The sequence below is a fragment of the Cajanus cajan genome, chromosome 1 (assembly GCF_000230855.2).
Source record: "Cajanus cajan strain Asha chromosome 1, NIPB_CcT2T_4, whole genome shotgun sequence".
Taxonomy (NCBI): domain Eukaryota; kingdom Viridiplantae; phylum Streptophyta; class Magnoliopsida; order Fabales; family Fabaceae; genus Cajanus; species Cajanus cajan.
In genome coordinates this window covers 85,098,872-85,201,251 of record NC_138517.1, presented here as the reverse complement: position 1 = coordinate 85,201,251, position 102,380 = coordinate 85,098,872, and the positions used below count along the sequence as shown (strand labels likewise).

The window sequence follows — 102,380 nt, the reverse complement described above, 5'->3', positions numbered from 1 at the left end:
ATAGATTTTTCTATTTCATGTCCTCACAACTTTTTACAAGAAAATTATTGTCACATGCAAATTAGTATTTTAAAATTATATTTTATGTAGTTTATTTTTTATATAAAAATAAATAATATATATAATTATTATTTTATTTTTCTGTTTTTATTTACGTTTATTGTTATGTAGGTTTATTTTTCTTTTTTTTCTATACTACCTTCCGATTCATTCTCTCCTCTCAAATACATTATAAATTTATCCCCAAGCGCATACCAAATGTCAAACAATATGTTAAAGCCTCTCTTTTGGAAAAATAAATGCTCTTCTATTACTAAACTTTTTTTAAAAATTAATAAAATAAAATTCATGAAGTTGATACATACTTTAAAAAAAGTGACATTTATACTTTTAAATTTTAGTAATAGAAGAAATGGAGAGCCAAAAAAAAAATAAAAAAATCTTTACTCCTTTATCTGGGGATTCCTCGGAGTAATTTTTTTGGGTGGATTCAATCCTGCGAGAAAAAAAAATAATTATTTTAATAAACTTAGGAAATATCACAAATAATTTGTTGTAAATATTTCTGCAACTTTTCCTTTAGCTTTAAATACATATTTTTTTTATTCGCCATAAACATCCCAATTTGACTGTATTAAAAAGTAATATTGTTTATAAATATAATATTGCGACTCTAAATTGCCTTCACAACTTACCAGTACAATACTAAAAGCCACAATTATCTTCTTAAAACATGTTAAACTTGGTATAAGACACTAGAAGAACTTAAAAAGTAAAAACTTGTTTAATAGATGAAATTATTTTAATAATTTTTTTTTTCACAAGTTACTTCAAAATTATACATAAATTAACTTATAAGACACTATTTATTTTTGTTCATTTTGATCTTCATTAATTTATTTTATTTTTTTAATTTTAATTAAATAACTAAATGTGTTTTTTACAATAATTAATTAAATATGTTCTTTTATATTACTTTATAGGAGTGTTCATGGGTTCGTTAATACAGATTTAAGTAAAAATTCAATCCAAACCAATTAAATTTAATTGGTTTGGATTGATTCAGATTTCACCGAAACCGGGGGCACTCCACCGAAGAGTGTTCGGCATTGAAAGACAAGATCGAGGACCTCATCAAACAGGGTCACCTCAAAAGCTTTACCACCTCCCAAGACCACAGGTCAAGGGAAAGAGAGCATTTTCGTGAAGCTCGTCCACCGAGGGACCGACGCCGCCGGTCCCGTTCGGCTGAACGCCGAGACCGATCACAGCATCCCAGGGAGGACAATGACCGAACACGGAAGGTGATCAATACAATAGCCGGTGGCTTCGCCGGAGGCGGCTCCTCCTCCTCAGCACGAAAGTGACACCTCCGAGCTATCCGATCAGTGAATAATGTGAACCAGCCAAGAATGCCAAAGATGCCATCCATCACTTTTACTGACCGAGATTTTCGTGGCGCCGACCCTGTACAAGACGACCCCATGGTAATTTCGGTCGAAATGCATAACTGCATTGTGAAGAAAACGTTAGTCGATCAGGGGAGCTCGGCCGACATCTTATATTGGAACACGTTTGTACAGCTGGGGATTCCGGAACAAAGCCTAGAATCTTACAACGAACCGCTAGTGGGATTTTCAGGCGAAAGAGTGATGACGAGAGGGTGCATCGACCTATACACGCGTTTTGGTTTCGACCAAAAGTTATCTCGAGAGATAAAGATCCGCTACATCGTGGTGCATGCAAACACGTCCTACAATATCTTGCTAGGCCGACCATCCATCAACGCACTAAGAGCCATTGTCTCGACCCCTCATCTGTGCATGAAATTTTCGTCGAAAGATGGACAGGTAATAACCGTCCATGGCGATCAAAAGACAGCAAGGGAGTGTTACCTTTCTAGCTTGAAGGTACAACCTCTTGCCGACCCCATAACAGCAGCAAGAGGTGTGAATGCGGTCAGACAGGAGGTGGCAGAAGGTATCGATCTTGATCCGCGATTAGGCGAAGAGGAACGAATTGAGCCCACAGAGGACCTTATCCCTTTTCAGCTTGGCCGAGCATCCGAACAGGTCACATACTTGGGATCCCTACTAAGCAAAGCAGATTCGGACCGGGTGCAACGAGCAGTCTGAGAAAATAGGGACCTATTTGCTTGGACGACCTCAGACATGCCAGGGATCGACCCCAATTTCGTATGCCATCGATTGGCTGTGTGCCGAGACGCTCGACCAATGGCCCAAAAGAAGAGAAAAATGGGAGACGAGAAGAGGAAGGCCGCCAATGCCGAGGTCCAGAAATTATTACGGGCACAATTTATCAGAGAAGTCACTTACACCACCTGGCTGGCCAATGTGGTGTTGGTCAAAAAGGCGAATGGGAAGTGGAGAATGTGCACTGACTACACCGACCTTAATAAAGCTTGCCCAAAAGACGCCTATCCTCTCCCTTGCATTGACCGACTCGTCAATGGGGCAGCCGGCCACTCGGTATTCAGCTTCCTCGACGCGTACTCTGGCTACAACCAGATAAAGATGCATCCTGCCGATAAAGAAAAGACGGCGTTCATCACCGACAACGCCAATTTTTGTTATAAAGTCATGCCATTTGGATTGAAGAATGTCGGGGCGACCTACCAGAGGTTATAGGATAAGGTGTTCCAGGGCCAAATCGGGCGAAACATCGAGATTTACGTGGACGACATGGTGGTCAAGTCCAATTCCTTGGCCGATCACGTGGCCGACCTAGCCGAAATCTTCAATGAACTACGCAAACACAACATGAGGCTCAATCCCGAGAAATGCACTTTCGGAGTTAAAGGAGGAAAGTTTCTAGGATTTATGTTATCAGCCAGGGGGATAGAAGCAAACCGAGACAAATGTCAGGCAGTGTTGGATATGAGAAGCCCGAACAACCTGAAGGAATTGCAACGACTTTCAGGAAGACTAGTCGCCTTGTCCCGATTCCTTCCCCGTCTGGCCGACAAAATAAGCCCAATGACGAAGCTTCTGAGGAAGGCTTCGGCCTTCACGTGGGACGAGCCATGTGAAGAGGCCTTTGCAACATTGAAAACAACTCTGGCGACACCACCGATACTCACGAGACCTGATCCCCTAAGCCCACTACTTGTGTATTTGGCTGTTTCCGAGGAGGCGATCAGCTCGGTTTTGGTGCAGGAAAGAGAAAGCACCCAAGTCCCCATCTATTTCATCAGTCGGCTTCTACAAGATCCCGAAACCCGATACCAGTTGATAGAGAAGGTGGCGCTTGGTTTAGTGCACACCTCCCGACGCCTACGACATTACTTCCAGAGCCATCGAGTAGTGGTTCACACCGACTGCCCAATCTCGAAGGTCTTAGGCAAGCCGGAACTCGCAGGAAGGATGATGGCTTGGTCAGTGGAACTTTCGCAGTTTGATATCACCTTCAAGCCGAGAGGGCCGATCAAGGCTCAATGTCTGGCCGACTTCATAAATGAGCTCCATCCACATGGCCAGTTCGAAGAACATTGGTGGACTCTCCATGTGGACGGCTCCTCAAATTGCCAGGGGAGCGGAGCATGGGTAATTCTGGAAGGACCCAAAGGGATAATTCTAGAACAGTCCCTCCGTTTCTGATTCAAGGCCTCGAATAACCAAGCCGAATACGAAGCGCTATTGGCCGGACTGAGGCTAGCCGAAGACATGGGGGCTTCGAAGTAAGAGACCACAACATGTTGAAGTATTACCATGCTTATCAGAAGTTGAAGTCAAACTTTGAAGAGGTGCTGGTCGAGCACATCCCACGCGAGGACAACACTCAAGCCGACCAATTGGCGAGGTTGGCCGCAACCAAGAAGCCAGGACAACTGAGAACAACATTCAACAAGAAATCAACCACCCTAGTGTCGAAGCGGACATGGTAGCAAGCGTGGATACCGACCACACCGGACAAATCAACACGCCTGACTGGCGAGACGAAATCAGGACATTTATCATTAACGGTGTCATACCAGCTGATCCGACTGATGCCAGGCGATTGAGGATGCAAGCCAGTAGATATGTCGTCATCGCCGATCAGTTGTATAAGCGTGGCTACTCCACCCCGCTATTAAAATGCCTAGACCCCGTCGAGGCCAATTACGTGATGAGAGAAGTACACGAGGGCATTTGCGGTATGCACTCGGGCGTGAGAACAACAGTTTCCAAACTGTTACGAGCCGGATACTATTGGTCGACCATGAATACGGACTGCGCAATGTTCATAAAGAAGTGTCAACCATGCCAGAAACACGGCGACTTAATCCACCAACCGGCCGAGCAGCTGCACAGCATACCCTCAGCATGGCCATTCACTACTTGGGGGGCCGACATACTCGGGCCCTTTCCAGTCGCTAAGGGACAGTGCAAATTCCTCATCGTCGCCGTAGATCTGTTTTCCAAATGGATCGAAGCCGAGCCTTTGGCATGCATCTCAGCTCATCAAGTCCAAAAATTCTTATGGAGAAACATCATAACAAGGTTCGGCCTGGTGACCGACAACGGTCTTCAATTCACCGACCGAAAACTTAATGAGTTCCTCACCGGCCTAGGGATACAGCATAAGACAACTTCGGTCGAGCACCCACAAACAAACGGTCAAGCCGAGTCCGCCAACAAGGTTATTTTGAAGGAGTTAAAGAAACGGCTAGGAGAAGCAAAAGGAGCCTGGGCCGAGCAATTGCCCGAGGTGCTATGGGCTTATAGGTGCACACCTCAGTCGACCACACAGGAAACCCCGTTCCGCCTAGTATATGGATCCGACGCGATGATCCCGGTCGAAATCGGAGAACTATCGTTCCGCCGAGACCACTTTAATGAAGCAAATAATGAGGCCGAGCTCCGAACGAGCCTAGACGTAGTTGAGGAAATTCGAGACCGAGCATTAATTATGGCCGAAGCTACCAAGCAACGCTACAAGCGAAGGTTTGACAGCAAGGTGAAGCCCAGAGAATTTCGACAAGGAGACCTTGTGTGGAGAGCCACCGGCGATGCGAGAAAAGATCCGAGACAAGGAAAGCTCGCCCCAAATTGGGACGGACCCTTCCGAATACGACACAACCTAAACAACGGGGCATACAAGCTTGAGTACTTGTCAGGGGAGCCAATTCCGAGAACTTGGAACTCCTCACATTTAAAAGTGTATTACAGCTGATGTAACAGTGCACTCTTTTCCTTGACCGACCTTTTTTTTCCCTAAGGAGGGTTTTGGGTCGGCAAGGTTTTTAACGAGGCACTCCATTAATGCAACACATTTTTGAAATATTGATCGTCTTTTTTACTATTTGCATATACGAACACGTTCAAATCATCCTCATGCAGGTCCTCCTTCGGAACACACGAACGCGTCGGCACCGAGCTATCCTCGGCAGACCACACGAAACGTACTCGCGCGACAGGTTTCCCTCCCGAGTAACCTCCTCGGCTAAGGATGCACCTGGGCCGAGTACTACGCACGAACGCAGAGGTATCGAGCAATCCTCGGCCGGCCACTCGAAAACGTACTCGCGCCTGACAGGTTTCCCTCCCGAGTAACCTCCTCGGCTAAGGACGCACCTGGGCCGAGTACTACGCACGAACGCGTCGGCATCGAGCTATCCTCGGCAAACCACACGAAAACGTACTCGTCTGACAGGTTTCCCTCCCGAGTACCCTCCTCGGCTAAGGATGCACCTGGGCCGAGCACTACGCTAGAACGCGTCGGCACCGAACAAGCCTCGGCCGTTCGCTCGAAAATGTACTCGCGCCTTACGAGTCTCCCTCCAGAAGACCCCCCTCGGCTAAGAATGCACCTAGGTCGACCACTATGCTATGCAGGTTTTGGTCCTCGGCTAAGGCACCTAGGCCGAGCATCACATGCAATATGCGCCATAACCGAACGATCCTTGGTCGAGCACTCGAAAACGAACCCTTCTCGACTAGACACAGGCAGAGTACTACACGCTAGCGCAACGAGTAAACTTGGAACGAGGCGTCGCTAACCTAACGCTCACGGGTACCGAACACTCTCGTATAAACAAACATCACGCGTTGATCACAATCATAAATTGAAAGGTTAGGCCTCTCGGCCACACATACAAAGTTTAAATGTATAAACGCAGAAAGTTGGAATGCGGTATATTTAAAACAAATATATCCGATCATAACGGCTACTTACAAAAAAAAATCATCAACTATCCACCGGCGTCAATGGCCAAACTACAAAAAGGCACTAACGGCCCGGTTACAAAAACAACCTACTCTACCATCAAAGCCGACCCCTACTTATCGGCCAAGCCCCCCGAATTCCCGTCACCAACCACGTCTATGATTGGGTCATCCTCTTCCGTGGGTGGTGGTTCCGGTGCTTGTGTGGAGATGCCTCGGCGGGGAGCCTCGTCATCAGGGCTAGCCCCTTTAGGGAACTCGGCATAGCTGATGTACTTTCCCCCATAAAAATCCCGACTGACATCAAAGTTAAAATCAGTCGGGATCTCGCAGAAGTATTGAGCTTGTCGGACTTCTTGCCGAAATCCCGCATCGTGCTGATCGAGGATCTTATCGGTGGCCTCGGCTTTCAATTTGGCATGTGCCTCGTTTAGCCTAGCAATCTCGGTCGCAGCAGCCGCGGCCTCGACTTTCATCTTCTGCACCGACAACTTCAAGTCGTCGGCCTCCCTCCTGTAACCGTCGGCTGCTTTCTTCAGTTCTTCGGCCGACTCGTTAGCCTTTGCATTGGCAGTCAAGGCCTCTTTCATTGTGGCCTCGGCCTCCTTTAACCGGGCTTGAAGTCGCTCAGCTGAGACGGCCGATCTCATCATCATGTGCTTGGCCACCAATGAGGTCCGCACATCGAGCTCGCAGAAGAGCTTATACTTGGCCTCCGTAGACATACCCTCCAAGTATTGAAGCCCACCTCCGGTAGTGAGGTCCAGGCTAACCAGGTTCTCGGACTGGACGGCCGGGGCCAAAAAATTTGACCCAGCAACAACAGCCGGGACAGCAAACGCCCCGCATCCGGACTGTTCCAGCGTGATTTGTTTTTGACGTTTGGAAGGGCCCGTTTGCTCGGATTCCACGGTCTAATCAGTCTGACGTGTCCGAGATGTCCCTGTTCTCTTTCTCTGGTCGGCCACCGGAATTATTACGGACGAGGGCTTATCCCTCGGAATCTTCAATGCCGACCTTGCTGGCGGCACCTGCCTGCTAGCCTTTGCATCTTTCGCTCGCTTGGCAAGCATGGCGGTCACGTCAAGGTCCCCTCCGGCCATCAGTCCTGCAACACAAAAAGTCTTAACATCAATTTAAAACACTGCTACACTACCGAAGCCTAACACACATACCTAGCAAAGCCATCTCGAAGTGAGACGTTTCAAATACGTCCAAGAGGTCTCGGACAGGCAAGCCCTTCGGCAACTTGTCAAGAAGCTCCACAATTTCTTTATCCTCGACAGGGAGCTTTGAAAAAGGCATCGCCTCGAACCGCGTCGGCCGCCTCGTCCAATAGAAGGGGAATAGTGGGCTGCCCTCCCGGTCATAAAAGCAATTTCTTAAATACGAACCCCAACGAACCTTAAAAAACCCACTCTTAAATCCCTTATAAGAGGAGGTGAATGTTCAGAGAAATCCACGTTTCGGCACTCGGGCTAGCGACACCCACTTTACAGGCTTGCTCGGTCGACAAATATAATAATAGAGGAAAGCAAGGGGTCGAGGTGTTAGGCCGAGACAAAGGCATAGATTCCGGAATGCCTGCATGGCCGCCTAGGCATTAGGGTGTAACTGGGTCGGCGCCACATTTAAAGCACGGAGGACGCCCATCTGAAAATCATCAAAGGGCAATGTCACCCCGAGATCCTCAAACCAACACATGTAGGCGTAGAAAAAGTCGTCCTCATCGGACCCCGATTCCAAGAACACGAAATCAGTGTTCGGCCCATCGTCCTCACATGCCTCGGCAAGTAGCGAGATCTCGTCCTCCCCTTTCCCGAAACATTTCTCTAGAGACACGAACGTGTCTAACAGTTCTTGGTCGGATAACTTTGAAAATATATACCGACCTCACCGTCCACCCATTCATACTCGGGCATCTCCACCGTACCGTAATCAATCTTCGCCTTCGGCTGAACCCTCGAAACGGCCACGACTTTACTCCGACCAGCGTCAACCACTGCCAAAGCGTCTTCATCCGCCTCGGCGACGCCTGCCTCGCGGCACGAACACTTTGATTGCCAACCCGTCCGAAACCCCTAGCATATCCACCTCGGTTGTTTGCGCCAAGGCCACGGCCAAAGTCTTGGGGGGTGATACTTCGACCACTTCGTCTCCACTGTCGTCCTGCTCAGCAAAATCAGAAGGAAAGACGACTTCGCATTGCAGGGGAGGCAGCCTCGATACTTCACTTGAATCCGACCCCTCCCGATCCGACGAAGCACCCGACGCCTCCGAGGATGTACAAGTCCTACCCGAGGAGTAACCCTTATCCATTTATTACCAAGAAAAAAGAATACAAAATTTACCTTTGGTCGGTTTTTTTCGGTTAGTCCTGGAGAGTCGAGAGCGCTCGACAAATTTACAGCAGGTAAATTCACCAGCAGCCCTCCCCCTATTTATAGGCAAGGTGAATGGGGAGGTGAAAAGACGTCCCGACACCCCAGCCGTTCGATCCAAGCCATCCAACGGTCCAGATTTTGTAACCGTTGGGCCCGTAATCGCTAGGGCCAACGTGGCAGGCCGTATCCACCGAGGCCTAGATGTAAACTCCAATCGTTTCAAACCCCGGCGTAGGTTTCGTCCATCTGAGGCATCGGTTTAGCCCCATCTAGCCTAGACCTCGGCCTAAGCACTGTCCAGTAAAGGTCTCGGCTTGAGTTCTGTAACTATACTTCGGCACAAAGTCCGTCCAACCGAGATCGCGCGTGAGCAGTAACAAGACCCAGCGTAGGTTTCGTCCACTTGAGGCATCGGTTTAGCCTCAATTAGCCTAGACCTCGGCCTCATCACTGTCCAGTAGAGGTCTCAGCTCGGGTTCACCCCATCAACGGCCTAAGCATAATAACCATTCATCCGAGGTCTCGGCCAACATCTTGGCCAGATTCATCATTACTGCCACTCAAATAAAGATCACGTTCTCGACTAATATAGTCCGATGCATTACGGCACTACACAACTGTGGCGTTCGAGAGAACAATTTTCAACCATCTTCGTCGTTCACATCCTCGACGCTGTGGGGGTTGTATACCGTATGGGCCGACCTGACCGAACAATTGTATGGAACCGACCCGGCCGAGCACTCTAATTTATAACCGAATAGTCCGTGTACCCGATCACACCGACCATTCACGAAATGGAACATCTCGTTGTGCTCGGCCGAACTGACGACATTCACCAGTATGATTACGGAAGGGTTAATTTGCATAATACGCCAGGTTAGTCCCCTAATTTTCCGGGGCCCAATCCCTAATCACGGCCCAACAACAAACACTATAAATAGACTCCCTCTTAAGGTACGTAACCAACTTTCAACTACCGCATTTATTACGCTGAGCACTTACTTGAGCGTTGGAGTGTCTTTGCAGGCATACCCTCCCTTCACATCGGACTACCCGGATAGGAGCGAGAAGACCGAGACCTAAGACCCGACCCGTTACAACAAGGACAATTGAAGTGTGTTTCCTAACACGGGAACACCTACTTATATGAAACATATCCAAATAAATAATCGTTACTAATTCACTCCCATATGAATTTTCCTCTTTTATAAAATAAAGAATTATAGATGTTAATTAATACCTAAAAAAAATTATTTAAGAAATTAACAAATATTTTCATTAAAATATAATATTAACATATTTCACCATAAGTTTAAATGCATCATCCATGTTATATTTAATAAATATTAATGTCTTAATTATTAATATACTTAATTTTAAATGTATCAGCAATGTAATTTTTTTACTGAATATTACATTGGTGATACACTAAAAATCATAGTGAAATGCATCAATAAGATATTTCATACTTATATATTTAATTTATTAACCATATAATGCCTTTAGAATATTTTTCTTTATTTTATAATAGAGTTAAAAGCATATGAGTGAGTAGGTAAATGCCTTTTTATTTTGACATGTTTTAAGAAAATAGTCGTTTTTTTAATAAACATTTCCACTGGATTTAAATTTGCAGAAAAATTTGTTGAAAAATTAGCCGATAAAATAACTTTCGATATTTCCTACAGTGCGTTTATATTAATATTAAATTTTTTTCCTGTGGAATTAAATTGGCACCAAATTTGACAAGAAGAAAAAACAGGGAAATTTACTACGCAAGTTCAGTCTGTAAAAAATAATCATATAATAAACGTTTTTGAAGAAAAACCGTATCCATGTAATATTAAAACATTGCATCTGCTGCATTTTTCATTAATTAAGGTAAAGCATTAGAGTTTTAAGTTCCAACTTTGAAATTGTTATTGTAATTTCAATTAATTAAAAAAAAATTAAGCTGCATCTATTCGGTATTTAATGCTATAATTGTAAACGAACCCCAGGACCAATAACTGACAATGCACGTACATCCTGATCCTGTAACCCATAATGTAGGAACCCCCTACGCCAGAAAATTATATATTGCGACAACAGAATATACAATTATGCATGGTACCTCCATGTAGTAATTAAGAAGAATATATTTTTCTCTTACTTCTTGACTCTTATTTCTCCCTTGGAGACTCACAGTACGAGGAATGGTCAGATCATTGAAGAACACCTAATGATAATTCTAATTTCTGCATATGTGAAAGTTTAGTACTTATTCATATATATATATCGTGTCTTGACTAGCATAAGAAAGGAAAACTAATTTTGATATTTTACATTAGAAGATACCTTAGTTTTTTTTTTTTTTTTTTTATTTTATCACTTGTTACGTAATATGCTATTTGATTCCGAGTCTGCAACGGCAAATTTTGTATTGGCATATTCCCTTTTAACTTGTAGCATTTTTCATAGTTGTTTCAATAGTTAATTGGAATTTAAAAGTGAGGGCAATTTTTTAAATAAATATTTAATAATAATTATTATCACATATAAAAGAGCAAAATAAATATAAAAAATAATTATTAGTAAATTCAATGTTCAAAATTAAAAAAATGTAAAATATAGTATTTTTAAATATATACCGATAATTTAATTAAAATTATAAGTGCATGTGCACACCCTCACTGTATAGTAGGACCCATTGATGGTCAAGGGCGCAGATCATTCACACTTATTAGAAATTTAGTTCTTCCGTCGTCGACAACAGTTTCGTTATTTCACGCACCGACCACAATTTAGGCATTAAATAATACAATTTTCATGAGTTGCACGAATTTTCACTTTTTAAACAACTTTAGTTCTTTCACGTTTCTAACTTTAGAGTGTCTTATATATTTTTTTAAAATTTCTTTTTATCATGCGCATTAGGCATTACTGCTGATGACATTTTTTATTGTTATATATAGATTACTTTTTCTGCCTCATATATGACTATATATAGTTAGCCCTTATCCCTTGGTTGTATAAATTCTCAAGCATATAGTGGCAGCTGTAAGGTGCATGTGCTTAGAAGAACAATGGTGTCACGTGATGAGACGTTGGAAGGAGTGTGGAGTATTCAGGAGCTCATAAAGGAACCGTTAACTTCAGTTCCTCAACGCTACATTCAGCAACGTCAACACCAACCTACACCTTTCTCAGATGCAACCTCTGGCCATGCACTTCCTACCATCAACATGAAAAATTTGATCCACGGAGAAGATAAAGAACTCGAGCTAGAGAAGTTGAACTCAGCTTGTAAAGATTGGGGTTTCTTCCAGGTTAACAAAGTGCATGCCTTTTAACACTTCATGTTATTCATTTTCTATATATGTATGTATTATGTATATATTTGACCCGCCATGCATAAATATTTCTACTTCACTGGTCTAAAGATTAACTTTCGATAGCATTTTTTGAAGATTTTTTTCTTCTTTTTTTTTCTCCATACTGTGATCATATATCTTTGATTTCTTCTTTTATCATTCTGAATTTATATGTAGTTCAATTTATATATTTGCAGTTGGTGGAGCATGGAATAAGCCCACTAGTGCTGGAAACGCTTAAAGAAGAAGTTGAAGGATTCTTCAGGCTGCCCTTGGAAGAAAAGATGAAATACAAAGTGAGGCCAGGTGATGTTGAAGGCTACGGAACTGTGATTAGATCAGAGGATCAAAAACTTGACTGGGGCGATAGGTTATTCATGAAAATCAACCCTCTTGACATGAGAAAACCATATCTTCTCCCACAACTCCCCTCATCACTCAGGTAAATATGAGGGATATCTGATTAACTGTAAAACTATTTTGTCAATGTATCATATTAACTCATCTTATAAAAAACTATCAAATAGTATAAACACACAAAAAGTTAAAAAAACATTTTCATAAACTTGATTTATTCATATTTGATATCAATTAATAGCGGGACAAAACTTACATGCTGAATCATAATTTTATTTTGTTTCGTTTTTTAATTAGGATTGGAATTTCCCTTTATTAACATACATAACAATTGATTCTATTGAATTTAATTTAATATATATTATCGGGATAAAACAATAATTTTAATTGATGAGTTGAGTACTTGTGTGTGCAGGAGTATCTTAGAATTGTACATTGAGGAATTGCAAAGTCTTGGGATGATGCTTGTGGGGTTGGTGGGGAAAGCAATAAAGATGGAGAAGAGAGAGTGGGAGGTGTTTGAGGATGGGATACAGAATGTGAGGATGACATACTACCCTCCATGCCCAGAACCAGAGTTAGTTATGGGTCTCACTGCACATTCTGATGCAGCAGGAATCACCATACTGAATCAAATGAATGGAGTGAATGGACTGCAGGTTAAGAAAGATGGGATTTGGATTCCAGTCAACGTTATCTCAGAAGCCTTTGTTGTTAACATCGGAGATATTCTAGAGGTTTCAATCATCTCTCCCTCCTTATTATAGCTAGCTGTATATACCTATAATTTATTATATTCTTTATACTAATACTTTTTATAATTTTATAATCACATTTATTATTATATCTCTCTTCATAGTACGAAAAATATTAAATAACGTAAAATATAATTTTTTAATATTATTTTTCACCTTTTGTATATTAATCTGTGACATAACTTTTTATCACATCTTATATTTATATATTAAATGGTGGATTTTGGGAGAGATTAATTGGAGCTAAAGTCAAATATATATATATGAAAGCCCTTTATTCTCCAAAATTTGTGGGTCATATTTTTAAGGATTTTATTTTATAATATCTGTAGAAGTTTTTATAGTTTTTAAAAAAATTAGAAATTATGGTAGGTATAATTTTTAATTAAGATATTTTATTATAAAAATTAACAAATTTTATATATGCATATATAGTAATTTATAATTAGAAAATAACATAAAATTTCTTTATTTTGCATGCACATACTTATTTTCTCATCTCTATTTTTATTTTTATTTTTAATTCATTTATTTAGGTTATTAGAGTTGTTAGTTAACATTATGCCGATAACTTAATGTGTGGAAAGTGAGTTAGGTAAACCTAATATTCATATGAAATGCATTTTTATTTGCTCAACTTAATCATTTGTTAATCGAATTAGACTAAATTGATCTATTTATTTTAATTTAAATTTATATGATTTTTTAAGAAAAAAAAGGTTTGATAGCTTTTTGACTTAAAGTTTATAGATTTATTTGACTCAATTTTTTTACCTCTAATTTTAAAACCCAAATTATTAAATCATGATAAAAATTTATTTTCATAGGGTGGATCTTTAGATAAAGTAGACGATTCTATATTTAAATAAGAGATTAAATGTTAATTTTGAATTAAAAAGTATAAATATCAAACTATTTCTACTAGTAAATTTTGGTAAAATGGTTCAATTTTAACATTTGTATATACTAGCAAATTTATTATTTAGTTCATTAACCTTGCTTACAAGTTACACAGCGGATTACTGGATTACTGATAAAATCCGCACTTCCATGTGGAGGATGGGGGGTAGTTAGCAACTTCCATGGATCATAAATTGATTTTGATTATATTTATTTATAATGGATGAAATTGAGATATTTCCTATTTTTATATTATTTAAAGTATTTAAAAATTATTAATATCATTAAATTAATTGATGTTATACAATTAATTCTCAAATTTTGGATTCAAATTTTGAATTTATAAAAATAATTAATTTTTAATATTATTTTTATTATTTAAAAATTAAAAAATAAAACAATTCAAAATTATCTACATAAAATAAGAAATCACTTTTATATATAGGTATAGATTAAAATAAATTAATTTATATTTATATATAATTTTCTTAGATATTAAAGTTATTTTTATTGAACATGCATGTCGTCTTAGATTTTTATGATAAAAGTTATTTTCACCATTTTATATCTTTATATATATATATATATATATATATATATATATATATTAATCTTTTTACTTCATAATTATATTAATTAAAACAAGTAGCAAAATTAAATTTCTCTTATTAAAGCTAACTTTAAAACGAATCATTCTGTTCCCCTATTATAAATATTTAATTTTAAGTTATTATAATTTATTTAAAATTCAAGTATTCAATAAAAAATTGTTTGAATATTTTGATTTAACTTCCATAAAGTGAACAACTCACTTTAAATGATAAAATAAATAATTTCAGTAATTAATAAGAAAATCCAAGTCAATATCATGTGACATGCAAATCATAGATGGGTTAAGTTGTTGATTATTCGTCAATGACGAATTATTTACTTTACCTTTATTCACTTTTAGAGAAACAAAATCTGGATATTTAAATAATAAGAAATTGTGAAGTTAAGTAAATTCAACAATAATGTGAAAATCAACGACAATAATAAATTGCTTTACATTGGTATAAGTGAAACCTACTGCAAACCATTTTTTTTTATCGACCAATACTCATACACCATTTAATAATATTCTTATTGCGTGATTTTATATGGATAATAAACTTAACATTATTCTACTAAAACTTCTTATTATATAAATCATAATAATAAATTTTTAATTAGTATTAAAGTATTTAGTACCTTATTTTAAAATAATGCAATATATATTTTTGAAGTATATAAGTATAAGAGTTATTTACTTATACATTTTTTTGTTATTGATTAATTTTTATAAAATTTGACTCAAACAATCAAATGGTATATAATTATGATTTAATAATTAGACTAAAAAACTCACATTCTAAATGAATTTATTAAGAATTTTAAGTATATATATGTTTAATTTAGTTTTATACCGTATAATATAGTAAAATAATAATCTTAAAGATCTCAATCCTAAATTTTTAGGATCTCCATGTACTTAAGGTAAAAAAAAGTTTGTCTTTAATTAGTAACAATATGTTTGGTTTTTATTTGTTATATCAAAATAAATTCGAAAATAAGTTGTAATAACAGAGAAACTTTTTTTCTAAATAATAATATGAGTTTTTCAAATCCAAAACTAAACATGCAAAGTTAACACACCATAATTCAGAAAAGGAATTTACACCTATGTCAATGTCTAAGAAGATACATATATCATTGAATGAAGTAAAAAAAAAGGTACTATTATTAGATAGATTAAAGTCTAAAAAAAAAATATTGCAAATTAAAGATGATGTGTTGTTAATTTATGTTTTTGCTAATTAATAATGAGAGCTATACACCATATGATTTTGGATTTAATCCATTGATATATAAAAAAGATAAGGTTTAAATAAGTTTTGATCTCTACAATATATATATGTTTATTTTCGTTTTGGTCTTCTTATTGTTTTATATGTGACCCTTATAAACTTTTTATTTTTCAGTTTCTAACGTTAAGTGATGACATTTTAACAAATATATGCTTAATGTTGGCTAAATTAAATAACAGATTAAAATGAAAAAAAAAATCAAAATGTATGAGCAATTTATATTAAACATTTATAAATTTATAGAGAAAAAATATAAAAGTGAAAAATAAAATAATAAAATAATAATAGGGACACAAAAAATTATATATACAAAAAATTAAGAGGACCATTTATATATATAATTTTTTGTAGAGTCTAAAAACTTACTTCAACTAAAAAGATAATTATTAAATGACAGTTTTTACAACTAAAGAAGATCAATTGACAAGAGACTGATATAATGCTAGAATTCATGTTTTGAAAATACAATTGTCTTAGAATTCAAAAAAATGATTGTTTTGATTTTTATTTTTTTTTGAGGTTGTGCATGTGATTTGATTTGGAATAGATTAAAGAATGTTGGAATTTGCAGATTATGAGCAATGGGGCATACAAAAGTGTTGAGCACAGGGCAATAGTGAATTCAGAAAAGGAAAGAATTTCCATTGCAATGTTCTTTCTGCCAAGGTTTCAATCAGAGATTGGACCTGCAATTAGCCTCACAAACCTAGAAAATCCCCCGCTGTTCAAAAGGATTGGAGTCGAGAAATATGTCAAAGATTACTTCGCCCATAAGTTAGATGGAAAGTCCTACTTGGAACATATGAAAATCACACATGAAAAAGTTACCAAGGCTTTTATTTAATTAGCTCATGTAATATACTTAATTATATGGTTAGCTTGATATTATTAATATATATGTATGTATTTAGACAGTATCAATATGCCACGGTGAATGGGGCAAGTGCGTGTATGATAATAAAGTTTGCCCTATTTTTGATTGTGCTCATTTCATCCTCCCTTTTATTCTAATCATCCATATCTTTGATTTTTCTATGACAGTAAGGTTCATCACATGTGAGAACTAGTTAACAACATATAGTTAAGTCAAATTACAACCCATCTGCATGCCATTCTCCGTGAAGTTGTAGGATCCATTGTCACTGCATGACAATAACTAACGTAATTATGTAGTAACTTCATTTTAAATATACATTTTTTTTTTATTTTGTTCATAAAAATAACCACTTTTTATATATATTTTTTTCTCATCATAACAATAGGCATCAATAAGTTAAATAAAAGGTGTTAAACAAAATTGAATAATTGTGATCGCGCATAATAAATAAATGTAAAGTGTAATATATAACATAATCTGTACAAACTATTCCAATTTCTACCCTTGGAATATCTGTTGTTATATTTTCATTTGAACATATGTTTTATCCTAATTTTATTTTTGATTTAAATATGTTTGTACTATTATAAAATGAGTAGATTATGATTTTGGTTCTTGTATTTTTTTTTTGTTTTTCATCTTTAAAAAAATTGGAAACAGTTTTTGATACTTCTAAAATATTTTTAGCCCTCATAAATGAATAAATTTTAGTTTTGATCCTTGTAAAATAATTTTTTTATTCTCATCCCTTTAAATTTTAAAAGCATCATTTTTTATCCATAACAATAAGTTTAAGATAAATAAATAAAATTTAATTTTAAAACTTATAAAAAAGTTTGGAAGTGTCTCACACTAATATTTAGAGTTGTCAAAACAAGTAGTTGGGTTTAACGTATCACAGATTAAGTAATAAGTGAGTCAATTCAATTTGACTCACCTTTTGTTTGGTGAGCTTTAAAAAAAGCTAATACAATTTGACCCACTACAGGTTAGTGGGTTAAACGAATTGACTTACATAAATAAATAAAAAAAATATTAAACTTTATAAATAATATATATTATAATCTTATATTTTAAAATTACAAATATGTAACAATATGACACACAAAAAATGTAAAACAAAATAGTCATCAATCACAACCAACTTATAATATCAAATAATATCAAAGTTGTTATATAAAATATTGACAAATAATATCTAATCGATACTAATTATCATAATTCACAACTAATATTTACAAAATTAGTCAATGATATAAATGTATAATCATATCAATTAACATTTGAGAACCTAAAAAATAAAAAATATATATTAAATGAGTCAACTCGACACATTACAACCCACTACAGGTTGGCTTGTGACGAGTCGTATTATAAGTAAGTTGGATCAAATTTTTCTTATAATTAAAATGTGTTAATTTTTTTAGTTCAATTCAGTTCAAATTTGTGATGAACTGAGTTAGTTTAACAGATTTTGACCCACTTTAACGATTCTATTAACATCATTAACAATCATAAGTAACATAAATTTTTAATAAAGAAAAATAGTTAAAAAATAATTACATAGTAATAAAAATTAAAAACATTTATAAGTTTTATTAGTGGATAAAAAATAATAAAAAATTTAATAGAGATAAAAATTAAAACTTGCACATTTTCCAAGAATTAAAATATATTTAAGCTTCTGTCTTTTACTCCTTTATAATACACTTTAAAAAAAAAAAATCAAATTTTAAGATTACAATAAAACAAATGTTATATACACATCTTCTTACTAATAGATACGTTCTTCTTTCTTTTTTTTTTTTTTCCAAAAATTTATTAAATTCTCTTTAATTTAATTTATTTTTAAAATAAATTTTATTTCTGAAAGTTATATTTTCCATTCATCCCTTCATACTTTACTCATTTTCACATATTCTCTACTATATCTCTCTCACCTGCCGCTCTTTTTTTTATTTTTTATTTCTTGATTTTTTCCCACACCCGTTTTAAGCTATATTATTTTAAAATCCTATTTCTTTTTGTGCTCTTATTTTCAAGATTTTTAAAATTCTAATTTTTTACTCTATCTTTACTATACAAGGTTGTAAATTTTATAAATGTGTAATTTTTAAATATATGACCTATTAATTTTACAATGAATTATTAATTAGAAAAATACATTTTTTTAATCATTTTGAAATCATGTTTTTCTAATTCTTAAAATATACTCTAAACAAATATTTTTTAGAAAGATTAAAATATTTCTCTTATGAAATGTTATTTTTTAAACATATTTTTGTTAAGAAGCTTAAAAAAGATACATTCAAAAAAAAACTTTTTTAAAGAGTAATCAAAAAAGTTCTTTTTTGAAAAGTACTTTCTAAATGCAATAAAATATACTTAAAAAAATACTTCACAGATTTAGAACATACTTTTCAGAAAAACCTATTTTTGCCTTACCAAAAATATTTTCAGAAAATATATTTTTTTTAAAAAAAATATTTTTCTAAAAATTAATGAGTATTTAAAAAATAAGTGTATTTAACAAAATCTTTGCTGTAATCCGAAAACGAAACATATTTTTTTAAAAAAATAATAGTAGTGTTGATGATGTTTTTTTTTATTTATTTTAAAAAGTAGTGTTCATATGCTTTCTCAACAGAAATGATTTGACATATTATTGTCAATATCGTTCTGTAAGTTTTCTAGAAATAAGAAATAAGAGACTTCGTACTTTTAAATATTTTTAAAAATATAATAATATGAACAGTTATTTAAAATTAGTTAATGATAATTATTAAAAATATTTATTTATTTTTAAAATTTAAAGATATAATCATCTGGAAAACGAAAAATGGTTATGAAAATAACTATTCACCTTATTTATTAGTATTGATATCGCAACATTTCATTTTACAGTTGTATAAGAGTTTTCTAGAAATAGCGCAACATTTCATTTTACCATTCGTATACCTACTTTGCCCAAATTAGTGCATGCATGCATATAAATATGACGCGTCCTCTCACCAGATTCTAGCCTCCATTTGTTTTTACGTGAAGGTTGTGCCCCTCCTAGGCATGGAGCAAGAAGAGGAACAATGTAAAGAACAAAAGGCCAATGTGAATGATGAAAAAGTCCCATTTTACAAGCTTTTTGCCTTTGCAGATGGCCTTGATGTGACTTTGATGATTGTTGGCTGCATTTCCGCCATGGCTAATGGGTTGGCACAACCTCTCATGACCCTCATTTTTGGGAAGGTCATCAACGCTTTTGGAAGCACCGATCCATCCCTCATAGTCAATGAAGTTTCCAAGGTATATATATAGTTAACACTTAACATGCATTCATTTATATGCTGGAGGTTTCTTGAATGAAAGGTCCTTCTTGTTTCTTCTGCAGCCTTGCATTACATTGCATGCCATGTCCATTTGGTAATTAATATATCCCATTAACATAGATTTGCATTCTTATTTATATGTTTGGATGATGCTGACACCTCAAATTTCAGGTTGTAATATTTTTTGTTTACTTGGCTGTTGGGGCTGGAGTTGCCTCGTTTCTACGTAAGATGTCACTTTTTTTTTCTTTTCCTTACTCTCATTTCTGCTTATTTATTTCTTATAGACTACTACTATATTGTATGTGATAGAGGGTTTTTCTATTGAATGCTGCAGAGGTATCATGTTGGATGGTGACAGGAGAAAGACAAGCCTCAAGAATCCGTGCTTTGTACTTAAAGACTATATTGAAGCAGGACATTAGCTTCTTTGACACTGAAACAACAACTGGTGAGGTAATTGGGAGGATATCTGGTGACACCATTCTCATTCAAGATGCCATGGGAGAAAAGGTATGCTTTTCTTGTCTATGAAAACACTCGAGTAATTAATGTATATCGAATTATACTATATATTCACACTTTCTCTAACACTCTTTTTTATTACGTGAAAGTTATTGGATATTATAAATTTTGTGAGCCTCACATATCATTTAACAAATCTCTCCTTATTTAATATCATGACTCACCAAGTTTTTGTGATTTTCAACACATAAGAGAGAGTTTTATCAAGAGAGTGACTAGCATTTCTCTCCTATATTATACAACAAAAAGCAAAAGAAATGACATGAGCTTAATAATGGTACTATGGTAGGTTGGGAAGTTTATACAACTTGTTACAACCTTTTTTGGTGGCTTTGTGATTGCCTTTACAAAAGGCTGGCAACTCTGTCTAGTTTTGATTGCATGCATTCCTTGTATGGTTATTGCTGGTGGAATTATGTCCATCATGGTGGCGAAAGTTTCAATTCGTGGGCAAGTTGCTTATACAGAAGCCGGAAACGTTGTACAACAAACAGTTGGGGCAATTAAAACAGTAAGAAACATAAATCAATAATAGATAATTTACCATGCATTGCCTTTTGTATTTAACTTTAAACATATTCCTTGACTTCTTGATGTTTAACCAGGTTGCCTCTTTTACCGGCGAGAAAAAAGCAATAGAAAATTATAATGACAAGTTAAGAACATCTTACTTTGCAACTGTTCAGCAAGGGTTTGCCTCAGGGTTTGGAATGGGAGTACTGTTGTTGATTGTATTTTGCACCTATGCACTTGCCATGTGGTATGGTTCCAAAATGATCCTTGAGCGAGGCTATAATGGTGGAAGCGTTTTCAATATAATCATATCCATCAATACTGGTTCAATGTAAGTGAGACATGAATATTCTTTTACTCTATAAAGCTTCTTTTAGTTTGATGTTCATCATGATCTGATTGTGAGTCATATCACAATCTTATTTGCTTAACCTACATCCCCTATTATTATTTTGTTAAACTAGGTCACTTGGTCAGGCGGCCCCATGCATAAGTGCATTTGCATCAGGCCAAGCAGCAGCATATAAGATGTTTGAGACAATTAAGAGAAAACCGAAAATTGATGCTTCTGACACCAATGGTGTTGTTTTGGAAGACATGAAGGGAGATATTGAACTCAAGGATGTTCACTTTAGATACCCTGCAAGGCCAGATATTCAAATATTTTCCGGATTCTCATTCAATATTCCCAATGGTAAAACTGCTGCTTTAGTGGGTCAAAGTGGAAGTGGCAAGTCAACTATAATTAGTTTGTTAGAAAGATTTTATGATCCTGATGCTGGAGAGGTACTTATAGATGGCATTAATTTGAAGAGTTTTCAAGTTAGATGGATTAGAGGACAAATTGGGCTTGTTGGTCAAGAACCTGTCCTGTTCACTGGTAGTATCAAAGAGAACATAGCATACGGTAAAGAAGATGCAACAGATGAGGAGATAACAACAGCAATAACACTTGCCAATGCCAAAAAGTTCATTGATAAGCTGCCTGAGGTATAACGAATTCTTTAAAGATATAAACACAAATACATAGTCTTACATAAGTGAATCCAGTCTTATGATTCTTTCTTCTTAAGATTATTTAAAGCTAACAAAATTGTATTATTTTGTTTATAGGGCATTGACACAGTGATGGGAGGGCAAGGAACTGCACTTTCTGGTGGACAAAAGCAAAGAATTGCAATTGCAAGGGCAATTTTGAAGAACCCAAAAATCCTTCTTCTTGATGAAGCTACTAGTGCTTTGGATGCCGAGTCTGAACACATTGTTCAAGAAGCATTACAGAAAGTTATGTCACACAGGACAACTGTAGTTGTTGCACATCGTTTGACGACTATTAGATATGCTGACATCATAGCAGTGGTTCATCAGGGCAAGATTGTAGAAAAGGGTAAAATAAAATTGAACCAAATGTTTTAGTTCTTTTATCAACAATAGGTTTGGTATCATGCTTAGTCACTACAACAATACTGTTATCTATGAAAAACTGTCATCCTTTCATAACATAGTACTCGCTCTAGCATTTTTCCTTTATGTGTAGGAACTCATGACGAGTTAATCAAGGATGATGATGGTGCTTATTCACAGCTTATTCGTTTGCAAGAAGGAAATAGAGAATCAGATAAGTCAAATAACAACAATGTCAACTTAGATAGTCATATGGCTAGATCTTCCACTCAGGGGACATCCTTTGCGAGATCATCAAGTCAAGGCTCATCAGGCAGTCACTCTTTCTCACTTACCTCTCCTCTTCCTTATCAACTTTCTATACGTGAGTCTGAAGAAGGAGCAAATAGGGATGTTGAAAGGAGTGAAGTTGAGAATGTGAAGCACCAAAATGTTTCTATTCAACGTTTGGCCAAGTTGAACAAGCCAGAGATTCCTATCTTACTACTAGGATCTATTGCTGCAGCAGTGAATGGTGTCACTCTCCCTGTATTTGGCCTCTTGCTTTCATCAGCTATTAACACATTCTATGAACCTCCATATCAACTTAAGAAGGATTCCGAGTTTTGGTCAATGCTATTTGTTGTTCTGGGGCTTGTCGCTGTGGTAGCTATACCATTACAAAACTACTCATTTGGGGTAGCTGGAGGAAAACTTGTAGAAAGAATTCGTTCATTGACATTTAAAAAGGTTGTGCACCAAGAAATCAGTTGGTTTGATCGCCCTTCCAATTCAAGGTATGTTGAACAGATATTTACTTCCAGTTCCAATGATGAAATGGAAAATAAAGATGCAAGCATTGAATGTGACTTCAGTACTACTCTTGTTAACTCAAAGAAATGAATTTCCTTGCAGTGGTGCTGTTAGTGCAAGGTTAGCTGCTGATGCTTCAACTATAAGGAGTCTTGTGGGTGACAGCTTGGCCCTTATTATGCAAAACATTGCAACAGTCGCATCTGGTCTAATCATAGCATTCACTGCTAACTGGATTCTGGCTTTTGTGGTTTTGGCTGTGTCACCCTTGTTGCTCATGCAAGGATACTTTCAAACCAAGTTTTTAAAAGGATTCAGTGCAGATGCAAAGGTTAATTAATTAGTCTAAATTCATTTTTGTTGTTTCCATCAATAGAAAGTGAGTGTATATCATATCAACAAGATCTAATCCTGTCTTTTACAGGTGAAGTATGAAGAGGCAAGTCAGGTGGTAAATGATGCTGTTGGTAGCATTAGAACTGTTGCATCATTTTGTGCTGAACCAAAGGTGATGGATAAGTACATCAAAAAATGTTCAGAGCCAGTAAAACAAGGTGTTCGGTTGGGGATTGTTAGTGGTGGAGGTCTAGGTTTCTCTTTTTTGGCTCTCTATTGCACAAATGCTTTTGTTTTCTACATAGGAGCTATTCTTGTGCAACACGGGAAAGCAACTTTTGGAGAGGTTTTCAAGGTACATACATCATTGGGACTATGATGGTCCAACTTAACTATTTGATGTTTCTTGAAATCGATCTGGTTCTTACTTTAAGTTTGGTTTTGTGCAGGTTTTCTTTGCCTTAACAGTTACAGCAGTCGGTGTTTCCCAAACTAGTGCCTTGGCACCAGATACTAACAAGGCCAAAGATTCTGCAGCTTCAATATTTGAAATTCTTGACAGCAAACCCACGATTGACTCGAGCAGTGATGAGGGAACAACACTAGACACCGTAAAAGGAGACATTGAATTTCAACAAGTCAGCTTTTGTTACCCAACAAGGCCCGATATTCAAATTTTCAAAGATTTTTGTCTAAGCATGCCGGCTGGAAAGGTAATTCATCATTGGTTAGCTAATAATGTATTAGTTATTAATTAGTGCGCTTTGTTTTTGGGTTGTACAAATTAATCTACTAATTTGATTTGAGACTATATAATACATGACAACATATAGGCTTAGCGGCAACTTTTCACACTTATATTTCACCATTTTACAAATTTTATCACTCAACTTTTATTATTGTACATTTACTATTGTATTGGTTGACCATATGATATTGATTTAAGATTTATATATTGATATTGTCAATTGACATATTAATATGACACATTGACAGTTAACATAATATATTATCACATGTCATCATTCGTGTATCATATAATTATTTTGCGTCAATGTGCAATTAATATATCCTATTAGTAGTTAACTAAAGATGTTAAATAGTTAATTACAAATTGATTATATGTGCAAAATTTTGAAAATTAGGAGATAAAATGTGTAATTTTGAAAGTGTGATAGAAAAATTTGCAAAATCTTAAAACATGAGAAACAAAGGTTGCAATTTAGTCTAACATATTGTTTATTTATTGATATATATGTGTGTACTGTAGACCATTGCCTTGGTTGGAGAAAGTGGCAGTGGAAAATCAACAGTAATAAGCCTCTTGGAGAGATTTTACAACCCTGATTCTGGACACGTGCTACTTGATGGAGTGAATATCAAAAAGTTAAAACTAAGCTGGCTGAGGCAGCAAATGGGATTGGTTGGACAAGAGCCAATTCTTTTCAATGAAAGCATTCGTTCCAACATAGCTTATGGGAAAGAGGGAGGGGCAACGGAGGAAGAGATAATTGCAGCAGCACAAGCAGCAAATGCACACAAGTTCATAAGTTCTCTTCCACATGGTTATGACACTTCCGTTGGGGAAAGAGGCACACAGTTATCAGGTGGACAAAAGCAACGCATCGCCATTGCAAGAGCCATTCTCAAAGACCCTAGAATACTTTTGCTGGATGAGGCAACTAGTGCACTTGATGCAGAATCAGAGCGTGTTGTGCAAGAGGCTCTAGACAGAGTCAGTGTCAATAGGACCACTGTTGTCATAGCTCACCGTCTTACAACAATTAAAGGTGCTCATATTATAGCAGTTATGAAAAATGGGGCCGTTGGTGAAAAAGGAGAACATGATGAGTTGATGAAGATTGATGGTGGACTCTATGCTTCATTGGTAGCTCTCCATCTTAGAGCATCATAGACAGAGATCCATGCCTCCTTACGTAGAATGGGTTTTCGAGGCCATGCATGTTACTAATCAGAGAAATGTCACTACACTCAAACCACTCTCCTCTTAATACTCTCCCTATTATTACTATTGGTCGAAAATGTTAATGAATCTTATTACTTGAAGAGACTCAGATCTGAGAAACACAAAATTTGTAATAATAAAAAGTGTTAAAAGATGAGTGTAGGTGTTAGTGAGATTTTTGTTAGCACTCTTCTCCTAATTAAATTAATTCAATTTCTTTTAAATGGTTAGACACCATTATACCTTACTTGTTATCCGTGGAATAATGATATAAACTTCACTCACTTGGACAGTTGAATAAAATTGATCAGAGAAGGAGAAAATAACCAAACTAAAATTCATTATTTGATATCCTACTCAAAAATTCATTTTAAACCATTCTACCTACAAAGTCCTTTATAGGCAAAATTACATAATATAATATTATTATAAAAGACTATCTTAATGCTTAAGAAACAACTATCTTAATACTTAAGAAATAACTTTTCTTAATGCTTAAGAAACTTTGGAAGGCTTAATACTTAAAAAATAATCTATCTTAATACTTTTTGGACTAGCCTTCCACAAAGTTTATTGGCTTGATGATGTTTCGATAAATGCGACAGTAAAAAAATAGCTAACAATTTTAACTTGATTTAATTTTTTTTTTTGATATTGTCTTCCTTAAATCAAGTTTCTATCATTTTGAGTATTATATTCAATTTATAAAATAACTTGGTTTTCAATGACTTTATAAAAATATATGCTACTTGCTTTTTAGTTGGACGATAATTAATCTTGACTTCTTTTTTAGTTATCAATTCCTGTATATTGTGAAATCGAATATCAGAATGTTTAGACCATCCATGAAAAATTAAATTTTTGTTTAACGTAATTGCAAATATGTTATCACAAAATATTTTAGTAGGAGATTAAGAGTAATCTACTTTTGGTATAACATTTCTAAAATTCTTAACAGCCATATTGCTTGTGTAGCACTATTGGCTGCTGTAATGTATTCGACTTTGGTGGTAAAAAGTGCAACAATCGACTGTTTCTTTGAAGACCGTGATATTGCACCAGTACCTAAATGATATACATATCTTGACGTGCTTTTTCTTGTTTTCACATTTTTTTGCCCAATCATTATTTATGTATTCAATAAGTTTCACATTATTATTACTAGTATAAAAAATTTCATCAGTTAGAGTACCTTTAATGTAACGAAGAATTCTCTTTGCTCTTTGCAAATGACAAGCATGTGTCTCCTCCCTAAATCTACTAAACAACTTGATTCCAAATACTATATCTAGTCTAATTATAGTCAAATATCTCAAACTTTCAATCAAACTTTTGTATTGAGTTGCATTCACCTTTCTACCTTCACTTTCTTTTGTTAGCTTTAACTTTTTTCTTCAACTAGTTTTGAATTCTCTATCTTGAATTTCTTCAAAATATCACCTACATATTTCTTTTGAGAGATAAAAATCCCATCTTTTTGTTGAATGACTTCAATGCCAAGAAAATAGGACATCAGGCCTAAATTTGTCATCTCAAAACATCCGATCACATCCTTCCTAAATTCTGCAATTATCTTTGGATTGTTGCCAATAAAGATTAGATCATCAACATATAGGTACACAATAGGAATATCTCTAGTACTAACAAATTTAACATATAGCGTGTGCTCAAAAGGACATCTCTCAAAATTATGTTGCGTAAAGTAAGAATCTATTTTCATGTACCACGCTCTTGGTGTCTACTTCAATACATACAAAACTTTCTTTAATTACTTTATCTTCTTCTCCTTTGGCTACATATCTTGCAGGATGCTCAACATATACTTCTTATAAAATACCATTAAGAAATGCAGATTTAACATTCATTTGATATATCTTCTAATTATTTTGAGTCGAAAGAGAAATAATCATATGAATTATATCCAACCTTGAAACAAGTGCAAATACTTCAAAGTAATCAATACCTGGTTTTTGCTTGTACCCTTTAGCAACAAATCACACTTTAAAGCGATCAACTTCTCCATTAGGATTGTATACTTGGTCTTGTATACCCACTTTACTCCATTGGACCTTTTATCTACTAGCAAATTTGTTAACTCCCACATTTCATTCTTCTTAATGACATTGCTTTTCTCCATCTCTCATCACTTGAAGCTTCTTCAAAAGTCATAGGCTCATAGTTTGCAAATAAAGCAAAATTGATAATCTCTTCATCAGATGAGTCATTATCATTACCCACAACATAATCTTTCAATCTAGTTGGTAGTTGACAACACCTCCTTGGTCTATTAGAAGATTTTGGTTCATCAGTAACTGGATCTAGTTGTCCCTCAAACTCTTCGTAGTTGTTAGAGATCACCATTTTCTCCTTTTGGGATTTAGGAGACCAATGCCATAGGTCTTTCTCATCAAACGTCACATTTTTATTAATAATCACTTTCTTTGTCTCTAGATTGTAACGTTTATATATCTTTGAATTTAAGTTATAACCAATGAAAACATACCTTTCTCCTTTGTCATCCGATTTCTTCCTAAGTTGATCTGGGACATGTGCATATGCTATGCATCCAAAAATTTTGAGATGTCTGATTAATGGTCTTCTTCCACTCCAAGCTTCTTCTAGTGTCTTGTCATGAATACTCTTTGTTGGACACCTATTCAAGATATAGATAATAACAATAGATGCTTCTGTTGAAAACTCTCTAGGCATCTGTTTGGCCTTTAACATAAGACTCACCATATCCATGATTTTTTTGTTCTTTCTTTTAGCAACTGCATTTTGTTGAAGCATGTATCTAGTTGTTAGTTGGTGTTGAATTCCATGCTATTCAAAGAAATTTGTACAAGCAAGGTATTCTTGGCCTTTATCTGTTTTTAATACTTTGATCCTACTACCACTTTGTTTCTCTATAAATGCCTTAAACATCTTAAAGGCATCACATGCTTCTAATTTCTGCTTTAAGAAATATACCCATGTTTTTATGCTAAAGTCATCAATGAAAGTTATAAAATACTTGCTACCACTATGAGTTGGGGTCTCACTAGTGCATATATATGAATGAACTATCTCTAATAGCTTCTTTGCCGTCCAAGATACTTTAGTTGGAAATGATTCTCTATGCTTGTTTCCAATCTCACACGTCTCGGATACATTATTAAGAATATTTGTAACAAGCAAGCCAGAAACATATTATTTTCTTGACAAATAACTTAATCCAACAAAGTGAGTGCCCAAAGCACATATGCCACAACCGATCAAAATTGGGAATAACAAAACTCAAGCAAGAAAACCATTCATGACAAATTTTCAAATGGAATAGATGATTGAGAGTCATTTTTACCTTAGCTATAAATCTTCCACTTTTGTTTATCAACGTGCAGTATCCATGATGAATTTGCATGTTGTAACCTTTCTCAGATAGTTGCCCTATACTCAACATATTGTGATGAAAACCTAGAGCATAGAAAACATTGGAGATAAAATTTTGCAAACCATCTTTCAATTTGATAGCAATTTGGCCTTTTTCCCAAAATAGGAATGTTTGTGTTTCCAAATTTCATAGTAGATTCAACTGTTTCGTTTAGAGATGAAAATAACTCCTTTTTTCCACACATATGATTACTACATCCAACATCTAAATACCAAATATTTTCATCCTAAAAAAATGTATTGCTTGTCAAAAATGAACTTTGTGAATTATAAGAATTCTCACCAATGTTTTTATGATTTTCTACACATTCACCTGTTGTTTAAATCTACAATCTGTAGCCTGTGTCCAAACTTTCCATAGTATAAGCAATTAAAATTTGCTATTTGTTGGTAATTGTTACCTCTTCCTCTTGCATGATTGGCAACACCAAAAGTATTTCCTCCTCTTCCTTGGTTGAATGATACAAAATTATTATCTCATCCTTGATTGAAATTTCCACGTCATTTGCCTCTATAGTTTCCTTGGCCTCTTTCTCTGAAATTTCCTCTTCCTTCATTGATGTAATTATCACGACCTCTATTTTTTGTGTTTGGACTAGTTTTAGCTACATTATTGATATTCACTTGATTTTTTAACGCTCCTTCGTTTACTTTTTCTATCTTCTCCAAGATTCTACTTGCATGACTTTTAATATTTCATTGCAATTTTGCTATAGTCATGGTGTTGGTATTGTGGGACTCAATTATTGTAGTCACCACATGATCAAACTTCATTGGCATCATTCCAAGAATTTTCTCTACCATTTTGCTATCAGGAATATCTTCTGCATGCACTCTCTTCTTATTGACAAGATCTATAACGTGAAAAATATTGTTCCACTGATTCAGAATTTGACATTTCACATCTTTTGTATTCCTTTCGTGGAGATTGTAGCTTGTATTTTTTAGCCTTCTCTACTCCTTATATGACAATTTCAAAATATTCCACATTTCTTTGACAATTTTGGCATTTGTAATTTTACCAAAAATAGAATAATCTACTCTTTGGTGAATTTGTGACAATGCTAATTGGTCTCTCCTCCTAGTAGTATAACCAGCTCCTTCTGCTAATCCTAGTTCAACAAAGCTCCAAATATTGTGAGCTCTCAAATATGTATAGCCATCAAAGTCTCCCAATAGCTAAAATCTAACTTCCCATCTAGCTTGGGACCAAACCAAGTAATATTGTAATTGTTAGTCATATCTCTCTCTCAAAATATAACACTTCTCTATATCTTTTTTTTTTTTTTTTTTCTGACAAAGTGAGAATCCTGTTATTCCTCACCTACTCAAATGTTTTTTTCACTCATACTACCACCCAACTCTCAAGCTTTGATACTAAATGTTATCAGTGGAATAACGATATAAACTTTTGCGTAATAGAATAAAATTGAGAGTGAAAGAGGAAGAGATCAAACTGAAATTCACTATTTGCTTTCCTACTCAAATTCATTTCAAACCATAGTACCTACAAAGCCTTTTGTTGGCAAAATTATATAATATAATATTATTATAAAATTCTAACTTAATACTTAAGAAACTACCTATCTTAAAAAAACTACCTATCTTAATATTTAAAAAACTTTGAAAGGCTTAATACTTGAGAAACAACCTATCTTATAATACTTGAGAAATTTTAAAGCCTTCCACAAAGTCTGTTGGCTTGATGATGCTTCGATAAATATAATGAAAAAAAAAAGTCAACAATTCCATCTTGATTTATTTTTTTTTAATTTTTTTTTTGACATTATTGAATATTATTATCAATAAGATGTCAAAATTTTAAAATTTTTAACACAAATCTATATTAGAAATTTGAGTAATTTTTATCTTTTATATATATATATATATATGAGGAGGGTTCAAACGACACCGGTGTAACTTTTACTAAGTGTTACACCGCTCAATAACTTTATATTAAATGTGAATTTTGTAAATCCAACCGTTATATTGAAAGTTCTTTACTCTTATATCATATATATAAAATTTTATATTAATTTAAGATGATTTGATACTTCATTTTTATAAAACAAAATTGACTTAATATATTTATTTCAAAATATACTAAAATATGAATACTTTGATTACCCTCAAGTTGTTGTTCAAGGAAAGGACAAAGATTAGACACTTAATTATATCAAAAGTATATACACATGCTCTTATTTATTGGCAAATATTTCACATATAAGAGCGAGGCATACAGTGGTATCAGCTAGTAGGATATATCTATCACTTTAGGGTTTTATACATCGAGTAAACACACAAACATATATATACCTTCAGTATAATGATGTATATGCTGATATTAATTGGAATGGCTATTCAGTGGCGTTGGTAGCATTTTCATCTGTGATCTTCATATGCTCTAAGTAGGACTTTCCATCAAGCTTGCGAGAGAAAAAACCTTTAACATATTTTTCCATTTTCATCGTTTTATACAGAGGGGGATTTTCTTGATCAATGAAACTAGGTGCAGGTCCAATTTCAGATTGAAACTTGGGGCCAAAAAACATCGCAATGGAAATCCTTTCCTTCGTGGAATTCACTATTGCCCGGTGTTCGACACTTTTATATACCCCATTGCTCATAATCTGCAAATTCATGCATTATAGTATTGCTAAGTCAATAAGCATGCAAAATATATATCGGTTTTAGTGGATAGGATAGGATAGAATCTCATAAAAACATAATAATTAATCCTATCTAATATATACAGGATAACAAATTAGATAATATTATTATATTGTATATTTTGTATTTAATATAAATTAATAAGATATAACATAAAATTATATTGAAATAAAAAAATTTATTTTATAAAAAATACATATAATTTTAAAAAATAATTTGTAATTTAATTATTAAAAAAATTTAAATAAATATATATTTTAACTATATTGTATAATTTATTTTACTTATGTAGTTACTTCTCTTAAAATTGTACAATATTTTAAAAATTATAATTATTATTCAAATATTTTATTTAAAATATATTTATATATAAACATATTATAATATAATATATTATATATTATTTTATAAATTAATATTATACATTATATATTGGATATTTAATATTTTTTTATTTTTAATAAGATAGTATACCATAAAATAATTTAATTTAATATATGGAGTAATGTATATAAAAAAGGATGAAAAAATTCCTTATCCTATCATGTTACTTCTTAACCAAACTCTCTCAAAAAGTAGAAAATAACCTATAGATCAACTAAATAAGATAAGAAATAGGATAATATTATCATATGTATTAGTAGAACAACAACGAATTATAACATGATAATTATCCTATTATATTCTATTATATCTACTCACCAAATAAACTTTAATCACTTTATTTTATTGATATTTTTTCCTGAATAAAAACGAAAATACATATCTAATTAATACAACAAGACAAGATACTAATAACACTTAGAACTGCCAATAAAAGTTTCTCTAAAAAAATATTGCATAAGCTTGGATCATAAACAGTTTAACCCATGAATAAAAATAAGGAAAAAATAAAATGAAATGAGTATCAACCCACTCTAAAACATTCGGTTATATATGGTAATTAATTAAGCCATGTTTCAAGTTTTTTAGTTCACAAATTAAGTCAAGATACTATTTAAGGTGAAATAATGACCCTTCTCCGATAGGCACAACATTAATTGATTATGAATATGATAATGACTCAATTTTTTTTTCTTTGTTGTTCTCAGGCTTTGATAATATCCACACATGTATTTTAAAATATCTTTCTTATCAGACGACCAAATTCAATTCAGTGCTTGTGAGTGACGGTTTTAGAGACGTACAAAATTAATTGTTCCAATATAAAATAAGTATAATATTTTAGATCATATAAGTATCAACTATCAACCCACCATATTATAAATATGAAGTGTTTACTAATTTTATGGATGACTGAATTTTGTTAAAGAATTTTGATTAATATATCATTTTTAGTATGAGATGTTTCTTCTTAATATCTCAATTTATAAAATTTAAATTTAAAATCTTATTGGAAGATTCAAACTAAGTCTTATTTAGCTCAACGAAATACATGTTGATGCAAATAATATCAAATTATTAGTTTTAAAATTATTTTACTCAATTTTAAACTTAATCAATCCTTAATTTGTATAACAGATTATTCATTTTTATAAATTTGAATCATATTACGTACATAAAATTATTAAAATTAAAAATTAGTTAATCATTACATAATAATAAAAAATTATACATATTTAAGTATTAATTTTTATTACTTAAATATAATTCAATCATTTGATTTATTTTTCTTACGTTAGCAGAGAAAATGTCACGTACTACCATCTCTACATATAATCAAAATATTAATTTATTATTTAAACTTATGTTTTGAAGCATTATATTTACTATCTTGCTTGCGATTTAAGTCCATATCATTGTCCTACCATTGAATTTTAACATTAATTGCCACTCGTGAGAAAAAACAAAATTCCGAGCTTGTAAAATAGTTTTTTTTTTTTTTAATTAAATATCATTTGATTTCCTAGACAAAGAAGGGTTTCTGTTATACGAGTACAAACAATTTAATTTCTTTTACATTGAACTTTTTACACCTATCTTGCACTCTTTTTTATTTCTTTGTTCTTTCTTATTACACCACACATCTTATTTATCTTTATATCTTTCCTTTCTGCACGTACACATTGGAAGTCAAAACCTCGTTTTTGTTTATATGCAATTTAAATGTCCTGTGCATGTCTAAATAAAAGATTAATGTAAGTACACAAGCTAGGTATTACATACGTTATTCAGTGCATCATAGACACTAGGTATTACCTTATCTTTTCTTTCTATCCTCCCCGTTTCTATGAAATATATATAACAAATAATTTTATATGGATGATCAAGATCAAAACATAGTTACCGGTGACATAATCCCTTTAAAAGATTGTGTACATTTTCTTTTAATTTGAGCAGTTAAATATATAATTTAATAGTATATCATAGTAAAAAAAATTCTCATTCGATATGTTTCTAAATATGATAATCCTCAACTTTAAGAAAATTATAGATTGAGTTATAAGGGAAGGGTATATTAATCTTTTAAATATGATAAATATTAATAATCAAGTGTATTTTTTTGCAAATATCTCTCTGCATTAAAATACATGTAACGCATATAGACTAACAGCAAAAATGATTTATATCCATAAATGTGTTGTTCTTACATATATGATGGTGATGAATAAAATAAAAAATTACTTTTATTTATAAATATTTAGTGTAAATAAAACTTATAAATATTTGGTGTGGGTAAAACTTAAGTTTGTACTTATAGTTGTTTATTGTAAAACTTATAACATTACTGTAATAAAACTTGTACAATGAATGAATGTATCTTCTTGTAGAAACAAAAAGTTAAAGATTAGACCTAAAAAAAGGGTTAAAAAGTGAAACGGGTATGCATTGTTGTGGGTATAGAACGAAATATGAAAGAAATATAGAATAGTACTGATTAACAAACCTCAAGAATGTCCCCAATATTGACAATAAGAGCATCTGATTTGATGTTGACTGGAATCCAAATGCCATCTTTCTTAATCTGTAGGCCATGCACTCCATTGACTTGGTTGAGAAAGGTGATTCCTGTTGCATCTGAATGAGCAGTGAATCCCATTACCCTCTGTGGTTGAGGGCATGGAGGATAGTATGTCATCCTCACTGATTGCATCCCATCCTCAAACAGCTCATCCCACTCTCTCTTTTCCACCTTCAGGGCTTTTCCCAACAGTCCAACAAATGTCATAGCAAGGTTTTGCAACTCCACCATGTACAATTCCAAGATACTTCTGCATAAGCATGTTGAAGTAATCGATATTTATTGCTTTACATAAAAAAGATAGTGTTAGGATTGTCTTTAAATATTAATAAATATAAACCTTGTGAGTTCCATTCACTGTTAACAATTTATATTGATGGTATGTATTAAATTTGGGTATCGTGGCCCTAAGAATCAATTAAGGAATCGGTTAATTATGAATTGTTGATTATATGTATTCGGTTTTGGTTTCACTAACCAGTGTGCTTAAGACACTACTTACAGAATTAATAAAATAAAAAACTTGAATGTACTTTTATTCTTAATGTATATAACAATTGTATAATTTTAATCTTTCAAGTATGACAGCTATATAATTTTAGTTCTTCAATTTTTAACTAAACAATTTTAGTTTCTCATATATCATGTACGATTTTAGTTTTTCAAGTATTATAATTATATAAATTTTGACTTATTTAAATTATATATTAATAATTTTAGTAATAATAGATACATCAATTTTCAATGCACTAATGAAAATTATAATATAGTTTAAATAGATAAAAAATTATATAATTGTGATACTTAAGGGATTAAAATTGTACAATTATAATACTTGAGAACTAAAATTACTTAATTAAAATATGGAGAACCAAAATTGAACAATTACAATACTTGAAAGACTAAAATTAATCAATTAGAATCTTACGGATTAAAATCACACAATTGTAATGTTAGAGGGATTAAAAATGCAATTAAACCTAAATAATTTTTTTATACTTTTTTTTATTTCATAATAAGTTTTGCATTATAAGAAAAAATAAGTGTTATATTAGTTTTTTAATATTCTATTAATTACTTGTTTTTATACCATGATAATATTATATAAAAGGTATTTTTTGTGTTGCATTTAGTGAAAAAAATTAATTATAAGATTAATTTTGTAATTTTTTTTATCTTTTTATAATTTTTTATTTGAATAAAATGACTTTAAATAATATTTATTATGTGAGATAGATTTTTCTGACTGATGCCCCAAAGACAATAGTTAGTGTTCTTACTGTAAGTTTGCTGTCATCGTTAGGGTCACCGCATCCGAGGTATTGTTCGTTTTGACTCGTTAGGCCGTCACGATTTTGTCCTACCTCGGATGCGGTGACCCTAACGATGACAGCGGACTTACGGTAGAAACATTGGCGTTATAGAAGAAGGGCCCATGCCACTCTTGCCTCTTAGCATCGACTGTGAGGCTTGTTCCCGGTATGCCTAAAAGTCTCACATCACTTAGGAGTCGATGCTAAGGGTAGTTTATAAACACCCTTCCTCCTTAACCCACCAAGGCACCTTTTAAAGGATAAAATCGTGACAGCCTAACGAGGCAAAACGGACAATACCTCGGATGCGGTGACCCTAACGATGACAACAGACTTACGATAGGAACTGTTAGTATTTTTTAACAAATTTTCCCAACGAATTTAATTAAACTATTCATTATATTATTAGTATAAACTCATAATATTAACGCATACTAGTGAAAAAGCTTATTAACACCTGATGTAATACATTTAGGTCTTGTTTAAATAATTTTCTTTATAGGTATTAAAAAAAAGTTTTTTATTGATTTTTTTTCCTCATACTATTTATTCAAAAGATAGTTTTTAATCAATATCGTAAGTTAATTTTAATTTATGAAAAAATATTTTATTTTCTTTCTCTTGTAATTGCTTACAAGAAATTTATGTGAAAAATTATTTTATAATTTTATTTTGGTAGTAATTGTTGCATCTTTGACAAGTGAATGGATGAGAGAAGTTAGAATTGAGAGAGCATATACATATATATACATACCTAAGTGATGAAGGGAGCTCTGGGAAAAGATGTGGTTTTCTTCTGCTAAGAGGGTTGGTTATCATATATAACCTATCACCCCAATCAAGTTTTTGATCCTCTGATCTAATCACTGCTCCGTAGCCTTCAACATCACCTGCCCTTATTTTGTACTTCATCTTTTCTTCCAAGGGCAGCCTGAAGAATTCTTCAATCTCATCTTTCAGCGTTTCCAGCATCAAAGGGCTGATTCCATGCTCTACCAACTGCAAAAAGTACATATAAATTAATTCAGGAGAAAGCCAAAAAAGGAGTAGAAAGTTTATTTAGATAATTTTTTTCATAATCATTTATAAAAGAGAAAAATAAATTAAAATAAAATTTCCCAAAGTTAAAACTAACTTAACTTATATATGAATTAAAATTAAGATTTTGAAGAAATTAACATAATAGAATTTTTATAAATAAATTTATGTATAAGTTAATTATAATTTATAAAGAATTTTTTTCATTTTGTTTCATTTTATTTTTCTCTTCTACAAGTGTTTACGGAAAAAAATTTCTCAAACAGGCCAGAATGATTAACATAAGTGTAAAAGCTACCACTAGCAAACCTGAAAGAAACCCCAGTTCCTACAAGCTGAGTTCAATTTCTCTTGTTCATGAGTTTCTCCATGAATCAATTTTTTGAGGCTTATGGTTGGGATTACATGAGAGAGGGTTTGATGTTGAAGTAAAGGTGAAGAAGGTTGAGTGATATAGCGTTGAGGAACCGAAGTGAGGGGTTTCTTTATCAGCTCTTGCACACTCAAAACTGCTTCAGAGGATGACATGGTTCTTATTCTAAGCACACCTTATACCAATTGTACTCCTCGGAATTTATAGGCCCAGCAGTTTAAAATTTGGAGATAATATTAATTCATGGATATTAATCCGATGTATTTTCGTTTTTACTCTTACGTACCTTTTCATAAATAATTAAGTCTCTTGCTATACCACTTCATTTAGGAACCCCCAATATGATGGCATGCTGATGCTGTAGATGGCGTCTGATGATTATTTGAGAAAATTAAAAGTTATTTTGAAATTATTAACCACTATGCTAACTATCTCACTTTAACACACTTACAATTTCATTCAATCAGCTTGCTGAAGCACCATATATATATATATTTATGACGTACATACAAATTTATTTTTATAACTATATTATTGATTTAAAATATTTACATATATCAATATATTTTGAGTAAGATATTTTTTTTATCATTTCCTTCACCAACAGTACTACAACTCAAAATATTATTTAAGAAGGTCGAGTATAATTAACTATTTGTTAACGTACTTATTTAATATACAGCTACTTCTATATGTTAAAAAAAAAAAAACGACTTCTATCATAATTACTATCGGTGAAAAAATGCATTAGGGATTTAATTTTTTTAAAAATAATTAGTATTTTAGTTTGTATAATGTATATAAGAAATATTTGTTTTTATATAGTTAAAAATTTATATTAAATAAATAGTTTTAATGAGAATGATAATAATTTTTAAAAATATTTTCATTAAGAAAAAAAATTAAAATAAAAGATATTTTTGTTGAATAATATTTCTTAAAGATATTTTCTGTTTATGATAAGAATTCAAATTTATAATATAAGAATGAATTCTAGTAATAAATAATTATGTTTAATAAAAAATGTCAAAATAATATTTTTAAAATAACTATATAAAAAATTTTAAAATAAAAACATAATCAAAAACATCTTTAATATTTTTATTTTGTTTTTTTCTCCTTTATTTTTATAAAAATAAATATTACATCTATTTTATTTTTATAAAAATAAATTATAGTATAAAGTTTATTATAACTTATTTCTTATAATAAAAAAAACATCACAAGGAGTAATAAATTAGTGATGATCACCGAATGCCTTTGCCTACAAGTATAAATTTTCCGTCTTCATTTTTTTTTTTTAATTCTAACGTAATTTGTCTTCTACATTTCTCCAACTTTTTTAAACTCACAAAGTGATGGCAATACCGCAGACTCAACAAATTGACATCGATCTATCCTGAATAAGAGAAATACATGTTTGCTTATGTAAGAGAAAGAGACAAAGAAAAATAAGTTATAAAAATATATTTCCAAAATACATATCACAATTGATTCAAAAATCAAGTATCTAAATCATCCGAGACGTGTAAATCAACTTACATGAGGACGAGGTTGTTTCAAACTTAAAAGTGATAATAAGTTCAAATTTTAAATATAAAATTTCATTAAATGTTTAAAGAGATGTTACTCATAATGATTTTATCTTAAATAAAATTGTCTCCACTTATTTTTTGTAAAAAAAAAATAGAATCTTATATAAAATGTAAAAACTAATTATTCACTCCTATGTGTATATCACACATTAAATAAAGATATAAGTTATTATAAACTTTAAATAGTCTTTATCTTGCAATTGAATTTTATGGGATTGATTTATCTTGTTATAAACTTAAATTTTATGTTGTATTAAAAGTGATAAAGTAGTTCAATTCAACTCACCTATTTATTGGACCTAACTTGCCAATATGTTGTGTTGAAGGTAGGTTGAACGAATCAATTTGTCTAATCTAGCTACCCTGTTTTATTTAAAGTGTATTTAAACAGTTTTATATTTTTATATATGAAGAAAGTGATAAATTAATATGAGTTGGTATTTCTTATAACGTTTATCTACTTTCCTTTTTTTGTAATTTTTTTAGTAAGTTTTAGTTAATAAGTCAACCTGTCATTCTATTTTTTTGATAAGTGAACGTATCATTTCACATCTAAATGAAGTGAATTATGTGCTTTTTCTAACATATTTTCATCAATAGTCAATTTGTCTAAGTTTAGATAAAATCAATTGAAAATGTGTTAAGATATGGTAAATTGATCTACCTTATCGTATTTATTTAACATGGTATAAAAGTTTATCTTAAATTCGTCATTAAGTTATCCATACTTGTTTATGCTCTAGATTTTCATTTTTTTTCTTTAAAAGTGTTGTTGCTAAGTCATTAACATTTGCATAAATCCATGGGTTTGACATGAAAAAATATGTTAATATTTTTCATTGACTAGAATTATAACTCTCTCTCTCTTTATATATATATATATATATTCCTTCAAATTTATGATAAATTTATTTTTAATTTTTGTAATTTTAAAAAATTCATTTTAATCTTTTGAGTCACCAATAATATATTTTAAAGTGACAAACTGAAACAATTATATATCATTAACTAGATTTAGAGTGATATTATCACTAATAGAAACACCAATATATATATAAATTTTATATGATAATATTTGATAAATTTTTTAATAAAATTTTAAGTATAAAAATTAAAATAATTTTTTTTGAAATTATAGATACTAAAAAGACTAATTTTAAACTTAAAGAATTAATATCATATTTAACTATATGTACATCTAAAGGTAGGAATGAATTAGAGCTAATAACTAAAATTGTAAAATAGTTTAACCATATTATTTGACCTAGGGTTAAATTTCACACATACATTGTATTAAATTGGAATTATTAGTTTTTGGGACAGCTTGTCACTATTAACGAAAGTGACTGGGATTCATGCATCTTTAATGAATAAGTCGTATGTCATACATATGTTTTATTTCTTTATTTTATTTGACATGTTGAAAAACTTCAAAAGTTCTAGCTCATGCATGACCACAGGTTAAGAAACATTATCTGGTTGCCCATTAATTCCCTCTATACATTGTTTTACTTTTCAAGATATTGCCAAAAGGCTGTGTAAAAAAATAAAAAGATATATATGGACCAAAAATTAACCCATGTAATACATATCGTGTTAAGTTATTTTTATTTGGTTTACTAACCAATGGCAGTACAAAGTACTAACTATATAAGTGATGTTATTTTTACAAACACCGAACTCTTTTTGATTTGTTTGCCCCGCAATAAATAAAAAGATTGGTAATTTTTTTTTATCTCAATGCCACAAATGTAAATATTCGTCGACTTTATACATTAATAATTAGTTTATAAGAAAAATCTTTAATTAATATATATATAATGACTTATTATGAAAAATGAGAAAATTAAATAATAATTTTTAAATTAAAATTAATGAATTAAATTCAATTTTTAATTAAAATTAGTCACAACCAATTTAACAGCGAGGAAAATAGGAGTAATGATAATAGTAAGTATCACTAGAGAGGATTATTAGTTAAAAAATAGATTAAATGTATTTTTGATCTTTCAAATATTATAATTATATGATGTTTTGAAAATAAGAGAAAAGAAATTATTAAAGATGATAACTCAACACTTACTTTCAATAATATCAGTTGATCACTAAATTAACGATGAATTTCTTTAATATATAAATAAAAATTTATAATATATAAACTTTCAATGGGAATTAAAATTTCACATATATTTACTCTATTAATTAAAAAATACATATATTACTAACATTAATAATATAATTAATAAATTAATACTAATACTATTATTAGTATATTAATATATTATAAATTATTATTATTATATTTATAAATATACTAAAATATAAATAATATTAATTTATCAAAAATATTAATAATTTAAATAAAATAATATCTTTATTTGATAGCAATAATAATATGTATTTTTATAAATTAATAAAAAAATTATAATATATAACTTAAATAGACCAATAATAATATAATTTTAAAATATTAAAATTAAATATTTCATAAAATATTAATAAATTAATAATATTATTAATATTAATTTATCCATTATATTATTAATACTGATAATCAAAGTTTTTAAAATTAAACTAGTCATTAAATGAGTCAAAATATTAATTTAAGGTTATAATAGTTTAATGTTCAAATCAAATATATATAAACCCCAAGCGTGTGGTTTAGGTTCAGCGGTAGGGGTTGATCCATGCTTAAGCAAGGTCAGGGGTTCGAATCCTGCCTTGTGTATGCAGCTGCGTTAAATCTTGGGGCCAGTTATCCCACCCTTTGAGGTGCCTTCAGAATCCTGCCTTGTGTATGCAGCTGCGTTAAATCTTGGGGTCAGCTATCCCACCCTTTGAGGTGCCTTCAGCGTAGCGAGGAGATTAGTCACTGCTGTCGGTGGTGGATACTCCAGGGACGAACCAAAAAAAAATCAAATATATATTAATATTTTTATTAATAATAACAAATTTATATTCATTTACTTTAAGAGTAAGTCTTGATAGACTTATTTCATTTAGTAACTCATTATCTATATTAAATTTTAATGATTCAATTATTGAATTAAAAATCCTTTATGAATAGATTAAGTTTAAAAATTTTAAAAATCATATAATATTTTGATATATAGATTCAAATTAACGTACAAAATATTTTTATGATTATCTATCAATTTGAATTAACAAAACGGAATATCAAGTAGTTTAGAAAATTTTTACCAATTTACATACTTGAATTAAAAACATTTAATTTAACATGGTTAAATTGTTAAAACTTTATATAAAAGGAAAGATATTTAATTTGATTGATTTTAGTTTTTCCTAAACATTAAAATAAGTTTTTTTTAAAAATAAATTGTTGACCCATTGAAAATTGATCTTTGATCAATTTGTTGTTGTTGTTGTTGTTTTTTTTCTTTTTCGATTTTCTGCCAAGCCAGTTTTGTGGTTCAATTAAACCGATCAGGTGACCAGTTCACGGATTTTCTGGTCAGGTTGACTGAGTCGGTATGATTTTCAAAAAGCAGCTAATAATATATATTTTTATTTAATAGTAATAATATATGTACAATTTTTTATACTCATTGAAAGTATATACATTATAACCAGTAGTGAACCTAGGACCTTGAGACAGAGTAGACAAGTTATTTAAAAATAAAAGTAAATAATTATTATTATCGTAATATGAAAATAAATGCATAAATATTACATAAAAAAAATAAAAAACATTATGAAGGAATGAGATGTTCAACTAAATATAAAGTATATATGTGGGTGGACAATTTTGTTCGAACGCAAGGAAGTGGCACGACGAGGAAGGAAATCGTGCAATACACTCGCAACTGCTGTGAATTTTTTTGTTTAATTAATTTTTTATATATACTAGATTTTGACATATACGATAAAAACTTATTACGAGAGTATTTTGAAATTAATTTTTTTTATAATGAATATATATATATATATATAATATAAAAATGTAAAAGTAATAAAATTTAAAAGTATGTTTATTATTATTCTTTTTTTAATTAAATATTTTCATTATCAATTACTAAAGAATAAAATTGTGTGAAAAAGTTTACATTCAGCTGGTCTTATGAATTATATGTCTCAAATATCTATTAAAGTTTAGTTAAATCGTTGGAAATTAAAATAATTTTTTTTAGATATGAGTATTTTACAAATTTATTTGGTGGTTGTCAAATTTACAAAATACAACACTAGCTAACCAATTTCGAAAGATTAAAATAAAAAAAAATGTTCCACATCAAAGAATTTATATAAATCTTTTCATTATGCAAAACTGCTTATCAAAGTGTTTAATACATAAAAGTTTATCAAAAAATAATTCATAGGCTTCTTTAATTGTTATTCGCTACACTAACTCCTTATTACTAAACATTTAGATGTCCCTTTGCATAAAAATCTATATAACATAAGTAATCTAATCGTTTCATATTTTTTATATATTAAAAATTACAATATAACATAGTAAGTTTATCATTGGACATGAATGTATGATATCCATAATTTGAAGATGAAGTATAAATCATATTATTAAGTTTTCTAAAAACATTCCTATTTCAACAACAACAAAAAATAACCTTACAAATGGCCAATTCTTTGGTTAAATTGTGTGTCTTGTTTCTCATATTCAATTTAGCTTTTACATTTAGGGTTTTTTTTTTTTTTTTAACGTATTTTAGTCATTGCGTTTATTGATTTTACCGAAATCACAAATTAAAACTTTGATTTTTTATATGAGGTAATGTGGCTATTTATTTTTCAAATAAAGCATATGCCATTTTTTATTGACTTGATTTGATGTTAAAGATCATAATATAAAATACATTTTATAAAATAAGAAAGAGTTAAATATAATTTTAGTCCTCAAATTTAGAAAAAAAAAATTTCTCTATGGTTTATTTACTATCAAATCATAATATAAGATAATTTTATAAAATAAGAAAATATTAAATATATTTTTAATCTATCAAATTTAAAATAAATATTTTTAATCATTATAATTTGAAAATAATTGTTTTAATTTTTATGATTAAATTTCATTAATAAATCTGTAAAATTCTTTCGCACAAAATACATTTACAAATATCATTATAGTAAAAACATCACATTAAATCTAATTAATATTACATAATTATTTTAATCTATCATTAGCTAATATGTTGCTCGTAACATAAGAGATTGAAACATTTTTTTTAAAATTATATAACTAAAAAGATTATTTTTAAAAAAAATTACTCTAAATTTAAAGGTTAAAAATATATTTAAGTCTTTTCCTTAAACTATATTTTAAAGAATGAAATTTTTAAGTGTAGAAGATTAATTTTTACAATTAAAATTATTTATCAAAGTATTAGTATTAAGTGCGTTACGTATTTGCAAAAAAACAATTAGTGAATCAAAATTAACATTTAAAAATTGTCTTGACCAGGTCCATCCTACGTTATCACAGACGATATCGATTGGATGACAAAACCCTACTTGTTATGGACGAAACATGTTTTCTAGTCAAATAAACGTGCTTATTGACTTTTTTTGTTTACTACTAATAATTTATATAAATGATAGCGATATTCAGAAAAATTATATAAACGTGTTATTTGACTGTTTTGTTAATTAAATGTTAACTCATATATAAACGTGCACATTGACTGTTTCCAATATATATGTTATTAGCATTTTAAATTTAGATAAAATTTCCAACGTATGTATATATATAATATTTAAAAATTACAAGAGTTGCATACAATTAATTAAATTTCTTCTAAAAAATATATATTAAAGATAAAGTAATTCAAATTATAAACTATTTACAATTACTTTTAAAAATTAAATTGAAATTTTATAAAGGAAAATTTTAAAAATAATATATGATTTTCAAAGGAAAGCAAAAGATTAAATCTGTTATACCCTTTTCTTTCTGTTCCCTTTTCTAATTCTTATTTAATTACTCATTTAAAATAAATAAAAATGATAATTATAAGGTATTATTATTATTTTGTTTTAATCAAGCAACCTCAATACCGAAATAATTGAAGGTGAAGAAATACAAGTTTATTCATTTATATTTATTTACGTGATTATAAGTCATCATGAATATTATTATATATTATAAAAAGGGTTAAAATGATTAGTAGATTATTATATATATATATATACACACGAGAGTTTAAACGATACCGGTGTAACTTTTATTAAATGTTACACCGCTCAATAACTTTAAATTAAATGTGAATTTTGTAAATCCAACCGTTAGATTGAAAGTTCATTCTCTTAGATCATATATACAAAATTTTATATTAATCCAATGATTTGATACTTTATTTTTATAAAACAAAATTGACGTAATATATTCATTTCAAAATACACTAAAATATGAACAATTTGATAACCTTCAAGTTTTTGTTCAATTTTAACAAAATTTGATATACACGTATAAAGAGAATGAACTTTCAATCTAACGGTTGAATTTACAAAATTCACAATTAATATAAAGTTATTAAACGGTGTAATACTTAGTAAAAGTTACACCGGTGTAATTATAACCCCCTCTATATATATACACACATTTTTTTAAAATAAAAATAAAAAGAAGTAAAAAAATATACCATATAAATCAAGTATTTAAACAAAAATAAAATACACATGCACACATATATATAACTACATATTACTTATGTATTTTATTTATTTATTTATTTATTTATACTCTATAAAAAGATATTAGTTATAGATTTATAGTGACTAATTGAGATAAATGAGTTTTCACCATGATTTTATTAATACTATACCTTGGTCAATATATATACTCATTTAAATTCTTAACATCAAACCTCAAACTATAAATAAATTCAAATTTTATTTTCTTGTAAATCATCATATTAATAATTAAATGTCTTTATAACATCTTACTAATCATAATGAATTTTAAAACAACTAAATAACATCTATTGCTATATTATTTATTTATTTATTATTATTATTAAGCTATGTATTTATATATATATATAATCATATTGTCTCGGAAAGAAAAATTAATTATATCTATAATTAAGCATAAAAAACTAACCCATTATAATATAATAATAATATGATTGATCTTGACTTTATTTTCAATATTTAGAAACAAGATTTTAAATAAAATATGTGTAAATAAAAATTCACTTATCAAAATGAATTAAAGGGTTTACCAACAATATATATAAAATATTTAAAACAAATAAAAAGGTTAACTAATATAATAATATTAACTAGGTAAAACGAAAATAAATAAATAAGATGAGATGAAAAATACTCCACTAAACAACTATATATAGTTATATTTCCTTTTAATAACATGATTGTTATTTTCTCTCCTATCTTAAAACTTGTTGTAAGTCAAATCTTCATTCTTGACTAGAACAATTTGAGTAAGTAGAACAAACAAGAGAAGAAAGATATGGATTGTGCGTAGCACTTATCTATTTATAGCTTTCATGTGACTCACGCGTGCATAGTACAAATCATTTTGTTATGTATGTATATATGCTTCCGAAGAGATTGTGTTGCAAATTACCTGCAACAGGCAACAGTGGTATAATTACACTCCTTTCACATTTTATTCGATTTTCTACCAAACAATCCATACCAATTCAACATATATATCACAAATGGACTCATGCAATCAAATTTCTACTTTCATTAACTTATATTTTATTATTTAATTCAAATTGTGAATCGTTTTCATGCTTTTTCTTTCCTTCGTCCACTTTCATTTTATTATTTTTTATTAGTTTTACTATATAAAACTACTATATTATATATATATATATATATATTATACACATATATTTATATTACTATTTCTAAATAAAAATAATGTTATACCATTTATATAAATTTGTATTTATTTATTTAATTTTAGGAATTCAAAATACTAATATTTTATTATTAAGAAAAAAATTTATCAACTCATCATAACATGATTAGATAACATTTTATTTATAAAGAGTATAAGTTTACAACTGAAAATTTAGAATATTACAAAATCACTCTATTAATTTAATTTACTCCAGTTTAATGTACATATATAGTAGTGAAGTAATGAAGGAAAAAAACTACGAAATTGTTAATGAGATCTAGCTATGTTGATTACGCAAAACATGTGAGTTGTTGTAAATTCTTAGTAGGTTATGGTTAAAAAAAATGATATAAAATGAAGAATTTTAAAAGAAATTAATTTTAGAGTAAAGTTGCTAAAATTTAGTGAAGAAAAGAAATTTTAACATGATACATAAAAATTTAAAAATATTTTTTAAAACAACCATTAGTTAAAATTAAAATATAAATTAAAGAATCAGTAGTTAAAATTATATTATACTTAAAATTTTTATAAATAATATATAAATTGGATTTTGTATTTATGAAAAATAACCTAAATCGTAATATAAGACTATTTTTAATTATTAATTTTTAAAATATTTAAATTTTGATTGAAAATAAATATGAAAAACCTAAATTGAAATTGATAAGAACACAAAAAAAATCTCTAAAATCTGCCTATCCAAGAAAAATATCTATTAAGGATTTCGTTAAAAAAATTCCTAAAATCATTATTGTAAGATAGTTATAGATACATTTTAGTAGTTTTTTTCATTTTTTTATTAGAGATTTTTACTTCTAAATTATTGGACACATTTTATAATTTTTTAAAATTAATCACTCACCCTTCAAAAAAAAAAACCACCAAGTATAATTTACTTATTTTCAAATCTTAATATTTTTTTCTTTGTTACAACAGTCTTCTCTCCAAATTTCTAAAAAAGAAATAAATATACAGAAAGGAAGGAGGAAATTCCTCTTCTATAATAATCATACATAGAGTGATTTAAGTTCATAAAAACGTCATTTATACTATATAAAAAAAAATCAAATTACATTATTAGTGTCTTATAATATCAAATTAATATCAAATTTGTAATTTTATTCTTTCCATTTTTAATTCCTTAATTTTTATTTTTTAATTTTATAAAATTTATAATTTTAATTCTCATCGAATATTTATCTATTTTTTAAAAATTATTACATTAGTCGTGATATAACATTAAATAAATGAAATAATAATTAATATTTAATTATATTACACTAAATTTCACCAATAATTCTCATTTTAATAAAAATAAAAATATGATAAAAATAAAAATTAAAAATAAAAATTAATTTAAACATTATTAAATATTAATCATCCTATCATTTACCTAATAATAAGTCACATCTTATAACTTTAAAGATTAATAAATGAATATTTAATAAAAAGATCAAAATTACAAATTTTATAAAATTGAGAAATTAAAATTACAAATTTTAAAATTAACAGAACAAAATCGTGGGTTTGATTTTATTGAAGCCCAAAATTACAATATTAAGAAGAAAAATTTCAACGGATTTTACATTTCTAAAAATTTGCAGATTAGCTAATTCATGTTCTTCCCATAACTTGCAGCAAATTTCTTTTCGTATGACAAGGAATATGAATTTCTGCAGTGTCATTGTAGAACAGTACTACTTGTAAAAAAAAAAAGCGTTCTACTTATGTTCTAATCATAGTCACACTGAGACTATTTTATTAGTACAAGAACTGAAAATAATGATGATAAGATAAAGCATAAAAAAGCATCGGAAAAATCTTTGAAGTTACGATGCACTCGTATGTAGAGCTACCAACGAAGCATAAACTCCATCAGTAATCTTCATCAGCGCATCATGTTTTCCCTTTTCAGCAACCACCCCATTTTTTATCACTGATATGATGTCAGCACCTCTAATAGTTGTAAGACGATGAGCTACCACTACAGTGGTTCTGTCCACGCTGACTCTATCAAGAGCCTCTTGAACTATGCGCTCTGACTCTGCATCAAGTGCACTAGTTGCCTCATCAAGCAGAAGGATTTTGGGGTCTTTCAGCATGGCTCTTGCAATGGCTATACGCTGCTTTTGTCCTCCTGATAACTGTGTGCCTCTTTCTCCAACTGAGGTGTCATAACCACGTGGAAGAGAGCTTATGAAATTGTGTGCATTGGATGCTTGAGCTGCTGCAACTATCTCTTCCTCTGTGGCACCACCATCTTTGCCATAAGCTATGTTGGCACGAATGCTTTCATTGAAAAGAATTGGCTCTTGTCCAACCAACCCCATTTGTTGCCTCAACCAGCTAAGCCTCAAGTCTTTAATATTTACTCCATCTAGTAGTATGTGTCCAGAACCAGGGTTGTAAAATCTCTCCAAGAGGCTGATCACTGTTGATTTTCCACTGCCACTTTCTCCAACCAAGGCAACAGTCTACAAACATTGATATCAACAATAATGCAACTACATCACATTTTCTCGAATAAGGTGATTTGCACTGCACAAAAGCTTAATGTGTGTTTGGATCATAGTTGGAAAGTTACGTTGAGTTTAACTTAACTTTCTAAACTAACATTAGAAAAAAATGCAACAAACTTTTTGCTTTTAATTCAACCAAAGTTTCCTTGCAATTCACACTTAACAAACAGAAGAAAAAAAAAACTGTCAAACATGTAAGTATTGTGTTCAAGATCAGGTAACTATGGTTATAAGATGCAAACATGAAACTGAACATACCCTTAATATGTATTTGGTTTATAGGTTTCACAACTTTTAAGACACTTCAACAGAAAAGTACATGTCTAGTTGCTTTGAGTTAAACGGACGGTTGAGCATTTTTCAACGTCAAAACAAACTCAGCCTTAATTAATAGAATATTAAAGTAGTAAGTAATTACCTTTCCAGCTGGAATGCTTAGACACAAATCTTTGAAAATTGGAACGTGAGGCCTAGTTGGGTAATTAAAACTGACATGTTGAAGCTCAATAACGCCAGTAACGGCTTCTAGTGTTCTACCCTCATTGCTGCTGGAGTCAATTGTGGGTTTACTGTCAAGAATTTCAAATATTGAAGCTGTGGAATCTTTAGCTTTGTTGGTGTCTGGTGCCAAGGAACTAGTCTGGGAAATTCCTATTGCTGTGATTGTTAGACAAAAGAAAACCTGCACAAATTTTCTGGTGAGAAGAGAACTAGATCAAAAGAAACATCAAATTAAGATGGAGCATCCCTAAGGGAATGACTGATTGTACCTTGAAAACCTCTGAGAAAGTTGCTTTCCCATGTTGCACAAGAACAGATCCTATGTAGAAACAGAAAGCATTTGTGCAGTATAGAGCTAAAAAAGAGAAACCAAATCCTGCACCACTAACAAGCCCCAACCGAACACCTTGTTTTTCTGGCTCTAAACATTTCTTCCTGTACATGTCCATCACCTTTGATTCAGCACAAAATGAAGCAATGGTTCTGATGCTACCAACAGCATCATTTGCCACCTGACTTGCTTCTTCATACTTTTCCTGCACAGCACACAAAAGATTGCCATGATGTCCATAATACAAATTTCAAACAAAACTGAAAGGCTAACCTTGGCATCTGCACTGAATCCTTTAAGAAACTTCATCTGAATGACTCCTTGCATAAGGACCAAGGGTGACACGGCCAGAATTATAAAAGCAAGAATCCAATTAGCTGTGAATGATATAACTAGACCTGCTGTGATTGTTGATATATTTTGCACAATGAGGGCCAATGTGTCACCAACTAGACTTTTCACTGTTGAAGCATCAGTAGATAATCTTGCACCAACTGCGCCACTGGAAAGTGATTCATTTCCTTCAGTTTGATGACTATAAGGAACTAAACTAAATACATGATGATTGAAATATCTTGCTAACATACCTTGAATTTACAGGATCATCAAACCAACTGATTTCTTGGTGCACGACCTTTTCAAATGTCAGTGAACGAATTCTTTCTATTAATTTTCCACCAGCAATGCCAAAGAAGTAATTTTGCACTGGTATAGTCACTAGAGTAACTAAACCCAAACCCACATATAGAAGTGACCAGAATCTAGAATCTTTCCGCTGTTTTTCTGGAGGTTCAAAGAACATAGATATTGCCGAGGAAAACAATAAGCCAAACATAGGGAACACAACACCTTGTATTATTGCTGCAATGGATCCAAGCACCAAGACAGGAAGTTCAGGCTTGTTTAAGTAGGCCAAACGTTTTAAAGAAATGTGTTTGGGCTTCCTAGTATCAACATCCCCATCAGCTGTTTCTTGGTATCCATGTACTCCACTTTGATGAGAAAGAGCAAAGCTATCTGACTGAGAGTGTCTACGACCACTAGATGAAACTCTGCTTAATGATCTCACAAAGGATGCTTTCTGAGTGGGAGATCTAGGCATGTCACTATCTAAGTTAAAACTGCTACTTGACTTCTCTGCTTCAGAATTAAGGCTACATTCAGCTTCCTTAGCTCCTTCTTGCAGACGAATAAGTTGAGAATAAGCGCCATCAACATCCTTGATTAACTCATCATGAGTTCCTGCATATAAAAGCAAGCATGCAAAAGTTAATACCTTATTCCAAAATGTTAAAATGGACTTTCAAAGATTGTTATATTTATTGACTTTGAGTCTGTTTGGATATAATGTTAAAAGAGTTTGTGAGAATTTATTTACTGAAAATAAAAAGTTTTTTCTAGTAAAAAAATTTCAAAAGTTCTTTTAAGCTTGTTTCCAAACACACCCTTAATATGATAGAAAATGGATCAAAACTGCTTTTGATAGACACATATATATAGTAAAGAATGAAACAGTTGGTTGATGTCTAACCTTCCTCTACAATTTTGCCTTGATGAACCACTGCTATGGTGTCAGCATTTCTAATAGTTGTCAAGCGATGTGCAACAATTACAGTTGTCCTTTTTGTCATAACTTGTTCTAATGCTGCCTGAACAACACGTTCAGACTCAGCATCCAATGCACTTGTTGCTTCATCAAGAAGAAGAATTCTTGGGTTCTTCAAAATTGCCCTTGCAATTGCAATTCTTTGCTTTTGCCCACCAGAAAGTTGAGTCCCATTCTGGCCTGCCATTGTTTCAAGGCCCTGCAAACATCATAAAACACATTAATTAACTTCAATCAAACTTAATGATGTTAATGTGAGGTAATGTGAGGAAGGTGTTTGGATTTTGGAACATCTACACACCTGAGGCAGCTTGTCAATGAAATTTTTGGCATTAGAAAGTGTTATTGCTGATGTTATTTCCTCATCCGTTGCACCTTCTTTTCCATAGGCTATGTTCTCTTTGATACTAGCTGCAAACAGGATAGGTTCTTGACTAACCAGCCCAATTTGTTCCCTTATCCATCTAACTTGAAAACTCTTCAAATTCACACCATCTATGAGTACTTCTCCAGCATCAGGATCATAGAATCTTTCTAATAAACTTATTACTGTAGACTTCCCACTTCCACTTTGACCCACCAAAGCAGCAGTTGCACCACTGGGAACACACAATGAGAATCCAGAGAAGATCTGCACATCTGGCCTTGCAGGGTACCTAAAGTAAACATCCTTGAGTTCAATGTATCCCTCTATGTCTTCCAAGATAAGACCACTGGTGTCATAAGAATCAATTTTTGGCTTTCTTTTAATTGTCTCAAACATCTTATATGCTGCTGCTTGGCCTGCCGCAAATGCATTTAGGCATGGGGATGTTTGACCAAGTGACCTGAAAACATTAGAAAGATTAATCAGGTTGAGTACAAACTTAAAAAAAATATATTATGCCTAAACAATGTCATGCCATTGCCTCACTTACATTCCACCAGTCATAAGAGCTACTATTACAGTGATGACGGTTCCACCATTGTATCCTCTCTCAACGACCAGTTTAGAACCATACCACATGGCAAGTGCATAGGTGCAGAAGACAATCAATAAAAGTGATCCCATTCCTAACCCCGAGGCAATCCCTTGTTGAACCATTGTTTTGTAAGCATCCTTTAACTTGATATTATACTTTTCTATTGCTTTTTTCTCGCCAGTGAAAGATGCCACCTGATTAAGTTTCAGAAAGAAGTCATGGACAACGATTAAATATAAAAATGTGAATGGTTCAATGTTTTTTTACAATTAATTTGTGTGATTGTGTCTTACAGTTCTAATAGCTCCAACTGTTTGTTCAACAACATTTCCAGCTTCTGCATATGCAGCTTGCCCACGACTTGACATTTTAGCCATCAACATGGACAATACTCCGCCAGTAACAATAACACATGGTATACATGCAAGCAAAACAACAGCAAGACGCCATCCTCTGACAAAGGCAATCAAAAAGCCACCAAAAAATGTTGAAGCAAGTTGCATAAACTTTCCAACCTGTCATATAAACAAACTAAAAGTCTCGATCTGTTTTGTAACAAAATCTAAGTTACACTTGTTATGGAAAGAAGATAACGTGATATAATTTCAAGATAATGACACTTTATAACAATTAATGTTATCTTGTGGTGTTTTTTTCATGAAAGGAAGGAGTATAATACCTTTTCTCCCATGGCATCTTGAATGAGAATGGTGTCACCAGACATTCTCCCAATCACCTCACCAGTAGTAGTTTCAGTGTCAAAGAAAGCAATGTCCTGCTTCAATATAGTTTTCAAGTACAAGCCACGGATCCTTGCGGCTTGTCTTTCACCTGTCATCATCCAACATGCTACCTCTGCAGCACTAACGTATATCAGAATGCTGCAATTATATATCTGATACCAAAACACAACATAATAGTCTCTAACGAATAAATAAGCAGAAAAAAAAAAAGAGAAAAAGTTAAATAAGTGCCATCTTACGAAGGAATGAAGCAATTCCAGTCCCAATAGCCAGGTAAACAAACAACAAGGACACCTGAAATTCAAAGGGTCAGCACCAATACATAAGAGAGTTAATGTAACTTTTATTGAGCAAACAATCATGTTATAGATGGGAAGTATAACTTATTCCTGACAGAATACTTCACTGACTATTTTTAGTAAAACTCTCTTCTAGATCTTACTTAAGAGACCAAAACTCAGTTTCACACTTTCACTCATACAAACGTAATATAGTTTAACAAAAGAATGGTTTTCTTGAATGGAGATGGACATGGGGTTATTAAAAAAAAAAAGAAAAAACAGGAAAGACCTTTCATTGCTTAAAAGTGCAACAAATGAATGATTTACACAAATGCATGCATGCATACCTTGGAAACTTCCTTGATGGTATTTGATGGATCGGCGGAGCCAAAAGTGTTGATGAGCTTCCCTAGAATGAGAGTCATGATAGGCTGCGACCACCCATTAGCCATAGCGCAGATCGTGCCAATGGCCATGAATGCCACGTCACGACGATCCGCGAAAGTGAAGAGCGTGTAGAAGGGAACTTTTTGGTTGGCTTTGTCTCGTTCATGGTGTCGTGAAGGTGGCACGTCCTCTGAGTTGTGTGCCATGGCCGCCTCAAGAGAAGTGCAAGCAAAGAAGAAGAGAGAATTAATAAGAGACGTACGTGTGTAGGTGGTTATGAGAGGGTGTACGTAGAATAAGGTGAAGATCACAAGATTCAGTTAGGAGGAACGAATGTTTAAACTTTAAGCAATGAAATACATATATATAGACAGTGTATGTTAGGGGTGCATGGCACAATATCCTCTTAGGTTTGTTGCGTTGGGTAGGGAACAAGATAACAGAAACACAAAAATTTTAAAACCACAATATATCTTTAGTATTATCTTTCTAGAGGATTGACTATCGATCTTCTGGAGTGTGTATTTCTTTGTGTTGGGGTTTTTCAGTTTTTGGGCCAAAACATTCTATTTAAGTTGTGTGAGAAGGTTTTGGGAGCTTGTTTGATCGAGTTTTCCTCTTCCACAATGAAAAAACAAGAGAAACTTCTTAATTTATACCAGTGAAAATGAAGTAATTGTGGCTCGTCAAATAAAAATGATAAATTAAAAAATCTTCCTTTAACTTCAAAATATGGAGATAATTAAATAAATTAATTAATAGGTAAAATAGTAATTAAGCAAATTAGTTAAGGGATAATTTTTTTTTTTTAAAAAAAAATGTGTAACATTGGATAAGTTGTATGATTTCTGACCGGAGGTTCAATTGATCCTAAGGAAAAAAGTATATAAAATTTTTGTTTTGCATAAAATTTATAATCTCTTATTCTTGAAAAACCTTAGAGAGATCTAAAGAGAGAAACTCTGATTCTTCTTCCCTTGTTCTTTCTAGACTCTTCTAGTACAAAGACTTTTAAAATCGGTCATAAGGCAGCCGATTTTAAAAGTGACGCGGTGACAATTTTGTAAATAATGACATTACTTTTAAAATCGGCTACCTTATGACCGATTTTAAAAGTCTGTGATGCTACTTTTAAAATCGGCTCCTCAATAGCCGATTTTAAAAGTGCTACTTTTAAAATTGGCTCCTAAATAACCGATTTTAAAAGTACTACTTTTTTTAAAATCGGCTATTAAGAACCGATTTTGTATGTAGTTTTTAAAATTGGCTCTCAAATAGCTGATTTTAAAAGTAGCACTTTTAAAATTGGCTATTTGAGAGCCGATTTTAAAAACCACATACAAAATCGGTTCCAGGTTAGCCGATGTTAAAAAGGTCAGCACTTAAGCTATATACTCTACGGTCCCATTCTTTCTTTCCCTCCATTCTCTAATCTTTGGCTCATATAATCTTTACTTTACTCTCGGACTCTCATCTAAAGTCTCCAGCTTCTCATTTTCTTGAAAGAATACAATATGAAGGTAACATTCTCTTCTTACGTCTGTTATTTCGTTGTTGCCGGGCGAATTTTGAAACTGGAACAGAACGGATCGTTCTGCATGCAGAATGGGCCGTTCTACAAACAAAACAGCTCGTTCTGCAAGTAGAACGGGTCGTTCTGGGACCGTTCCAGACTAAAGTTTTAGGCATTTTTTTTAATTTGTATATATTATTTATTTTTTTTGGAAGCACTTATTCGACATTTTTTTAATTTCTTCTGTCTTATCTTTATTGGGCCTCTGTAGGCTTTGATTCATGGGTTGAACCAACATTACTATTTCATAGCCATTAATTACAGGAAGAATGAACTTGAGGAAAAGATGTTACTTAATCTTCACAAGAAGAAATGGACTGATGGTTTGACACTTCGACGGTTTGATACACATTCCAAAACTAATGAACAAACTGTACAGGTAATTTAATGATTCAAAGTGCAAGGTAGATTGGTGCTTGTCTGTTACTTATAGAATCCCTACATATATTTTGTTTTATTTAAGCTAGTTTTAAGATTTGAAAAAGGTTCATTATCTTTTAGTAGATTAAATAATGATAAATGTCAATTAATTTGATAATGCAGGAAATGCTGAACTTAGCTATCAAATATAACAAGGCTGTTCAAGAGGAAGATGAGCTGCCTCCAAAAAAGCTTGCTATAGCAAATGTGGGAAGACAGGATGCAAAGAAGCATCTTGAAGAGCACGTCTCAAATTTGATGTCTTCCAACATCGTTCAAACTTTGGGAATGATGCTTGATACTGTTGTCTTCTAGAGTCGTTATTCAGGACCTTCTGGTTTCTCAAGCGTGGTAAGGAGACAAATTGAGTTATTACAATTCCTGTTTTCTATGAGTTTCTCTAGCGTGGTAAGGATATGAGTGCGGATACTATGTAATGAAGGCAATGCATACTATTGTTGATTCATAAATAGTATCTGGTGGACTGAAGTACGTTTTAGAATTTTGAAAATTTTTATTTTAAGTTTGCATTTTATCATGTTTTAAGAGTTATGTTTATAGTTTTACTCATTTTGTAGTTTAGGATGCATAATAATTTGTAAGTTACTTTGATTACATATATGGTTGACATTTATCAACTCTTATCATTTGTATGTAATTTGATCTATTAAAAACATATGAATTGTCTGGTATTTTATTAATTTACAGGTTTTGTTCAGGGATCCTCCTAAAATAAGTCAAATATTTTAAAAAAATTAACCACTTTTAACATCAGTCATGGCACAACCGATAAAGTCGATCAGTCTTGACCGATTTTAAAAGTGAGACTTTTAACATCGGTCAACGACCGATTTTAAAAGTCCCACTTTTTAAAATCGGCTCTTTTAAAATCGGTCGCAGAACCCGATTTTAAAAGTAAAAAATGACCGATTTTAAAAGTGTTTTTTCCACTAGTAGAGATTTATAGCTGGAAGTGTCAAATTCAAAGTTTAAGCTAAGAATTAGAGGATTGAGACAATGTGGAGCTTGGAAGCTCAAAGTTCTCATTTTTTTTTCTTCTTCTTTATCAGTTTATCTTAAAATTAAGGTAAGGGAAGTTAGAACACGAACTATTGTTACATTTTGAGTTGCATGTGTTTGGATTATCATAAAAAAATGTGATTATGTGGCTAAGTTTTGAATTTTTATGAATTCCATGTTGTGAAGTTTGATTTTCGGGGAAGGTGAACCCAAAATCCAAGGTGGTTGATCTCTTGGCATGCATGTTCTATCGAAACTAGTTTTCATGTTGTATAGGTTGCTTAAATTCTTGGATGGGATGGATGTTAGTTTGATTGTTTTGATTTGATTCTGGGGCTAACAAATGAGTTTGAGGTGGTTTAGAACTCATTAGGAGTTGTTACGGGAGTGAATTGATAGTCATGATAATAATTGGCATTGTTAGAGGTTGAAAAATGTTATAAGAGTGAGAATAGAGCCAATCATGAGCATGAATCAAAGTTCACGACGTGATCCTTGGAACCTGAAGTTGAAAAACATGCGTAGTAATAGAATAAAGTCTCTCACCAGTGTGACAAAGTTGTCACGGTCATGAGTGTCTTAAGAGTCCCTATATGAGTTAAATTAGTTATTGAGATTTTCATGAAAGTTGTAGTCTTAGGTGTTACCTTTCTAATGCCTTTAGAATCACCTAAAAATGAGGTCTAAAATTTCATTTATGACCTTTTTAGTAAGTAAATTAAGGTCAAGCTATCAACATTTAGGGAAACTATTGCAATTTTTGTGATTTTCAGTATAATAGATGATGGAGTTAGAACTTAAAGTCTTCATAAGAGTAGTAGAGAATATTTTTAGCTTTCATATGAGATAAAGATAAGTTTGATTGTAGTAGTAGAACCCCTATGTATTATTTTATGTGAAAATTGTCATTATAAGATAATTGATTTTGATACATGTTGTATGATGGGTGAATTTGGTGAACATGAATAGAATACTTGTGTCTATTGCATGTTGTATGATGTAAGATGATGATAATAAGCATTAACATGCTATATTTGTGTTGTTGAAATGGTGATGAGCATTGATATGTTATATATATATGATTGGTATGTTATTATTGAATGAATTGTTGAGCATTGATATGTTGTACTTGGATGAATTATTAAGTACTGATATATGCTATTATTGGTTGAGGTGTTTAACATTGGTATGTTATACATGATTGATGTTGTTGATCTCTAGATGTATTGATTAGATGTGATGTATATAGTAGATGTATGATGAGGTGTAGATGTTGAGAATGTAATATGGCTTTAAAACATGTTGGCTAACTTAGATTTAAGGAGAGGAAATTATTTTGAAAACTAAAGATCCTACATAGGTATCTTGGAGTGTTGCTCAGGTAGGTCATTGTTGGAAAATCCTTCTTGAGTAGGTTTGTCTCTCGAAGTAGGTTTTTGAGGTGTGTTGAATCTCTTCTAAGTCCTTTGTTAATGGTTGAGTAAGGTAAAAGGTTGAGGACTACAACCCTTAACCAAGTAACTGGAAAGGTTACATAATTCCTTAAGGATGGCTATAGTGGGCTAACTTCACATGTAACTCAGTAATGGATATAAAGGTTGTGATACACTTATACCTATTTGTACCTATACCTAGTTGTACCACTCCAAATTGTGTGGAAACAAACTTTCTGGATGTAAATGATAAGACCCGAGAAATCAGGGAAAGGATTGATATCTCATTTTGCTATGATCGAGTTGACGCTTTGGATGCAAAAACGATTGAGTTGGTTCGATATGGTGGAATCACTTAGGCTACTCATATTGTTAGGATATCTCCATAGGTGAATGCATGACGATGCATTGGTTGATAAGTTTGTATATGATGGGTGTAAAGGTGTGTTTATATGCATTGTTGATGTCTTGTGTGACATGATTTAGATGATATACATGTTTGCTTGGAGTGTTGTAGCTTTCATGTATAGTTGTGGTGTTACATTGTATGTTATATAATTATTTTCTATAAATTCATATTTTTGAACTCTAGCTTACCCTTCTGTTTTCATGATGATTTGGACTGTGTATGAAAACAAATCAAGGTTAGACTTGAGGAGCTATTGTTGGTAGGGGTGTGTTCTTTTATTGATGGCAGTGCTATTGTGTATAGTTTGTATAGTCGTACTTGATTGCTACTAGGGTATAGAAATATTTAAGATTAATATACACATATATGAATTGTTTATATCTTATTAGATGTTTTACTTTTATACTCATGTTATGTGTATATATGTATGATGTGTTTCTTCCTTTAATCTTATATATGTCTTAGTAATCTAATTTTGAGTGCTAATGATAATGATATCATTTAGTATAATAACCATGACGAGTCATTATATATAATATGAACACTAACATAATATTTCTTAGTTAATGTTACATATAAATTTAAAGAAAATGTATTTTTTGTTGTACAAAAAAAATATTTTTAGTAACTACATTATTATTGGTTGTGATCACTAATCTCCATGCATGACTTATCGGATGTTGGAAAAAAAAATATTTTTAATTAACTTCAACGATTTTAATTATAAAATTTGAATTTCAAGAAGATTAAAAAAAAAATATTCATCAGTGGGTTAGATGAATTACACAAAGAAAAAGGTTTGTAAAATAAAGATAAAATAATGTTTGGAAAATAAATAAATAAATGAAATAAGATTTAGATATAGATAACTTAAAAAACAATCAACCATTTTTATCATTTTAAATTCTCACGTGCAACTATTAGAATTGGCTCAGTGAGTGTTAGAAGGAGTTAGAATAGATACGTAAAGACCCAAATTGCTATCATATTCTAATTCAATAAAAATATAAAATTATAAATTTTATCGATTCCCATGTTTATGAATGAGAATAGTTATATTATTTATAAAAGCTTCACTCCTCTCGTGTAATTTCTAACGCTCAATTTCAATTAAATTCTTCTGACTCAAACAAAGTTAAATTGCACTTCTATCCATTTCAAATATTTTTTACCTTAAAAGAAATTAAAATTTAAAATATTTTCTTCTTCTTCTTCCTTATCTTGTGACTTATGTTTCTTTCTTTTATTTTTTTTTAATTTAAACTAGTATTTTAGTATGTATATTTTACAGGTTAAATACTTATTATATATAACTAAAATTTATATATACAAATAAAAATTATATTTGAAATATATATATTTAAAACTTATATAAATAGATAATTTTAAATATATAAATTATATTTTAAATTTAAAATAAACAATTTATATTACATTATAGAATTATTTTTATTTATTGATAATTTATTTTTAAAAATATTAATATTTAATTTATAAATACATATAAAATTAAATTAGATAAGAAGTTAAGAGAATCAATAAAATTCTCCTATCAAATAATAGATAGTCATTTACATTTAATATTAAATGATCAATTAGTTTGTTCCTCTCCTTTATGCTTTCATGGAATTTTTTTTCTTATTTTTTTATCTAGATATTTTAACTTATATTGATTTAAAATTTCTATTTTTTCTTGATTTAAATTATTTTATCTCTTGACTTATAAGGATGAATTATCCTGATTTTTTTACGATAATGATTTATCATTATCTTTTCTCCTATTATCCTGATATTGCTTTAATTATTACATATTGATTTTAACTTTTATATATATATATATATATATATATATATATAGATATAGATATTGATTTAAATTATATATTTTTTGTTTAAATTGTTTTATCTCTTGACTTATAAGGATATCCTGATTTTTTTAAGATAATGATTTATCATTATCTTCTCCTATTATCATTAATCGGAATCGGAAAAAAAACAAGTTCATCGTTTACAGAAATTACCAATCCTCTTTTTTTTTTTTTAGGACAAATTACCAATCATCATTTTTCCTCTACTTTTTCTTCATTTGTGTTAGCAAATAGCACTTTAATGATATTGCTTTAATTGTGTAAAGTGAAAATGTTAGTAATTCTTTTGGGCGTTGAAGTCGGTGATTGATTTGGAAGTTAGTGATTTTTGTCTTCATTGGTGAGTTACAATTTACTAATCTAAGAATGTTAATTAATAATTTAATATATCACTTTAACATTGTGTTTAGTTCTCACAAGAGAAAAAACGAAGAGCGAAGAGAAATAGAAGAGAGAGAAATAAGTATTTTATTTTGTGTTGTTTTGTTATACTAGTGTTTGTAGGGTGGAAGTTAAAGTTGTAATAATTCTAAACTTTAAGTTATAAATGATATAATTTAAGTACGTGAGAATTAGTCTCCAAATGACTAAAATTATATAAAATGAATTCTAAGAAAAAATTTATAAGTTCATAATTCTATAATTCTATAATAATAATAAAAAGTTAGAGAGGTGCTCTAGGGCTAGTAGAGTTCGATTTTCGATCTGATTCCACCAAGAGAATCCTTATCTTCCTCTGTTGGCTAGTTAGCATGGTAGAAGATGAAGAGTTGAGAATCTAAGCTAGTGTGTTGAGTTTTCAAGGTCGTTTCTTTTTCTTCCTTTTTCCTAATTCTCTCTAAATCTGAGGTGAAGAAATTAAAACTTGAACATTGATTGATTTGGTTGTTGTGTGTTATTGAATTGTATCTAAGTTATTGATTGCGTTGGTGATTTGAAGATTGAATTCTTGCAAAGTGGGATTTTTGGGTCTCTTGAGCATATTGGGAAGATTTGGGTGATTTATGATTTCATTGTTATTGCATGTTGATTTTGGGGTTGGATTTTGGGGAAGACTACTAATTATGTTACTGAATTTCCATGAGTATTAAGTTGATTATGGAGTTTTGTTGTTCTTGGTTTTGAAGAGAAAATTCAATGGAATTGAATGATTTGTGGTTGTATATGTGTTGTTTCTTGATGGAAATGAGTTTAGGATGATATTTGGAAGAATATTGTTGCATTGTATGTGTGAATTTTCTGAGTTTCAAGTAGGTTTAATTTGAGCAAATTTATGATCTGCTAAGTGTAAAACTCATCATCACGTCAAGCATGCCTTCATGGCATTGGACGTGGCTCAAATCAGGGGTCCTTTGTCTTACTTGCACCAAGCCAAGATTAGTGGTGTCAAACATGAGAAAAGAGGAAAGTCTCTGGCTTGATCACATTGAACGTGGTTTAAATGACATCGAACATGAAGTGAGAGAATTGTTTTTGCCTAAATGGGGTCGAGTATGGACTTTGTCACGCTAGGCATGAGGGCCTAGGAGTTCTCTACTTCATCCTCATCAGGCACAGGTTGAATGGAGCCAGACATGGGTGAGACAGAGAACTCCTTGTCTCAATGGTGTTGGGCATTAGATGTATGGCGTCGGACACGATTTGCTTTATAAAAACTTGTTAATTATATGATTAATTTGTGAACATGGATAGGTTATATGAATCTATTGCATGTTGTATGTTGCTAGGTGTGATTGAGGTCTATGTATATTAATTTGGGATAATATATATAGATGGTTATATGGTGGACCTGTTAAAGTGCAATTGTATTGTACATTGATTAATGTTGTTACATCTTATATCCATTGACCTAGGATAATGCATATAAATGATAATTGTTTAGGTGTGATGTTGATAATGTTTTAGAAATTTAAGCATGATTTGTTGACTTGTTGAGGTATTGATGTTGAGAGTGCTATAGGCATTTAGGCATGTTGATTGACTTAGGACTAGAGGGAATTATTATTTTTTTTTTTGAAAATTGGATATCTTATTGTATGGTGCTCTATGATCCTAGTTGTTGAAAAACCCCCTTTAAGTAAGCATTATCTCTTGAAGTGGATTGTTAAGTCTCATCTGGATCTTTAATTAATGTTGGAGTAAGTTATGAAGTCAAAGGTTACAACCCTTAACTAATTTTTAGAGAGGTGCATGGTATCACAAGGATAGTTAGTTGGGTTGTAATCCATGGAAGACTTGCTTAATGCATGTCAATTTCGTGGTAAGCACATACCCAAATTTAAATAGTAACATCCAAGAATTCATGTAATTATGGATTGGTATCTAAACTTAATTATTGATCTAGCAAGCGTGAAAGACGTGAAAAATATCATGTTGGTTCAGTAAGATCAAACCACTTAAACTATAACCTTTATTGTAGAAGATCTCCGTAAGTGAATGTGTGACAACTCATGTAGTTGAGAGGTTATGCATATGATGTGGTGATTTTAGTGTTGTTGATATGTTATGTGATTTATTGTTGAATGGCATTGATGTGGTGAAATATTAAATCACTGTATGTTGTTAAGTTGTTTACCTTTGTAAGGTTGTGAAATGCCATGTTGAGGTGTGTTGATATTATGTTGCCATATTTGTAAGCCATAATTCATTGGGTTGAATGGTTTACTTGGATAGGTTGGTAGTATATTTATATTTTCTTTTATACTTGATATGTTGATCTATATTGCTATGATGAAGTGTTGTTTAAGTTAATTTGCTTTAGTTATATTATGTCACATGTATCAAGTTATATATGATGTTAGACATATACTATGTTGCTTTGTAGAAAAGTTTAAGGTTTTATATTGATTGTTTATGTGCCATTTTGAGATGGTAGTGATTGTATGATTATATTGAAAATTGAGAACATGTATTGTGTAGTTAACTTACAAGTTGGTTAAACCTTGATGCATGTTGTTGAGTTGTTTGAGTTGTAATATAGTTAGTTAATTCTTTTATACTTTCTTAATTCATTGTATACTAGTTTACCCTTACATATTTTCTTGTGATTGAACTATGATAATCATACTTGGCATGAGATCGGGGTAAGGATAGGCTAGAGGAGGAGTTTTTGTTTTAGGAGCCATGTTGGATGGTGGTGTAGCGGGAAGCTACTCTTGTATAGGTTTTGGTAGAGTTACTTGACCAAAAACCTAGGGTTATACTATGTGTGTGTGTGTTTGTGTGTATTTTAGTAGTTGATTCAACTTTTTCTCATGTATGTATATATTTTATCACTTGCATATTTAGAAACTATTTTATGTGTTAACCTTAGATAATTATTTTTCGTTGTTTATTATTGATTTTGTTAAGTGTAGTAACCATGACAGATTGTTATATACTCAAATACAATTTTTGTAGAGCAAATTTTTTCGCCATTTCTCGTCAATCAAGAAATAAAAAGATATAGGACTTTATTCCTTTTTATTTCTCATCTCCCTCATTTCTTACGTGTCAAACCTATATACTTATTTTTACTCTCATTTTCACTCTCTCCGTCTCATTGCTTACCTATTTCTAGGCTATCAAACAGAGTGTAAGTCTTTAATTATTTATATTATATTTATATCTATATCTATATATTATTAAAAGTGGAATATTTTATTAAAAAAAATCACCCAAAATTATGCAGTCTGCACTCACATTTTTGCTAAAACCTTTTAACCTTTTAAAATTCAAACTTTTCTTTTATTAATTTACTACACACAAAATGTCATTATAGATAGAATAAATGTAGATATAAATATATTTGATATATATCCAAACACAATTTTAATGTTGATTTTGAAAGAAATTCAACATATTTTGTGTCACTACAACATATACCTCTTTTTTTTTACAATATATCAATATATATTATATCTATAATGTAGGTAAAAGTAATTTTTTAATGATAAACATTTGTGTCACTAACTATTAGATACATGCCACTATATGACAATCCTTTTATAATGATTATAAAAAAAATTAATTAATATTTAATAAATTTAATGATCATTATAAGAAAAGTGTTATTTTTCTGCGAATTTTTCTACAAAAAAATATTCACAAATTTTTTTGGCAAATTTTCTTGCAATAATAATTTTACAAAAAAAATTCAAATTTATTTGCGAAAAATAATTTACAGAAATTTCTTACAATTTTTTTTATGAAAAATAATCCACAAATTTTTTTTGCAAATTTTGCTACTATTTTAATGATCAGAAATTTTTTCCCATGGTAAAAATTTGCAGAAAATGTTGTAAGAATTTTATCTTGTTTCTTACTGATTTTCTTGTAAAAATAAATTTGCAAGTGATGTTTACTAAATGGTAAAAAAAAATTGCAGATAATTTTGCTTGCAAATTTTTCTGCCAATTTTAATTCGCAGGAAATATAAAAATCATATATATAAATTTATAAGTTTAAGAATTAAAAGATTTACTTCGAGCCCCACGTCGATTAGAAATAAAACAACTAAAGAGTATATAAGTTGGAGCAACGCTCACCTTACAAGTAGAGTTTGTATGGTTGAATGTTAGACCTATAATTTACATGCTTCAAATGAATTCATTGTAAACATTTGAAAGTTAAAGAATTATTAATAGAAATTGTACAAAAAATACCTCGAAATAGTAATTTCTTTGATTTTTTTATTGAAAAAAATTTGTAGAAAATTTCACAAGAAACTTTCCAGCGAATTATTTTTGTATAAAACTTTCTTGCGAATTTTTTTCACAGAAAACTTTCCTGCGAATTTTTCCACAGGAAATTTTTTTACGAATTTTAAAATTCACAAAAACATATTATCTACGAAAATATTACTTAGAGATAAAACTTCACAGAAAAATTTATAAGAATAACATTTCTTACGAATTTTTAATGAAAATTTACGAAAAAAGTCACATATAATAAAAAAAAATTTAGTAATAGACTTCAATGCCAATTAAAAATACCAATAATCCTTCACGTCAATTAAGACATTACCTCTTATTTTGTGTGAATTACACTATTAATAGGTACTTTAATTCTTTTCCACTATTTTACATTGTGTTATCATCAAGAAGATGAAAGATTTTTTTTCCTTTCATTATCATCATTTTTTCATACAAACAGATTTAAATTATTTGAACCAATATTAATAAATGAATAGTGAGAAGATAATTAATTTTTTCTTCATTGTTAATGTTATCATTTATCGGTTCTTCAACTCCACGTACAAAACATATATACTTATTATCATAGTTACATTTAAAGTATAATATTTTTATAATTAAATTTAAATAAAAAAATGGTATATTAGTATTAATTCTTAAAGAAAAATATAAGCTTAAATTATAATACATAGACACTCTTATATCAAGAAAATGTTGTAATTACAAACTATGGGCTTCCGAAAATTATTCTATTATAACCTCACTATATTTAATGGAGTTAAATGTGTTAAATAATAAATATAAATATTTATAATTTAAATACTAAAATAAATTTACTGTAAAAAGATATTAAAATTAATCTTATTATTAATGGAAAAATAATATATTAATAATATTTATTTCTGTAATATGATTTTATGATTTATAGTTATTTTTATTGATTACATTTAAATTTTATATTAGAATTATAATTAATGTAATATATTAATTATTATTATTATTTTAAAATGTATGCCTCTTTTATTTTATATATAATATATAATATAAATAAATAAATGCAATTATTTTCATAACTCAAATATGTCATTTTACGTTCCATTAGTTACTACATTTATAATTTAGCTTTTACAATGCAATATGCACATTTTATTTCAAATGTAGTGCATATTAAATACTCCGAATCACTTTCATATTCATTCTACCTCTATTTTCCAAATTTAAATACATTAAATTTCAGAAAAATGAAATGATAAGATTTTTGTTACAAATTCTATGTTCCAGGTAGCCTCCTATTTAATTGAATCATTTTACTTTTTTCATTTATTTTTTTTAAAATTATTGTTGGTATTCATCTTTTTTAACATGGTTAAGAGATTAGACATCAAAATAATATTTTTATTATTACATAATAGAGTGTCAACTCATATTATTTTCATTATTACACATTACGATATAGGAATCAACTCATGTTGACAAAGTATGTGTATAAATCAATTTTTTTCTCTCATAATAGATTTTTCATTATCAATGACTTGATGTAGAAGATAATAATATTATTAACATATGTTAGTTATAATAGTGTAAAAAAATATATTAAAAATTTATAAAATAAAGACTATATAATAATATTTTTTATTATCAATCTTTATATATTGTGTAATAGCATTTTGAGAAATTATTTTTCGATGGAACATTTTAGAGATTCTTTCAATTTTTTATTTAATTTATTTTTATTATATTTATATATAAATTAAATTTTAATATTTTAAAATAAATTATCAATAATTAAAAATAAGCTTATATGATAATATAAATTATTTATCTTAAATCTAAGATATGATTTATATGATTAAAAATATTAATTTATAAAATTTTTAAATATAAAATATAAAATATATTTAAACATAATATTTATTTATATATATAATTTATTACCACACTTGTAAAGACCTTACCACACCTATAGCCCAACTTATTCAGAATGCCATGCATACTGTACTTCTAAAGATCCATCAACTCTTACTCATGCATGTGTTGATCCCTACAACACATCAAAATCACCAACTATATATTCAGCATTCACCACCCACCTCCCATGCCCGACCACCTCAAGGAACTTCTCAATCAGAACTTTCATCTTGGGTTTGGGTCCAAGTCCAGTATGCCTCTCCAGCGTAACCAAGACCCTCAGTATTACATGGAGAATGAGGATAACTCTATTGACATGGGAGTTGATAATGCAACCACAGGGCATATTGCTCAAACCTCTCCCCCCACCCTATGACCACATAGTTGTCTTGGGTTACTATTTCTCGTACAAAAGTTGGTTTTGATGAATTCCTTCCACGATTTTTCTATATTATCTTGGAATATCAGAGGGGCATCGCTACAAGAAGAGACATATTCGTCATCTCGTTAACTCACATCATCCCTTCTTGTTTATGGTCTACGAAAACCATGTGGCCTTCAACAAAGTAGAGATCTTTGGGGATAGCCTTGATTACAGACCTCTTTATATTCAAGAAGTAGCCGATCATGGTGGTGGTATTTGGTTTCTCTCCTCGTGTCATGATATCTCTTTCAATCTCATTCACTCTATGAATCAATGCATCACCTTCTCCCTTAATAAGGGTTCGACCACATGGTGTTGTTCATCAATCTATGCCTCTCCATCTCCTGTTGCATGAGATCTCCTTTGGGATCATCTTTCTTTGCTTAGGAACTCTATGCCAGGTCCTTAGCTCAACCTTGGTGATATGAACGAGAACCTTTATCCCCATGAAGTCTTTATCAGTTCCTTCTCTCATAATTGAGCAAAAGCCTTCTCAAATGTTATCCACAGTTGTGGTTCCTTGACATTCACACCATTGGAGGTAAGTATACTTGGTGTCACTCTACAAAATTTGGATCCCATATTAGGAAACGTCTTGATCATGTAATGGCTAATGTGAATTGGAGACTCCTCTTCCAACACGTCTTGGTTGAGATTTTCCCCTTCCACCAATTTGACCATACAACATTACTACTATACTGCTTAAATTTTGCTAGTCAAAAATCTCCTCTTCCACTTTCAGGCCTCGTGGATCACCCACCCAAATTATGAAGACCTTGTCAAAAACACTAGGAGTATCACAACTGGTGATGCTATAACCAAACTTTTGAGCATATGAGATAAGTCCATTAATTTTAACAAAAACACTTTTGGTAATATCTTTCGTGACAGAAGACAGATTGAGGCTAGACTTAAGGGGATTCATCAGCAACTTGACAACCACCCTACCTCTAACCTCATTGCCTTTGAAAGACAACTCCAAGTCCAATGTAATCATGTTCAAGCTCAAGAAGAAATGATTTGGTATCAAAAATCGAGAAAGAACTGGGTAAAGTTTGGTAACAAAAACACCAGGTTCTTTCATACCCAGGCATCTATTCATAGACGAAGAAATAATATTTCTAGCTCATTTATTGACAACCTTTGGGGCACAAACCCTACTACCCTTAAGGAGGAAGCACAAAATTTTTTCAAAAATTTATTCCAATCTACTACTAGATGTATCCCTTGGTCCTTTCAGCTTCAATTCCTCCCATGCCTTGAGGACAACTGGACCATTAAACTCCAAAGCTTTGTCACCTTCCAAAGGTAAAGACTATCCTTTTCTTCATGAATCCTTACAAAGCACCTGATCTTGATGGGTTCCAACCGATCTTCTTCAGAACATATTGGGATATTGTTGGTAATACAGTATTGCAACTTGTAAATGATGCTTTCACAACAAGTAGTTTTAACCCCCTTTTGGCAGAAACTTTGATAGTTTCCATACCAAAATCAGGAACTCCAACTTCCTTAAAGGAGTTTCGACCAATTAGTCTGCGTAACGTGTTACTAAAGTTGATATCCAAAGTTATTGTGAATAGAATCCGGCCCTAGCTTCATAAACTTATTGCTCCCCTTCAAACCAGCTTCCTTCCTGGTAGAGGTTCTTCGGATAATGTTCTACTTGCTCAAAAGATTGTCCACCATATGTATAAAATGAAGAAAGTTAATAAAGGTTAATTATTCCTCAAAAAAGGCCTACGATAGGATTGATTGGAGTTACCTCAGACTCACCCTCTCAAACTTTGGCTTCCCTTCCAATGATTATCGATTTAATCATGTTTTGTACTTCCTCTACTCTCACATTAAAATGGAATGGTGAACATCTCCCTTCCTTTTCACCAAGAAAAGGCCAACAATAAGGGGATCAATTTTCTCCATACCTTTTCCTTTTGTGCATAGAGAAGTTAGTTGTTCTCATCCAAGATAACATGTCTAAGTAGGTGGTTACCAATTTCCTTATGTAAGAAAGATCCTAAGTTCTCGCACCTATTTGTTACTAATGATTGTCTCCTCTTCACTCGGGCTACTTGTTCTCAAGCTCATTTGGTCAAACAAATTCTACGCACCTTCTACGTTGCATTTGGTGTCAAGGTTAACATCCAGAAATCTAGATTCTATGCCTCAAGAAATGTTCTGAGAGGAAAATTAGCTAAAATTTCTTCAATATTAGAGCTTCAGCATACAACAAACTTAGGGATTAAACCTTGGGTTTCCTCTCTTAATTGGGCGATTCAAGAATTCAAACTTTTCTTGCATCCTAGATAGTATACACAACAAGTTAGCTAGTTGGAAGTGCCATTTATTAAATCGTGCTGGTCGGACTACTCTAGCCAGTCGGTTATTGGTGCCATACCAACCTATTCCATGCAGAATCTATGGCTTCCTGAAGGCATATGTGTCAGGATTGACTCTATTATACGTAATTTCATTTGGGGTAAACCATCCTGCCACTAGGCCGATTGGGAATCTATGACTAAGCCACACCTACAAGGGGGCCTTAGCCTAAGATGCACCAGAAATACTAACATCTCAATCTTTGGTAAACATATTTGGTCTTTTATCGTCAACCCAAATAAGCTTTGGGTCCAAACTTTCTACTCTAAATACCTAACAACATTTCTTTATGGGATGTGGAACTTAGAAGTGGAGCATCATACACTTGGACTTCAATCCTAAAGGCCCTTTCCCACCTTCGAGAAGGATTCTCCCTTAGAATTGGTCACAGAGACTTGTCTTTCTGGTTCGACTCTTGGTCACCTGTTGGTAAGTTATGTGAGTTGGTTGATGATGTTCATATTGCAGATAGTCTCTTATTGGTGAAAAATGTGTTCAAGGATGGTACTTGGAATTTCAACCAATTACATACTACTCTTCCTTCACAGGTCAAGTACAACATCAATTCCATCTTCCTAAATCAAAATGTACCAGACATGTTTGTGTGGAATCCTTCCCAATCTAGAGATTACTCTGCTAAGTTTTCCTATAAATGGCTTACCCGTGAACCTACTAATTTACATACTTGTGCTCAAACTTGGTCTTGGATCTGGTCCATCAACCTTTTTGAAAATATTAAGCACCTGATTTGGCTTTCATACCATGAAAGTCCCCCCACCAACTTTCTTCATTTTAAGCGTCATATCTCCTCTATTTGTTCTTGCTACAGCCTACAGGTGTAGGGCTCTTGAGGAAAGTTGGATTCATACTTTCTGTGACTACCCAAAAGCTACACAGGTTTGGCATCAGCTTCGCTTTAATACCAAAGATGACTCCTTAATGTTAGATGGAGCTACGTGGTTACACCATAACATCACCGGTAATCAAGGACACTTTTTGCTATAACATGTTGGTTCATTTGGAAGGCACGCAATGCACATATTCAAGGACCATATATGGCCAGCCTGGTTCTCACATAACCAGATCATGTATCTCCTTAACATTATCAACAAGGAATCCATCATTATTGATCTTAATCAACCACTCTAATTCATTGGTCAGCCCCTATGTTGACCCCTTTAATAAGATCAACGTTGATGGTAGCTCCTTTGGTAATCCTGGTCCCTTCGAGTTTGGTGGCCTTCTTCGAACCACATTAGGTAACTAGATCATGGGATTTTATGGCTCTTATGGATTTACTACAAACACCACTACAGAACTCCATGCCATCTATCATGATATCCAATGTGCTCACTCAGCAGGTTATACCCACATCATTTGTGAAATAGACTCTCCAACATCGCTCAGATTAATATCTCATGGAGCACCTTTTCATCACCTCAATGCTCCAATTGTGAATTTCATCCAATCCTTTCTCAATTACACTTGGGACCTTCACTTCAAACATACGTTGAGAGAGGGCAATACTTGTGTCAACTAGCTTGCCACACTAGTGCAAAAATTAATTTTAAAATCGAGGTTTTAAGATCGGTTAAAAGGTGACCGATCTTAAAAGTGACGCAGTGACAATTTTGTAAATAATGTGAACACTTTTAAGATCAGTTATTTTATGACCGATCTTAAAATGTATGTCTGACACAACTTTTAAGATCGATTACAAAAGAACCGATCTTAAAAGTTGTGTCAAACATAACTTTTAAGATCGGTCATAGAAGAACCGATCTTAAAAGTACTTTTAAGATCGGTTCTTTTGTAACCGATCTTAAAAGTTGTGTCAAACAAACCTTTTAAGATCAGTCATAAAATAACCGATCTTAAAAGTACTGTAACTATTTAAAAAATGCAATGCTCTCCCTTAGTCATTCTTCCTCACATGCGTCTCCCTTAGTCATATTTTAAGATGAATAAATATATTAAATTAATTAATAATTTATTTAAAATGTTAAAATTTAATTTATAAAAATAAATATTTTAAAATAGAAGGGTTATAATAATACTAGTGTAACTTTTACTAAGTATTACACCGCTCAATAACTTTATATTAAATGTGAATTTTATAAATTCAACCATTAGATTAAAAATTCTTACTCTTAGCTCATATATACAAAATTTTATATTAATTCAAGATGATTTGATATTTCATTCTTATAAAACAAAATTGACGTAATATATACATTTTAAAATATACTAAAATATGAACACTTTGATTACCTTAAAGTTGTTGTTCAATTTTAACAAAATTTGATATAAACATATAAAATGATATGAACTTTCAATCTAACAGTTGGATTTACAAAATTCACATTTAATATAAAGTTATTGAGCGGTATAATACTTAGTAAAAGTTAAACTTTTAAATTTATAATAAATAATTTAAATTGTATCATAATATTAATTTTAAATATAAATAAGTAGATTGTTAATTATACAAGTAAGTATATATATACATAAGATTAATTAAATATAATATAATTATTATTATTGGTAATATAATTATTATATAATTATTATATTTTTATAGTGGTCTGGATACACCAAAATGAGAAAGATCCAAAAATAATATAAGTATGAGATTGTATAGTTGAGGATGACTTAAATGAATTACTTTATACTACTTATACTGACAACATGCATTTGCTTTTCAATAGTTTATCTCATCAGAACTCCACAGTTAAGCGTGTTTGACTTCGAGTAGTATAGGGATGAGTGACCTTATGGGAAGTTTTCCAAAAAATGTGCAGAAAGGACGAAACACGTTGAAAAGTGAAGTGTCGTGAAATAACATCCTTGAGAGGCTAAATATGAGAGTTGTTACATTAATAATTTTATTAAAATTAAACAAAAATTAAACTTAATACTTTTAAGATCGGTTATTTCGTAACCGATCTTAAAAGTTCTGTTTTAAGATCGGTTCTTTAATCGATCTTAAAAGTCAAAAATAACCGATCTTAAAAGTCTTTTTTTCACTAGTGCCAAATATGAGGCCAAGACTCAAGATCTGTTTGTGTTGTTACATTCTTGTCCAACTCCCCTAAACTTTTTGGTTAGGACAAATGGTTAAGAAACTATTTTTACCATATTCTAGTCTTGTATTTTATATTTTCCTACTCATAAAATTTATCGGTATGGGATACAACATGTACTAATAAAGTGAAAATATTACTTTTTATGTATTTCACTTAAATCATATACTGACATTATATTTCATGATATTTTATGTGTTTATTATTATTTCTTATATTTTTACTGTCAATGTATAAAACATTTTTGCCATTAATTTGATTAAAAATGTTTCCATTTTAGGATTATAGTAAGAATTTTGTTAAATACATTTTTTAATTAATAAATGTTCTGGCTAAAGGGTGAACTAAAGTTTCTTCCTAGGTTAAGCCTTAGAGCTAGAGCATTCAAAATTGTAATCTGCCCTCTTAACTCTAGGATTTTAGGTTTTATATTTTCCCGTTCATGGGCCTTCTGGGCCTCGTAAGCACGAAGATTTCCATAACGGTTTCCATTGGGAATATTTGATTATTAAAGATAGGATTTTCATCCTTAGTTCACGGATTGGCACAAGAGGTAAGACCCGCTCGAGTCCTGGCCGATCTCACCCAGGCCGAGCTCACCCATGTGACCAGATAAGGTCGGATTTTTAATGAGATCACTCTCGTGGGGAGGTCAGGTCAGATTTCGATCGGGTTCATCCTTGCAGTAAAATCAGGTTGGTCTTTTGCCGAGTTCTACCACATGGCGAGGAGAAGAGGGTCTCGGTCATTTTCCTACGAATCGTATCGGATGTGGGCCGAGACGGTACACTTGCCTTCCAGCCCTGATCCTATAAGGCGAAAGGGCTTAAGCAATTACTCCTAGGGACCATATCGGAAATAAGCCGAGACGGTACACTTGCCTTCTAGCCCTAAGCCTATAAGGGGAAAGGGCTTAAGCAATTGCTCCTAGGGACCATATTGGAAATAAGCCAAGACGGTACACTTGCCTTCCAGCTCTGAGCCTATAAGGCAAAAGGGCTTAAGCAATCGCTCCTAGGGACCATATCGGAAATAAGTCGAGACGGTACACTTGCCTTCCAGCCTTGAGCCTATAAGGCGAAAGGGCTTAAGCAATTGCTCCTAGGGACCATATCGGAAATAAGCTGAGATAGTACATGAGCATGTCATCTCGATTCGTGGTTCCCCGGAACCTGATCAGGGACGTCTCTTCACATTACCAAAGAAAGGACATGCATTTATTGCAAAGCCAGCGTTGCAGGGGTGTGAATAATGATGTTGCCACGTGGCGACGCCTGTTATTAAAGTTAAGAATGTGGGACCCCCTAGGGTCAGGCGTTACAACATCTCACGCGCGTTGTGACCCTTGGGTCTCACCCCCCCACGTGCGACCCTTAACCTCTATAAATATAAGTTGTTTCAAAACTTTTCATTTCATTTGTACCTCCTATTTCGCGCGTTTCCTTCTCGGTGACTTCTTCCTTCTCCGTTTTAAGCTACGACAATCTACGGTGGCTTTGTGATTGTTTTGAGTGGGTGAAGTTGGTGTGAGAACCCTTAGGTACGCGTATCTACTCTAATCTTTTGGTATTTTTTACTTGCAAACCCTTGAGTTGTAGGTTAATTTAGGATTATTTAATCAATGGCTGCCATAAGTTACGGAGAGTTGTATAAATGGGTTAAGGATGATGTATTAAAATGTGAGTCTTTGATAAATTCTTGGGAGGCCATGGACAGTTTCTGTAGGGAGCATGTAGTTTGTCGTGATGGGAATGATGTAGTTGCGTGCAAGCCTTGCGTGGACAAGGAACCTGTATGTATTAGTTCACCCTCTACTGAAAAATTTACCTTTTGTTATTCTACCCTTATTTCTAAGCTTAAGGTGAGATGGCCCCTTACCGACTATGAAAAGGGGGTACTTCGAGCATTGAATGTAGCCCCGACTCAGCTGCACCCAAATAGTTGGGCCTTTGTTCGTGGTTTTGAAATTTTATGCAAAGGGCTCGAGATAACCCCGACTGTAGACAAGTTCTTCTATTTCTTTGAGAGTCGGGCCAACAAACGAAGTAGTTGGGTATCTGTTAGTGGGGTTTCAGGTCGGGGAGTGTTGTCACTATTTCAATCGTCCTACAAGGACTTTAAAAAATCGTTCTTCCGAGTTCATAGTGTATCAGGCAATGAGAATGTATTAGAGGAGTTCCCTTTATATTGTAATCAGAAAACAATAGTCTTTGGTGGACTAGATTCCGAGAAGCTTCCTGAGAGCGATCGGGATGATGTAAAAAAAATTGAAGACCTCAAAACCATATTCAATACTGGCAAACTTCTAGACTTAGAAAATAGGCCTACGGAACTGGAAATTTATATAGGTACTCGGCATTTTTCCGATAGTTATTTTTGTCGTTTCACGTAGGGTTAACCTTGAACGAATCTGAATGAAATTCTTTTTTGCAGAGAAAATGAAAGCATGAGCAATCGGGAGTTGATGAAATTGTGGAAGCAAGAGAAAGCTTCTAAAGCCGTCGGTGCCGAGGTGGTCGGCGAAAAGACGAGAGATGGGGATATCGAGCTTCAGAAAGGTGTGGTCGGCGAGAGCTCCCATAAACGTCGCCGTGAAATCGAGGCACCTATATCTCTGGTGAATCTGGAAACGGAAGTCGGGGAAAGGTCACCTTTGAGAGATGATGAGGTCCAATCCATCGAACAGACTTTGAGCATGTGCATCGGCGAGAATTGGGAACCTGTGGATCGTGGAACCGGGCAAGGTCAAGCTATCTCCTTCTGGGATCAAAAGTTTAACCATTCTTCCCACATTCTTCAAACCGACTTACTAGATGGCGATAAAGATGACCTGGAGAAGATGAGTGTCTTCAGCATCGCCAAAGGAGTCGAATCACTGTCCAATCAGCTTTCTGCTTTGTTGCTCATCAATGGGGACAAAATTCGCGGGATGGCGAGAGAGATCAAGTTGCAAGGAATTAAAAAGATTAGTACCCTTGAGGACAGTGTAAGCAAGGGTAAAGCTGACTTGAAGTGGGTGACTGCCGAGAGGGACAAGCTGCTTGAGGGTCGGCGTGTGTTTGAGGAAGATAAGAAAGCTTGGGTGGCCGAGAAATCGGTGATAGAAAAAGAACTTGAAGAGACTCGCCTTGCGAGAGACAAGAATACCGATGTCACCCTTGTTTTTGAGAGCGAATTGGCTTTGGCAAAGGCAGATATTGAGAAGTTGCAAGCTCATGACCTTCAGGCAACCAAAATAGAAGCCATGAAGAAGTTTGTTGAAGGTTTCGACGCTGCCACCACACAAGTAAAATTTCTCCACGCCGACCTCGACCTTGGAAGCCTCGGGTATTTCAAGGAAATTGTGAATGGTGAACTCGTGGACCCCCCAGAAGATGATTAAGAAATGTTTGTTATTCGTTGTGGTATCTTTACTTTTTGTATGAACTATGTGTTACTCTTGGGTTTTCTCTGTTTTGCAAAATGTATGTCGTCGACTATTGTTCAAGTTTTATTATTTCAAATTAACGCCCTTCTATTCAAAAATATGCTAAGTTAAAACTTAGTCTTTGAACGGATAAAAGTAATCGTCTGAAATCCGATCTTGCACAAAGAAAAATTCTAAGTTGAACAACAAGGTCGCCTAAATTCCGATCTCAAGAGTTAATGAGAAGAAATAACCAATTTTTCGAGAAAAACAATCCAAGTGGGAATTTCAAATTCTGAACCAGGTAATCGTCCAAATGCCGAATTCATGGAAAAAATAATCAAGTTTAAAAACCTTTTGAACAATGAGATCGCCCAAAATCCGACCTCTTTGAATGATAAAAAATAATCTGAGTTTAAATTCGAAGCTTTTTAACTAAATAGTCGCCCAAGTACCGATCTCAAGGATCAATGAGAAAAATAACCAAGTTTTTTTAGAAAAATAACTAAGTTTTTGAGAAAAACAATCCAAATTGGAATTTCCAATTCTGAACCGAGTGATCGTCCAACCGCCAATCTTGATCACAAATGAGACAAACAATTTTAAGTTAAAAAAGGGACTCATGTCATCAAAGTTTCGACTTCATCGCGAGTGCGAGAAATAAATCTAAGCTAGAATGGGATTCACATCGCCCAAATTCCGATCGCATAGACACATGAGAAAAATACCAATTTAAACTTGGATTTGTAATTTATAATAATATCGTTTGAATTCCGATCACAGGATAGGTGAAAATTAATAGGTTAAAAACTTAGCTTGTGAACGGAATGACCCATCATACAAATGCCAATCTTATGAAAGTGAGAGAAATAGCGCTGAGTTAAAAATTCTTTTCGAACAAAGTAATCGTCTATATTCCGACCTCATGAAAATGATAAAAAATAAGCTAAGTTAAAACTTCTTTCCAAACAAAGTAATCGTCCATGTTCCGACCTCGTGAAAATGATAAAAAATAAGCTAAGTTAAAACTACGGTTTAATAATTGGTTCGCCCAAAATCCGACCTTCCTAGAGGCTGAAACTAATCTAAGTTAAAAGATTTCTTGAATGCCATAGTCGCCCAAAGTCCGACCTCTTTGGGGAACTCGAAAAATAATTTAAAGTTAAAAAATATTTTTGAACAATAGAAACGCCTACACTCCGATCTCACTAATTCCGAAAAAAGGATTCATATCGCCTTTATCCCGATTCCCTCGAGACATGTTGAGCTCTAAAAATTTTATTTTTGATTGAGGCATCGTATCGCCTGTTAAACGATTTCTTCCGATATGGCAAGTGAACCAATCGCATAAGTAGTAAGTAGAAGTAATAGTCGTTCTTCCCAAAGGACTTGAGTAATACAATGTCAATATATGGAATTAAAGTTAATACAGACTAAAAAATGATTTCATATTTGATAGATTGTAATTGTTAAGTTAAAAAGAGCAAATGAGTTAAAGTGAACTTTCATCAAACACTTGGAATGCGGTTTTGGAGATTTACTTATATAAATGAAATGTTAGGGTTAGACTTCACTAACTTTAATCTCATGCATAAACAACATTCCTTCTCATTCAAACATTAATGCTAGCCCACTAATTTTCTCAAATTCCAATTCCTTGGTTAAAAGAGCCTAAGTTTCATTACCAAATATCAATCCCTTGAATATTTCAATAAATCCACTTGCATTAAGTTTAAGGGCTCCAAACAACAAGTGACTCATGTTCCATTCCTAGACACAAGTTTACAAGGTACCACATTCTCAAACAAGATTACCAATGATATTCCCACACCAAAAGTAATCAAAAATCATGTAATAGTTGATCATTCCATACAAGCATTAAGCACAAGAACATGATACTAACATTTGAATGAAGAAGATAGATATATATATATATATATATATTCAACAAGTTACATGAGAGTCAAGTTGGCTACATCTAACCCCAACAAAGGGGTTTTAGCAATCCATGTCCATGAGAATAGCAAGATACATCAAAAGAGTAAGAATGGAAGAAAACCAATGAGAAACAATGGTGAAGAGATGAGCCCTAGCTTCTCCCCTTCAGACCTGTCTCTGCTCCTCCTTTGGTCCCTCGTTTCAGACTCTTTCTCTTCGCGCTCAGCTCGAAATTATATCCATCAACGCAAATCTTTAAGTGACGCGCTCAGTGCGCTACGATACGCGCCCGGCGCATGACGGAAGGCGCGCTGGGTGCATGATTGGTCACGCCCAGCACGGGTGCCAATTCTCCATCAACTCCCTGATCCAGTGCGCTGAGCGAGTTGAGCTATGGGCTCAGCGCGAGTCTACTGAAAATGCCAGCTAGCTTCATTGGAGTTCAATCCAGCTTCTTCTCTTTGACATGGCCTCTTCCAACATGATTACCTATCCAAAAAATCACAAAAAATGAGGATTAATTATTTATAACCCTGTATGTGTAACCAAAGTGTCTTTACTTACAAAAGAGAAGTTATATTGAGGATTACATAAGTCAAAAGTTAGAAAAGAGTTGAATGTGTTAACAAATTTGGTACTGGAATGTAAGTAAAAATTAACATTATCATCGCCTCAATTTCGATCTCGTGGGGACAGGTTGTCCTGATTCCAATTACTTCAACTTTGGAACAAAGTGATTGCCCTAAATCTTTATCTCAATTACGAATAGTAAAAAATACTTATAAGTTAAAATTTCTTTTTGAGCAAAGTGATCGCCCAAAATCAGGCCTTTGTGAGAATGAAGAGGTAAAATCTCTAAGTTAAATTTCATTTTTGAGCGTAAATGCATCGCCCGGACACCGACCGAGATGATTTTAAGTTGAAAAGTGAGATTCTAAAATAGGAGGAATATGTCATCCAAACACCGACCCCATTGAAATGAGGGAAATGATTTTAACTGATAAACCTTCGTTGTTTGCCGATCAATCACGAGTTTGGTCTTTGAGTTATTTATACTCGCCCAGTCGGATTTTTACCGATCAATCACGAGTTTGGTCTCCGAGTTATTTATACTCGCCTAGTCGGATTTTTACCGATCAATCACGAGTTTGGTCTTCGAGTTATTTATACTCGCCCAGTCAGATTTTTACCGATCAATCACGAGTTTGGTGCCTTTAAATAACACATGTCAATCATGGAAGGATAATAGGAGATGATATTTATTGAGATGGGAAATTATTGGTTAATGGTGTCTCGTTAAAAACCTTTTCAGCAAAAAATCCTTTCACATTTTTATAGGGAATAAAAATACTGAGCTAGGAAAAGAGTGCACCTAATACAAACAAGCAGATTAACTATAATAAAAACGTAAGTTTGCAGCATTCCAGGTTCTTAGAATTATTCCGCCATCTAGCGTCTTCAGACAGTAAGCTCTTTTTCCGACCACTTCGTCAATTCTATAAGGGCCGACCCATTTGGGTGACAGTTTATTCCTCATTTGAGTAAGCTAAGCGCGCTTCAAAACGAGATCTCCTTCGACAAAATCTCTTGAGACGACCTTTGAATTGTACTTAAAAGCTGCCATTTGCTGAGCTGCCACTTGATTTATCCGGGCTCTGTCTCTTGTTTCAGAAATCAAGTCCAAATCCACTCGCCTTCTTTGTTCGGATTCTTCCTCAGAGAAGTATGTTGTGCGCACAGAGGGTTCAGTGATCTCAATCGGTATCATCACATATGTCCCATACACCAGGTTGAACGGGGTGTCCTGAGTCGACAAATGGACAGTCGTGTGATATGACCACAACACTCTAGGAAGTTCCTCCACCCATGAAGCGCCAGAGTCCTAGACACGCTTTTTTCAATCCCGATAACATAACCTTGCTGGCCGATTCTGCTTGACCGTTAGATTGGGGATGTTCAACAGAAGTGAATGTCATTCGGATATCGATCTCATGATAGAAATCACGGAGCCTTCCACTCGCAAATTGTGTCCCATTGTCCGATACGAGCACTTGAGGGAACACCATATCGGCATATCACATTCTTCCATAGAAATGTCCTTACTTTCTCTGTTGAAATGGTTGCTACTGGCTCTGCCTCAATCCACTTGTTGAAGTAGTCCACAGCTACTATCAAGAATTTTAGCTGTCTTACCGCGATCGGAAATGTACCGAGAATATCAATACCCCACTTGTTGAATGGCCAAGGAGACAAGATTGAATGAAGTCGTTCGGCCGGGGAATGGTGTAAGGTCACGTGTCTTTGACATCCATCACACTTTCTAACCCAATTGACGCAGTCGTTTCTCAAAGTTGGCCAAAAATACCCTGTGCGCGTAACTTTGTACACTAAAGCTCGTCCTCCGATATGACTCCCACACATGCCACCATGAACTTCTTCCATCACCCTCTGCGCTTATGATGCGATCAAACATCTTAGAAGGGGAGTGCTGAAACCCCTTCAATACAGCCTTTTAGAGATAACCACAAATCTGGCCGCCTCCCTTTCTATCAATGATGCTTCCCTTTTTTCCTCCGGTAACTGCCCCCGTGTCAGGTACGTGATATACGGTCCCATCCAAGAGTCAAGCTCTTCTTGGACAAAAATAACATCCCCCTGCGGCTCATTAATACTCGGTTGAGCCAACGTTTCCTGGATAACCGACCGAGTGACCCCTGGTTTCTTGGTACTTGCTAGCTTAGAAAGTAGATCGGCTCGCAAATTTTTTTCTCGCGAGACGTGGTTAAGTGTAAATTCTCGAAAATTTTTCGATAGGAGCTTAACTTTTTCCAAGTACTTAGCCAATTGAGGGTCTTTTGCTTGGAAAGTTCCAGCCACTTGTCCGGTAATCAACTAAGAGTCACTCAAGCTGACAAGCTCGTTGCCCCCATCTCCTTTGCCAAGACCATCCCTCCCAACAGCCTCATACTCTGCTTGATTATTGCTTGCCCAGAATTCAAAACGTAATAATTGTTCCAGCAATATGCCCCCCAGACCTTCCAAGACTTCCCGCTCCACTTCCTCCAAGATTCGAAGCACCGTCCACTAATAGAATCCATTGAGTCTCTCCGACACTACCCTCCTCAACAGGAGAAGTCAATTTCATCACAAAGTCGGCTAAAGCTTGAGCTTTGATTGCCCCTCTCGGCTCATACTTGATGGAGAACTCCGATAGCTCAACCGACCACTTCATCATTCTTCCTGCCAGGTCGGGCTTTTGTAAGACTTGCCGGATCAGATGGTCAGTTCGAACTACCACCTCGTAGCTCTGGAAATAGTGTCTCAACTTCCGCGCGGTAACTAGTATCGCCAGAGCCAACTTTTCAATCTTTTGATACCTCGTTTCTGCTCCCTGCAAGACCTTACTCATGACATAAATAGGAACTTGAGAAGCTTCCTGATCTTGCACTAGAACGACACTGACGGCTCGGTCGAATGCTGATATGTAAACCAATAAGGGAACATTCGGCCATGGTTTCGTCAGAATCGATGGCGATGCTAACGACCTCTTGAGTTCCATGAAAGCCTCCTCACACTCGGTCGTCTAGGTGAAATGATCATTCTTCCTTAGGCATTGAAAAAGCGGGAGCGCCTTATCAGCTGCCTTCGAAAGAAAACGCGACATAGAAGCCATTCTTCCCGCTAGTTGTTGGACCTCCTTTACCGTTGCTAGGCTCCTCATATTGATGATCGGCGAGCACTTATCTGGATTTGCTTTGATGCCATGATGAGTCAGTAGGAAACCAAGAAACTTTCCTGCTTGGACCCCGAAAGAACATTTTTCGGGGTTCAACTTGAGTTGATACTTGCCTATGGTGTCAAACAATTCTTGCAGGTCGTCCAAATGCAGATCTACACTCATTGATTTCACCACCATATCATCCACATAAGCTTCCACGTTCCTACCCAGCTGGTTTATCAACACCTTGTCCATCAAACGTTGATAAGTTGCGCCCGTGTTCTTTAAACCAAAAGGCATGACCTTGTAACAATAGTTAGCTTGATCTGTAATGAATGCAGTTTTGTCTTCATCGGCCGGGTGCATTCGAATTTGATTGTACCCCGAGTACGCGTCCATGAAACTTAGCAATTAATAGCTTGACGCGCCATCAACCAAACAGTCTATATTGGGCAAAGGGTACGAATCCTTTGGACAAGCTTTATTTAAATCGATAAAGTCCGTACACATTCTCCACTTTCCACTAATCTTACGCACCATTACCACATTTGCTAGCCAGGTCGGGTATTGTATCTCCCGTACATGTCCCGCCGTCAACAACTTGTTTGTCTCTTCTGCAATGGCTTTCCGCTTCTCCTCCCCGAACTTTCTCCTTTTCTAGATCACCGGTTTTGCACTTGGGTCCACAGCAAGCCTGTGGCACAAAAAGTCAGGGTCTACTCCAGGCATGTCCTTAGAGTGCCATGCAAATGCCGACACATTCGCTCTTAATACCCCTATTAGCTTTTCCGCATCTTCGGGAGTCAGAGATGTACCAATCTTCACATTCCTTCCTTCCATCATCGCTACCTCTTTAACATCTTCAGCGGGCGTGGGTCGGTGATCGAAATGACTCATTCTAGGGTCTAATTCCACGGAGTGGACTTCCTGCTCTACCTGATGCATCAAACCACCCGGCATCTGCTGCATCAAACCACCCGGCTTTTGATGCTCCACCTTTGCCTTTTGACAAGTCAGACAGGCTGCCACATATTCAGCTATGTCCCTCTTCATACCAGACCACCAGAAAGTCTTCCTGAGGTCTTGGTACATCTTAGTCATACCAGGATGTATGCTAAGTCTACTCTTGTGGCCTTCCTCTATATCACAGCTTTCTTCAGCTCAGAATCATGAGGTAGGCAAATTCTGCCCTTAAACCTCAAGATTCCATCTCCGCCCAGCTCAAAACCAACAACCTTCTCAGTACCCAGCAAACTAAGAAGCTTCACCAACTCTACATCTTGCAGCTGCTTTAGTTCAACATGCCTCAAGAACTCACTAGTTATGGTAGTCATCTCACAACTAATGTGATCCTGAGCTAGCTCCACATAGAGATTCAAATCTCTGAATTCCTCCACCAGCTCCAGCTCTTTCACCATCATACTAGACATGTGGATGGATTTCCTACTCAGCTCATCCACCACAACATTGGCCTTCCCAGGATGATACATTAACTAGAAGTCATAATCCTTCAGAAACTCCATCCACTGCCTCTGCCTCATGTTCAGCTCCTTCTGATCAAACAGGTACTTCAGACTCTTGTGACCACTGAAGACGCTGAACCGAGCACCATATAAATAATGCCTCCATATCTTCAAGGCAAACACAACCGCTGCTAACTCCAAGTCATGAGTAGGATAATTTCTCTCATGGTTCTTCAGTTGCCTTGAAGCATATGCCACCACTTTCCTGTTTTGCATCAGCACACACCCCAGACACTGGTGAGAAGCATCACAATACACATCAAAGGGCTCACCAGAATCGGGCAACACCAACATAGGAGAAGTAGTCAACCTCCTCTTTAGCTCATCAAAACTCCGCTCACAGGCATCAGTCCAAATGAATGATTGCTCCTTTCTTGTCAACTAGGTTAGAGGCGCTACTATCTTGGAGAATCCTTCAATGAACCTCCTATAGTAACTCGCTAGACCCACAAAACTTCTAATATCCGTGACAGTTCTTGGACGCTCCCACTGCAACACCGACTCTACCTTAGCCGGATCAACAGCAATCCCCTCAGTTGAAATAACATGTCCCAAGAACTTCACCTCTTCCAACCAGAACTCACATTTTGAAAGCTTGGCGTACAACTGCTTTGCCTTCAAAATCTCTAGCACCAACCTCAAGTTCTCTCCATGCTCCTCCAAGGTCCTTGAATAAATAAGGATGTCATCAATGAACACCACAACAAATTTATCCAAGAAGGGCCGGAAGATCCTATTCATGTAATCCATGAACACTGTCGGGGCGTTGGTCACACCAAACGGCATCACAACATACTCGTAGTGACCATACCTAGTCCTGAAAGCGATCTTAGGTATGTCACCCTCCTTCATCCTGATCTGGTGATAACCTGACCTCAAGTCAATCTTTGAGAAAATCGATGCTCCCCTCAATTGATCCATTAAGTCATCTATCCAGGGAAGTGGATATTTGTTCTTAATGGTCAACTTGTTCAACTGACGGTAATCAACACACAGTCGACTACCTCCATCTTTCTTCTTCACCAGCAACACGGGAGCACCCCACGGCGATACACTCGGCCGCACCAACTACTTCTCCAACAGGTCCTTCAACTGACCTTTCAACTCAACCAACTCAACTAGGGCCATCCTATAGGGAGCCACTGACACTGGCCCCGCACCTGGAACCAAGTCAATACTGAACTTCATCTCCCTAGTAGGAGGCAACCCAGGCACCTTATCAGGGAACACCTCAGCAAAATCCCTCACCACATTAATATCAGCTATGACCCTCTTGGTCTCCACACTCAAAGCAGCAAGCAGAATACAACACTCTGCTCCATCCCTCAACAATGATTCAGCTTGGCCAACTGAAATCAACAGCTCATCCTCTACCTGAGGAAAGATCAACCTCCTATTAGCACAATCTATAAGGATGCGATTGGCAGACAACCAATCCATCCCTAAGATTATGTCAATATCCACCAAAGGCAAACAGATCAAGTTCACCTTATACTTCTTCTCATTCACAATAATCAACAAGGAAATCAGCACAGCAATCAACACAACACAGAGCTCAGCACAACAAAAGCCTAAAGGAACCACCCCCACAAAGTGTCCACTAGACTCGAACTGCTCTGATACCACTAAAGTGTAACGACCCGTCTGGCCGTCACACAACACAACACCACAGCACCACACAGACAAGAGCGTGCATATATATAAGCAGCTAAAATATATACACAAGGTCTGGCCTAAGGCTTAAAAATCAGAGTATAAAATACAACCCAATTGCTACACTAAGTAGCTAAAAACAACAAAAAGAATAAACTCCATCTACTAGCTGCAAACCTGCCTCAAGACACCAACCTATCCCTGCTCTGCTCCCATACATAGTATGATCATTGCAGTCCAAACCACATGGAAACAACAAAGGGTAAGCTAGTGAAAAGAATTAGCATATGTAGATATATAAGTACGATAATTATAAACAATTTCAGCTTATCAGCACATCAATCTAATTCAGCAAGATCAGCACAGAACACAGCAATATACAGCTCACATCATTCAACCAAAACCAACATTAAACAAAAAATGCGTCATCACGCATATCAGCTCGGAGATCTCCTACAACAGCTCAGCCTTACGGCCTACAATAGCTCAGCCTTACAGCCTACAACAGCTCAGCCTTACGGCCTACAACAGCTCAGCCTTACGGCCTACAACAGCTCAGCCTTTCGACCTACAACAGCTCAGCCTTTCGACCTACAACAGCTCAGCCTTACGACCTATAACAATTTATATCAGCATGCAGCACAACACAACATAGCAGCAATAACAGCATACAGTATAGCTCAACATTATACAACACAGATTAAACATCATAATTTAGCATGAACATCTCACAGCACAACTCATCATCAATCAGCTCAACAGCATTCATCATCAACAACTTAAATCAACATACAATTCAGCTCGACTCAACAAAAAAATTCAGCATTTGCATCATACAGCACAGCTCAGCGTTACATCATTAACAGCATAAACAACATGCAGCACAGCTCAGCTTTTCATCACATGGCATTAACAGCATTAATCAGCATAAACAACAATCGGCACAACTCAACTTAACAGCAATAACTGCTCAAATAACATACAACACAGCTCAGCTTAACATTATTAACAACATGATCAACAGCTTTACAACATACAACATATTCAACACATAATACGACTCACCCATCTTGTTTACAACTCATCTATTATTCCAAATTACTCACCCAAACAACACCAATCAACCTAAGCACCTAAAACAACTTTCAACTTAACCAAATCACTAATTGTGAAATGGCAACCTTCACATAAAATATCGTATCAGGAGTTATACTACTCCTACCATGCTCATCCTTATCTCATATGAAAGATAAGAAGATTTCCTACAACTCTCATGAAGACACCAAGTCCTAATTCCTTCATCTACCTTGTTAAAATTTCTAAAAATCGCAACAACTACAACCAATGCTGACAGCTTTACCCCTCTTCACTAAAACAGCCATATCTAAAGTTCTAGAACTTTTTTTTGGGTGATTCCAACGCCATTGGAAAGCTAAGATTCAAGGCTACAACTATCATGAGGACCTTAAGACCAAATTCGGTCATGAAGACCCACCTCTGCAGCGTTCAATTCAGCGTTTTAGCTTCAACTCTCTGCCAGTTCAATTTCCTTTCCACAGCCATGGCTGCAAATCCATGGCCATAGCTGCAAGTTTTTGCCATTATAATTTTTTTCCACAGCTATGGATGCAAAACCATAGCCATGACTGCAAGTCTCTGCCCTCACGATTTTCACCTCCCACAGCTATGGTTGTGAATCCACAGCTATAGCTGTGGGTTTCTGAAACTCCTAAAACACCATGGATTTCACCTTTGTTTTCACCCAAATCCTCCATGAACCTACAATCCAAGGAACCGCAGTCCATGCTCCAACTTAAATGCAATACTACCAACCACATGCAACCCAAAAACATCAAGAATCACAACATGCATGCATCCAAAACTCAAGAAAAAATCATAAATGTTCAACCTTCCATTAAGAAACCAAAAACCCCAATGTTCAACATAAGAATCTCTTCGGATTCATCCCCCCATTTACAATTTTTCCAGAATCAAGCCTCTATTTACTCAACAACCTAACATGCAAAACAAAATCTCAAGTTTTCTAGCTTCCCTTACCTCGGTGAAGAGAAATCTGAGCTCCGGGAAGAAGAAAGGAGAAGAAGAAGCTTGATCGGAGGAGAAGAACAAGCTTGAGGAAATGCACACGGGAGAAAGAAATCAGTTCACTCACTCACCACCAGCACCTACAACCATTAAGAATTCCAGAGAAATGAACAAGGAGACCCAAGGCAAAGAGAGTGAATGTGAGAAAACAAGTGAGGGAGAAGAGAAAAGGAAGTGAAGGCTGCGAGGGTCTCACACACGTGACCAGATAAGGTCGGGTTTTTGACGAGATCACTCTCGTGGGAAGTTCATGTCAGATTCCGATCGAGTTCATCCTTGCGGCAAAATTAGGTCGATCTTTTGCTGAGTTCTACCACATGGCGAGGTGAAGAGGGTCTCGGTTGTTTTCCTACGAATCGTATCGGATATGGGCCGAGACAGTATAATAAATAATACACATTTTTATTTTTTAATATATTTATTTTTTAATATATTTATTTTTAAATATTCTTTTTTGGTAAAGTATTCTCCTAAATTATTTGTATTGCGATGAATTTTAAGACATTGCTGTTGCTGGAGTTTAAGTCCTAGTCATGACATTGACATTCACACGGTTATTGATGTGTCGGTCATCTGATCGCAAGTAGCAACATTCGCATTAAACTTTTTTATAAAAGTTAAATTAGTTTAACAATTGTTCTAGATACCGGTTAATGAATTAAAAGTAATAAGATTTTGTTAAAAATAATTGTATCTATACGTTCTTTTACGTAATTTTCTTTTACAGTTTTTAATAAAAAAATTATATATAGATTCCTTAACACCGGTCAATAAGACCTTTGATTTTTATATAAATTATTTATAAAATTCTTATATTAATTTTTAAAAAAATAACTTTTAGTGCACAAATTAACTTTTATTTATAGAAATTATATTTTTCTTATAAACATTTATTCAAATATGTCTTATCAAATAAAACTTGTAAAATATTGTCTTTAGTTATTAGATCATTTTAACTAAATTATATTTTTTTAAAATTAATTAATTAATTAAATTAAACATATTAAATTTATCTATAATTTAAATTATTTTTTATAAAATCATCTTTAATATCTCTTAAATTAATTTTTTTTATTTGATCATTTCTTACTTAAATAATATTTAAAAGAAATATTTATGTGGATATTTATTGTGGATTAAAAATTTTATTTAATTAATTTTAAGTATATAATTTTTTATTTAAAAGAATTAATAATTAAATAAAAATATTTTAAATAAAATATAGTTAATATAATTCATAATTAAAATAAAATATTTATAAAAAAAAAGGTTAAAACCCTATTTTGGTCCCTTATAATCTTTTTTTGTTTCAATTTAGTCCCTCATTAATTTTTGGTCTCAATTTGGTCTCAAATTAATTAATTGGTTTCAATTTAGTCCTAAATTAATTAATTGGTTTCAATGTGGGACTTTCCGTCCAAATTTCTTTAACGGTGTTAACTTTTGGCCACGTGGACGTCACGTAGATGCATACGTGGCATCCACGTGATGAGAATTTTTTTGAAAACACCTAGACCCAGAACGGCCCGTTCTGAAACCGGAACGGCCGTTCTGGGTGCACTTTTGGTGTGTTAATTTTGCATCCGGAACGGCCCGTTCCAAGTGCAAAATTAACACACCCAAAATGCACCAGAACGGCCCGTTCCAGTTTCAGAACGGGCCGTTCCGGTTTTATTTTATTTTTTTATATATAAAATATTAATAATTTTATAAAATATATATTATTAATTATATTTTAATTATGTTATTATATCCAATAAAATAAATATATTAATATTTTTTTATATTTTATTTTATTATGTTTATCTTATTAATTTTTATCATTTTATTCCTTTAATCTTAAATAAGTTGCAAAAAATTATAAAGTGATATTCCTTTTATCTTATTAATTATTATATTTTTTAATAAAATTAATTAAGAATATTGGTTTAATTGCATTTTTTATCCCTCAAGTATTACAATTGTGCAGTTTTGTGATCTCCAAGATTTTAATTGCATAATTTTAGTCCTTAAAGAATTGCAATTGCGCGATTTTGGTCCTTCAATTTTTAATTGAACAATTTTAGTCCCTCAAATATCATAATAATATGATTTTTGTTTCTCCCATTAAAAATTAATAATTTTAATATATATATATAATGTTTTAAAATTAAATAATTATTTATCTATTCAAATTAACGTATATTATAATTTTCGATATTATATCAATAATATTATTAATATATTTATAGATAAACTAATAATTTGATAAATATAACTTGTTATATATTAATATACTTTTACAAAAATATAAGTATATTAATTATTAGAAATATATATCTGATCTTATATATTTATATTTTTGTAAAAGTATATTAATATATATTAAGTTATATTTATCAAATTATTAGTTTATTTATAAAAAGGGTAAAAATATTATTGATATTAATTTATCAGTAATATTAAAATACTAATAATATATAAATTTTATTTATTTAGTAATAGTAAATATATATCATTTGATACATTAAAAAAAATAATATACGTTAATTTAAATAAATAAACAATTATATATTTTTAAAACATTATATATATATATATATTAAAATTTTAAAATTATTAAATTTTTAATGAGAAAGACTAAAATTCCACAATTATGATATTTGAGAGATTAAAATTGTTCAATTAAAAATTGTGAGACTAAAATTACACAATTATAATCTTTTAAGGACTGAAATTACTCAATTAAAACCTTAGAGATCAAAATTGCATAATTATAATATCAAAAACACAATTAAGTAAGGAATATTTTATTCACAGTTCTGGAACGGGCCGTTCTGAAACCAAAACGGCCCGTTCTAATTTCAGAACGGTCCGTTTTGAAAGCAGAACGGCCCGTTCTGGTGTTTTAATTTTGCAACCAGAATGGCCCGTTCCGGTTTCAGAACGGGCCGTTCTGGGTCCAGGTGTTTTCAAAAAAATTCTCATCCACGTGAATGCCACGTATACATCTACGTGGCGTCTACGTGGCCAAAAGTTAACACCGTTAAAGCAATTTGGACGGAAAGTCTCACATTGAAACCAATTAATTAATTTAGGACTAAATTGAAACCAATTAATTAATTTGGGACCAAATTGAGACCAAAAATTAATGAGGGACTAAATTGAAACAAAAAAAGATTATAAGGGATCAAAATAGGGTTTTAACCTTAAAAAAAAGTACTGGAGAAAAGTAGGAAGAAAAAATTTATACGTTTCGAAATATGTTTCGAAACATATTCTGAAACTTAAAAAAAATATATTTAAATTATAAAATATTAAATTAAATAATTATTTTATAATAAAATTATTAAAAAATATGAAAAATCGAAAATTTTATTTGACAGATGAAGCACTTATGAGACTTTTTTTTTAATATATCATTTTTTTAATTATTTAAATAACTTGAATGCATTTATATTTACTTAAATAACCCATTTAAAAATTTAGGTGAGAAATTGGTTACTAGGTAACCGATTTCTCAAAGGAATTTTTGAAATTTTTTTAAAAATTCCTTTGAAAAATCGATTACCCAGTAACCAATTTCTCACTTGGGTTTTTTTTTTCTTCATTTTTTTGTTTTCAGATTTTGTAAAATAAAAAAAATTATTCACTTTTTGATTTTCAGATTTTTTTAAAAAGTATAATTAATTTTAATAAAATATTTTTAATATTTAAATTAAATAATTTATAAAAAATAATAATTAATATTATATTTATTTATAAATTATAATATTTTTTATTTTAAATTTTTTAAAATAAATATAGTTAATTATAATTTTCAGAATTATATATAAAATTATAAAATTTTGTATAATATTTTAAAAATATGTTAAAAATAAATAAAATGTTAAAACTCATTTATTATACTAAATTTTAAAATTATAAAATGAATTTTATTATTTAAATTAAATTTATTAAATATAGAAAATTAAAAACTGTAATATAATAATAAATATATATTAAGTACACTAATTTTAGTGGTTACATCATTAAAATGAAAATAACTTAAAAAAGACACAATTTAAACAAACTTCAAACATAATAGATAAATAACATAAAACCTAAATCATATAATATTAGTTGTCTAACTTCATTGCTTGGTTAAGGTATTTTTCAATCGCTTCCATCCCATGCAATAATCCAATATACGTCACGGTAGCATACAATTCGAGACTTGTTAGGTCGTGCAGTTCTGTGAACAATGAAAACATACATTTCACATCTTCATCATCCCTAAGACGACACGCTGTATATTTATATACACCACCGATACATGAATTTGGGTATCGGTAGTGAATATCTATGACAACTTTATAATGAGGAAGATTAAGGTTATTATTAATAACCTGCTTAAATTGCTGATAAGTCATCATGTTGCTTACCAGTAGGGTTTTAACCTCGTTGCTAACAAATGTATCTCCATGCTCAGTGGAGACAATTTTTCCATCATAGTAAACAGTGGCTGAAACAGTTAACGACTCCATTGATTAGATGTTTCAATCTGTTGCATTTTTTTAGCCTGTGTTTAGGGTTTATATAGAACTAAAGCAACCTAATGTGGAAACGCAAAGTCATTGGATTCCTAACGCTCTGCACAAAGCATTGATTTTTCTGATGCTCTGGGACCAAGGCAATGACACTCTGCACAAAGCATTGATTTTTCTGATGCTCTAGGACAAAGTAATTGATGATACTGCACAAAGTCATTGGATTCCTGACGCTCTGGGACAAAGCAATTGATGACACTCTGCACAAAGTCATTAATTTTTCTGACGCTCTAGGACAAAGCAATTGATGACACTGCACAAAATCATTGGATTCCTTAAGTAATGAGACAAACTAATTCAAATTTTTTGCACTATATATACACTACATACGATCCAAGCCTAAACACACAACAAAAGATCAATTCTCTTCAACTATTACACTCTTCAATTTCGGTTTTATTGTTTTTCAAGAATGTCTTCTTCATCTTCAACTATGTTGTGGAAACAACACCTCCATAGGTCAAATGAAACTCATCTTATGGTAAGTTAATATATATTGCATAATGTTTACAACTAATATTATTCATTACTAACATTCCAATTCTACCATTTTCGCAGACAACAAGTGATCAAGTGATTCAATCTTACTATCATTCCATGCCTACACCTGACTCAAGAATTGAAATTGTTGGAGGTTGCTGGCTTTGGCGAGGTTGCGAAAATAAGACATTTTAAAATTGATGATTGTTTGATAACGTCTTTGGTGGAGAGGTGGAGACCTGAGACACATACTTTTCACCTCCCAGTTGGTGAGTGCATGGTCACTTTAGAAGATGTGACACTACAATTGGGTTTAAGGATCGACGGCAAACCAGTCACAAGACCAACTTTGTTTGACTGGGATGAATTATGTTACGAGTTGTTAGGCTTCGTACCTCCGAAAGGTGAAGCTCTAGTTGGCTCAAGCATAAAACTAAAATGGTTAAGAGACATACAATCGCACTACCAGATGAACCCACTGAACAACAATTGTTCCAACATTGTAGAGCATATATCTTAGGTTTGATCGGTGGTGTCATTATGCTAGACAAGTCAGGTAACAAAATTCACTTAATGTATTTACCATTATTGGCTGAATTGGAACGTGCAGGACGATATAATTGGGGTTCTGCTTGTTTGGCACATTTGTACAGAGAAATGTGTAGGGAAATCTATCCATCGTCAAAGAAAATGGGTGGATGTTCTTTTCTTCTACAGTCTTGAGCTTGGTATCGCATGTCCTCCATCCAACCAAGAGTCCAATGGGATATTACATTTCCGCTAGCATCGAGGTATGGATTAATTTTTATACCACTTTAATACATCGAACAACTAAAATATTTTACCTAAAATTTTATCAATGTACAACTGTTTTAGGTGGTCAGGAAGAGGGCTAAGATTTTCAGGCACGTCCCATGGAGACTTACTTGGCTACAGATTAAGATATGACAACATGAACCATAACGAGGTAATACAATGTAAACTTCTCTCAAACATACTCTCTTATACTCAATTGATTCATACCTTAAACCTTTTTCTTTTTCAATTTTTATGGATGCCATATAGGGAATTTCAGTCCTCACTGCCAACATGTGCTTATAAGGATTCTAGAATATGGACTGCTTGTACTACTTTAACTTCATTTGTAGTTGTAGTCTGGCATCAAACTGATAGAGTCCAATTGCAATTTGGCTTATGGCACCCAATCCCCAATGAAGCTCATAATCTTGATAAAATGCACGAAATAGACATGAGAGTACATAGCGACACCAACTAGGCTGAACAACATGCAGATTGGATTTCCATTTGAAAAGACAGATGCAAACATGTTATTTTTGGGGAACCACTTCAGGGGCCTCTCCAACACACTCCTGAGTATTTACAATGGTTTCGTGCTAATTCTAAATTATTTCTTTGTAGCCAGTATTCTTCATCTCATGCATCCATTTCTAGTACGCAACTCCCAACAACAATTGCAACAACATTCCCAATGGCTGGAGATAATCACCCACCTTATAGTGTGGAACAACATCCCCAGTGTTATCCATCATTTCATACGCACCATGAACAATTCATGTACACCCCACCATCAACAACAACTTCAATAGGGGACTTCATGAGCAATCTTTTTGGGATCGACGTACACACGCCACAAAGTGCATATAATTACATGCAAAGCATGAATTTCTCTTCATTTTCGTCTTATCACTCTGAGGTCGGTGGAAGTGGTTCGTCAAATCCAGTCACCGATACTGTTAATATAGAACATGACGATGACCAAGTTGAACCACAACAACCACGCATTGGTCGTCGAAACCCAACAAGGAACTGACAACTTTCGAGGTGTGGAACGGGTGGGCATAGACATCATTAAAGTTGGATTGTAATTTCCTGGATTGTAATTTTGTTGTTGTTCTTTTTTATTCGATCTCCTATTTTATTGTTGTATTTTGTTTTTATTTCAAGATGTTCATCTCAATTAATGTTGTTTTTATTTAAAGTTGTGATTTATCATAATATTTTCATTTTTAAAAATTCTATTTAAAATTAATTTTATTAAATTTTATTCTTTAAAATTTATTTTAAATACATTTTTATAATCTAAAATAAAAACAAAAACTAAATCAATTTTTTAAAAATTCATTATAATTTTTTAAAAAATCTGAATATTAAAAACTGAAAAAGAAAGAAATTAGAAAATCTGAAGAAAAAAAATCACACAAAAAAATTCAATAAAATAAAACAACAAAAAAAAGGTAAATACATTTTTTAAAATTTCATTATAATTTTTTTTAAAATCTAAATATTATAAACTGAAAAACAAAAAAAAAAAATAAATCTAGAAAAAAATCAAAAATCAAAAATAAAAACAAAAAACAAAAAACAAAAAACAAGGAAAAAAAAAAGGTCCATTGAAAAATCGGTTACTCGGTAACCAATTTCTTACCTAAATTTCTAAATGAGTTATTAACATAAATATAAATGCGTTCAGGTTATTTAAATAATAAGAAAAATGATATATATATATATATATATATATATATATATATATATATAAAAAAAAGTCCTTATGAAGTAGGAAGTGACAAGAGACGTGTGTTATTTTGATAAGCATGGATGATCATTGGAATGATCTGTCTCTTGGAAAGTCCGAGAGAGTAGTGGTATTAGAAAACCATCAATCGCAATAGATGCTGACAGAGAAAAGGGAGAGAACACTAGAAATGGCAAAGCTTAGTTCAACTTACGCTACTTCTGATTTCGTTTATCATGGACTTGTACTTCCCTTTCTGTTGCTATCATCTTTCTCCTTTCAACTTGCATCCTGTGGTTCCATAGTTAAGTTCCTTCCTGGATTCGAGGGGCCCCTTCCTTTTCTTCTTGAAACCGGGTCAGTTACATTACATTTAGCTAATAAGGCCATAGTTTTGTATCTTAAATTCATGGGATTAAAATCACTTACATGAATCTTATAAACATGCTACATTGATTATATTTGTTGAATAGGTATGTGGGAGTGGGAGAATCAGATGATGTGCAAACCTTCTACTACTTCATTGAGTCAGAGAACAATCCAAAGGAGGATCCTCTCATGCTTTGGCTCACTGGCGGTCCTGGTTGCTCAGCCTTGTCTGGCCTTGTCTTTGAAATAGGTGATACCAACATTTTGTTTTCCAATTTCTAATTTACTTCATACTTATGCACGTGCTACACTACAAGAGCTATTAATACTAATCTTTACAAGTAAATCTTATGTTTCTTAAATAAGTAATACTTATCTTTCTTAAATAAGTAATACTTATCTTTCTTAAATAAGTAGTTCAAAATATGAATTATGATTTTAGATATGGAATAAAGTATGATGGAAGATAAATATTTACTTCACCTATATTTATAGTTTCGGATAAAAATTAGTTACTATTTTCAATAATAGATATTTTAAATTACCAAAAAAAAAAAAAAGACATTTCAAATCAATACAATGGTTAAAAAAAGAAAAAGACTTACAATAGCTGATACTTAGATGTTCATTTTATCTATGTGTTGCAGGTCCCCTAGCATTCAAATATGAGGAATACAATGGAAGCCTGCCCAATTTGGTCTTGAGACCACACTCATGGACAAAGGTGCTCTGTATCTGTATGCATCCACATTTTTGTTGCCACAAATATATATATATATATATATATATATATATATATATATATATATATACTTTTATTTCATCATATCCTTTTTGTGTTAGGCTTATTTACTTGCTGATATTTAATATCATAACTATTCTTGGTAGGTTAGTAGCATTATATTTGTAGACTTGCCTGTTTCCACGGGCTTCACTTATGCCACAACAGAGTCTGCTTCTCAACGAAGTGACTGGATGCTGGTTCACCATGTCCATCAATTTCTTAGGAAGGTATTCCTACAAATTTTATTGTTTTTATTATTTCACAATTATCACCTTTTTTTCCTTTTGATTGCAGCTAAATCTGTTAGTCAATTATGTTGTGACTATCATGCTCAAATGTTTGTAGTGGTTGATTGATCATCCAAATTTTTTGTCAAATCAAGTTTACATTGGTGGCGATTCATACTCTGGTATTCCTATTCCAGTGATTGTTCAAGAAATTTCACAAGGTAAAAAAACTCGTATATGATTCAATGTGTGCGGCAAAAATGGAAACAAACATATGTAGAAGCTAATATCCACTTGACTGTTTGATGACGATTGATATGTACATCATATTTTCCCACCAGCCTCATTGGATTATCATAGGTTGCTACTTGCTATAACTGCGTTGAAAGTTTAATTATTGGCAAATTTGCTTGTTTTCAGGAAATGAAAAAGGGGTCCAACCATGGATAAATCTCCGGGTTAGAATCTTTATCTCTTATGAGTCTATTTATTTAAACTTTTTTTTCTTATAAAAATAAGCACTTTTTTTTATAAAAAAATTAATGTTTTTATCTATTTTTTTTTAAATAAACAATTTTCTACTTTTTTTAGAAGTAACTCCTATCTACTTCTTAAAGTTTTTTTTTTTTTTTAAATTGTTTAGAAATACTTCTTTCTAAGTTTAAACAATCGGACCTTATGTTAAAAATGTAAATTTATTTTAATGAGTACTATAATGTATGTGTGGGGAGAGTTAGCGGAGAAAACGTATCTTGAGTGTTGTAGAAATGTGAAAAATGGAAGTCTTGGACTAAAAACATCAAATACACATTTTTTTGGTTTTGTACAATGAAAGCATAAAGCCATGAAAGTTTGGCTTTAAGATCTATTGCAAACTACTCAAGTACTCATCACTTGACTATATTCAAAGTAGTAGGTTGATATTAAATATTAAAATGTTCAATTAGTTTGATTAAACTGACTGTGATACTGAACATAAAAGTATAAATTGTTTAATTCCAACTGTGATTTGAATAGATGAGTACACTACCCTTGCCTTGGAGGATATATCATTCGTCAAAGATGTGCATTGATGCAAAATAAGAGGTTCTTCATTGTTTTTCTAATGAAAAACTATAAACAAGAAGACTTTATATAAGGAGAAAATTAAGAGTTTATACAAATGACTTCAGAATAGTGGAATTGTATGCATTTAATTATATGATAATCTTTTGGATAACTGTGGAGAAACATCCTTTAACAAAATAAAATAAACCCTTCCCTACATTGAATGGCCAATTTGTTAAAAAATATATAGTAATTACCAGACAATGAACAACATAAGATACAATATTATAATATGTTTGAGTAAGGTTTAGAAAGAATTGCGTACCCGAAATAAATAAGGAATCCATCTCTTTTGTTTTTTGAGAGAAGATTGTTGTTTTCTTTCCGATAGGACATAAATGTTTTTCTTATGAACTGATTAATAGAACACCAGTTTTATATCCTTACTAGGTTACTAAACATTCAACCCATCACGAACCATTCATCAAAAGTCCAATATGCATTATCCATAAATTAATAATAATGTACTATATAATTGATATTAACATATAAATATAATTTATTAATTAATGTTAATCCATAATAATAATAATAAAATAGAGAATAATTATATAAATAAATATAAAAATCTTGTTCATTGGTTTGGTATTCCACTAGTAAGAGAAGCTGCAATGCATGGTATTGTTTAACATCTTCCAGATTGATTATGAAAAGTTATTTTCTTCAGGGGTACCTGCTGGGGAATGCAGCAACAACTAGAAAGGAAAAAAACTATAAAATCCCCTTTGCTCATGGTATGGGACTAATTTCTGATGAACTATACGAGGTAATTTCATAATAATTCATCAATAGAAAAGATAGTATTGAAGAAACAAGAGTTAAATGCTAACGGATCTCTCTTATTGCAATGAACAGTCACTGCAAAAAAATTGCAAAGGGGAGTACATAAATGTAGACACCAGAAACCTATTATGTTATAGAGATATGGAGTCATTCGATAAAGTACGCATCTTCTTTTTTTCTGTCCCTTATTCCCTTATCAAATTTTCACTAGTAGATTTTCTAGTCTCACAGTCAATCATTTTTCTATTGCCACAGGCAACATCAGGACTAAATCATGCATATATTTTAGACCCATCATGCGAGTGGCTTGATACTGAAACATCATGGAGGAGATCTCTAATTAAGAAATATCCCGGGAAGAAGCTCTTAAATACTCTTCTCAAATTGCCACTCTTAAGCTGTCGGGTAATCTTCATGCCTTATACAATCTGATACGTTCACTCAATGCTTCTTTTCCATATTTTTATGCAATGACCATCTCATTAAACCTTGCATGGATTTATTGTTTCATATGCCATTTCTAAACCAACTATCCTTTCCTGTCATATATTGGTTGCATATGCAGCCAAAATCTCCAAATATGTGTTAATTTTTTATTTCCTTTTCACCATTAGAGTTATGTATACTTCCTCTGCGGTTATTGGGCCAACGATGATAATGTTCGCAATGCACTGCATATCCGTAAGGTATAGTTGACTCGAGCGATAGTATTTTTCTCACATAGTTAGTTAGCAATACAACTACATATAACATAAAGATTGGTTGCAGGGAAGTATAGGAAAATGGCATCGCTGTAACATTAATATACCATTCAAGAATGATATCTCAAGCAGCTATGATTATCACGTAAATCTCAGTAAAAAAGGTTATCGTTCACTCATATACAGGTCAATATTCTTTCTCTAAGGTAGCACAAATTAACTAATTTGAATTTCACATGGCAAATAAATTTTTTATGTTGCTAACAGTGGCGATCATGACATGGAAATTCCTTTCTTGGCAACTCAAGCATGGATAAGATCTTTAAACTACTCCATTGTGGATGATTGGAGGCAGTGGCAAACAAATGGCCAAGTTGCGGGGTATATTCTGCTAGATAGTTAGGCTTAATTTATCTAAAAAGCTAATTGAATCATGTACTTAATATTTGTTTTTGTGCAAGTAGATACACAAGGACTTATTCCAATCGCATGACATTTGCAACTGTGAAGGCAAGTATAGATTGAACGAGGGAATTCTTTCTTTTAAAACTGTAAGAATGATTTGAGAATTGTATTGTTTATTTCTGATATATATATATATATATAATTTCAGGGAGGAGGGCACACAGCTCCGGAGTACAAGCCTGAAGAATGCTTTGCAATGTACAGTAGATGGATATCTAACACACCTTTGTAGCCATTGTCAAATAAGCTCATCTTCTCTCTTGGCAAGGAATGAACTTGGCATTCATTGCATAGCAACGATCTTAAAGTATCTGGTGTAGATTTTGTTCGCTAATAAAGTTGTATATCTTTGTGAACCTAAAATAAAAGGTCATTTTGTATGTTCAAGCACGGTATGAGAGAAGCGAATATGTTCACATTTTTAAGTATGAAGCTTCTCTTCAATTTGATTGCTTTATTTTTAATAATGTTCTTGACTTTGGTTTGATTCCTTTTACGGAAGCATGTTATCCATTATTAGTGACTTTTAATTGTATCGTTGGTTTGGGGGCCTTTACCCCATCCAATTCACACATTATATATATATATATATATATATATCTACATGTTATACTTAGAGTTATATTTGAATAAACTTTTTTCTATAAGCAATCCTATTTAGAAAAAAAAAATTATCTTTTTTATAAACTAAAATTTTTCCATATGTTAAATAATATATTTTGAAGAATTTAATACAGGAGAACTTTTTTAAATTAGACAAGTTAAATTTAACTTTTATAAAAATAATTTCATTTTTTTCTTCTAATAATTTCATTTTTTTTCTTCTATAAATACTTGTAAAGAAAGTTATTCAAATAAATTCATAATATATTTCAATTATTATATTTTATTATATTATGAATTATACTATTAACCTTATATTATATCTTAAAATATTTCCTACTTTATTTGAAATGAAATAAAAAATAATATGTACTTGTTCATATGTCATACCTTTTTATCATATTTATTAGTGTAATGGTTAAAATAAATATTATAATATAGGAAACATTCAAAAAATGAAATATATAATATAATAAAATATCTCTGTAGTACTTAATGGAACGAAAATTTTAATGTGAACAATGGAATTATAGGGACAAATTTTTATTTTTGGTAGAAAAAAAATTGATGCAAATAGATGTAAAGGGTATAAAGAAGAGATAAAGTTTTTATATTAAATCAATTGACATGTACCGAATGGCATGTATAGGAAAGTCGTTAATATTAAATTAAATTATTATTTGTATATATTATTTATTTTAAAGAAACGTGTAAAAAATTTAAAATAAGGTTTTTTTTTGTTTTAAATAAGAATTAAAGAATAATAAAAATGAAATAAAAAATAAAGTTTAATGAACAATGAAGATAGAGAGTAAAAAAAAATCTGAATGTAATGAAAAATAAGGTTTATATTCAATAACACTTAAAAATTAAATAAATAAGGAAAGGGGTACTATTGATTAGATGAATATAAATTAATATCAAAAAACCTATTTATATGTTGACACATTTAATCCCAACTTATACAACTATTAACTCTCCACGATACTTAATAATTTTTAGATGACTCTTCTTTTGAGCTAAATTGTCTTGCTATAAGAAAAATATATATTTAAAAATTTATTGTGTGAATGAATATTTTTATTATTATTATTTACAAGTTTTAAAATATTTAATTACAAGATAAAAATATCCTTAAAATAAAATTAAATCCCTTATAACTTTTCATTTATAAACAATTAACTATTTTTAATGGGAAAGAAGTATACATACCTACCACCCTTCATAAATATCATTGAAAACAAAATTTCAATCTAAGATCTATTAATTATTCCATTCCCTTGTCACTAAACCAATATATATATGTAAAAAAAAGAATAATAATAATAAAAAATAAAGCCAAATTTTATAGGCTCAACTGATTTATTAATTTAGCCTTTATATTTTATGTCTTTTTATTTTAATCGCTGTACTTTTACATTTTGATTTTTATTCCACATGTAAAATTGTTTCGGAATCGATCTTGCCATATATCAAAATTATAATAATGTTAAATTTGATTCTTGTATGTGATGTTATTTTTTTTATTTATTTTAATCACTATAAAAAATGCATTTTTATATATATTTAAAAATATTACAAAAAATTATTTTTTCATATTATTTTGTTACATATACCAACAAATTCATGAATGTAACGACCCATCATGGTCGTTATACTGCGGAACAATACAACACATTACTGAAATATATATTAAAATAGTATAATAAGAATATTTACAATACAAGTTGCTAAGAAAACAAACAAAAACATCTAACTATATACAACAAAATATGTTACTATAAGGTAGCCTACAAAAGAAACATTTACTTCAGGCACCTCCTGTTGCCTCTAACAGTTATCTCTCAACCTATCTCTATCATACTTCCATATATCGTATGATCATCGCAGTCTAAATCACATAGAAACATGTAGGGATAAGTTATGAAAATAAATAACACATATATAGAAAAGCAACTTACAACACTAGCAACTTAACATCACTATCATCACCAACTAGTTCAACATACAAAACACAACACGTAAATAACACACATATCAATAACACCTTCACAACACATCAACACATACAACTCATATCATCACAATATCAACTCATCAACACATATGTGTCATCACACATTTCAACTCAA

At 32.3% G+C, this 102,380-nt stretch overlaps 6 protein-coding genes and 1 pseudogene across 8 annotated transcripts; 4 read left to right on the top strand and 3 right to left on the bottom strand.

Annotated features, from left to right (window-relative positions):
• The first annotated feature begins 11,537 nt into the window (after positions 1-11,537).
• LOC109793210 (protein SRG1) lies at positions 11,538-16,787 on the top strand. Of its 2 annotated transcripts, none has more exons than XM_083065780.1 (4): positions 11,538-11,856; positions 12,099-12,343; positions 12,674-12,995; positions 16,354-16,513. In XM_083065780.1, the coding sequence occupies exons 1-4, from the start codon at positions 11,614-11,616 to the stop codon at positions 16,375-16,377; spliced, it is 834 nt and encodes a 277-aa protein (XP_082921906.1). In that variant the 5' UTR covers positions 11,538-11,613; the 3' UTR covers positions 16,378-16,513. The 2 variants fall into 2 exon arrangements, with proteins under 2 accessions (XP_082921906.1, XP_020208265.1); XM_020352676.3 differs by having other exon boundaries at positions 11,542-11,856; positions 16,371-16,787.
• A 2,898-nt stretch (positions 16,788-19,685) lies between these two features.
• Positions 19,686-25,719, top strand: LOC109793209 (ABC transporter B family member 9). Its single transcript, XM_020352675.3, has 12 exons — positions 19,686-19,976; positions 20,171-20,225; positions 20,337-20,512; positions 20,814-21,035; positions 21,130-21,368; positions 21,502-22,027; positions 22,151-22,424; positions 22,575-23,217; positions 23,336-23,564; positions 23,658-23,924; positions 24,019-24,282; positions 24,840-25,719. Exons 1-12 carry the CDS (start codon positions 19,740-19,742, stop codon positions 25,482-25,484), a joined length of 3,777 nt encoding a protein of 1,258 aa, XP_020208264.1. The 5' UTR covers positions 19,686-19,739; the 3' UTR covers positions 25,485-25,719.
• A 5,416-nt stretch (positions 25,720-31,135) lies between these two features.
• LOC109806280 (oxoglutarate-dependent flavonoid 7-O-demethylase 1) lies at positions 31,136-37,518 on the bottom strand. The gene is made up of 4 exons (XM_083065773.1): positions 37,257-37,518; positions 36,664-36,908; positions 34,522-34,846; positions 31,136-31,594 (listed from the first exon to the last, which is right to left on the bottom strand). Exons 1-4 carry the CDS (start codon positions 37,473-37,475, stop codon positions 31,322-31,324), a joined length of 1,062 nt encoding a protein of 353 aa, XP_082921899.1. The 5' UTR covers positions 37,476-37,518; the 3' UTR covers positions 31,136-31,321.
• Positions 37,519-48,204: 10,686 nt separating this feature from the next.
• On the bottom strand, positions 48,205-54,722 carry LOC109794097 (ABC transporter B family member 9). Its single transcript, XM_020353561.3, has 12 exons — positions 54,055-54,722; positions 53,666-53,720; positions 53,363-53,538; positions 52,977-53,198; positions 52,639-52,877; positions 52,023-52,548; positions 51,647-51,920; positions 50,703-51,357; positions 50,389-50,617; positions 50,054-50,320; positions 49,702-49,965; positions 48,205-49,238 (listed from the first exon to the last, which is right to left on the bottom strand). Exons 1-12 carry the CDS (start codon positions 54,298-54,300, stop codon positions 48,594-48,596), a joined length of 3,798 nt encoding a protein of 1,265 aa, XP_020209150.1. The 5' UTR covers positions 54,301-54,722; the 3' UTR covers positions 48,205-48,593.
• Positions 54,723-55,608: 886 nt separating this feature from the next.
• On the top strand, positions 55,609-56,417 carry LOC109794939 (26S proteasome non-ATPase regulatory subunit 14 homolog pseudogene; annotated as a pseudogene). Its single transcript, XR_014432696.1, has 3 exons — positions 55,609-55,614; positions 55,879-56,046; positions 56,211-56,417. The product of XR_014432696.1 is annotated as a 26S proteasome non-ATPase regulatory subunit 14 homolog pseudogene (transcript).
• A 23,757-nt stretch (positions 56,418-80,174) lies between these two features.
• On the bottom strand, positions 80,175-80,694 carry LOC145955925 (uncharacterized). The gene is made up of 2 exons (XM_083071428.1): positions 80,545-80,694; positions 80,175-80,432 (listed from the first exon to the last, which is right to left on the bottom strand). The coding sequence occupies exons 1-2, from the start codon at positions 80,692-80,694 to the stop codon at positions 80,175-80,177; spliced, it is 408 nt and encodes a 135-aa protein (XP_082927554.1).
• Positions 80,695-95,260: 14,566 nt separating this feature from the next.
• On the top strand, positions 95,261-100,141 carry LOC109816403 (serine carboxypeptidase-like 11). Its single transcript, XM_020381412.3, has 14 exons — positions 95,261-95,566; positions 95,683-95,828; positions 96,226-96,302; positions 96,467-96,589; positions 96,708-96,810; positions 97,010-97,047; positions 98,364-98,462; positions 98,552-98,638; positions 98,735-98,884; positions 99,094-99,165; positions 99,248-99,366; positions 99,448-99,561; positions 99,645-99,690; positions 99,794-100,141. The coding sequence occupies exons 1-14, from the start codon at positions 95,367-95,369 to the stop codon at positions 99,875-99,877; spliced, it is 1,458 nt and encodes a 485-aa protein (XP_020237001.1). The 5' UTR covers positions 95,261-95,366; the 3' UTR covers positions 99,878-100,141.
• The last annotated feature ends 2,239 nt before the right edge of the window (positions 100,142-102,380 follow it).

Excerpts from the sequence above, each read along its gene's own strand:
- LOC109793210 (XM_020352676.3), top strand. The coding sequence starts at position 11,614 with ATGGTGTCACGTGATGAGACGTTGGAAGGAGTGTGGAGTATTCAGGAG. Across the intron at positions 12,344-12,673 it reads CAACTCCCCTCATCACTCAG|GAGTATCTTAGAATTGTACA; the intron begins GTAAATATGAGG and ends TTGTGTGTGCAG. Across the intron at positions 12,996-16,370 it reads ACATCGGAGATATTCTAGAG|ATTATGAGCAATGGGGCATA; the intron begins GTTTCAATCATC and ends TGGAATTTGCAG.
- LOC109793209 (XM_020352675.3), top strand. The coding sequence starts at position 19,740 with ATGGAGCAAGAAGAGGAACAATGTAAAGAACAAAAGGCCAATGTGAAT. Across the intron at positions 22,028-22,150 it reads TCATTGATAAGCTGCCTGAG|GGCATTGACACAGTGATGGG; the intron begins GTATAACGAATT and ends TTTTGTTTATAG. Across the intron at positions 23,925-24,018 it reads CTTTTGGAGAGGTTTTCAAG|GTTTTCTTTGCCTTAACAGT; the intron begins GTACATACATCA and ends GGTTTTGTGCAG.
- LOC145955925 (XM_083071428.1), bottom strand. The coding sequence starts at position 80,694 with ATGGTGTTCCCTCAAGTGCTCGTATCGGACAATGGGACACAATTTGCG. Across the intron at positions 80,433-80,544 it reads AAGCAGAATCGGCCAGCAAG|GACACCCCGTTCAACCTGGT; the intron begins GTTATGTTATCG and ends TTGTCGACTCAG.
- LOC109816403 (XM_020381412.3), top strand. The coding sequence starts at position 95,367 with ATGCTGACAGAGAAAAGGGAGAGAACACTAGAAATGGCAAAGCTTAGT. Across the intron at positions 95,567-95,682 it reads CCTTTTCTTCTTGAAACCGG|GTATGTGGGAGTGGGAGAAT; the intron begins GTCAGTTACATT and ends TTTGTTGAATAG. Across the intron at positions 99,562-99,644 it reads ACAAATGGCCAAGTTGCGGG|ATACACAAGGACTTATTCCA; the intron begins GTATATTCTGCT and ends TTGTGCAAGTAG.
- LOC109794097 (XM_020353561.3), bottom strand. The coding sequence starts at position 54,300 with ATGGCACACAACTCAGAGGACGTGCCACCTTCACGACACCATGAACGA. Across the intron at positions 53,721-54,054 it reads CCATCAAGGAAGTTTCCAAG|GTGTCCTTGTTGTTTGTTTA; the intron begins GTATGCATGCAT and ends TTTGAATTTCAG. Across the intron at positions 50,618-50,702 it reads GATGATCCTGTAAATTCAAG|TGGCGCAGTTGGTGCAAGAT; the intron begins GTATGTTAGCAA and ends ATCACTTTCCAG.
- LOC109806280 (XM_083065773.1), bottom strand. The coding sequence starts at position 37,475 with ATGTCATCCTCTGAAGCAGTTTTGAGTGTGCAAGAGCTGATAAAGAAA. Across the intron at positions 36,909-37,256 it reads GGAACTGGGGTTTCTTTCAG|TTGGTAGAGCATGGAATCAG; the intron begins GTTTGCTAGTGG and ends TACTTTTTGCAG. Across the intron at positions 34,847-36,663 it reads GAGCTCCCTTCATCACTTAG|AAGTATCTTGGAATTGTACA; the intron begins GTATGTATATAT and ends ATGCTTATGCAG.